Here is a 144,179-nt window from a genome sequence, read left to right as displayed (position 1 = left end):
CTAAATTAGCTCTTAAATGATCCATTTCACCTAAGTTAGCTCAAAAAGATCCATTTCAACTAAATTAGCTCATAAATGATCCATTTCACCTAAGTTAGCTCAAAAACGATCCATTTCAACTAAGTTAGCTCATAAATGATCCATTTCACCTAAGTTAGCTAAAAACCGATCCATTTCACCTTAGTTACCTCAAAAACGATCCATTTGACCTTAGTTAGCTCATAAACGACCCATTTCAACTAAGTTAGCTCATAAATGATCCATTTCACCTTAGCTAGCTCATAAAAGACCCATTTCAACTTAGTTAGCTCATATATGATCCATTTCATGTAAGTTAGCTCATAAATGACATACTCTTCTTGTTCTAGTCTTCTTCTTGTTCTACTCTTCTTGTTCTAGTCTTCTTCTTGTTCTACTCTTCTTCTTGTTCTACTCTTCTTGTTCTAACTTTCTTATTTTTCATTTTGCAGATTTCATTCACTTGACGAAAGCTTGCATAGATGGAGTGCTCCTTATCCCTTTCTCTGTTTCTTTTGTATCGTTGAACTATGCATGTAGCGTTGGATGAAACTATTGTAATATATATGGTTGGATGCCTCTATGTTGAACTTGTTATGTATGATGGAACTATGCATGTAATATATATGGTTGGATGATGAAGTTATGTGTTGGATATCTTATATGTTTGCTCTGTAATGGCCTTTTGAAATATATCTATATATGTCATATATATTTGTGATGAAAATTGTTGGATTTAATAAAAAACAGATAAAAGAGCCAATATGCAGGCTCTTTGCCGTATGCCACCGACGGCAACGGGCTCTTTGCCGTCCGCCGCGGACAGCAAAGAAGACATGTGGCATCCAGCTATGCTTCCTGGGAGCTGACCCATTTGGTCAGTTTGCCTACAGTGGCAGACGGCAAAGAACCTGCACTTTGCCATCAGTGGCAGACGGCAAAGAACCTGCCATGTAGTGACGTGTAGATGACATCATATGGCGGACGGCAAAGACACTAGAAATTTTGCCGTCAGCGGCGGACGGCAAAGGCCTGCCGTTAGCCACTTAACGAACTGACAGCGCAATTATTGCCGTCCGCTCTCTTTGCCGTCCGCCGCAGACGGCAAAGGGCCTTTGCCGTCAGCCGCCAGGAAGCAGACGATAAAGTAGCTGTTTACCGTAGCCTACTTTGCCGGAGCCTTTTGCCGTCCGCAGCTGACGGCAAAGGCCTTTGCCGTCCGCCGTTCATGCCTTTGCCATCCGCCGTGGCAGACGGCAAAATAGCTGATTCCTGCAGTGAGGCCTTCAGAGCAGATAGTGCTACATGTCGAAGCAGATCTCTTGTTGGGTCCCGATAGCTCCTCGGAGATGGATTCAGAGACATATGACCAGTCCTATTCCCCCACCAAGGTGTATGCTCTAACTTGGCACGGTTATATTGCTGATATCATGCATATGGTGTGTTGCATTGCATAGTTTAGACATCATATACACAATATTCAACACCATGTTCTTAGTTCAGACATCATATTGAATGCCCTCTGTTTAGCTTATAAATCACATATGTGACTTAAATCATGCGATCTTGATTACTTAGATAACATGTATGTGAATTATCTCATGCGATCCTGTTTAGTTATTCATCATATCTTTGAATTATGTTATGCTATGTTATCCAGTTTAGATAGACATCATATATGTGAAATTATGTCATGCTATCCATTTTAGTTAAACAATATACATGTCAACTATTTCATGCCCTCTTTTTTCCACACTATCTATTGCATCTGTCTCTCATACAATGTCTGTACATTCAACTATGTTTCCTATTTATCAGCCATTTAAATTGGAGCGGGTGATGCCAGTATCTAGCAGAGTAAAGACACGGTCTTCAAATAAAATAGTGCTACCTCTTGGTGGAGATAGTACCCCGGTTGTACATGCATGAGAACTAGCCCTACCACACATAACCAAGACTCTCGCAGATTGTACCCCTACTGCGATGGTCAGAGAACCAGCTTCACCCAATCTAACCCCAACCCCAGCAGATAGTAACCCAGTTCCTGTTGACACAACACCATATCCACCACAGAGCTCCCAAACAAGAGCAGTTAGTAAGGCAGCTCCAGTGCCCAAAGGGCCAGTACTACCACGGCAAACCCCAACTCCACCAGTTAGTATGCCTATTCCTGTGAAGGAAGCACAACCAGCCAATCGTAGTTTAGCATCTATCACATTTGATGTATCTTCCCATCTTGTTAATTTTATACTGAAGATGAAGGAAAATTCCAGTTGCAGGTGTTTGTCCAGGAGTTATGTGTAAGTAATTTTATTCATGGAAATTACTTTGCTTTGTCCCATACATTCTACCTCCATGATGGTTATAATACATGAAATTTTCCCATTTTTCTCTATAGAGAAGGACCGATTCGGAAACTCGGGATGAGGTAACCTGTGCTAATACCTTTGCTATCTTCAAGAATGCTTGGTGGCAGTATCAGAATTACCTGAAGAAAACGTACTTCACTGGCAAAGAAACTCATCAAATTCCCTTATGTTCTCCGGAGACACATTTACTGGACGATGACTGGGAATGCCTTGTTCTGTACTAGTCCCGAACCAAGAATGTGGTAAGGTCTATGAGCTCATTTTTGAAGTACTATATTCTTGTGTCTTACTATACTCTGTTCAGGTAGAACAAGTGCTTAACCCTGAAGAACAAATGTTCTAATTTAAGATTCCATTGCTATCGTGCATACTGCTTTGCTCTTGTATCACTGTATTTACTCATGCAAACTTATTTTTAAATTGAAGGATCCAATCGAAACTCCAATGGCACAACAAGTATGTTCAAGCATGTTTCTTTAACAGGTTTGCTCTTATCAATAGCTCTGCTGATTTCAATTTCAATTATGTATACAGTTGAATTCTCATATCACACACGTTACTAGCATCACAACAGAGCCAATAGTGTTGATGTACATGTAGACTCGTCGTACCCATCTGAAATCTTGTTGTGCCATGTAGTTTCCCACGCTTTGTATTCTTTCACTACTGATTTGTCTTGAACTGATATGATTTGAACCGTGTCTCCATTTTGATTTGGCAATACAATGCAGTGACCATATCCCATAGATATATGTTTGTTTGATGCTTTTATTATGTACTAGTACTTCACAATAGAAGACTTGTAGTTTAATCCTCTCCACCTTACTAATGAACTGGTTCACCGAAATGAGTTTCATATACAAGTACATGCTAAACATGTTATGTGTCTGCTTGTTTCTTCTTTTAGAATGCTGACAGAATATTGGGGAAGAGTGCCTTATTAAGCAATGGTAAAGGAAGTAATGCAGATAAGGTTTAGGATAGTGAGATATCCTTGTTGGTCTCCAATAAAGCTGATAAAACAGCTAAGGAAGACTATATTGAAGACAGTGAGACAGCCCCACAGTCATGTCTTGGTTTAGTGTTCGAGTTAATGGCCACTACCGCTTGCACAAGCTATTCAAACTCACTGTCTGAATCAATTCAGTTTCTTTATTCTCAACTACAAGCTGAAAGACATCGATCAGCCGTGCTACAAAAAGAAGCAGAAGGACTGCGGAAGTCCCTGGAGCATTCAGACGCACACTTTTTGGTGCAACAGCAAGCGTTGCAGGATTTTAGCGCCAAACAGGACAAAGCTAATAAGCTTGCTAAACTTATTGCCAGCATGGTGGATACCCAGAATAACGTTTCTTGAGCTCTTCTGAAGTTGTTTTAGCTATGCTCTTGTTTTGCTGGCACGTTTATTTGCACTGATGGCCAATTTTGACGGCTAGTGTATGTTATATGCTGCTTTGTTCCCTATATTTGCACTGGTGGCGAACTTTGATGCCCAGTGGATGTAATATGTGTAATAGCTGTAATAGGCTAGCGTTAGTTGCTTGCTTATTTATTTCTTTATTGTATTGTTTAGTTGTTTGCTTGTAGTCACTTCAGTTCTTTTTCCGCGTTTTTCTAGTGACCACAATAACCTATTTTTGGTAACTAGGCCACATAATCATGGCAACACATGGACTGTTGTAACCATGGGCCTCCTGCGGGCCGTAGGATCCATGGGCCTTTTACGGGCCGTAGGATCCATGGACTTTCTACGGGCCTTATGATCCATGGGCCTACTACGGGCCGTAGGGTGCACTGGTCTTCTACGGGCCGTAGGATCCATGGGCCTTCTACTAGGCGTATAATCGTTTCGCCAAACATGGGTCGTACTATTCATGGACCATAATGGCCGTTTAAAGGCTGTATTAGATAACGCTATGAAAACAACCCAACGGGTTAATGGGCCAAATGTAACCACATGCTGAATTTGGCCTACAAACGGAACAGGCCAGTAACGGACCGTGACTAACCGAATTCTAGGAATGAGCCCAAGAATAAATGGGCCCTTAGAACGCTGAAAGTTAACATTGGCTGTAGACGGCCGACGGAATAATGGGCCGTTAATGGGTATAAAGTGATACACTGTTCATTATTGGCCAGTTTCATCTTGGGCCTTTATTGGGCCTAGAGTTACGAAGGGCTTCATATGGGCCGAAAGACATCATGGACCATACATGGGCTAGAAGTAACAACGGGCCGGAATCATGTTGGACGGCCCAGATGAAGCTATTGGGCTTAATTCCGACAGGCCGTAATGGGCTGGGAGTTAGCGGGTCGTAAATGGGCGATATACGAATAGGCCGTTAACAGGCTTTCCCTGGGACGACCCATTACCTTTTGACCAAGTCAAACGGGCCGGCCTTTTCACCTGAATGGGACTCTGTTGGGCCGTGCCATGTGTCGATGTATCATAGGCGCCTCTTGTCCAATGTGTGGATGACATCTGTCGCAACGGTGAGCCAACACGTGTTTCCTCTGGCCAATGAGAATTTTACATGTGGAAAATCCCCATTGGTCCGGGCTGATAACGGGTTATCGGATCCAAAACTGGACCCGATAGCTTAATGGTGACCTGTTACGGTGGATGCCACGTGTCGGTCACCCTTGACGAAAAACACTCCTATGATGCGCGATTTATCATCATGGAAGTGGACACTTCCATGATGATAATTTTGGTAATGTCATGGAACACTTCTATGATAGCACAGGTATGACTATCTCGATTCTGTCATAAAATTGTCATGGATGTACATGCATGACAGAAAACGTGACCTACTGTGACAAACATGTATCATCACAGAATTGTCTTTTTTTGTAGTGTCAATTCCAAGTATATGCTATATGTATGGTGTTCCGATGATATGTTCCAAGATGATTGAGTATGATGCTTTGGTTCTTGCTTAAAAGTTCTTTGCTTTTCTTTACCTTTTGCTTAAAAGCTTGTTTGGCTCTTTCTCTTTTGAGCTCTTTCTCATGCAAAATTTCACGAACCAAGATAGCAATTGTGCATATGCGATGACTACCTTGTGACACAAGAGAGGATACCAAGATATGTACCAAGATGATATGGCATGTATGCTATGTGAAGTATGATCACTAATGTGCACGAGTTATATTGCCGGTAATACTCAAAGGCTAGTCCCTATAGGAAAGTAACGCAAAATGAGTTATGGTGGCTATCAATGCAATGGCAAGAATGAATAAAGTATACCACGATACCGAGATGTTATAGAAGTTACCGCTTCTTGCTTACGGTGGTGTCAAAATTGGTGAAGTTGTCTGATACGTCCATTTTGCATCATGTTTTATTACTGTTATTACAATGTTTTTCCATGATAATGCTTTTTGCAGTAATTATAATGCCTTGTTCTCATAATTTGCAAGGTACACACCACGGGGGAGAATTCTGGCAGCTGGAAATCTGGACCTGGAAAAGCTACATCAGGCCACCTATTGTACACAACTCCAAACAAGCTGAAACTTCATGGACATTTTTTAGATTATTTAAGAATTATTGGAGAAAATAACTACCAAAGGGGGCCCACTAGGTGGGCACAACCCACCTGGGCGCGCCAGGGAGGCCAGGCGCACCCTGGTTTGTTGTGCCCTCCTCGGCCGACCTCCGGTGCCCATCTTTTGGTATATATTTCATTTTGACCTGGAAAAAAAAATAAGGAGAGGACTTTCGGGACGAAGCGCCGCCACCTCGAGGCGGAACTTGGGAAGGAGCACTTTTGCCCTCCGGTGGAGCGATTCCGCCAGCGAACTCCCCCCCCCCCCCGAAGGGGGAAATCATCGTCATCATCATCACCCACAACTCTCCCGTCTTGGGGAGGGAAATCTCCATCAACATCTTCAGTAGCACCATCTCCTCTCAAACCTAGTTCGTCACTTGGTTTCAGTCTTGTTACCAGAACTATAGATTGGTACTTGTGGGTGACTAGTAGTGTTGATTACATCTTGTAGTTGATTACTATATGGTTTATTTGGTAGAAGATTATATGTTTAGATCCAATATGCTATTTAATACCCCACTAATAATGAGCATGCTTATGATTTGTGAGTAGTTACCTTTGTTCTTCAAGTCACGGGAGAAATCATATTGCAAGTAATAATATGAATTTGATATGTGTTCAATATTTGATAGTATGTATGTTGTGATTCCCTTAGTGGTGTCATGTGAACGTCGACTACATGACACTTCACCATATTTGGGCCTAAGGGAATGCTTTGTGGAGTAGCAATTAGATGATGGGTTGCGAGAGTGACAGAAGCTTAAACCCTAGTTTACACGCTATTCCATAAGGGATAGATTGGATCCAAAAGTTTAATGCTCTGGTTAGAATTTATTCTTAATACTTTTCAGCTAGTTGCGGATGCTGGCGGAAGGGTTAATCATAAGTAGGAGGTTTGTTCAAGTAAGAACAACACCTAAGCACCGGTCCACCAACATATCAAATTATCAAAGTAGCGAACACAAATTAAACCAACATGATGAAAGTGACTAGATGAAATTCCCGTGTACCCTCAAGAACACTTTGCTTATCATAAGAGACCGCTTTGGCATGTACTTTGCCTCAAAAGGATTGGGCTATCTTACTGCACTTTTGTTACTGCTGTCGTTACTTTCTTGTTACAAATTATTGTGCTACCAAACTACTCTGCTACTTACAATTTCAGCACTTGCAGATATTACCTTATTGAAAACTACTTGTCATTTCCTTCTGCTCTTCATTGGGTTCGACACTCTTACTTATCGAAAAGAGATAAAATTGATCCCCTATACTTGTGGGTCATCAAGGCTATTTTTTGGCGCCGTTTCCAGGGAGTAAAGCACCTTTGGTAAGTGGAATTTGGTAAGCAAACATTTATATAGTGTGCTGAAACTTATTGTCACTTTTTACTATGGAAAAAAAAATCCTTTGAGGAGTTTGTTCGGGGTATCTTCACCTCGTCCAGAACCACAATTAGTTACCCCTCAACCTACTTCACCTACTGAAAATATTGAATATGAAATTCCTTCGGGTATGATAGAACAACTGCTAGCTAATCCTTATGCAGGAGATGGAACAAAACATCCTGGAGATAAAGTTATGAAGAAGGATTTCCTTTATCTTTGAAGGAAAAATCATTGGCAGGGTTTAGGCTATGCGATGATATTGGATCATGGAATTGGAATCGTTTGAAATTGGAGTTCCACCAAAAATGTTATCATATGCATCTAGTTCATCGTGATCGGAATTATATATATAATTTTTGGCCACGTGAAGGAGAAACTATCACTCTAGCTTGGGGGAGGCTTAAGTCATATTATATTCATGCCCCAATCATGAGCTCTCAAGATAAATTATTATTCAAAAAAATTATGCTCGACTTTCTCATAATGATCAAACCATGCTTGATACTTCTTGTGCTGCTTCCTTTATGAAGAAGACTATTGGTTTCCAGTGGGATCTTTTGGAAAGAATTAAACACAACTCTGAAGATTGGGAACTCGACAAAGGTAAAGAGTCAAGTATTAAACTTGAGTATGATTGTGTTAAATCTTTTATGGATACCAATGTTTTTGAAAAGTTTAGCACTAAATATGGACTTGACTCTGAGATAGTAGCCTCCTTTTGTGAATCATTTGCTACTCATGTTGAAGTCCCTAAAGAGAAGTGTTTTAAATATCACCCACCAATTAAAGAAGAAATTAAAGAACCGGTACCAGTTGAAGAAGAAACTACAATTTATAATGTTGATCCAGTTGTTCCTTCTGCGTATATTGAGAAACCACCTTTCCCTGCTAGGATAAAGGAACATGCTAAAGTTCCAACTGTGGTTACCAAAAGCTACATTAGAACACCTAAACCTGATGAACAAATTAAAGTAGAACCTAGTGTTGCTATGGTTAAAGATCTCTTGGAAGAAGATATGAATGGGCATGTTATTTACTTCTAGGAAGAAGCTGCTAGAATTGCCAAACCTGATAAGAAAGATAAACATAGACCTGTTGTTGGCATGCCTGTCATCTCTGTTAAAATAGGATATCACTGTTATCATGGTTTATGTGACATAGGTGCTAGTGTGAGTGCTATTCCTTACACCTTATATTAATAAATAATGAATGACATAGCACCCATAGAGATAGAAGAAATACATGTTACTATTAAACTTGCTAATAGAGACACTATATCACCAATTGGGATTGTTAGAGATGTTGAAGTCTTGTGTGGGAAAATAAAATACCTTACTGATTTTCTTGTTCTTGGTTCCCCACAAGATGACTTTTGTCCCATTATTTTTGGTAGACCTTTCTTGAACACCATTAATGCTAAGATAGATTGTGAGAAACTAACTGTCGGTGTTAGTTTTGGTAATGAGTCTCATGAGTTTAATTTTTCCAAGTTTAGTAGAAATCTTCATGAAAAAGAATTTCCTAGTCAATATGAATTAATTTGTCTTGCTTCTATTGCTGTACCACCTACTGATCCTTTAGACCAATATTTGCTAGACCATGGAAATGATTTTCATATGCATGAAAGAAATTAAATAGATAAAATTTTCTCTGAACAACGCCCTCTGCTTAAACACAATTTTCCTATTGAAACTCTTGGAGGTCCTTCTCCACCTAAAGGTGATCCTGTGTTTGATTTAAAACAATTGCCAGACACTTTGAAATATGCTTATCTTGATGAAAGACGATATATCCTATTATTATTAGTGCTAACCTTTTAGAACATGAAGAAGAAAGATTATTGAAAGTTCTGAGGAAGAACCAAGCTGGTATTGGATATACTCTTGATGATTTAAAGGGCATTAGTCCAACTCTATGTCAGCACAAAATTAATATATAACCTGATGCTAAACCCGTTGTTGATCACCAACATCGGTTAAATCCGAAGATGAAAGAAGTGGTAAGAACAGAAATATTAAAACTTCTGGAAGGAGGTATAATCTATCCCATAGTTGATAGTAGATGGGTAAGTCATGTTCATTGTGTTCCTAAGAAAGGAGGTATTACTGTTGTTCCTATTGATAAGAATGATCTTATTCCACAGAGAATTGTTACAGGCTATAGAATGGTAATTGATTTTAGAAAATAAAACAAAGCAACTAGAAAAGATCATTACCCTTTGCCTTTTATTGATCAAATGCTTGAAAGATTATCTAAGCACACACACTTTTGCTTCCTTGATGGATATTCTGGCTTTTCACAAATACCTGTTTCTCACCCTGATCAAGAAATGACCACTTTTACTTGTCCCTTTGGAACATATGCTTATAGACGTATGCCTTTTGGTTTAGTAATGCACCTGCTACCTTCCAAAGATGTATGACTGCTATATTCTCTGAATTTTGTGAAAAGATTGTTTAGGTTTTCATGGATGACTTTTCTGTTTATGGGAAGTCTTTTGATGATTTTTTAAGCAATCTTGATCGAGTTTTGCAGATATGTGAACAAACAAATCTTGTCTTGAATTGGGAGAAGTGCCACTTTATGGTTAATGAAGGCATTGTCTTGGGTCATAAAATTTCTGAAAGAGATATTTAAGTGGACCAAGCTAAGGTTGATGCAATTGAGAAAATGCTATGTCCTAAAGATATAAAAGGTATTCGTAGTTTCTTAGGCCATGCTCGTTTTTCTAGGATATTTATCAAAGAATTTTCAAAAATTTCTAGGCCTCTTACTAGTCTCTTGCAAAAGGATATTCCTTTTGTTTTTGATGATGATTGTTTAGAAGCCTTTGAAACACTTAGGAAAGCTTTAATTTCTACACCTATTATTCAACCACCTGATTGGCACTTGCCTTTTGAAATTATGTGTGATGCTAGTGATTATGTTGTTGGTGCTGTTCTAGGACAAAGAGTTGATAAGAAACTTAATGTTATTCATTATGCTAGTAAAACCCTAGACGGTGCTCAAAGAAATTATGCTACTACTGAAAAAGAGTTCTTAGCAGTGGTGTTTGCTTGTGATAAATTTAGACCTTATATTGTTGATTCCAGAGTAACTGTTCACATAGACCATGCTGTTATTAAATATCTTATGGAAAAGAAAGATGCTAAACCCAGACTTATTCGATGGGTTCTCTTGTTACAAGAATTTGATTTACATATCATTGATAGAAAAGGAGCTGAGAACCTAGTTGCTGATAATTTGTCTAGGCTTGAAAATGTGCTTGATGACCCATTACCTATTGATGACAGTTTTCCTGATGAGCAGTTAGCTGCGACAAATGTTTCTCATAGTACTCCTTGGTATGCTAATTACATTGTTGCTAAATATTTACCACCTAGCTTTACATAACAACAAAAGAAAAAATTCTTCTATGATTTAAGACATTACTTTTGGGATGACCCACATCTTTATAAAAGAGTAGATGGTATTATTAGATGTTGTGTACCTGAGCATTAATAGGGACAAATCCTATGGAAATGTCACTCCGAGGCTTATGGAGGGCATCATGTTGGAGATAGAACTGCTCACAAGGTATTGCAATCTGGATTTTGTTGGCCTACTCTCTTCAAGGATGCCCATAAGTTCGTCTTATCTTGTGATGAATGTCAAAGAATAGGTAATATTGGTAAGCGTCAAGAAATGCCTATGAATTATTCACCTGCTGTTGGACCATTTGATGTTTGGGGATTTGATTACATGGGACCTTTTCCTTCCTCTAATGGGTATACTCATATTTTGGTTGCTGTTGATTATGTTACTAAATGGGTAGAAGCTATTCCAACTAGTAGTGCTGATCACAACACCTCTATTAAAATGCTTAAGGAAGTTATTTTCCCAAGGTTTGGAGTCCCTAGATATTTAATGATTGATGATGGTTCACATTTTATTCATGGTGCTTTCCGTAAAATGTGTGCCAAGTATGATGTTAACCATATAATTGCATCACCTTATCATCCTCAGTCTAGTGGTCAAGTTGAACTTAGAAATAGAGAAATAAAATTAATTTTGCAAAAGACTGTCAATGGGTCCAGGAAGAATTGGTCTAAGAAATTAGATGATGCACTTTGGGCTTACAGACAACATATAAAAATCCTATGGGTATGTCTCCTTCTAAAATGGTTTATGGAAAAGCATGTCATTTGCCTCTTGAGTTAGAACATAAAGCATATTGGTCAATCAAAGAACTCAATTATGATTTCAAACTTGCTAGTGAAAAGAGGTTATTTGACATTATCTCACTAGATGAATGGAGAACCCAAGCTTATGAAAATGCAAAATTATTTAAAGAAAAAGTAAAAAAAGATGGAATGACAAAAGAATTGAAAAGTGCAAGTTTAAGCTCGGAGAATATGTTCATTTTTACAACTCTCATTTCAGATTCTTTGTAGCCAAGCTCCTCTCAAAATGGGAAGGCCCATATGTCATCGGGGAGGTTTACCGGTCTGGAGCCATCAAAATAAATAATTCCGAAGGCACTAACCCGAAGGTTGTTAATGGGCAATGAATAAAGCATTATATCTCAGGTACGCCTATTAATATTGAAAGTAATATTATCCAAACTATGAAACCAGAAGAACATATAAGAGAGTCCTTCCGGAACACTCCATAATCTTGAAAATAAGGAGGTACGTGATACGGTACGTAAATGGACTCCAAAAATTCCACAAATTTTTTTATCAGTTTTGGAATATTTTAGAATTTTAGGAATAAAGAAACTTCCAGGAAGTGTCCCCTGGTGGGCACAAGGCACCAGGGCACGCCAGGCTTGCCCACCTGGGACACCTCCCGTACTCCGTTTTTCTACCAAACACTTGTCCTCCAAGATAAAAAATCTATATATACTCCCCGAACCTGTTGATCACCGTATCGCGGAGAAATCCTTTGTTCTCTTTTCTTGCTATTTTTGCATAGGCCTGAAAATATGTCTTCCCAAGACTCTGAGGGTGAGAGCTATGTTGCTGATCTCATCACAAACCCCAAGTCCTATGGGGATGAGGGGCACTATAGCTAAACCTCCGAAGAAGAAGAAGATGAATCGATTCCTCCTCGGTTCAAAAACGAAAGCATGGAGGCATTATGCAAGAGGATAATAAAACTTGAGATAAATAATTGCGAGTTGATGATGGATAATTTTATTCTATGTCAGAAGCTAGAGGAAGCGAAGGGAAAACCTTCTACCTTCTCACCACCGCCATTACCTTCTTCTTCATTACCACCACCTTCCTCACCACCAAAGTAGAACTGAGTATCGGGTATGGGCACTCCCCTTGGCTTCCGCCAAGCTTGGGGGAGGTGCTCCGGTATCGCATCATCCCACTATGTTTTTGCTTTTACTTATTTTAGTTCAATCCTTTTGCTTTAGATGAATAAAATTTTAGTTTGATCCTTTCTTCTTTGAGAGTTTGCTTTGTGATATATCCTTGTAATCGTGTGCAAGTTATATAACAAAGTTTAGTATGAGTTTTTGCTTTCTTTACTTTCATGTTGCAAATAAAATAAAAGAAATAAATAAGGAAATAAATAAAATAAAGGAAATAAATAAAATATTATATACTAATCCTATGGTAGGTGATGGCACCACATAAGGAAAAGTATAAGTAGAAAGTTTTATTAGAGATTGACAAGCATAGTATTAGTCAATGATGCAACTCGTGAAAGAATTAATAAGGGAAGAGAAGATTCACATATAAATATACCATCCTAGAAATCTTTTGTGATTGTGAGCCCTCATCAAAATATTATATGCCAAAATTGTTGACGTTGGACAAGGAAGATAACTTAAAGATTTATGTTTGTTCATATTCACATAGAAGTCATATTGTCATAGATCCTTTAACATGTTGTGCTTCCCCCTATCTTTGCTAGCCAAAAATTCCGCACTAAGTAGAGATATTACTTGTGCATCCAAAAACCCTTAAACCCAAATCTTATTTTCAAGTGTCCACCATACCTACCTAGGGATTGAGCAAGATCCCTCAAGTATGTTGTCATCGGTGCAAAAAGGCAATAAAAATTGCTTCTAAAAGTGTGAGATCATTTAGTGTAAGATAAAATTGAGTGTTGCACAAACTTGTGATGGTGAAGAATAAAAGCGACAAACTGCATAATAAAGGTCGCTATCACAAGGGGCAATGTAACGTGACGTTCTTTTGCACTAATGGATTGAGCATACAAACAAATAAGCGCATGGCAACCTTTGCTTCCCTCTACAAAGGGCCTATCTTTTACTTTTATGTATTTACTTTTATACAAGAGTCAAAGTTTTTCTCTCTATTCCTTTTATTTTTCTCTTTTGGCAAGCATCATGTGGTGAGGAAAGATCTAGGCACATATGTCCAGTTGAATATGGGTGGCATGAGTTACTATTGTTGACATCACCCTTGAGGTGAGTATGTTGGGAGGCAAAATCATAAGCCCCTATCTTTCTATGTGTCCAGTTGAAACGTTTTGCTCATGGGTACGAGGTGAGTGTTAGCAATCATAGAAGACTATATGATGGTTGCGTATGTGGACTTGCCTACAGGCCCCAACACGTGACCATTCCTAAAAGATGATGAATTGTAGTTACAAAGTTGACTGAGAACATAGTTTTTTGGTTTCTAATAGAGTTTTTGCTTTAAAATTTGATTGTGTGATGAACTATCACTTATTCATGAGAAGTATATGATAAAAGTCCTATGTTTAATTTTGTCGCTGTTATAATAATCAACATGATGCTTCTATGTCTGTATTCTGTTTTTATCGACACCTCTCTCTCGAATCATGTGGACATGTTTTTTGATTTTGGTTTTCGCTTGAGGACAAAAGAGGTCTAAGCTTGGGGGAGTTGATACGTCCATTTTGCATCATGTTTTATTACTGTTATTTACAATCTTTTTATTCATAATAGTGCTTTTTGGAGTAATTCCAACGCCTTTTCTCTCATAATTTTGAAGGTACACACCAAGGGGGAGAATTCTGGCAGCTAGAAATCTGGACCTGGAAAAGCTACGTCAGGCCACCTATTCTGCACAACTCCAAACAAGCTAAAACTTCACGGAGATTTTTTATAGATTATTTAAGAGTTATCGGAGCAAATAACTACCAAAGGGGGCCCACCAGGCGTGCCCTAGTGGGTTGTGCCCTCCTCGGCCCACCTCCGGTGCCCATCTTTTGGTATATAAGTTATTTTGACCTAGAAAAAAAATAAGGAGATGACTTTCGGGACGATGCGCCGCCGCCTCGAGGCGGAAGTTGGGCAGGAGCACTTTTGCCCTTCGGTGGAGCGATTCCACCGGGGGAACTTCCCTCCTAGAGGGGGAAATCATCGTCATCATCATCACGGACAACTCTCCCATCTTGGGGAGGGCAATCTCCTTCAACATATTTAGTAGCACCATCTTCTCTCAAACCCTAGTTCATCTCTTGTGTTCAATCTTATAACCGGAACTATAGATTGTTACTTGTGGGTGACTAGTAGTGTTGATTACATCTTGTAGTTGATTACTATATGGTTTATTTGGTGGAGGATTATATGTTCAGATCCAATATGCTATTTAATACCCCTCTGATCATGAGCATGTTTATCATTTGGGAGTAGTTAGCTTTGTTCTTGAGGTCACGGGAAAATCATGTTGCAAGTAATCATGTGAATTTGATATGTGTTCGATATTTTGATAGTCTGTATGTCGTGATTCCCTTAGTGGTGTCATGTGAACGTCGACTACATGGCACGGAATGCATCGTGGAGTAGCAATTAGATGATGGGTTGCGAGAGTGACAGAAGCTTAAACCCCAGTTTGTGCGCTATTCCATAAGGGGCCGATTGGATCCAAAGGTTTAATGCTATGGTTAGAATTTATTCTTAATACTTTTCTCGTAGTTGCGGATGCTTGCGAGAGGGTTAATCATAAGTAGGAGGTTTGTTCAAGTAAGAACAACACCTAAGCACCTGTCCACCCACATATCAAATTATCAAAGTAGCGAACACAAATTAAACCAACATGATGAAAGTGACTAGATGAAATTCGCGTGTACTCTCAAGAGCGCTTTGCTTATCATAAGAGACCGTTTTGGTCTATCCTTTGCCTCAAAAGGATTGGGCTACCTTGATGCACTTTTGTTACTACTATCATTACTTGCTCATTACAAATTATCTTGGTATCAAACTACTCCGCTACTTACAATTTCAGCACTTGCAGACATTACCTTACTGAAAACTACTTGACATTTCCTTCTGCCCCTCGTTGTGTTCGACACTCTTACTTATCGAAAAGAGCTATAATTGATCCCCTATACTTGTGGGACATCATGATAGTTGCTCTTTCATTGATAAAAGTGGGTTTGAAGAAGTCAAAACTTTAACTAGTGATGTGCCCACTCTTTTGTATTACAAAGACTTTATTTATGATAGTTGCTCTTTGATTGATTGTATTTCTTTGTTGCAATCCATGATGAATTCACCCCATGCTTATGAACAAAATAAAGCTTTTATTAAACATATTGTTGATGCCTTGATGAAATCTTTGGAAGAAAAGGTGGAATTAGAAGTTTCTATTCCTAGAAAATTACATGATGAATGGTAACCTACTATCGAAGTCAAGATTAAAAATTATGGGTGTTTTGCTTTATGTTACTTGGGTGTTAGTGTTTCTACAATTCTGAAATCTTTATGTGATGTGCTTGGTCTTACCGATATTGCGGAGTGTTCTTTAAATTTGCACTTGGCGGATTCTACTATTAAAAGGCCTATGGGAAGAATTAATGATGTTCTTATTCTTGCAAACAGGAATTTATGTGCCCATAGATTTTATTGTTCTTGATATTGATTGCAATCTATCGCGTCCAACTATTCTCGGTAGACCATTTTTACGCACTATCGGTGCCATGATTGATATGAAAGAAGGCAATATTAAGTTCCAATTTCCACTAAGGAAGGGTATGAAACACTTCCCTAGAACAAGAATTAGGCCAGCATATGAATCAATCATGAGGGCATATTATGAATCTAGGAACAAAGATGACAAAACTTAGATCCTTGCTTTATGCCTAGCTAGGGGTGTGAAACAATAGTGCTTGTTGGGAGGCAACCCAATGAATAAAATTTATTTTTGCCTTTTGCTTCCTGTTCTTCCGTGTTAGAACAATTATGCTACTGTTATGATTGTGTTTTTTGTGTTTTAATAGGTGTTTGTGCCAAGTAAACCCTTTAGGATCTTCTTGGGTGATAGTTGATTTGATCTTGCTGAAAAACAGAAACTTTCGCGCTCACGAAAATAATTTTAGTTTCTAACCAGAGCGTGATAAAATACAAATTATTTTTGCAGAAGATTAGTATACAAATTTCCCCGATCTTCCTAAGTTTTCAGAATATTTGGAGTTACAGAAGTATTTGAAATAACCAGATTGCTACAGTCTGTTATGTTTCTGACAGATTTTGTTTTCTTTGCGTTATGTGCTTGTTTTGATGATTCTATGGTTTTCTTTGAAGAGTTTTTTCCATATAGAAGTTGGAATACAGTAGATATAATGCAATAATAAAATATGAATTGGTTTGTGACAGCACTTACAATAGTGATTTGTTTTCTTATACTAACGGATCTCACAAAGGTTTTGTTGAGTTTTGTGTGATTGAAGTTTTCAAGTTTTGGGTTATCTTACGATGGATGAAGGAATAAGGAGTAAGAAGGGCCTAAGCTTGGGGATGTCCATGGCATTCGAAGCTATTATCCAAAGATAAGCAAGCAACTAAGCTTGGGGATGCCCCGAGTGGCATCCCCTCTTTCTTCTAACCACCATCGGTATTTTACTCGAAGCTATATTTTTATTCGTCAAATACTATGAGTTTTGCTTGGAGAGTCTTGTATGATAAGAGTGTTTCCTTGTTTTGTTTTGTGTTTTAAGTTTTGAATACTTGCTGGACACACCTCTTTTAGAGAGACAAAATTAAGCCATGACTTGTTAGAATTGCTCTCTATGCTTCACTTAAATATTTATGAGCTATGGAATTTGCTCTAGTGCTTCACCTATATCTTTTTGAGCATGGTGTGCTTTAGTATTTTTGAAGAAATGCTCTCTTGCTTCACTTAGATTTATTTGAGAGTTAGTATTTTTTTAAGAAATTCTCTCTTGCTTCACTTAAATTAATTTGATAGAAAGAAATATTATGCTCATGATCTTCACTTATATTTGTTTGATCTTATCAAAAGCAACACAGAAAAATTGGTTCCAAAGTGATAGATATCCAAGAAGGATATAATAAAAACTTTCAGGAAGATCATTGGACAAAATAAACTTGATTCCTTGTAACAGTTTTGACATATGATGATGTGATATGTGAGTCATGTTCATGAGTAATTATGCTTTAGGAAGAATATTGGTGTTAAGGTTTGTGATTCCCTATGCAAGCACGAAAGTCAATAGTTGTGCAATGAAATTACGTCCTACTTGTGGTGCATTACTCGGTGTTAATTATGCTTAATGCTCGCTTGTGAGATTATTCGTTTCTTGGTTGGTCGCTTCTCAATCTTTTGCTAGCATTCATTTTGCACTAAGTATGATCACTACTTGTGCATCCAAAATCCTTTAAACCAGTTTTGCCATATGAGTCCAGTATACCTACCTATATGAGGTATTCTTTTGCCGTACTAAGCAAATTTGTATGTGCCATATCTAATTTTCAAAATAAATTTCTCTTTTGTGTGCTCGTACCGCTCGCAAGGCGTGATGTCCCACAAGTATAGGGGATCTATCATAGTCCTTTCGATAAGTAAGTTTCGAACCCAACGAGGAGCAGGAGCAAATGACAAGCAGTTTTCAGTAAGGTATTCTCTACAAGAACTGAAATTATTGGTAACAGATAGTTTTGTGATAAGGTAATTCGTAACGGGTAACAAGTAACAAAAGTAAACAATGTGCAGCAAGGTGGCCCAATACTTTTTGTAGCAAAGGACAAGCCTGGACAAACTCTTATATAAAGGAAAGCACTCCTGAGGACACATGGGAATTATCATCAAGCTAGTTTTCATCATGCTCATATGCTTCGCGTTCGTTACTTCGATAATTTGTTATGTGGGTGGATCGGTGCTTGGGTACTGCCTTCCTTGGACAAGCATCCCACTTATGATTAACCCCGCTCACAAGCATCCACAACTATGGAAGAAGAATTAAGGTAAACCTAATCATAGCATGAAACATATGGATCCAAATCAGCCCCTTACGAAGAAACGGATCAACTAGGGTTTAAGCTTCTTTCACTCTAGCAACCCATCATCTACTAATTACTTCCCAATGCCTTCCCCTAGGCCCAAACAATGGTGAAGTGTCATGTAGTCGACGTTCACATATCACCACTAGAGGAAAGACAACATACATCTCATCGAAATATCGAACAAATACCAAATTCACATGACTACTTATAACAAGACTTCTCCCATGTCCTCAGGAACAAATGTAACTACTCACAAATCATATGCTTGTTCATAATCAAAGGGGTATTAATGTACATAAAGCATCTAAACATATAATCTTCCACCAAATAAACCAACTAGCATCAACTACAAGGAGTAATCAACACTACTAGCAACCCACAGGTACCAATGTAAGGTTATGAGACAAAGATCGAATACAATATATGAACTGGGGTTTGAGAGGAGATGGTGTTGGTGAAGATGTTGATGGAGATTGACCCCTCCCAATGAGACGATCGATGGTGATGACGATGGTGGTGATTTCCCCAACCCGGAGGGATGTTTCCCCGACAGAACAACTCCGCCAGAGCCCTAGATTGGTTCCTCCAAGGTTCCGCCTCGAGACGGCGGCGCTTCATCCCGAAAGCTTCGTTCTGATTTTTTCTAGGGAAAAAGATACCTTATACCAGAAGATGGGCATCAGGGGGCTTCCAGGTGGCCCACGAGGTAGGGGGGGTGCTCCCTCCACCCTCGTGGACAGTAGGTCGCCCCCTCTGGTGCTTTCTTATCCCAATATTTTTAATATATTCCAAAACTGACTTTCGTGGAGTTTCAGGACTTTTGGAGTTGTGCAGAATAGGTCTCTAATATTTGCTCCTTTTCCAGCCCAGAATTCCAGTTGTCGGCACCCTCCCTCTTCATGTAAACCTTCTAAAATAAGAGAGAAAAGGCATAAGTATTGTTACATAATGTGTAATAACAGCCCATAATGCAATAAATATCGATATAAAAGCATGATGCAAAATGGACGTATCAACTCCCCCAAGCTTAGACCTCGCTTGTCCTCAAGCAGAAGCCGATATCAAAAAATATGTCCACATGTTTAGAAATAGAGGTGTCGATAAAATAAAATACGGAAATGAGGGCATCATGATCATTCTTAGAATAGAAACACACACACACACACACACACACACACACACACACACACATATATATATATATATATATATTCTCATACGATTTCTTATACTGAAGTAACAATCTATTCACAATGTAAAGTATAAATCAGAAACTTCATTGAAAAACTAGCAAACTATAATCTCCGTCATTGAAGCAATTGCAATTTATCTTAACATCAGAAAGAGTCAATATAAGAGCTTTTCAGCAAGTCCACATACTCAACTATCATTTAGTCTTTCACAATTGCTAACACTCATGCAATACTTATGGGTATGAAGTTTTAATCGGACACAGAGAAAGATAGGGGCTTATAGTTTTGCCTCCTAACCTTTTACCTCAAGGGTAACGTCAACAATAATGCTTTATGAAAACCCACATTGAATTGGATATATATATATATCAAGATCTTTCCAACACATAGTGCTTGCCAAAGGATAAAGTGTAAAAAGGAAAGTTGAAGATCACCATGACTCTTGTATAAGGTATAAGACACAAATAAAAGATAGGCCCTTCACAGAGGGAAGCAGAGGTTGTCATGTGCTTTTATGGTTGGATGCACAAAATCTTAATGCAAAAGAATGTCACTTTATATTTCCACTTGTCATAGGGACCTTTATTATGCAGCCCGTCGCTTTTATTTCTTCCATATCACAAGCTCGTATAAAGCTTGTTTTCTCCACACTAACAGATCATACATATTTAGAGAGCATTTTTTATTGCTTGCAACAATGACAACTTACTTGAAGGATCTTACTCAATCCATAGGTAGATATGGTGGACTCTCATGGCAAAACTGGGTTTAAGGATATTTGGAAGCACAAGTAGTATCCCTACTTGGTGCAAAGAATTTGGCTAGCATGAGGGGGAAAGGAAAGCTCAACATGTTGGGTGATCCATGACAATATAATTTATTTCGGATATAAGAAAACATAACCCATTACGTTGTCTTCCTTGTCCAACATCAAATTTTTAGCATATCATATTTGAATGAGTGCTCACACTCATAAAAGATGTCCAAGATAGTATATTTATATGTGAAAACCTCTCTTTCTTTATCACTTCCTATTAATTGCAACGATGACCAAAACTATGTTTGTCAACTCTTAACAACTTTTATTCCTCATACTCTTTATATGTGAAGTCATAACTCTCCATAAGATCAATATGATCTCTTTATTTCATTTTATTGTTTCTTTTTTCTTTTATTCCCACAAGATCATAGCAAGACAACCAAGTCCTCGACTCAAGACTAATCTTTATTATATATAGCTCATGGACACGATTACATACATAAGGATCAACACAAAAACTCAAAGCTAGATCATACTAAACTTTATTCTACTAGATCAAGATATAACCAAAAGGATTGAACTAAGAAAAAGGTAAAGATAGAAGTGTGATGGTGATACGATACTGGGGCACCTCCCCCAAGCTTGGCAGTTGCCAACGGGAGTGCACCTACCCATGTATTTATGTCTCCTTCGGAGGTGGTGATGATGGAGTTGTTGATGATGTAGGCTTGTCGTCCATCTTCCAAGGTATAGGCTCACCATCATAGAAGGATGATCGAGTCTCCTGGATCCTCAAACCTACAGCCAAACTCATCCTCTTGAATCTATATTCACACTCACAGTTTTGGTTTTGCAGGTCATAGATCTGGCTTGGAGGTGCTCGATTGTCTCGTGAAGCTTGAACATGGTCTCCCCAATGGTCTTGGCATCTAGCTTGTGGTTTTTGGTGAACTCCGCGATCATCATGTGGTTGTCGTTGAGTCCACATTCCACCATCCCCTGGCACTTGAAAACTTGTTGCTCCATTGCTTCGAGTCTTATCTCCACGCTCCCGGTCCTCCTTGGTCCCTCAACATCGTGGATGTGCATTACCCCCTCACGCATCTCAATGGTTTGAGGGTGTTGCAGCACCTCCACGAGGTAGGGTTTGATGACCTTCTTGAAAATTTTGTCCTTGGGGGCGCTTGAAGAAGTCATGGTGATCTAGATTTGTCAGAAAAACAGCTCAAAACAAAAGTAGAGGATTTTGTCATGGTACGGTGGTCACAACCTTCGGGAGATTATATAATGAATTTTTACTAACCAGGAGAAGTATCGTGCAAGAAAACAGAGTCTGGAGGGCACACGAGGTGCCCACGAGGCAGGGGCGCGCCTAGCGGGGTAGGGCGCGCCCTCCACCCTCGTGAATGCCTCATGTCCCTTCCGGACTACTTCTAATTTTCCTATTTTTTATATATTCCAAAATGGAGAAAAACTGCTCTTAGAACTATTTTGGAGTGGGTTTACTTACCGTACACATAACTATTCCTTTTCGGAGTCTAAAACGTTTTGGAAAGTGTCCCTTATGTACTTCTCCGGGGTTACGGTGTCAATAACATTGGTTTCAAAATTTATGGGATTACCTGAGATATAATGTTTCATTCTTTGACCGTTCACCACCTTCGGATTTGTGCCTTTGAAGTTGTTGATTTTTATGGCACCGGAATGATAGACCTCCTCGGTAACGTAAGGACCTTCCCATTTAGAGAGGAGTTTTCCTACAAAAATCTTAAACGAGAGTTGTATAACAAAACATAATCACCTACATTAAACTCACGCTTTTGTATCCTTTTGTCATGCCATCTTTTAACTTTTTCTTTAAACAGTTTGGCATTCTCATAGGCCTGGGTTCTCCACTCATCAAGTGAGCTAATGTCAAATAGTCTCTTCTCACCGGCAAGTTTGAAATCATAATTGAGCTCTTTAATGTCCCAATATGCCTTATGTTCTAGTTCGAGAGGTAAGTGACATGCTTTTCCATAAACCATTTTATACGGAGACATACCCATATGATTTTTATATGCAGTTCTATAGGCCCATAATGCATCATCAAGTTTCTTGGACCAATTCTTTCTAGATCTATTAACAGTCTTTTGCAAAATTAATTTAATCTCTCTATTACTCAGTTCTACTTGACCACTAGACTGTGGGTGGTTTGGAGATGCAATTCTATGATTAACATCATACTTAGCAAGTATTTTATGAAAAGCACCATGAATAAAATGTGAACCACCATCAGTCATTAAGTATCTAGGGACTCTAAACCTCAGAAAATTCTTTCTTTAAGCATCTTTATAGAGGTGTTATGATCAGCAGTACTAGTTGGAATAGCTTCTACCCACTTAGTAACGTAATCAACAACAACTATAATATGTGTATACCCATTAGAGGAAGGAAACGGTCCCATATAATCAAAGCCCCAAACATCAAATGGTTCAATAACAAGTGAATAGTTCACATGCATTTCTTGACGTCTACTAATATAACCAATTCTTTGACATTCATCACAAGACAAGACAAACTTACGGGCATCTTTGAAAAGAGTAGGCCAATAAAAACCGGATTGCAATACCTTATGTGCAGTTCTATCTCCAGTGTGGTGTCCTCCATTAGCCTCGAAGTGACACTTGCATAGGATCTGTTCCTGTTCATGCTCAGGTACACAACGTCTAATAACACCATCTACTCCTTTATAAAGGCGTGGGTCATCCCAGAAGTAATGTCTCAAATAATAGAAAACTTTTTCTTTTGCTAGTATGTGAAACTAGGTGGTATAAATATAGCAACAATGTAATTAACATAATCAGCATACCATGGAGTAGTACGAGAAGCATTTATGATAGCTAATTGTTCATCAGGAAAACTATCATCAATAGGGAGTGGGTCATCAAGAACATTTTCTAACCTAGACAAGTTGTCTGCAACGGGGTTCTCAGCTCCCATCCTATCAATAATATGCAGATAAAATTCTTGTAGCAAGAGAACCCATCTAATAAGTCTAGGTTTACAATCTTTCTTTTCCATAAGGTATTTAATAGCAGCATGATCAGTGTGAAAAGTTACTTTAATTAGAATGAACAATATAAGGTCTGAACTTATCACAAACAAATACAACTGCTAAAAATTCTTTTTCAGTAGTAGCATATTTTCTCTGGGCACTGTCTAGAATTTTTCTAGCATATTGGATAACATTTAATTTCTTATCAACTCTTTGTCCCAGAACAGCACCTACAGCATAATCACTAGCATCACACATAATTTCAAAGGGTAAATTCCAATCAGGTGGCTGAACAATAGGTGCAGAAATCAAGGCTTTCTTAAGTATTTCAAATGATTCTACACAATCATCATCAAAGACAAAATGAACATCTTTTTGTAAGAGATTAGTCAGATGCCTAGAAATTTTTGAGAAGTCTTTAATGAACCTCCTATAAAAAACTGACATGACCAAGGAAACTTCTTATACCTTTAATGTCCTTAGGACACGACATCTTTTCAATATCATCAACTTTAGCTTTATCAACTTCAATACCTCTTTCAGAAATTTTATGCCCCAAGACAATACCTTCATTAACCATAAAGTGGCACTTCTCCCAATTCAAGACAAGATTAGTTTCTTCACATCTCTGCAAAACTTGATCAAGGTTGCTTAAGCAATCATCGAAAGAAGTTCCATACACAGAGAAATCATCCATGAAAATCTCAACAATCTTTTCACAAAAGTCAGAGAATATAGCAGTCATACATCTTTGAAAGGTAGCATGTGCATTACATAAACCAAAAGGCATACGTCTATAAGCAAAGGTACCGAAAGGGCAAGTAAAAGTGATCTTTTCCTGATCCTCTTTTGACATAGGTGTTTGAGAGAAACTAGAATAACCGTCTAGAAAGAAAAAATGTGTATGTTTGGATAATCTTTCTAGCATTTGATCAATAAAAGGTAAAGGGTAATGGTCCTTTCTAGTATCTTTATTTAATCTGCGGAAATCAATTACCATTCTATAACCTGTAACAATTCTTTGTGGGATCAATTCGTCTTTATCATTCGCAACAAAAGTAATGCCTCCCTTCCTAGGGACATAATGGACAAGACTTACCAACTGACTATCAGCAACAAGATAAATTATACCTGCCTCCAGAAGCTTTAGTATTTCATTTCTTACCAATTCTTTCATCTTAGGATTTAACCGTTGTTGGTGATCAACAACTGGTTTAGCGTCTTTCTCCAATTTTATTTTGTGCTGGCATAGAGTGGGACTAATGCCCTTAAGATCATCAAGAGTATATCCAATAGCAGCACGGTGCTTCTTTAGAGTTTTCAATAATTTATCTTCTTCCTGCTTTGAAAGGTTAGCACTACACTACTAGGAAAAGGCCTACTAGTGGCGCACCAGTTTTGCCTACTAATGGCGCACTACTGGTGCGCCACTAGTACCACGCCACTAGTATTATATACTAATGGCGCACCACAGGTGCGCCATTAGTATCTGGTATACAAATGGCGCACCACGCCGTGCACCATTAGTATAGACCAACATGCGCCATTAGTATCTGGCATACTAATGGCGCACTATGGGGTGATGCGCCATTAGTATGAATATTAGGTTTTTTACTTTTCTGATTTTTGCACAGGTTACAAAATATATTATTGGACAGAATATAGACAGCACCACACAACAAGAGCAGATTCATCGAATACAATAAAAGATTAGTCTCCGAATAAAATTCATCATATTAGTCTCCGAATTCAAAAGACCGCACAAAGATAGAACATTACAAGTCTCGAGACCGCGAGTAGCGAGTTTGACGGAAGTAATACTAATCCTAACAAGTCCTACTAATCATCATCATACAACTTCTACTCGTTATTAATAACAAGTCATACAATCATCATCTTGATATTCATCCAACGAACCCTACTTAATTGTTCTCGGCACATGATCATCAGTATTAGGCAGGACCTAAATACCCTATGTAAGGTAAAATAGCATAAAACAACATAGACCCTAACTCTCCATTATGGAGAATGGAGATCATCCTGTCTCCAATTCTTGCGCTTCGCTTCCTTTTGCTTCCAAGAACCTCCTTACGACTGTCCATACATTTTTTCCATCCTTTTATTTTCATGTCTCCACTTCTTTTAGAAATCTCGTATGGACAGTTGAGATTCGTCGGATGACCTGGCTGTATGTTCAAAACATTAAGACTACCTTTCTGATACATCAAATGAGGCACACAATTCTCTGGGATTATCTGTTGAAAAACATAGTAATAACTTCATAGTTAGAAATGATGTACTAGTTTTCGAAGTATGCAAAAGATGCACGGATGTCGTAATAGCAAAAATCTTACCAGGGTATCTCCATGGTAGTTACCATAGTTGAACACATGCACTAGTGGCACGTATTGACCATAATGTTGAGGAGTTTGATTGTGGATATTGTAATTCTCAATGTCAGTACAAAATCCGACCAGATGATTTTTCTCCTTGTAAGTTGTTAATTCGGAGCCATCGGTGTAGTGGGTTTTGTCTACCATCTCCCACACATTCTTTGAACAATAAAAATAAGCTGTCAATGGAAATAAGCTGTCAATTATTTTGAAATAAACAATATAAATTAGCTAATAACTATGTTTGATAAACTCACATAGCGGTAGAACTGGAGGCGTATCAACAAGGACCCAAATGTCCATATTGTCTTGGTCGATGTCGGGATTACCAAGATACATGGTGATAAGCATACCCTCATCAAAACCATACATCTTGCAAAATGCTTCCCAATTTTTGCAACCAAAATGGGTTACGCTCTCAGAATTATACAGATTTACTTCAAAGTCCACATCGTGATGAGTCCTCAGGTGAATTTTCTTTGTTTCAGAAATTTCATGGTCTTCAAAATCCATCCTCTCCAAGACATAGCGTCTTGCATGGCATGCGATAAGCTATAATCGAATTGTAAAAGATTAAAATTACATGTTGAAATAATTGAAGTCATGCTTAATTATGAAAAAAACAATTGTCGTCGTTGTGTACCATTTCAACTTCGAAGGTCTCCTCGAGCTTAATGCTGAAGTGTCGATCATCGTCCAGGTGAGGCCTGTCGCACAGACCTCGATCGTCGTGGCACCAGCTGCACTCCCCCGGGAGACTTTCGTCGTCCGATGACGACATTTCCTACGTTCATAATTCAAAACTACATCATCTCTTGACATTAGTAATAACTATGAGTTGATATCACACTTCTATATGTATAACACAAGAGGCAGTTGATCCTCCTTAATTAAGTACTAAGACAGCCCGGCCCATGCATTAGTCGCAAGTACCCCATATGTCCTATTTTTAGCAAAGTCATGCTAAAATTCATGGAAAATTTCAGCATGACCTTTGCTGAAAATAGGACATATGGAGTACCCGAATTTTCCGGAACGGAAGTTAATCGACATTCTAGCAAACTCAAGGGCCTCTCGGGGTACCTGCAAAATCATCGCGACACGATGGTCAGAGACATGACCTTTGCTGAAAGTTGTTTTCTGTAAAAGATGATCATGGCAGCCAGCCAGGGAGGTGATTGTCACTCAAATTAAGCTGGGTTTAGACTGACTGAAGCATCTGTCTTCCTGCCTTTGTTTTTCTCTCTTCCTTTCACATTAACTTTACTTTCCAAAGGAAATAAAAATACAATGCATACATACATACTAAAGCAGGTAGATAGATAGTTAGATAGATGAGCATGTTCAGTTTACAAGAATGAATATAAACAAGCAAAGAATGCATGCATGCATATCAAGCCTGCCTTGACAAATCTACCAAGCCTGCCTAAAGCATGTCTGCATGATGGGTATCACACTATCAGTTACTACCAGTTAATTACTAGTCATGCCAAATAAGATACTCCTCCTCATCATCATATAAAAAAAATGACCAATCAGAATTAGTTAAGCTCGGTCTCAATATTCTAAAAACATAAGAGCTCATGTCATACATATGCTGGTGTGGTAAAGGAAAATATTGATAAAATAGCTCTAGCTCTCAAGAGTCTAAACGGAAGCATGTGAAAAAATGGCCAAGATTGCACCTTCTATCTACTCTGGCCCTAAGTCCCAATTTAGTTTTACAAGCGAAAGCATGAGAAAACAGCAGATAGAAGAAAAATCAAGCTTGCAAATTTAAAATATGGTTTGACACAAGGCATGTTTGCTTATTTCAAGATATCGAATAACCTTCATTTGAGCCAAGGCAGATAACTTTTAAGCTATGCCACTGAAGAATAAGGACACCAAACAGAATATAGTCAACACCATATTGTATTATGCTCCAGTGCAGCAGAAAATTTACATCAGACCAATTACGCTCATTTTTCAAACTCCTGAGCTTGCAACTTTGCACCCCCTGCCTAATAGACTAGACATACTGATTAAATCTTACACCCTATCCATCGAGTTTCACACTGACAGAAAGAACATCACATTTATCATCAAATGCTAAGCTAACATCATTCAAGCGCTTCAATTGACAAATTTGCATAGCAAAGGAGCTCACCGTCGCGTGACAAGGCAGAGGCAGGTCGGCAGCGGCCGGTGTTGAAGAGGGGGGCATCGTCGAGGAGAGCGGTGAAGAGGGGGGCGTCGGCGTCTCGCCTGGATGCTCTGCATGACGGGGGAGGGGGCGGCGTCCGGAGGCAGAGGAGATGGTGGGCACGGCCCTGAACTCGGGGTTGTTGGTGGAGGAGGAGATGGTGCGGGGAGCCGGCAGCGGGCAGAGTCGTTGGCGGCGAGGCTGGATTGGGAGTGGGGGAGGAGGAAGGCGGCGGCGGCAGGGCTGGATTGGGGGGTGGGGGAGGAGGAAGGCGGCGGCGGGGAGCGATAGAGAGATTTGGGGGAGACGGTGGTCTAGTGGGGGCGGCGGCGGGTGGGGCACGAGGTCAAAGGCGATGGACGGGTGGAGGAGGAGGGGGGCTTATGGGTGGAGGAGACCGGGCGGCGGCGCAGTGGGTGGGGTGGCAGCGAGGCCCGAGACGGCGAGGCGGGGCACGGGGGTCGTCAGAGCGGGTGTGGAGCAAGGGGGGGGGGAGTGGAGGGAGGGACGAAGGGATCGGGCGAATTAGCTAGGGGAAAGATTACTAATGGCGCACCCCCTGGCGGTGCGCCATTAGGTAGGGGGAAAAACTTAGTAATGGCGCACCTGTGGACAGTGCGCACTGTCTACATGATGCGCCATTAGTATGTTTGGAAAAATGAAAAAAATAAAATTGTTACTAGTGGCGCACCATGTATCTGGTGCGCCATTAGTGTCTTCCACACTAATGGCCCACCTGCACATGGTGCGCCACTGCTATATTGTAGTGGCGCACCACATGTCAGGTGCGCCATTAGTATCCATTTCATCTATAGCCCTTTTCCTAGTAGTGCTAATAATAACAGGATATATCTTCTTTTCATCAAGATTAGCATATTTAAGAGTATTAGGTAATGGTTTAAGCTCAAACACGGGATCACCCTTGGGTGGAGGAGGATCCCCTAGAATTTCAACAGGCAAGTTGTGTTTCAAAATAGGTCCCTATTTAAAGAATACTTCATCTATTTCCCTTCTTTCATTCATAAAGATATCATTTTCATGGTCTAGCAAATATTGTTCTAAAGGATCATTAGGAGGCATGACAATAGAAGCAAGACCAATAATTTCATCTTTACTAGGCAATTTTTTATCATGGGGTTGTCTATGAAATTTAGCAAAATTAAAATCATGAGACATATCCCCTAAACCAACAGTAACAATATCCTTTTCATGGTCTATCTTAGCATTAACAATATTCAAGAAGGGTCTACCAAATATAATTGGACAAAAGTCATCTTGTGGGGAAGCAAGAACAAGAAAATCAGTAGGATATTTAATTTTCCCACACAAGACTTCAACATCTCTAACAATCCCAACTGGTGAAATAGTAACATCAATATCTTCTATCTCAGCAGGTGCAATATCATGCATAGTTCCTTTATATAAAGTATAAGGTATTGCACTGACATTAGCACCCATATCACATAAGCCATGATAATAGTGATCTCCTATTTTAACAAAAACAACAGGCATGCCAACAACACGTCTATGTTTATTTTTAGTATCGGGTCTAGCAATTCTAGCAGCTTCATCACAGAAGTAAATAAGATGCCCATCAATATTATTGACCAAGAGATCCTTAACCATAGCAATACTAGGTTCAACTTTAATTTTCTCAAAGGGTGTAGGTGTTCTAGCATTACTCTTACGAACCACAGTTGAAACTTTAGCATGATCCTTTATTCTAACAGGGAAAGGTGGTTTCTCAATATAAGCGATAGGAACAATAGGATCAACATTATAAGTGATAGTATTTTCTTCAACTTTAATAGGTTCATCTACTTTTAGTTCAATGGGAGGATGATATTTAAACCACTTCTCCTTAGGGAGATCAACATGAGTAGCAAATGATTCACAGAAAGAAACTAATATCTCAGAGTCAAGTCCATATTTAGTGATAAATTCACGAAAAGCATCGGTATCCATAAAAGATTTAACACAATCAAACTTAGGTGTTATACCTGACACCTTACCTTCGTCGAATTCCCAATCTTCAGAGTTGCGTTTAATTCTTTCCAATAAATCCCATATGAATTCAATAGTCTTCATCACGAAAGAACCAGTACAAGAAGTATCGAGCATGGAGCGATTATTGAGAGAAAGCCGAGCATAAAAAAATTGAATAATAATTTCTCTTGATACCTCAAGATTGGGGCATGAATATAACACTGACTTAAGCCTCCCCCAAGCTTGAGCGATAATTTCTCCTTCGTGAGGCCAAAAATTATATATATAATTATGATCACGATGAACTAGATGCATATGATAAAACTTCTGATGAAATTCCAATTTCAATCGGTTGTAGTTCCACGATCCAATATCATCTCATAGCCTAAACCATGTCAATGCTTTTACCTTCAAAGATAAAGGGAAGACCTTATTCTCGATAACATCCTCGGGCATACCTGCAAGTTTAAATAATCCACAAACTTCATCCACGTAGATTAGGTGCATATCCACAAACTTCATCCACATAGCTAGCAGTTTCTCTATCATACCCAAAGGAATTTCAAAGTAAACATTTCTAGTAGGTTTAGTAGGTTGAGGAGCAACACTTTTCTCTACTGTTCGGGGTGAAGATACCCCTAACAAGCCCCTCAAAGGATTATTTTCCATAGTAACAAGTGACAGTAAATTTCACCACACTATATAAATTTTTCCTTACCAAATTCCACCTACCAAAGGCGCTTCACTCCTCGGCAACGGCGCTAGAAAAGAGTCTTGATGACCCACAAGTATAGGGGATCTATCGTAGTCCTTTTGATAAGTAAGAGTGTCGAACCCAACAAGGAGCAGAAGGAAATGACAAGCAGTTTTCAGTAAGGTATTCTCTGCAAGCACTGAAATTATCGGTAACAGATAGTTTTGTGATAAGGTAATTCATAACGGGTAACAAGTAACAAAAGTAAACAAGGTGCAGCAAGGTGGCCCAATCCTTTTTGTAGCAAAGGACAAGCCGGGACAAACTCTTATATAAAGGAAAGCGCTCCCGAGGACACATAGGAATTATCGTCAAGCTAGTTTTCATCATGCTCATATGATTCGCGTTCGTTACTTTGATAATTTGTTATGTGGGTGGACCGGTGCTTGGGTATTGCCCTTCCTTGGACAAGCATCCCACTTATAATTAACCCCCTAGCAAGCATTTGCAACTATGAAAGAAGAATTAAGGTAAACCTAACCATAGCATGAAACATATGGATCCAAATCAGCCCCTTACGAAGCAACGCATAAACTAGTGTTTAAGGTTCTATCACTCTAGCAACCCATCATCTACTTATTACTTCCCAATGCCTTCCCCTAGGCCCAAACAATGGTGAAGTGTCATGTAGTCGACATTCACATAACACCACTACAGGAAAGACAACATACATCTCATCAAAATATCAAATGAATACCAAATTCATAGAACTACTTATAAGAAGACTTCTCCCATGTCCTCAGGAATAAATGTAACTACTCACAAATCATATTCATGTTCATAATCAGAGGGGTATTAATGTGCATAAAGGATCTGAACATATAATTTTCCACGGAATAAACCAACTAGCGTCAGCTACAATGAGTAATCAACACTACTAGCAACCCACAGGTACCAATCTAAGGTTTTGAGACAAATATCGGATACGAGAGGTGAACTAGGGTTTGAGAGGATATGGTGCTGGTGAAGACGTTGATGGAGATTGACCCCCTCCTGATGAGAGGATCGATGGTGATGACGATGGTGACGATTTCCCCCTCCCGGAGGGATGTTTCCCCAGCAGAACAGCTCCGCCGGAGCCCTAGATTGGTTCTGCCTGGAGACGGCAGTGCTTCGTCCCCAAAGCTTCCTTTTGATTTTTTCCAGAGCAAAAGATACCTTATACCAGAAAATGGGCATTGGGGGGCTTCCAGGTGGCCCACGAGGCAGGGGGCGCGCCCTCCACCCAAGGACGAGCAGGAATTTAGCTAGGGGATGCTGATATGTCTCCAACATATCTATAATTTTTTATTGTTCCATGGAGTTATATTATCATTCTTGGATGTTTTATACTCATTCTATATTCATTTTATATCATTTTTTGGTACTAACCTATTGACATAGTGCCAAGTGCGAGTTGCTATTTTTTTGCATGTTTTTACATCGTAGGAAATCAATACCAGGCGGATTCCAAATGCAGAGAAACTTTTTATATCTTTTTTTGGACCAGAAGACATCCAATGGGCCAGAGAAGCGCCTGGGGCATGCTCTGAGGGGAGCACAACCCACCAGGGCATGCCTGGAGGCCCAGGCGTGCCTTGGTGGGTTGTGCCCACCTCAGGTGCCCCCATACCGGCTCTTTACTCTATAAATACGCAAATATTCCAGAAACCCTACGGAAGTCGACGAAAATAAATTCTAGCCACCGCAAGTTCCAGAAACACTAGATCCAACCTGGAAACCATCACGGATGGGTTCATCATGTCCATTGGTGCCTATTCGATGATGCGTGAGTAGATCTTTGTAGACCTTCAGGTCCGTAGTTAGTAGCTAGATGGCTTCATCTCTCTCATTTGATTCTCAATACAATGGTCTCTTGGATATCCATATGATGTAATTCTTTTGCGGTGTGTTTGTTGGGATCCGATGAACTTTGAGTTTATGATCAGATCTATCTCTTTTTATCCATGAAAGTTATTTGAGTCTTCTTTGCTCTCTTATATGCATGATTGCTTATAGCCTCGTATTTCTTCTTGGATATTTTGGTTTTGTTTGGCCAACTTGATCTATTTATCTTGCAATGGGAAGAGGTGCTTTGTGATGGGTTCGATCTTACGGTGCTTGATCCTAGTGACAGAAGGGGAACCGACATGTATGTATCATTGCCATTAAGGATAACAAGATGGGGTCTATTTCTACATAAATAGATCTTGTCTACATCATGTCATCGTTCTTATTGCATTACTCCATTTCTGCATGAACTTAATACACTAGATGCATGCTGGATAGCGGTCGATGTGTGGAGTAATAGTAGTAGATGCAGACAGGAGTCGGTCTAGTAATCTTGGATGTGATGCCTATATAATGATCATTGCATGGATATTGTCATGATTATTTGAAGTTCTATCAATTGCCCAACAGTAATTTGTTCCACCACCATTTGCTATGTTCCTCGAGAGAAGCCACTAGTGAAAACTACGGCCCCGGGTCTCTTCTTTAATATATTTCCTTTGCCATCTATTTCCCTTTGATTTTATTTTCAGATCTATTGAACTAAAAATACAAAAATACCTTGCTGCAATTTATTTTATCCGAGATCTATTTATCCCATCTATCATATTTTTATCACGTCCATTTGCCATTTTTTGGCGCTGTTACCCGAAAGGGATTGACAACCCTTTAACACGTCGGGTTGCGAGTATTTGTTATTTGTGTGTAGGTGTTGTCTATGTAGTGTTGCTTGGTTCTCCTACTAGTTCGATAACCTTGGTCTCATCACCGAGGAAATACCTACCATCACTGTGCTGCATCATCCCTTCCTCTTTGGGAAAATACCAACGTAGTCTAGCAGACATCACTCCTTGGCCTTGAGATTGATAAGTTTAAGATGTGTAGGCTCGTCTAGAGGCGCGAGGTTTTGGTTAATGCGCGGGCCGCACACGGCACCAACATGACACGGGCTTGGTCTGCCTGGTGCGCAGTCGGGTGAGTACTACTAGTGGTAGTACTAATACTACTTTGATGTGTCGTATCAACTCACAGAAGTATGCAACACTTCCTCAACAAACAAGCAAATAAGCAACTTATACTCCTTACCCAAAGGATCTTTATATCCAACAGACACAAAATATCCCTTTGACTATGGGGAATTACTTTAACTGCTGATCTGATGTCGAAGTAATAGCTGCATCGCCACCAAAATCCACCATCTCTTAAGCTAAACTAGATCGAGCTAAACCCTATATTAGCATATTACTAAGATAAATAGAAGGAACTACAGAATCATTTAGGAGGTGAGCTTGTAAATCTGAATGTGGAGCGACACCGTCCTCGACAACCCAGCCCCGACCAGTAGCTTGGGTGGCACTGTGAAGAAGGTCAGCTCCTGCACGGGGTCGGTCCTGCCTTTGGGCTCCCCGGCGGGCCGTTTGCCCACACCTTGGCCGTGTAGTGCGGCGGGGGGGGGGGACGCCTCCGCTCTGATGAAGACAACCGATATGGCAATAAGCGCGCCAATGTCGAGTATGTTGTCGACCACAAAAAACGCGTGGCCGTCCACCTCCACGAACAGCAAGCGCCCCGGCTCCGACACGGACACTTGCAGCTGGAGCACCTTGCTGTACTAGATCCTACGTATGGGCATGGGATGCTGATACGTCCATTTTGCATCATGCTTCTATATCGATATTTATTGTATTACGGGTTGTTATTACACATTATGTCACAATACTTATGCCTTTTCTCTCTTATTTTACAAGGTTTACATGAAGAGGGAGAATGCCGGTAGCTGGAATTCTGGGCTGGAAAAGGAGCATATATTAGAGACCTATTCTACACATCTCCAAATGAACTGCAACTCCACGAAAGTTAGTTTTGGAATATATAAAAAATATTGGGCGAAGGAAGTAGCAGAGGGGGCCACGCACTGTCCATGAGGGTGGAGGGCACGCCCCCTGCCTCGTGGGCCACCTTGAAGCCCCCCGATGCCCATCTTCTGGTATAAGGTGTCTTTTGCCCCGGAAAAAAAATCATAAGGAAGCTTTTGGGAAGAAGCGCCGCCATCTCGAGGCGGAACCTTGGTGGAACCAATCTAGGGCTCCAGCGGAGTTGTTCTGCTGGGGAAACATCCCTCCGGGAGGGGGAAATCGTCACCATCGTCATCACCATCGATCCTCTCATCGGGAGGGGGTCAATATCCATCAACATCTTCACCAGCACCATCTCCTCTCAAACCCTAGTTCATCTCTTGTATCTAATCTTTGTCTCAAAACCTCAGATTGGTACCTGTGGGTTTCTAGTAGTTTTGATTACTCCTTGTAGTTGATGCTAGTTGATTTATTCGGTGGAAGATTATATGTTCAGATCCTTTATGCACATTAATACCCCTCTGATTATGAACATGAATTTATTTGTGAGTAGTTATGTTTGTTCCTGAGGACATGGGAGAAGTCTTGTTATAAGTAGTCATGTGAATTTGGTATTTCTTTCGATATTTTGATGAGATGTATGTTGTCTTTCCTCTAGTGGTGTTATGTGAACGTCGACTACATGACACTTCACCATTGTTTGGGCATAGGGGAAGGCATTGGGAAGTAACAAGTAGATGACGGGTTGCTAGAGTGACAGAAGCTTAAACCCTAGTTTATGTGTTGCTTCGTAAGGGGCTGATTTGGATCCATATGTTTCATGCTATGGTTAGGTTTACCTTAATTCTTCTTTCGTAGTTTTGGATACTTGCAAGGGGGGTTAATCATAAGTGGGATGCTTGTCCAAGGAAGGGCAGAACCCAAGCACCGGGCCACCCACATATCAATTTATCAAAGTAACGAATGCGAATCATATGATCATGATGAAAACTAGCTTGACAATAATTTCCATGTGTCCTCAGGAGCACTTTCCTTAATATATAAGAGTTTGTCCAGGCTTGTCCTTTGCTACAAAAAGGATTGGGCCACCTTGCTGCACCTTGTTTACTTCTGTTACTTGTTACCCGTTACGAATTACTTATCACAAAACTATCTGTTACCAATAATTCCAGTGCTTGCAGAGAATACCTTACTGAAAACTGCTTGTCATTTCCTTCTGCTCCTTGTTGGGTTCGACACTCTTACTTATCGAAAGGACTACGATAGATCCCCTATACTTGTGGGTCATCAAGAATCTTTTCTGGTGCCATTTTTAGGGAGGAAGTACCTCTAGTAGGTGTAATTTGGTAAGGAAAAATTTATATAGTGTGCTGAAATTTACTGTCACTTGTTACTATGGAAAATAATCCTTTGAGGGGCTTGTTCGGGGTATCTTCACCTTGACAAGTAGAGAAAAGAGTTGCTCCTCAACCTACTAAACCTACTGAAAATATTTACTTTGAAATTCCTTCGGGTATGATAGAGAAACTGCTAGCTAACCCTTTTAAAGGAGATGGAACATTACATCCTGATATGCACCTAATCTATGTGGATGAAGTTTGTCAATTATTTAAGCTTGTAGGTATGCCCGAGGATGTTATCAAGAAGAAGGTCTTCCCTTTATCTTTGAATGGAAAGGAATTTACATGGTTTAGGCTATGTGATGATATTGGCTCATGGAACTACAACCGATTGAAATTGGAATTTCATCAGAAGTTTTATCCTATGCATCTGGTTCATCGTGATCGTAATTATATATATAGTTTTTGGCCTGGCAAAGGAGAAAGTATCGCTCAATCTTGAGGGAGTCTTAAGACAAAGTTATATTCATGCCCTAATCATGAGCTCTCAAGAGAAATTATTATTCAAAAAATTTATGCTCGGCTTGCTCTCAATAATCGCTGCATGCTCGATACTTCTTGTATTGGTTCTTTTATGATGTAGACTATTGAATTCAGATGGGATTTATTGGAAAGAATTAAACGCAAGTCTTAAGATTGGGAACTCGACGAAGGTAAGGAGTTAGGTATAACACCTAAGTTTGATTGTGTTAAATTTTTTATGGATACCGATGCTTTTCATGAATTTAGCACTAAATATGAACTTGACTCTCAGATAGTAGCTTATTTATGTGAATCATTTTCTACTCATGTTGATCTCCCTAAGGAGAAGTGGTTTAAATATCATCCTCCCATTGAAGTAAAAGTATTTGAACTTATTAAAGTTGAAGAAGAGACTATCACTTATAATATTGTTCCTATTGTTCCTACCGCTCATATTGAGAAACCACCCTTCCCTTTTAGAATAAACGATCATGCTAAAGCTTCAACTGTGATTCGTAAGAGTAATGCTAGAACACCTACACCCTCTGAGGAAATTAAAGTTGAACCTACTATTGTTAAGGATCTCTAGGTCGATAATATTGATGGGCATTGTAACGCCCCGAGACCATTGCGCCAGATGCCTTCCAGTTATTCGTTGTTCTTGCCTTGTCTTATTGCATTAGTGCCTGTGTCTGTTTTGCATTCTCATAATCATCATGTGCATTGTCATATTCGTGCATGTTGTATTGTTGCATGCTCCATGTGTGGTTCTTGCACCATCACTCCTCCTTCCTTCCCTTTCTTCCATTTTTGCAAGTGCCACTTTCCCTTCTCTTTTGTTGTTCATCTTTTCCCCAATTTTCTAACACCATGTACCTAGCCTCTCTGCCAAATTTCATCTCATTGGAATTGTTTTGGTTAAGGTTTAGAATGGTTCAAGTTTGAATTTATTTCAAGCTTGAATTATTTTTACTTCCTTTAAAAATCTCCAAACCAAATTTATTAAATAGGGCACATTTTCAGAATCATGGGAATATTTTTATATTTCTGTAGCTCCTCTCTTTTTTCCCCTGCTCTTTCCTTTTTGTATTTCTGTCTGAAGAAATGGAAAGGAAAGAAAGCAGCATTAGCAGTGCAACCCAACAACGCTCACCTACCTGGGCCTCGGCCTCCCAGGCTGGCCCAGCTAACCTCGCACCGCCAGGAGAGAAGCGCACCGCGCTCGATCCCATCTCTCCCTCTCGCCACCCACAGGAGCCACTGCGCCTTCCTCCGTCAGCTCCACCTTGCATGACCCTTCCCCTGCTTTCTTCCACCACCCGCCTCCGCCTTCAATCGCCAAGAGTCCGCTGCATCGCCAGGAGGCCGCCGCATCGTCGGGGACGCCAAGCGCCGCCCTCCTTCCTCTTCAGGCGGCCATGGCACCCCGCCACAGGCGCCCTGCAGCCGCCACCGTTCTGCCGCCGTGCTGCGCCCCACCTCCATGGCCGTCGCGCCCCGCCTCGCCGCCTTGGCCTCGCCAAGCTCACCGGCAGCCACGAGCTCGCTTGTCCATGCCATCCTTCTCCGTTGCGCGCCTCCGGCTGCTCGCTAGCTCCAAGGCGCTCCTCTTCCTCCGCGTCCGACCCCGCCAGCAGACCCCATGCATCCCTGCACCCCAAGTCTGTCGCCACCGCACCTTCTTGCCTCCTCCGCGCCCATCCCCTGTTGCATCTCCGTCGGCCTCATCACTATGCTATGGAGCTCCTGCCTGAGCCGTCCCCTTCGGCCAACTCTGTTGCTGCCGCCGCTCCTTCAATCTTCCTTGGTGCATCTCGTTTCCAACAAACGGCAGCCTGATGGTTACCTCCCCACCATGTACCATCGACCCTAGAACATCACAAGAACATCTACAACTACTCCGTACCCGGACCGCCAAGTCCATCTTCGAGGATTTCACCAAGTACCTGGACGCCTGATGCCTAGAACGCCTACCGTCGACCCCTTGGACGTCAAGTACCTCTACGAACCGTGTACGACTACCGTCGCTGAAGGCCGTCGAGTGAACAACAACCCTCGCCGTGGATCCGACAAGACCTCTGAGATCGACTTCATGGACCGACAAGTACTTTGACGACCATTGTTCGCCAAGTACCCCTTCGGATCGCTAAGTTCGACTACTGATGACATGTACCACTACCATCGCCGAGATTGCGAGAACCTCTACCGGCGACCTCAGAGTGTGTACGATGACCGTTGTCGAAGACCCGTACCTCTACCGCTTTCCGAACATGAACGTCTACTTCCCTCGTCGACCCGTGAACGACTACTTCTTCTATGAACCAATCCGCTTCGAAATGCACGCTTCGAAGGTATAACCCCGAGATGACCGCCCGTGAACGAATGCATGTATTGTATGAGATGCATGTTTGGATGTTGTACCCTCCTGTGAATGCTAGTTGTTTCCCTTGCTTGGCACCATCATCGACCCGTGGGAACCCGGTAACCGGGATCACCCCACCATCTTTTGCACGCTCCCACCAAACTTTCTTTTGCACCGACGCCTCAATGAGTTGTCAGAACCGGAACGTTGCTGTGGCACCATTTTCGTTATCGTTGCCATGCCACCCCTTTTGTTTCCGCCACGATGACAAATGCCTCATAACTTATCATGTCAACGTTTTCATAAATTGCATAAACTTGCGCATGTATCGGCATCATGATAAGAACAATTAAAATGTTTAAAATTGTTATTTGCATTAAATTGCTAAATGCATATGGGGTTTCACCGGATTCGTTGTTTGTTATATCTGGCCCCATTTAAATTGTTTAGATAGTATAGTTTTGTTATGCTCCACCTCTTGCCATGTTAACCAACATTTAATATTGTTGAGTACATAAACGAGAGAGAACTAAATAAGCCATGTGGTGTTCCATCAATATGCAGCTTGTTGCATATTGAGCTCCATTTAACTTGTAGTATTTTTTGTGCACTTTTCCATGCCATGCCTGCATCATACTTGTTTGCGCATCGTGCCATGCTTATGTGATGATTGTTTACTTCTTTCCGGTGTTGCTTCTTCGGGTTAGTTCCGATGACATCGCGTTTGTGAGGTTCCGTTCGACTACGTCCGTTTGTCTCCTTCATGGACTCGTTCTTCTTCCTTGTGGGATCTCAGGCAAGATGACCATACCCTCGAAATCACTTCTATATTTGCTTGCTAGTTGCTCGCTCTTTTGCTATGCCGCGATACCTACCACTTGCTATATCATGCCTCCCATGTTGCCATGTCCAGCCTCTAACCCACCTTGTCCTAGCAAACCGTTGTTTGGCTATGTTACCGCTTTGCTAAGCCCCTCTTATAGCGTTGCTAGTTGCATGTGAAGATGGAGTTTGTTCCTTGTTGGAACATGTTTTTGTTGGGATATCACAATATCCCTTATTTAATTAATGCATCTATATACTTGGTAAAGGGTGGAAGGCTCGGCCTTATGCCTGGTGTTTTGTTCCACTCTTGCCGCCCTAGTTTCCGTCATACCGGTGTTATGTTCCTTGATTTTGCGTTCCTTACGCGGTTGGGTTATAATGGGAACCCCTTGACAGTTCGCCTTGAATAAAACTCCTCCAGCAAGGCCCAACCTTGGTTTTACCATTTGCCACCTAGCCTTTTTCCCTTGGGTTCTGCAGACTCAAGGGTCATCCTTATTTTGACCCCCCGGGCCAGTGCTTCTCTAAGTGTTGGTCCAAAACAGAGCCACTTGCGGTGCCACCTCAGGGAAACTTGAGGGTTTGTTTTAGTTGTACGGATTGCTCATCCGGTGTTGCCCTGAGGACGAGATATGTGCAGCTCCTATCAGGATGTCGACGCATCGGGCGGCTTTGCTGGCCTTGTTTTACCATTGTCGAAATGTCTTGTAACCGGGATTCCGAGTCTGATCCGGTCTTCCTGGGAGAAGGAATATCCTTCATTGACTGTGAGAGCTTGTGATGGGTGTCGGTGTCAAAACCGGTGGATCTCGGGTAGGGGGTCCCGAACTGTGCGTCTAAGGCGGATGGTAATAGGAGGCAAGGGACACGATGTTTTACCCAGGTTCGGGCCCTCTTGATGGAGGTAAAACCCTACGTCCTGCTTGATTATTCTTAATAATATGAGTAGTACAAGAGTTGATCTACCACGAGATCGGAGAGGCTAAACCCTAAAACCTAGCCTATGGTCTGATTGTATGTTGTCCTACGGACTAAAACCCTCCGGTTTATATAGACACCAGAGGAGGCTAGGGTTATACAAGGTCGGTTACAAAGGAGGAGATATACATATCCGTATTGCCTAGCTTGCCTTCCACGCCAAGTAGAGTCCCATCCGGACACGGGACGAAGTCTTCAATCTTGTATCTTCATAGTCCAACAGTCCGGCCAAAGGATATAGTCGGCTGTCCGGAGACCCCCTAATCCAGGACTCCCTCAGTAGCCCCTGAACCAGGCTTCAATGACGATGAGTCCGGCGCGCAGTGTTGTCTTCGGCATTGCAAGGCGGGTTCCTCCTCCGAATACACCACAGAAGAGTTTGAATACAAGGATAGTGTCCGACCCTGCAAAATAAGTTCCACATACCACCGTAGAGAGAATAATATTTCCACAAATCCAATCTGCTGACACGTTTTGGCAGCATGACATCATGCCATGGCCCGGTAATTATTCAAACCATTTTTCCTTAACCAGCCCCGCACATAACGCGAGGCGGTTTCTTGACACGTCTTGTCAAAGCAGAGATCGTGTTCCCCTTATTTACGGGATTCTCATCAATACGGACGTGGGTAACCCAACCATGCCTAGGACTCCTAGATTTTAGGCAAGTCCCAAACGGTCACAAGGAGGACGCTTGATATTCACCCTCTTTATAAAGGGACAAGGCTTTTACTTCTTCCCTCCCATGCTCAATCGAATCCTTCCCCCGCCTCGAGTTCTAACACCCAAAGCCCAGGTCAGGTGCTTCGGACCTTCAATCATGTCCGGATCCAGCCTTCAAGGCCGGTGGATGCCTTCCTCCGTCACGGAGGAGGATATCAAGAAGTTGAGGGAGGCCAGATACCTGACCGCCGAAATTTCGCATAGGCTGCCCGCCCGAGGGCAGGTCATCCCTACTCCCGAACCCAACGAGAGCGTTGTGTTCGTCTCCCACTTCCTCCGAGGACTAGGCCTCGCTCTGGATCCCTTTGTTAGGGGTCTTATGTTCTATTACGGGCTGGATTTTCATGACCTAGCCCCGGATTCCCTCCTTCACATCTCGTCATTTATTGTCGTTTATGAGGCCTTCCTCCGCATTACCCCTCACTTAGGCCTGTGGCTCAAGTCCTTTGACGTGAAGCCGAAGATGGTCGAGGGGCAGTACGCAGCGCGCGGAGGTGCGGAGGTGCTCTAATAAGCAAAATTGCTGGCGCTCCATGGCCGAAGGGCTCCTTTCCAGAGGTGTCCGGATTGTGGCAACGGGAGTGGTTTTACATCACAGCTCCCCGAAGTGCCATGTGGGTAGCCGCCCCCACCTTCCGCTTGGGCCCTCCACCACAACTGATGTCATGGATCAGCAGGGGCTGAGCTGGGGCCCGGCCAAGGACGTGCCCATACTGTAGAGCCGCATCCGAGATATCTTCGAGGGAGATTTTAGTCTGGTTATGGTAATGCAAGTCATGCTGGTTCGTCGAGTCCAGCCTTGCAAACACCGGCCCCTCTGCATGTGGGAATTCAACCCGGAAGGACCGTGCACTATTCAGAATTTCCTCGGCCTGACGCACGAGGAGATGTACAAATCGTTCTTCGGACCCCAAACAGAGTGTCCGGACACTACCAAGGATGTGGGCCTGAGTAGCAACCGCACCGCAGCCCAAGTAAGTAACCCCATGGCCGAACACACTGTTTTTTTATCATGACATCATTCTGAAGAATCGCTCTTTGACCAGGACTAGATAACAAAGGCGAAGATGATCCGGTGTTCGGCCCCCCTTCCTGAAGGCTTGGACAATCCGGTGCTGGAAAAGATGCTTGAGCCAGCACCTTGCCTGGTGCCCTCAAAGGAAGATGAAGGGGGGAATAAAGAGGGCGAAAGTGGGCCTCCACCGCTACCTATTCCAACCGAGGGAATGAGCATCTCCGTGAGGGAGGACAACCCAAGGGAAGAATCTGACATTATCTCCCCCCGGGGAAGGAAGAGGACTACCTCTGAAGATCCGGAAACCAAGGTTTCCAAACAGGAGAAGAAATCTCCAACGGAGGGTCCTGCCTCGGAGGGTGCTCTTGCCGCTCAATGTCCACGCGGGGATTGGCCCTCTAAAGAGATGGAAGTAATCAAAAAGTACTTAATAGTAAAGGTATCCTACCTTACTTCTGAGGAAAAAAAACTGAAGCATTTATCTTGCAGTTCAGATCTTAGCCCTTCCCAGCAGAGCTCGTCTTGGGGGGATCTTCTTCTGGAGATGATGGAGAGCGAAACGCCTCCCCCAGACTCCCCAGCTCAAGAAGCGGGCGACCTTGAAGTGTCGTCGCGGAGGGTCTCTCCGGATCCGGCGAGGCCAGAATACAATCCTATGGCCACCCGAAGTCCCCAGTATCCGGCTGTTGAAGAGAGCCACTGAAAGAGTCCGGCACCGTCTGGTATGCGGTCGGACGTACTGAGGGATCTGCTAGAGCGAGCGACTATCTTAGAAGAGCACCATAAGTTGATGGGTACGGTGATTGAAAGGATTTTGTCCGTCGAAAGCGGGTTGCATGAAGCCTTTAAGAGTCTACTGATGGGTTTTGAGGTACGTGAAATGATGTACATTTTTGACAGTACCGCGCATTTTAAGGTGTGCCCTGTGTAGATAGTAGCCCCTGAGACTCTGGTTGTCCTCGAGAACGGCGGCGAACAGAGGATCGTAGTCCCAGGTAATGACCAGACCGCCTTTATGTGTAGGTGGTTGACGCTCCGGTGGCTAGCCGGACTGATGGGTTCGCCGGACTAAAGCGACAACTGGATGCGGCAGATGCCGACATTGTGCTTGTCAATAAGCGGCTTGATGAGGCACAGGGTAAGTGATTTTTCTGGTGAACGTAACATAATAAGAGCAGCATGATGCCAGTATCTTTAATATGTTGTGACTGCAGATGGAGCTGCCACCGTGGAGGCCCTTCAGGCGGAGCTTGCCCGAGCCAAGGAGCAAGCAAGGAGTAATAATGGGGCCTCTTTAAAGGCGGCCGAATAGTTAAGAGCCGAAAAGGCCGCGCATTGCGAGAGCAAAGAGAAAATGGCCAAGATAGCTGTAAAGTTAAAAGACACTGCCGACTATTGCCAGCTTCTTGAAGAAGAAAACCAGGCGAAGGCGACGAACCTGGAAAAGGCCACTATGGCGACCAAAGACACCCACTTTCCAATGAGAGCAAAGAAGGAGGAGTTGCGTCAAGCCGGGGATATCGCGGCTGGGAAACCCTTCATGCTGTGGAGGAAGTTTGGAGATCCTCAGTATGCCCCTCTGGACCGGCTGTGGAGTTCGGCGGACGCATATCTGGACTTGGCGGCGAGTGCTGTCGATGCGGCCGAATACTTCCGAGATCAAACAGATCATGAAGTGGACAAGCTATTCTGGTCACACTTTAATGTTCCAGAGCATCCGCTTCCATTAACTGATCGTCTTGCCGAATGGGCCAAGCTGAATAGATTGTCTGGACTCGCCATGAGGTCTGTTGTGGATCATCTGTGGCCGGAAAGGCCAAAGCCGAACAGCTATTTTAGTTTGGTGCAGCAGTTCCTTGGTGCGGTGCCGCGCATTAATGCGATGAAGAGGTCGGCGTGCATAGAAGGCTCGCGGATGGCCCTTGCCCGTGTCAAAACATACTGGGCGGAGATGGATGCCACCACTGTCGCGGCGCAGGGTTCGGCCATAGGCCGAGTGGCTGCCGAGCACTATTTTGAAGAAGTTCTTGAAGGCGCTCGTTCGATAGAGGCCCAGTGCTCGAAGAATATTATGTTTGAATGACATGTATTCCCATTGTAAAAACAATGTTTTATTAAGTTTATGAAGGCTGTATTTATACTTTTGCCCGAAAGTATTATGATGCCTCTTGTGCGGCCGTTTATGTATATATGTATATAACCTGAAATATTGCAGTCGTCGGCTTCAGCCCCCACGCATATAATGCGGGGGTGTTCGCAGAAGACGCATGTTCACACTTGATCCAACGTCTTGGTCCATTAAGGAGGTGATAGCGCAGCGAACTAGGCAACCGGACTATAATGCTTTAACACTTTCACTTAGCGAGAGGAGTTTGACAGTGGGGCTACTATATAGCCCCTGGTGGCTCCGCACTCATCCGAATTCGGGGTGCGTACATGCCTGGCCGGGAAACGGCCCTTCGTTAAGGCGGAGGAATCCCGAAGATTCTGGTAGGTCATCGAGTGGTTGACCAGTCTCACGCTATATCATGACAGTCAGTTTTCGGCTTTCTCTACTGAGGTGCTCGTCCGGATGAACCAGGGCACAATCCCAGTAGTTCTCCTGGTGCCGCCTTAGCCGATAGAGCGGAATGTAAGGCAGCAAAACACAGGAGCCGGGCAAACCCAACATTTGATCAAAGACATGATTCGGAGCTGATGCATATAAGGCCAAACTCGCGACGCCGAACACTCCCTAAGGTATTTGGTCTTTATGGTGTAAACCGGGCCTAAACAGCGCCCTTTGTAATAAGCCCCTGGTGTCCAGGTACGTGCAATTTTGTGACGTGGCCACATGCCAATACGTCAGCATCCTCCATTGTAATGAGAATCCGGGGGATGTGTATCAACAAGAGACAGTAAAAAAGGTTTACGCAGGGTCTTAATCTAAAAAGAATCCTTGGAACGGGTCCCTGCTGCACGTCTGCGCCTGTGTCTCCGTTGTGCCGTATTCTGGACGGGTGTAGCACGATGGTCATCTGAAAAAGAGAGGAACTTAATTGAAAAGTTGCCGTGCAAAAGCTAAGTTATACTGAATAAACAATATATAGTTCAAAATGAGTGAAGTTGAGCCTGATTGTCACTTGTGCATGTGCGTTGAGCCCCTTGTATTGTAATAGGGGTATAGCCATCAAACCTGTACCAATTGCATATAGCTGTACTGGACTCATCCAACCATGTCCGTGGTCTTAACGACCTGTCAGATACTTTAGTTGGTGAGGCCATTTAGTGTGCGGCTGCTAAGGCAGCCGCATGGTCTTCCACGCGCAAGGAGCACTCAATATTTCCATTTACTGTAATGATGCCGCGTGGACTGGGCATCTTAAGCATGAGGGAAGCGTAATGCGGTATTGCGTTAAAGCAAGCGAAAGCTTCGCGTCCGAGTAGTGCTTGATGGCCTCTTTGGAATGGAGCGATGTGGAAGGTTAAATTTTCGCTGCGGAAGTTATCGGGGAAGCTGAATATAACCTCTAGTAGTAGGGAGCCCATGCAATGGGCTTCTTGGCCAGGCGTTACTCCTTTAAAGGTAGTGTTGCTATGGCTAATTTTTGATGGGCCTATCCCCATGTTGCGTACTGTGTCCTGATATATCAGGTTTAAACTGCTGCCGCCGTCCATCAGAACTCGTGTGAAGTGATATCCGTCAATTATCGGGTCTAATACCATGGCAGCCCATCCTGCACGCCGGACACTTGCTGAGTAATCCCGATGGTCAAAAGTGATCGGTTGGGACGACCAGTGGCAGAATTCCGCGGTGATAGGCCCTGGGGCATGTGTCTTTGGGAGTGCCGCTTTGTTTCTCCCCTTTATTACGTGTAACACGTTGACTGTTTTGACTTCTGGTGGGAATTGCTTCTGTTACCTAGTGCTTTGCTTGCGAGGCTCATCCTTGTCTTCGCTTGGTGTATCCTGCCCCTTATGTTCGGCGTTGAGCTTGCTGGACTGCTTGAAGACCCAACATTCTCTATGGGTATGATTTGCAGGTTTGTCGGGGGTACTATGGATCTTGCCGGACTGCTTAAACAGAGATGACATATTTGGTCCAGAATCTTATTTAGGTTGGACATTTCATCTCTGTTTCCTTTGGAGGGCGGCTTTCGCTGACTTGACCAAGAGCTTCTGAATTCGGCGTTTACCGCCGTGCTCTTCGGGCTATCTTCTTTATTCCGGCGCTTGTTTTTGCTGTGTCGTGATTTCCCGTTTCCGTCCCTCACTTCGGATGTACTTGGGTCGCTGGTGCTGCATCGGGCTAACCAACTGTCCTCGCCCGCGCAAAAGCGGGTCATGAGGCTTGTTAATGCTGCCATTGTTGTCGGCTTTTCTTGGCCGAGGTGTGTGGCGAGCCATTCGTCTCGAACGCTGTGCTTGAAAGCTGCTAGGGCTTCAGCGTCCAGACAGTCGACTATTTGGTTCTTCTTAGTGAGGAACCTGTTCCAAAGCTTTCGGGCTGACTCTCCGGGCTATTGAGTTATGTGACTTAAATCGTCTGCATCTGGTGGTCGGACATAGGTCCCTTGAAATTTTTTCCCGAAAGGCGTCTTCGAGCTCTTCCCAGCTTCCAATGGAGTTTTCGGGGAGGCTTTTAAGCCAGTGCCGAGCTGGCCCTTTGAGCTTGAGGGGTAAGTACTTGATGGCGTGGAGATCGTCTCCTCGAGCATGTGTATATGGAGGATATAGTCCTCAATCCAGACCCCAGGGTCTATTGTTCCGTCGTATGCCTCTATATTCACGGGTTTGAATCCCTTTGGAAATTCATGGTCCAGCACCTCATCGGTGAAACATAGGGGGTGTGCGGCACCCCTGTATTTGGGTGTACCGTGGTGTTAGGAAGTTTGTTGTGTTGTATTGCATACTGGAGCACGCTTGTGTGGCCCGTATATGGATCTGGTTGCGCCGTCCTTTTGATGTGAGCCCTCGCGTGGATCGCGTACTGGCTTATGTGCGGCGTCGTTTGCCCCTCTATATTGGCCGCGAGGTCGTCTATCCGACCGGATGGCCGTTTTGTTTTCTAATTGCGGGGGATCTAAGGCCTCCTCGTCGAATTCACGTAGCAACTTTCGCTTCGGGTAGCTCTTGGTGTGGCGATTACCGCCGTACTTTGCTGCAGTGTTGAGAACTTCACTCCATCTGATTCTGAGTGGGTCTTGCGCAGCCCTCAGCCTTTGCTTCTGCTTTTTCAGACTCCTCGCAATGGCAACAAGCCTTTGATGGGCATTCTGTTGCACCGGGCACCTGTCCGGTGTGATATCGTTCGGACTGTTATCTTCGATGGAATCGGGTTGTTCGGTTTGATTCTCCGTGTTACCCTGGTCGGGTGATGGTTCACCCTGCTCGATCGCTGGGTCTATGTGACCGTTGTTTCTGCTGAGGCGGGATTTGGAGCGGCGCTTACGCCGCCGCTTTGACTGCTTCCCGAGGGAACAACCGTTTGTTGCGTCCTTCCGTTCCTCGTCGTCGTTTTCTTTGGGTGTGTCCACCATGCATACATCATATGATGAAGTGGGCGTCCAGTGCCCTATGGGCAGTGGTTCTTGTTTGTCTCCTGCATCGTCATCCATACCGTCGATGTCTTCGGAGTCGAGGTTGAGCATGTCGGTCAAATCATCGATAGTGGCTACTACGTGGGTTGTGGGTGGGCGGCGAATTTCTTCGTCATCCGCACCCCAATCCTGCTGGACATAGTTCGGCCAGGACTCTCCTGACAAGGAGAGAGACCTTAATGAGTTCAGTACGTCACCGAAGGGCGAGTGCTGAAAGATATCTGCGGAGGTAAACTCCATGATCGGTGCCCAGTCGGATTCGATAGGCACGGGCGCGGGCGGTTCGGAGTCCGTGGACAGGGAAGGATCCGGTAGTGTGGCGTCACGACTCTCGTGAAGGGTAAGGTCGATATTCGTCTCGATCGCCGCTAAGGATAAGGCCTTCGTGGCGGAGTCTATCCACCCGTCCATGGATGGTGCAATTGGTTCCGAATTGAGGGTCGGAGCGGTTGCCGGCGCGATCTCATGGACACTGTCTGATGGCAGAGCTAAATCATGCTCATCGTGACCGTGTGGCGCACTAAGCAGGGGCTCGAATCCGTTGAAGAGCAAGTCTCCGCGGACATCGGCCGTGTAGTTTAAGCTTCCAAACCTGACCTGATGGCCAGGGGCGTAACTCTCGATCTGCTCCAGATGGCCAAGCGAGTTGGCCCGCAGTGCGAAGCCGCCGAATACAAAGATCTGTCCGGGGAGAAAAGTCTCACCCTGGACTGCATCGCTATCGATGATCGAAGGAGCCATCAAGCCTAATGGCGACTACACAAAGGAACTGCCAATGAAATCACAAACGTCGGTGTCAAAACCAGCGGATCTCGGGTAGGGGGTCCCGAACTATGCGTCTAACCCAGGTTCGGGCTCTCTTACCCGAGATCCGCCGGTTTTGACACTGACAATGGGCTAAGTTGGGACACCCCTGCAGGGTCTTGAACTTTCGAAAGCCGTGCCCGCGGTTATGGGAAGATGGGAATTTGTTAATATCCGGTTGTAGAGAACTTGACACTTAACTTAATTAAAATGCATCAACCGCGTGTGTAGCCGTGATGGTCTCTTTCCGGCGGAGTCCGCGAAGTGAACACGGTTCTTATGTTATTCTTGAACGTAAGTAGTTTCAGGATCACTTCTTGATCACTTCTAGTTCACGACCATACCTTGCCTTTCTCTTCTCGCTCTCTTTTGCGTAAGTTAGCCACCATATATGCTAGTGCTTGCTGCAGCTCCACCTCACTACCTTTTCCTACCCATAAGCTTAAATAGTCTTGATCGCGAGGGTGTGAGATTGCTGAGTCCTCGTGACTCATAGATTACTTCCAAAACCAGTTTGCAGGTGCCGATGATACCGTGCAGGTGACGCAACCGAGCTCAAGGAGGAGCTCGATGAAGATCGTGTTCTTTGTGTTGTTTCATTTCCAGTAGATCAGTAGTGGAGCCCTGTCGGGGCAATCGGGGATCTAGCATTAGGGGTGGGCTTCTTTTCTTTTGGTTCCGTAGTCGGACCGTGATTGTATTCTGGATGTTGTAATGCTATTTACGTATTGTGTGAAGTGGCGATTGTAAGCCAACTCTTTATCCCTTTCTTATTCAATACATGGGATGTGTAAAGATTACCCCTCTTGCGACAGGCCTACAATGCGGTTATGCGTCTAAGTCGTGCTCCGACACGTGGGAGATATAGCCGCATCGTGGGTGTTATAGGCATGTTATTTACTTCTGTGATGAAGCTACTAGAATTGCTAGACCCAATACTAAAAATAAACATAGACCTGTTGTTGGCATGCCTGTTGTTTCTGTTAAAATAGGAGATCACTATTATCATGGCTTATGTGATATGGGTGCTAGTGTCAACGCAATACCTTATACTTTATATAAGGAAATTATGCAAGATATTGCACCTGCTGAGATAGAAGATATTGATGTTACTATTAAGCTTGCCAGTGGAGATACTATTTCACTAGTTGGGATTGTTAGAGATGTTGAAGTATTGTGTGGGAAATTAAATATCCTACTGATTTTCTTGTTCTTGCTTCCCCACAAGATGACTTTTGTCCCATTATATTTGGTACACCCTTCTTGAATACTGTTAATGCTAAGATAGAATGTGAAAAGGATATTGTTACTATTGGTTTAGGGGATATGCCTCATGATTTTAATTTTGCAAAATTTCGTAGACAACCCCATGATAAAGAATTGCCTAGTAAAGATGAGATTATTGATCTTGCTTCTATTGCCGTACCTCCTAATGGTCCTTCAGAACAATATTTGCTAGACCATGAAAATGATATGTTCATGAATGAAAGAAGGGAAATTGATGAAGTATTCTTTAAATAGGGACCTATTTTGAAACACAACTTGCCTGTTGAAATTCTAGGGGATCCTCCTCCACCCTAGGGTGATCCCATGTTTGAGCTTAAACCTTTACCTGATACTCTTAAATATGTTTATCTTGATGAAAAGAAGATATATCCTATTATTATTAGTGCTAACCTTTCAGAGCAGGAAGAAGAGAAATTATTGAAAACTCTGAAGAAGCACCGTGCTGCTATTGGATATACTCTTGATGATCTTAAGGGCATTAGTCCCACTCTATGCCAGCACAAAATAAAATTCGAGAAAGCGCTAAACCGGTTGTTGATCACCAATGACGGTTAAATCCTAAGATGAAAGAAGTGGTAAGAAATGAAATACTAAAGCTTCTAGAGGCATGTATAATTTATCATGTTGCAGATAGTCAGTGGATAAGTCATGTTCATTGTGTCCCTAAGACGGGAGGTGTTACTGTTGTTCCTAATGATAATGATGAATTGATCCCACAAAGAGTTGTTACAAGTTATAGAATGGTAATTGACTTCCGCAAATTAAATAAAGCTACTAGAAAGGATCATTACCCTTTACCTTTTATTGATCAAATGCTAGAAAGATTATCCAAACATACACATTTTTGCTTTCAAGACGGTTATTCTCGTTTCTCTCAAATACCTGTGTCAAAAGAGGATCAGGAAAAGACCACTTTTACTTGCCCTCTCGGTACCTTTGCTTATAGACGTATGCCTTTTGGTTTATGTAATTCACCTGCTACCTTTCAAAGATGTATGACTGACATATTCTCTGAATTTTGTGAAAATAGTGTAGAGGTTTTCATGGATGATTTCTACGTGTATGGAACTTCTTTTCATGCTTGCTTAAGCAACCTTAAACGAGTTTTGCAGAGATTTAAAGAAACTAATCTTGTCTTGAATTTGGAGAAGTGCGACTTTATGGTTAATGAAGGTATTGTCTTGGGCATAAGATTTCTGAAAGAGGTATTGAAGTTGATAAAGCTAAATTGATGCTATTGAAAAGATGTCGTGTCCTAAGGACATTAAAGGTATAAGAAGTTTCCTTGGTCATGCCGGTTTTTATAGGAGGTTCATTGAAGTCTTCTAAAAAATTTCTAGACCTCTGACTAATCTCTTACAAAAATATGTTGCTTTTGTCTTTGATGATGATTGTGTAGAAGCATTTCAAATACTTAAGAAAGCCTTGATTTGTGCACCTATTGTTCAGCCATCTGATTAGAATTTACCCTTTGAAATTATGTGTGATGCTAGTGATTATGCTGTAGGTGCTGTTCTAGGATAAAGAGTTGATAAGAAATGAAATGTTATCCAATATGCTAGTAAAACTCTAGACAATGCCTAGAGAAATTATGCTACTACGGAAAAAGAACTTTTAGCAGTTGTATTTGCTTGTGATAAGTTCAAACCTTATATTGTTGATTCTAAAGTAACTATTCACACTGATCATGCTGCTATTAAATATCTTATGGAAAAGAAAGATGCTAAACCCAGGCTTATTAGATGGGTTCTCTTGCTACAAGAATTTGATTTGCATATTATTGATAGAAAGGGAGCTGAGAACCCCGTTGCAGACAACTTATCTAGGTTAGAGAATGTTCTTGTTGACCCACTACCTATTGATGATAGGCTTTCCTTATGAACAATTAGCTGTCATAAATGCTTCTCGTACTGCTCCATGTTATGGTGATTATGCTAATTACATTGTCGCTAAATTAATACCACCTAGTTTCACATACCAGCAAAAGAAAAAGTTTTTGTATGATTTAAGACATTACTTCTGGGATGACCCGCACCTTTATAAAGAAGGAGTAGATGGTGTTATTACATGTTGTGTAGCTGAGCATGAACAGGAACTGATCCTACGCAAGTGTTATGGAGGACACCATGGTGGAGATAGAACTGCACATAAGGTATTGCAATCCGATTTTTATTGGCCTACTCTTTTAAAAGATGCTAGTAAGTTTGGCTTGTCTTGTGATGAATGTCAAAGAATTGGTAATATTAGTAGACGTCAAGAAATGCCAATGAACTATTCACTTGTTATTGAACCATTTGTTGTTTGGGGATTTGATTATATGGGACCGTTTCCTACCTCTAATGGGTATATACATATTTTAGTTGTTGTTGATTACGTTACTAAGTGGGTAGAAGCTATTCCAACTAGTAGTGCTAATCATAACACCTCTATTAAGATGCTTAAATAAGTTATTTTTCCAAGGTTTGGAGTCCCTAGATACTTAATGACTAATGGTGGTTCACATTTTATTCATGGTGCTTTTCTTAAAATGCTTGTTAAGTATGATGTTAATCATAGAATTGCATCTCCATACCACCCACATTCTAGTGGGCAAGTAGACACTACTAGGGAAAACCTTATACATAGAATCATAGCAGCAGCGTGACATAAAAAGAAGCGCTACTTCTAATTAGCAGTAGCACGCTTAAGGAAAACTTGCTACTGATGCAAATTTAGCAGTAGCGCATGAGGGCTAAACCGCGCTGGTACAAAAATCGACCGACAGTAACCAACAACCTAAGTTTAGCAGCAACGCGGTGTCACGATGCACACTACTGCTAATGCAATAGTAGTAGCGCGCTTTTTACTCACGTCACTGCTGCTAATTTTGAAATTGTCCACACAGTTGGCCCCGTTTAGCAGTAGCGCGTGTGAGAAAAACACGCTGCTGCTACGCTCTTATTAGTAGCGCGTTTTTCCTCCCGCGCTACTGCTAAGACGCAGCACCCAGCCCCACCACCTTTTTCCATGTTCTCCCCTCCCCCATCTCCTCTCCTCCCTTTCCCCTACCTCCCACATCCTCCCTCTCTCATTCTTCTTCTTCCTCAATACTTCTCCCCCCGTTACTCTCCCTCTTCTACCTACCTTTCTCTCTCTTCATTACTCCTAGCTAACTACACCACCTCCATTAATGTATCTCCTTTGTCTTTTTCATTCCCCATCCACTAGTTCAAGTTGTCTCCTCCCAAATTAGCTAGCTAGGTAGATGTAGCATTTAGTTAAGTGACCTATTTTCCCCCTAACTAGATCTATCTTTGTCCATAATAGCTTTGTGCACTTTTGATCTCCCTACATCATCATCTCCACCGTGTGCTCGATCTTGAGATAGAGGGGATTAAAATTTCATGCTTTTGCAAAATGGAAATATGTGTATGTGTGTGTCATATGATAATTGGGCAATATGATGGAAATTGTGTGTGTGTGTCATGAGTTGACGCCAAATTGTGCTTTTGAGTTGCCTATGTTTTGCCGAAATGTCGATTTATTTCCATTTCAGCGAATTTCGAGAAAACTCTAGATCTATATGTCCTATTTTTAGGGAAGGTCATGGCGAATTTTTGTATGACTTTGATGCATGCACACATTTTTATAATCAATTTGTTTATTATTACCGTGCAGACGTTCATGATGGTCAGTGGAACGATGGTGGACAGGTGGTTGCGGTCGGCAGTGCAGGACATGAAAGAAAATAACTGGACGGAGGTTTTATGTCTGTGTCGAAAATGAAAATGCAAAGGAATAATTTGGCTCGACCCCTATGACGATGGTCGTGTTGAAGCGCACCTGATCATGACTGGTTTCATGGATGGCTATAATCGATGGATAATTGAAGATGAGGATGATGATGTTGAGGACGCCGACGGGGCAGGCAATGACAACACTGGGCAAGATGAAGAGATGGTCGATAATGGCGTCGAGGAAGAGGCCGGACATGGCTGCGTAGAACGGGCTGGACATGGCGGAGGAGAAGGGGCCGGACATAGCGGCGGAGAGAAGGTGGACTCCACGCAGCAGAGTTCATCGGTACTAAGTTCAATCATGCGGGACCCTCATGTTCAAGCACTGCTTCGCAAGGAGACGAGTACTGAGAGAGCTGCTTCTAGAGAGGAGGTTAACCTGGTGCAACTGGTGGTAGACTCGAACACTCCATTGTAGGATGGTTGCAATCTTGAGGTGACCCGCTTGAGTTTCACGCTCCAACCCCTGAAGACGAAGGCTAAAAACAGACTGACCGACACTAGCCTCGATGAGCATCTCAAGTACCAAAAGGATGCTCTTCCCACGGGGAATCTATGTCCTACTAGTGTTGATGAGGCCAAGATGATCATGTGCCCTCTTGATCTGCCGCATGTTAGATACCATGCATGCATCAATGATTGCATAATTTATCGGAAGGAGCATGTGGAAAAAAACAAGCTGTCTGGTGTGCAATGCTTCTTGATACAAGAAGGTCGGGAAGAAATGTCCCCAGAAAGTTGTATGGTACTTACCGATCACTCTCCGTCTCCAGCGGTATTTCATAGATCCCAAGGAAGCAAAGCTAATGCACTGGCACATGGAGAGGAAGAAGCCCGACGATGAAGATGATCCGAAGCTGAGACATGTCAAGGATGGAAGCCAGTGGAGCGTGTTGAATAGCTTCTATTGGTATTTCGAATGTGATGTAAGGAACATCGTGCTCGGCGCATGTACCGATGGCATGAATCCGTTTGGCAACAAGAACACCAACCATAGCACATGGCCTGTGTTTGTATGGATGTACAACCTCCCCCTGGTTGTGCATGAAGTCGAAGTACATACACATGAGCATGCTTATTCAAGGACCAAAACAACCAGGAAATGTCGGGGGAAACTGATCCACGAACACCTATGGGGCCGGCGGACCGGGCCCCTTTCGGTTCGGCGGGGGGCGGAGATCGCACGAAGAGCAGATCGAGGCGAAGCACACGAGCAGTTTACCCAGCTTCGGAGCTCTCCAGAGAGCATAGTGTTTTCTGGGTTACGAATGAGTCGAACCGAACCCCCTCTACATTGCGCATGGGCCTCCTTTTATATGCTCAAGGGGTCACCGACAGGTGGCAATGCAGAGAAGGGCACGAATGTAAAAAGTGAGGTGGTTGGTACAGTTACTTGTACAGTGCACCCTACCTAACCCTGACGGCAGGGGACAAGGGTATTAAATGCCCATCTGAGTCGCCCAAACAATGCAGAAAAGGACCGTTAGGGACGCCACCGTTCGCCACGATGGCGATCTTGTCAGCTTCGCATGTCACTGCGCACCGCTGGCTGCACAGCCTCCCGCCACGCGCGCCTGGAGAGGCCCCCAGAGTGACACGTTGGTGGATGCGCTGGAGCGAGGGCACAGAGTGGCCGCCTGCCGCGGAAAGCGCCTTGCCGCTGCTGTTATCTTGTCGGGTCCGGAAGCTTGTCGCTCACCGGGCCTCGAGGTACCTTGGTTGGTCTTCCCGGCAAGCTCCTCTTGACGGGGCCTTGTTGCCTTGCCGGAGCGCGTGGCGCGTCGCGGCAAGTTCCTTGGAGTGCCTTGGTTGGCCTTCCCGGCAAGCTCCTCTTGCCGGGGCCTTGTCTCCTGAGCTTAAATACTTTGTTCTTGAATGGCTCCAAGGGAACCACGGAGGATCTTGGCATTCCCCCGGCAAGCCTTGCCGCGGGGTGCTGCAACTTCCCGTGCACAAGTTCGGGGCACTAGGGTACCCCTATTCTAGTACACCGACAGGAAATAATATTAATTTGTATCTGGGGCTACTTCAATAGGAGTTAGACACGTTATGGAAAACACCGGCCAAGACATGGGATGCGAGCAAAGGTGAGTATTTCTACATGAGAGCCGCACTGATCACGACGGTGCACGACTATCTCGGTTATGGATATGTCGCAGGCCAGGTGTGCCATGGATATTGCGGATACATGTGGTGCATGGATGATACGACGTCTCGGCAGCTAACGTTAAGGAAAGATGGCGGGTCTGAGAAAATCTTGTACATGGGGCATCGAAGATGGCTCGAACATGACAACCCGTGGAGAAACCATGGAGATCTATTCAATGGTCACGCTGAGCATCGAGGACCTCTACATAAGCGGAGTGGCGCCGAAATCGATGAGCTGTTGAAAACTGGAAGGAGTGCCCCACGCCGGGAAAGACAATGAAAAAGGCGCCGGAGCCGTTGCTGAAGGTATGGAAGACGAGGTCTCTGTTCTGGGACTTGGAGTACTGGCACAAACTCGATACACCTCATTTCCTTGATCAAATGCATATTTGTAAGAATGTGCTTGAGAGCTTGCTGACGACACATATGAACATGTCGGATAAGACCAAGGATGGGCCGAAGGCAAGAACAGACTTGCAAGATTTGAATATCAGGGAATATCTGCACATGCCCCCCCCCCCCCGGTAAAAAGTTAGACAAGACAGAGACGGAGACAGAGGCACAGGAGAAGAAGGGAAAGAAAATAAAGAAAGAGGATTATTGCCCCCCTTCTTGCTTCACCTTAAGTCAGGCTGAGATCGATCAATTCTTTAATTGCCTTACCGGAGTCAAAGTTAGTTCCAGTTACTGTGGCAAGATAAGTAGATATCTAGACACGGACAATAAAAGGTTCAGCGAGATGAAGTCCCATGACTGTCATGTGATGATGACACAGGTACTACCTATTGCCCTTAGAGGGATAATGGACAAGCACGTCCGTGACACGCTTATTGGTCTCTGCAACTTTTTTGACGTCAGCTCTCAAAAGTCGATCAGTGTGAAGCAGCTCTGAAGGCTACAGGAAGAGATCGTTGTGATACTGAATGAGCTTGAGATGTACTTCCCGCCCGTGTTCTTTGACGTGATGGTGCATCTGTGTCCATATTGTGGATGACATAATAGACCTAGGGCTATCTAACACAACATGATGTTGTTTGAGAGGATGAATGGGATCATCAAAGGATTCGTTCGTAACATGTCCCGTCCGGATGGAAGCATCATTCAGGGCTATCTGACACAAAAGTGCATCTCTTTCTGCGAGAATTTTCTATATGGCGCAGACCAGCCGCCTAGTGTTAGTGCTGGTTTGCCCGTTAACAAGCACGATGGGAGGCTCGAAGGAGAAGGTCACTCCAACGGTCACAGGGAACTACATGTGGCATACTTAGATCGATGCAGTGACTTTGACAGAGCTAACTTGGTAGTGCTACAACACCTAGATGAGGTAGATCCTTTCATGGCACTGCACAACGAAATTAACGCAAAGAAGTATCGTGACCGGGGGGTATGCAGGACGGACACCGAAGTTACTAGAGAGCACTACTCCACTTTCCTACATTGGTTCCAAGAGCATATTATTGCTAATCCCCCGGAGGAGGGCTCTAAGGACGGATTGCTCATATACGCCTTAGCACATGGCCCCTCGCCCAACCTCGTAACCTATTAGGCATACGATATCAAACGATGCATGTTCTACACGGAGGCAAAAGATATGGATAGTGATGATCAGAACTCTGGGGTGACGATGGAATGCATGACCGGCAGTGACAACGGTGCAACTAAAAGATTTTGCGGAAGGGTCGAGGAGATCTGGGAGCTTGACTACTCTGGACTGCACAACACGACAATGTTCCGTGTCAGATGGGCTAAGAATGTCGAAAGAGAAAACCGGAATTTCACTACCATGACTATACCTAACGCCAAGAGCGCTACCATGAACACTATCGCAAAAAATGAGCCATGGGTAAACGCTAAGCACGTGACACAATGCTTCTTCATAACCCAGTCGTGTTATCGTGAGGAGAGGCAAAAGGAACATCATTGGAATGGATGGAGTCGCCAACGAGGAAGTCTACGATCAGTACGGCGACCCAATGAGGGAAGATGACGATGATGATGAAGTATACGTCAAAAGAAGAATCAATATTACATTACGTAAGAAAAATCATACTCCATGGAAAAGGCAAAGTCACAGTGAGGGGCTCAATTATTCTTCAAAGAACAAGAAGGGAAGGAAGCTGACTCAAAAATGAAAATTTCAACGCTGAGGAACCATATGTTATCGGTCAAATGATGTAATATATATGTTCCTATTTTGTATACACACTTAGCCATTATTATGCATGGGTCCAATGATGTAATATATATGTTCCTATTTTGTATACATATTTAACCGTCAAATGATGCAATATATATCGCCTTCCCTTCGTTCACTGCTCTTAGAAAAAGAGAAAAGAAAAGTGAGAGAAAAAAAGGAAAAGAAAATAGAAGGAAACAAACAGGAATACTGTTATATAGGTACTGGTTATAGCAGCAATGGTTTTGTGAGAAAAGAGCTACAACTAGTCAAGATAGTAGTAGTGGTTTCTACACGAACGCGCTATAGCTACCTGGAGTAGCTATAGCGTGTTTCGCCTAAATGCGCTACTACTATGCCCACTTAACCCCCAAAATCCCCACTCGTCCCTACATCCCCCCTCTTTTCCCCCAAATCCCCACACTCTCTCTTCCCTCGTCGCGCCGCTCGAGCCCTGCCCCTTGCCGCACCTCTCCGCTCGCCCCCGACCCTGACCCCGGCGCCGGCTCTGGCCCCAGCCCCCGACCCCGACCCGACCGACCCCGACCCTGGCTCCGGACCCGGCGCTCGAGCCCGACCCCGACCCCTCCCAACCTCGGTCGTCGTCGGGCCTGCACCCTCTGTAAGCCCCCCACCGCTCCTCCTCTCTCTGGTAGCTACGTTTTTTGGTTAATTTACTTAGGTTTTAGTTAGGGCAGATGGTTAATTAGGTTATATATTTAGTTATGTATTTAGCTTGGTTTTTTCTTCAAGTTCCATATTTTTCTTCCTTTATATGCAATTTTGAAGTGGACATGTGATGTTTTGGACATGTCATATTTGGAATTTGGACATGTCATTTGGACATGATGATTATGTGCGGGGTAAATGATCCGAGTGGCCTATGTTACGATGGAATGTTGATTCATTTTCGTTTCGGTGAATTTCAGGCGCTCGATATGTCCATTTTTTTAGCAAAGGTCATGCCGAAATTTTCCGTGAATTTTGGCATGACTTGTGCTAGATAGTAGGCATATCGAGTGCCGGGAGTTGCTGGGAAATGACATTCCGTCAAACATAGATCTTTTTTATGTCATTTCCCATTTTCTCATAGTTTTAGAATTAAACGAGGAGACTTAATCATAGGAGACAATGTCGAACAACGAAGAAACCGGGCCTTCTGAACAAGATGTAGACAAGATGGATTATGAGGGTGAACAGGAGTACCTCGACTTTTTGACTGCTAAGTAACGTCAAGGTTTGCAGGTTGGCCTCGATGATGGTACTGACGCTGACATCGACACCGATGGCGCCGGCATCGATGGCGGCGCCGAGACTGGCGGGGAAGGTACCGGCGGGGAAGATACCGGCGGGGAAGGTACCGGTGCCGATGCCGCTACGGAAAAGAAGAAGTAGAAGAAGCATAGGATACAAAAACCTAACAAACTAGGGATTGGACGACTGGTGATCACAAAGATGGCACCCGGCTCTAATGGTTCCCATAGCAGTTGAGGACGTGAAAAAAACAGTCGAGGAGAAAAATGAGTTGCTACAACAGGCAATCAATGCAGCTGTAACTGCCTGCAGAAATGATTTTGCTACTAACTTGGTTCCAGCTATCATCAACTGGACGAAGGAAAATCTAGACAAGACGGTACATGATCTCTCGTTCCCTAGTTTCGTCGGGAGCAACTCCGTGAACAACAACACCACCGCACCGTCACTTGCTCACGCAACTGGGCCTCCTCTCGCAGTCGCTCCCGCTCATAGCAGCCCGTCCTCAGTCTCTGGCGCGCTAGGTGGGCCTTCATGTTTGGCTGAGCTCGACGCTCTCACGGTAATTACATGTCGCACCAACATACATATATATATATATATATATATATAGAATATTCCATTTTCGTTGTCGTTCGGATGTTTTAGGCCATAGACATGTGTTTGCAGGCCGAAGAAACCCCGTGCACCATACTCTACTTGATCAAAGGCCAGAAGGTGGATGTGGGAAAGGGGATGATAATGAACCCCTTGCAACCCATGTTCCACAACCAGCCGATCCCCGCTGGACACTTCAGGGTTAACTTGTCCAGTGTGAAATCGGGGGACGAGGATTTGCCTCCTCCAGTACAACATTTGGGAGAGGACGACGAGACCCCACCGTGGATTGGAAGCTGCAAGGGTTGGGTGCTACTATGGCCAAAGAATCTTATTTGTTTGGAGCCGGCTAAGAGCACACCAATAACCACACATCAACAAGCATGTGCGGAGACCACCACCACGCCTACGCAATTACCAGTTCATGTAGTGCCGGGTGAGAGCAGCGAACGACGTCATGAAGGGGGTGCAATAGTACTGGCTGATGTAACCGGTCCGGTAGAGCAGAGAATGGATGATGAGACGGAGGTCGACCCAATGGCTTTCCTAAATACAAACGCATATGAGTGTGACTTAGATATGACGAGTCAACCATATGACGAATCGGGCTATCAGCATGCTAATGAGGATATGGATGATCTGCCCAGGCAGGAACGTCGTACAGGGATTGCAAAAAGTCTCTCTTCATGGAATCCTCACAGGACACGCCTGAAGATGCCGCCTCAACACAGGCTCAACTAGCCGGGGGTCGTATAGTGCTTAGCCCAGGAACACTGGGGTAGGGGTTAAGGAAGGGTCTGGAAGGTGTGCCCAAGAAAAAGGAGAGGAAGAGATCGGTGAAGATAGCTGCCTCCAAACAAGCAAGAGCACACAACAGCCAACCGATGGATTCTGAAGAGCGTGTACCCGTGAAAGGTACGGCCATGTTCCATCTCACAGGCGAGCCGATGCTACACCGAAACCGCTAGAGGCACTATGAGGGGATCTCAGGAGACTGCACGACCATGTTCTTTCGACTGAGAAAGCCTACTAGCCTCGAAGGATCCAGGATATCCGACATACGCAGCTCGTGTGCCCGAGGGGAAGTGCTACGTCGACACACAGCCCGCGGAGGATTTCTTCCTGCGGTTTGACCATATCTTTGAGATGTTTATGACAAGGCGGCTCGATTTTACAATCGTCCGCCTTTTGTGCTACATATGAGCTCCATCATGAAGAGAGAAGAAGTCTCGCAAATCTGTGTGGCGGATCTGTACTACATGCACGAGTCTTTCTTGAGCCTCGGCGACTTTGAGCGTGAAACTGCTAGGGACTACCTTCAAAACTTTATGGTACAGAATAAGGACCAGGAAATTGTCCTCCTGCCTTATCATCGAAAGTAAGTTAGTTCCGGACAACCCTTCGTACATTTCAATCATTCCTTCTTGCTCATATGGAGAATAATTTGAGGTGTCTTTTCCCTGCAGCAATGGGCGCGCCGTCCTTAACGTTCTTTACCCGCGAGTCTCCCACACCGTGTATTTCGACCCTTCCAGAGACTATGAGAAGAAGGACTACACCCACATAATGAATATTCCAGATGATGCTCTCCAAGGCTTCAACATTAGAGGTGGCCACATGCAGATCAGGAAACAAAGGAACAAGAAGATGGGTTTCGCGCATAAAGATAACTTTTGCTGCATCCATGTCACAAAACCAAGCAAGAAAGATGGATTCTACATCCTCCATCTCATGATTGAGTTCAGCACGGATCACCAAAAGCTTCGCATGACAAGCAGAAATGATGATCATATCCACAAGTGGGTAGAATCTCATGGAGAAGCGGATTATAAACTTAGAGATGACTTCTTTCGCATCCAAAGGGACATTGCGATGATCATCATGAAAGAAGTCGTCGATGAGCAGGGGATGTTCCACCACGGCCCTATATCATGAGCCGACGTCCGAACTCGCATAGGCATGCAACGTCATGACCTCACGTCGTTCAAGAAGCTAGGGTCCATCCTCGATGATATGGAAGGATGGAACTTCTAGTGATTTACGATGCCGATGATGATGATATGTGTCGGTTGAACTAGTATACTTTCTGTAGCGATGAAACTTTGTGATGTCCATGGTCCCTGTCGAACTTGTGTAACGCTACTCTGTTAGTTTGGGTATGATGACCTGCGCACCTCTGGTTAATTAATTTGTGTACTGTATGTTGCATCTACTTGCTAACCCTTTCTTTTTCGTGTTGCTCTAGTATATTTTGTTGCATATGATTGTACATCCTCTTGATGAAGATGCTACTACCTCTTGATCACTTGCGTTGGTTTATCCTTGAAGAGGAAGGGGTGATGCAGCAAAGTAGCGTAAGTATTTCCCTCAGCTTTTGAGAACCAAGGTATCAATCCAGTAGGAGGCCACGCACGAGTCCCTCGCACCTACACAAACAAATAAATCCTCGCAACCAACACGATAAGGGGTTGTCAATCCCTACACGGTCACTTACGAGAGTGAGATCTGATAGATATGATAAGATAATATTTTTGGCATTTTTATGATAAAGATGCAAAGTAAAGTAAAAGCCAATCAAAATAACTAAGTGTTGGAAGATTAATATGATGGAAGATAGACCCAGGGCCATAGGTTTCACTAGTGGCTTCTCTCAAGAGCATAAGTATTCACGGTGGGTAAACAAATTATTGTTGAGCAATTGACAGAATTGAGCATAGTTATGAGAATATATAGGTATGATCATGTATATAGGCATCACGTCCGAGACAAGTATACCGACTCCTGCCTGCATTACTACTATTACTCCACACATCGACCACTACCCAACATGCATCTAGAGTATTAAGTTCAAGAGAATAGAGTAACGCTTTAAGCAAGATGACATTATGTAGAGGGATAAACTCATGCAATATGATGAAACCCCCATATTTTTATCCTCGATGGCAACAATACAATACGTGCCTTACTGCCCCTACTATCACTGGGAAAGGACACCGCAAGATTGAACCCAAAGCTAAGCACTTCTCCCATTGCAAGAAAGATCAATCTAATAGGCCAAACCAAACTGATAATTCAAAGAGACTTGCAAAGATAACCAATCATACATAAAAGAATTGAGAGAAGATTCAAATATTGTTCATAGATAAACTTGATCATAAACCCACAATTCATCGATCTCAACAAACACACCGCAAAACAAGATTACATCGAATAGATCTCCACAAGAGAGGGGGAGAACTTTGTATTGAGATCCAAAAAGAGAGAAGAAGCCATCTAGCTAATAACTATGGACACATAGGTCTGAGGTAAACTACTCACACTTCATCGGAGGGGCTATGGTGTTGATGTAGAAGCCCTCCGTAATCGATGCTCCCTCCGGCGGAGCTCCGGAACAGACCCCAACATGGGATCTCATGGATACAGAAAGTTACGGCAGTGGAATTAGGGTTTTGGCTCCGTATCTGGTAGTTTGGGTGTACGTAGGTATATATAGGAGGAAGGAGTATGTCGGTGGAGCAACAGGGGGCCCACGAGGGTGGAGGGCGCGCCTGGGGGGGGGGGTAGGCGCACCCCCTACCTCGTGGCCTCCTGGTTGATGTCTTGACATAGGGTCCAAGTCCTTTGGATCATGTTCGTTCCGAAAATCACGTTCCCGAAGGTTTCATTCCGTTTGGACTCCGTTTGATATTCTTTTTCTGCGAAACCCTAAAATAGGCAAAAAACAACAATTCTGGGCTGAGCCTCCTGTTAGTAGGCTAGTCCCAAAAATAATATAAAAGTGTATAATAAAGCCAAATAATGTCCAAAACATAATATAATATAGCATGTAACAATCAAAAATTATATATACGTTGGAGACGTATCAAGCATCCCCAAGCTTAATTCCAGCTCGTCCTCGAGTAGGTAAATGACAAAAACAAAAATTTTGATGTGGAATGCTACTTGGCATAATTTCAATGTAATTCTCTTAATTGTGCTATGAATATTCAGATCCGAAAGATTCAAGACAAAAGTTTAATATTGACATAGAAATAATAATACTTCAAGCATACTAACTAAGCAATTATGTCTCTTCAAAATAACATGGCCAAAGAAGGTTATCCCTACAAAATCACATAGTCTGGCTATGCTCCATCTTCACCACACAAAGTATTCAAATCATGCACAACCCCGATGACAAGCCAAGCAATTGTTTCATACTTTTAATGTTCTCAAACTTTTTAAATCTTCACGCAAGACATGAGCGTGAGCCATTGACATAGCACTATAGGTGGAAGAGAATGGTGGTTGTGAAGAAGACAAAAAGGGAGAAGATAGTCTCACATCAACTAGGCGTATCAACGGGCTATGGAGATTCCCATCAATAGATATCGATGTGAGTGAGTAGGGATTGCCATGCCCACGGATGCACTAGAGCTATAAGTATATGAAAGCTCAACAAAAAGAAACTAAGTGGGTGTGCATCCAACTTGCTTGCTCATGAAGACCTAGGGAATTTTGAGGAAGCCCATCGTTGGAATATACAAGCCAAGTTCTATAATGAAAAATTCCCACTAGTATATGAAAGTGATAACATAGGAGACTCTCTATTATGAAGATCATGGTGCTACTTTGAAGCACAAGTGTGGAAAAAGGATAGTAGTATTGCCCCTTTTTTTGGGGCCTTCCTTTTTTTCGTTTGGCCTTTTTCTATTTTTTATTTGGGACAATACTCTATGAATGATGATCATCACACTTCTATTTATGTACAACTCAATGATTACAACTCGATACGAGAACAAAGTATGACTCTATATGAATGCCTTCGGCGGTGTACCGGGATAGCAATGATGCATGAGTGACTTATATGAAAGAATTATGATAGGTGGCTTTGCCACAACTAAAATGTCAACAACATGATCATGCAAAGCAATATGACAATGATGGAGCGTGTCATAGTAAACGAAATGGTGGAATTTGCATGGCAATATATCTCGGAATGGCTATGGAAAAGCCATGATAGGTAGGTATGGTGGCTGTTTTGAGGAAGGTATATGGTGGGTGTATGATACCGGCGAAAGGTGCGCGGTATTAGAGAGGCTAGCAATGGTGGAAGGGTGAGAGTGCGTATAATCTATGGACTCAACATTAGTCATAAAGAACTCACATACTTATTGCAAAAATCTATTAGTTATCGAAGAAAAGTGCTACGCACATGCTCCTAGGGGGATAGATTGGTAGGAAAAGACCATTGCTCGTCCCCGACCGTCACTCATAAGGAAGACAATCAATAAATACATCATGCTCTGACTTCTTAACATAAAGGTTCACAATACGTGCATGCTACGGGAATCACAAACTTCAACACAAGCATTTCTCAAATTCACAACTACTCAGCTAGCACGACTCTAATATCACCATCTCCATATCTCAAAACAATTATCAAGTTTCAAACTTCTCATACTATTCAACACACTCATAAGAAAATTTTATTATTAGTCTTGAATGCCTAAAATAATTAAAGCAAATTATCATGCTGTTTTGTAGGACTCTCAAAATAAACTAAGTGAAGCATGAGAGAACAATGGTTTCTAGAAAACAAATCTACCATTTTGCTCTAAAAGATATAAGTGAAGCACTATAGCAAAAAATATATAACTCAAAAAGATATAAGTGAAGCACATAGAGTATTCTAATAATTTCCGAATCATGTGTGTCTCTTTCAAAAAGGTGTGTGCAACATGGATGATTGTGGTAAACTAAAAAGCACAGACTCAAATCATACAAGACGCTCCAAGCAAAACACATATCATGTGGTAAATAAAAATATAGCTCCGAGTAAAGTTACCGACAGAAGTAGACAAAAGAGGGGATGCCTTTCGGGGCATCCCCAAGCTTTGGCTTTTAGGTGTCCTTAGATTATCTTGGGGGTGCTGTCGGTGTCAAAACTAACGGATCTCGGGTAGGGGGTCCCGAACTGTGCATCTAACAGGAGGTAGGGACACGATGTTTACCCAGGTTCGGGCCCTCTTGATGGAGGTAATACCCTACGTCCTGCTTGATTGATATTGATGATATGCGTATTACAAGAGTTGATCCACCACGAGATCGTAGAGGCTAAACCCTAGAAGCTAGCCTATGGTATGATTGCATGTTGTTCTACAGACTAAACCCTCTGGTTTATATAGTCACCGGAGGGGGCTAGGGTTACACAGAGTCATTTACAAGGGAGGAAATCTACATATCCATATTGCCAAGCTTGCTTTCCACGCCAAGGAAAGTCTCATCCGGACACGGAAAGAAGTCTACAATCTTGTATCTTCATAGTCCAACAGTCCAGCTAAAGGATATAGTCCAGCTGTCCGGAGACCCCTAATCTAGGACTCCCTCAGTAGCCCCTGAACCAGGCTTCAATGACGATGAGTCCAGCGTGCAGTTTCGTCTTCGGCATTGCAAGGCGGGTTCCTCCTTCGAATACTCGATAGAAGATTTTGAACACAAGGATAGTGTCCGGCTCTGCAAAACAAGTTCCACATACCACCGTAGTGAGAATAATATTTCCACAGATCTAATCTACTGACACATTTGACAGCATGACATCACTCCACGGCCCGGTCATTATTCGAACCGTTTTTCTCAACCATCTACTGCACACATCGTGAGGTGGTTTCCTTGGCACGTCTTGTCGAAACAGATATCGTGTCCCCTTATCATGGGATTCTCATCAATACGGATGTGGGCAACCCAACCATGCCATCAATTACGACGCTTGGGGAATAAGAGGTTTTACCAGGCAAGTGGGGAGGCGCATCGCCTCTTGCGCCCTTATAAAGGGATTAGGATTCACTCTTTTCACCCACGCCTTCTTCCCAATTCATTCCATTCTGCTCAGGCTCCAGCGCCCAAGCGTCCACCTTCTCTACAAAAGGTCTTCCAAGGATGTCCGGATCTGGAGCAGGAGACAAATGGATGGCCTCTACCGTCTAAGAGAAGGATATCAAAAAGCTTCAGGAGGCCGGGTATCTGGTCAAGAAAATCAGCCACCGTCTCCGGACGGCAGGACAGATCATCCCTACTCCGGAACCCCACGAGAGGGTTGTATTCCTCCCTCACTTTGTCCGTGGGCTAGGGTTTCCCCTCCACCCGTTCGTCCGTGGCATCATGTATACTATGGGATCGATCTTCATGATCTGTCCCCGAACTCCTTCCTCAACATATCCACATTCATTGTCGTGTGCGAGGCTTTTCTCCGTATTCCGCGGCACATCAGTTAATGGATGAAGGTTTTTAATGTGAAGCCCAAGGTGGTGGGCAGCGAGCATGCTGAGTGCGGGGGCGCTATGGTGAGCAAGATGCCGAACGTCGTATGGCCAACGGGAACATTTAATGATTCTCCCGAGTTTCGATCCGGCACCCCTCTGCGACTTACATCCTGGGTCAAGAAAGGCCTGGACTGGTCCTCATCCGACGAACTGTCGGTGCTTCAGACACGTGTTAAAGATATGGGAGATAAGAACATTGAGCTTGTCAACGTAGTCCAGGTGATGTTAGTCCGCCGGATACAGCCTTGTCAACACCGGACTTGCAATCTATGTGATTTCGATCCGGCCAGGCACCAAACTTTGCGAAGGTTCTTCGGCTCCTCGCACGAGGACATTTGGAAGGTGCTTTTCAAGTCCAGCAAATCTTGGCCGGACTACGTCAAAGACCGCGGGTACCAACTGTCCCGCTCTGCAAGTTCGGTGAGTTTATCAAACTTTTCTATCCGCATGACCCAAAGGAAGCGCTTAGCGCATGTTCATTCAACTCCCCTAGAGCTGAACGAAGAAGGCGGAGCGGATTCATTGTTCGGCCCCATTGCCCGAACACCCGGCCATCCCACTTCTGATGAAGATGCTAGTCCCGACGCCCTACAAGGTGCCAAAGAAGACGGCCGAAAAGGAGGCCAAAAAGACCCGGGGTGGCCTTCATCGTCGCGGTGCTTCGGACACCATACCCGAAGGCTCTGATGCCCATTCCGCCTCCGAAGAGGATAAAAAGGAGGAGGAAGATGAATCCCCTGCAGGGGAAAGAGGAAGAGGACGGGCTCCGCACCTTTAGAGGTCGAACTGCCCAAAAAGGGAAGGGCTTCTCTTCCGGAGGAGTCCACTGCCGCCGCTGACAGCGGCCTGGCATGGGATCCCAGGGCTCAGCCCCTGGTCAACTCATAAGTACATAAAATCCGAGTACGTACAAGCGTCCGGACTCATCGTGGCTTAGTATTTTAACCTTAAGACATATTTTTTGGTAGTCTGGTGAGGTCCCATACCAAGCAATCCTCATCAGAGGACCTGCTGAGCTCGAATGCTATGGAGAGTGGGACGCCCAAAAGGCCCCTTCCTCCAAACAGGTGCATAACACCGAGGCTTCATCCCAGAAGGACCCCGGCCAAGGAGGAAAGGAAGAAACCGTGAAGGCAGCGCCTAGAGGTCAAACCGCAGGGGCCAGACACATGGGAAGATTCCCATAGGGGCTGACGGCGGGGGCGACCCTGAGTTCGGCTCCTCACCGGATGCGATTCCAGTGGTTTATACAGCTCCAAAATCAAGAAGGCAGCCTCCTTCGGCTAGAGGGGGTGTGCCTGTTCTGCCAGCGACCTCTGTCCATCCAGAGGTGTCGGATGCTTTGTTGGTGGCGTTATGAGACGCCTACATTGTTGACGAACACTGTGCCCTTATGGGTGCGGTGATTGAGAAGATTCAGTCAACTGAGAGTGGACTGAACGAAGCCTATATCAGCCTTATAAGAGGCTCTGAGGTATGTTTTATAAGTTGCTGAAGAGTGTCATAGTATAGATAGTAGCCCCTGATACCTTGTTCGGTGAAAGAAGGAACCAGACAGGGGATCGCATTGATGATCACAGGAAGACTCATTGAGTGATATTGATTTCACTTCTGTTCCAAGCAGATACCAGTAGCGGCTGCTGCCTCTCGTACTGTGGAGATCTCCAGACTGAATCAAAGTCTGGAGCGGGCCAGAGAAGAAATTGGCCAATTAAAAATGGTATGCACAAGCATTGCGCACATTAATTGTGAAATAAATGTTCAGTATGGAATAAGCTGCATAATTTGTGCTAGGGGTTATGACTGAAGTCGAGGCCCTCAAATGGGCCGTTGCCGAGGCTGAGAAAAATGTGGCCACGAAGCAGGCTCTTCGTGAGAAACACGAAGCCAGAGTTATTAAAGCTGAGCAGGAGCTGCAAGAGGCCGTAAGTAAATGCGAGGCCTTGGAGCAGAGTTTAACGGAGAAAGAGTCCGAACTCACCAAGCCGCGTCAAGCCACGAGCGATGCCCGGGGGGAAACCCATAGCCCCCTGCAGGGGATCCAAGTGGCGAGGAAGATTGTGGCGGGTAAGGATTTTCCCATGTAAAGCAAGTATTTGAAGGGAAAACTATATTTCTGATTGTGAATCCGGACTTCTCAGGTGTATTTGTCGAGCTACTTCACAATATATCAGATGCCGCTCACTTCTACGGAGCCGAAGGAAGGAACACCGCCGATAAGCTCTTTTGGTCGCAGTATTTGGCACCGAATTATCCGGTGCCTTTTGCCGATCAACTGAAACAACTGATCAAACTACATAAGGTGGCGGAACTAGCCATGAAAGATATGGTTATCTGGCTATGGCCCGCCGAGCCAATTCCAAGCAGCTACTTAGGGCTCGTGAGGCGGCTTGTAAGCGCTTGCCCTCGACTTGACGTCATCAAGCGGTCGGTCTGTATAGAAGGAGCGCGAATGGCCTTCGCCCTCGCAAAGGTGCACTGGGGGAAGATGGATTCCGAAAAGCTAGTGACCAAGGGACCGCCAGAGGGGAAGGAGCACCGCAAGCCCGAATTGTATTATAAGAGTGTCATGAGAGGATCCTACCTTGCAGCGAAGCTATGTACCAAGGACATTATATTTCCATGAATGCCAATCATGTTGTCCATTGTAATGTTTGAACAAGGTCGTTGATATGTCGCATGTTATATAAAAGTTTACCCTCCTGTGCGGCCGTTTGTATGTTAAGGCTGAGAGTTGGCCAGTCGTCGGCTCCTGCCCCCACATAAGGAATACAGGGGTGTTCGGGATAAACCTGAGCACTCTTTATCACAGTTTTGGGTCCTCCGAAGGAGGTGCTCGGCACAACGAACCAGGCAATCGGACTATAGGGATTTATCACTCTCACTTAGCCATAGCAGCTTTAGTATGGTCAGCGCAGCCCCTTGTGTTCGGAAGACCATACTAGGGGCTCTATAAGCGCCTGATCAGAGAAAAAGCCGATCCATCGCACGCTGCATTGGTTATGGCATTATGCGGGAGAAATCCTTAAAGATTTTGTGACCGCTCGAACAGCTGACTAGCTCTCGCCGTATCATGACAGTCAGTTTTCGGCTTTCTCTACTAAGGTGCTCATCCGAAAGAACCGGGACACAATTGTAGTAGTTCTCCCAGTGCTACCTTAGCCAATATAGCGGAACGTAAGGTATCAAAACATGGGAGCCGTGCAAACCCAACTATTAACCCAAGACATGATTCGGAGCTGATGCATATAATACTATGAGTTCGGGGTCCCGAACTTCCATGAAGGTGTTCGGACTTTTATTGCCGTGTTACGGGAAAACGAAGCCCCTGGCATATTTAAGGCATATCGCTGTGCACGGATGCCATTTGACGAAATGATTTTGATAAGAAATATTCAGTGGGTAAACGTCATATAAATCTACATGTTGTATTTGAATAATACGTCTATGCATATGGGTACAAGTAATGTGATAAAAAATGGTTGTGATAGCAGAACCTACTATGACCAGGGGGAAGAGGTTGAGTGCGGACCCGTATTGTAGCCGGACGTTCGCTGCGGGGAATGTCTAAGGATCCCCTGACGCGTTCGAGCTGCCTCTGTGGAGTCCATCCTGGTTGGTGCAAAGGTGAACCTGCGAAGGAAATATAAGAAATGTTTGTGTACCTGAGGGCGATTGAACCGCTGAGTTCGGCCTGTCATGGCCTTCGCCAAAGTGTTTACTTGAGCTCTGGATGAGCCGGGGTATCCTTCTGCGAAGTAGTTCGGAGCCCCTTGACGGTGTCCGGGAGCCTGGGCGTCGACTCGAGGTTCAGCTGCAAGTTGCTGCTCGTTGTTCCTGCTGCTAAGGCAATGATGTATTTGTAGGTGCCGAAGGAAGGTTCAGCCTTGCCATGAACCGTGATGATGCCGCGTGGACTGGGCATTTCGAGCTTACGGTAGGCATAATGTGGCACCGTGTTGAATCGACCGAACGCGTTTCGCCCGAGCAGTGCTTGATAGTCACTATGGAAAGGGGTGATTTCGAAGATTAGCTCTTTGGTACAGTAATTTTCTGGTGATCCGAAGATTACCTCAAGGGCAATGGAGCCTGTACAGCTAACCTCCATGCCTGGTATGATGCCTCTAAAAGTGGCTTTAGTGGGCTTGATCGCTGAATGACCGATGCCCATCTTGCGCACTGTATCCTGGTAAAGCAGATTTAAACTGCTACCTCCGTCCATAAGGACTCGAGTGAGGTGGAACCCGTCTACTATTGGGTCGAGGATTAGTGTGGCTGGATTGCCCCGATTGGCGTTAACTAGACGATCCGTGCGGTTGAAGGTGACCGGCCCTAGCTTATATTGTGGGACGGCGAGCTCCGTTGAGCCGCCGTCCTTGAGGGTGCATATCTGGTCCAAGTGGGCAATTTGGGTGGTATTTACCACATTCACCGATTGAATATGAGGGGGGGGGGATTTCTTTTGCCCTCCTGTGTTCGATGATCCGGGCTCTTCATCGCTATCGTCGCTTTGAGACCCCTCTTCATTTTTGGCGCCTGCATTGCCGGCTTGTTTGAAGACCCAGCATTCTCTGCTGGTATGGGTGGCTGGCGTTTCTGGGGTGCCATGAATTTTGCATTGGCGAGCGAGTATGCGGTCCAGACTGGATGGACCCGGATTTGTATTTTTCGGTGGCCTTTTCCGCTGACCGGACTTTGAGACCCTGAACCCGGCATTAACTACCGTATTTTTGGCATTTTCACCGTATTTGCGGCGCTTGTGTTTGTTGTGTCGTGGTTTGCCGTTGCTATCCCTGGCTTGTGATATGCCAGGTTTGCTTGCTGTATTGGTACTACGAGCCAACCAGCTATCTTCGCCCGCACAAAAGCGGGTCATAAGTGTCGTGAGGGCTGCCATTCATCACAGATATTATGCTTAAATGCCGCTAAGGCCTCTGCATCCGGACAGTCGACAATTTGGTTCTTCTTTGTTAGGAACCGGGTCCAGAATTGCCTGGCTGATTCCCCTGGCTACTGAGTTATATGACTTAAATCGTCAGCGTCCGGCGGTCGCACGTAAGTGCCCTGGAAATTTTCCAGGAATGCCTCTGCTAGGTTCTCCCAACTTCCTATGGAGTTTGCCGGCAAGCTATTAAGCCAATGCCGAGCCGGCCCTTTGAGTTTGAGCAGGAGATACTTCATGGCATGTAGGTCATCCCCGCGGGACATATGAATGTGGAGGAAGAAGTCTTCTATCCATACCGCGGGGTCTGTAGTACCATCGTATGATTCGATGTTTACGGGTTTAAACCCTTCTGGGAATTCGTGATCCATTACTTCATCAGTGAAGCATAAGGGGTGTGCGGCGCCTCTGTGTCGGGCTATATCGCGACGTGGTTCATACGAGTCTTGTCTGCCATGTCCAACTCGGCCGGATTTGCTTTTAGTGTATCCGGCGTGACAATCCTCGTCACGTATTGGTGCGCGCCCCCGTGATCCGTAGATCGATCTTGCATGTTTTGCCTTGTTTTCCAATACGTATCGCAGGTCCTGTGTGTTGCACCGAGCCTTGGTATTTTTGTTTGAGTGGCGGCGGGGTGCAGGTTGAACTTCAGGCCGAAATGCCTCTCTGGGTTGGGCACGAGGTGGCCGGTCAGCCGCATCGTACACTGGTGATGTAGGTTTCAATGCTTCCTTCTCGAAGTGGGGTAGCAACCTGCGCTTTGGGTAATTCTTGGAGGGGCGCTAGAGTTCGTATTCCTCGGCCGCAAGGACTTCGGTCCATCTATCTGCTAGTAAGTCTTGATCAGCTTGAAGTTTTTGTTGCTTTTTCTTCAGGCTATTTGTTGTGGCCATAAGCCAGCGCTTGAAGCGCTCCTGCTCGACGGGATCCTCAGGCACGATAAATTATTCGTCGCCGAGGCTCACCTCGTCTTCGGAGAGAGGCATGTAATTGTTCTCCTTCGATTCTCCATCTGCTGCCTGCTTTGGAGGGCTAGCTTGTTCACCCTCCCGCTCTACATCGTGCTAGAGGGGATTGTGGTTGTCTTCGGCACTATCCCGAGTGTTATTGTCTCTTGTGCCGGTATCACTACTTTTGCTATGGCGGGACTTAGAGCGGCGCTGCTGACGTCGGCGCTTGGGTTGCTTCTTGGAGGGGTCATCCTCCGTTGTCTCGTCGCCATTTCCTTCTTTGGGGGTGTCCACCATGTGTATATCATATGATGAGGTGGCAGTCCAGCGCCCTGTGGGCGGTGGTTCCTGTTCGTCTCCCGCATTGTCGTCCATACCGTCGATGTCTTCGGAGTCGAAGTAGAGCATGTTGGTTAAATCGTCGACAATGGCTACTAAGTGGGTGGTGGGTGGGTAGTGAATTTCTTCGTCGTCCGCATCCCATTCTAGCCAGACATAGTTCGGCCAAGGTTCTCCTGACAAGGAGAGAGACCTTAATGAATTTAGCAAATCGCCAAAAGGCGAATGCTGAAAGATATCCGCGGAGGTGAACTCCATGATCAGCGCCTAGTCAGATTCGATAGGCACGGATGCAGGCGGCTCGGAGTCCGTGGTCGGAGACAAATCTAGTGGTTCGGCGACACGGCTCTCGTAAGGGGTGAAGTCAGTATCCGGCTCCATCGCCACTGAGAGTGCGGCCTCCGTGGCGGGGTCTATCCCCCATCCTCAGATGGCGCAGTTTGCTTCAGATTGGGGGCCGGAGTAGTTGTAGGTGTGATCTCCCGAACACTATCCGACGGCAGAGCTAAATCATGCTCGTCGTGATCGTGCGGTGCACCTGACACGGGATCGAATCCGTCGAAGATCAAGTCGCCGTGGATGTCGGCAGCATAGTTTAAGTTTCCGAACCCGACCTGTTGGCCAAGGGCGTAGCTCTCAATCTGCTCCATATGGCCAAGCGAATTGGCCCGTAGTGCGAAGCCGCCGAATACGAAGATCTGTTCAGGGAGGAAAACCTCACCCTGGACCGCATCGTTACCGATGATCGAAGGGGCCATCGAGCCTTATGGTGATGGCACAATGCAACTCTCAATGAAAGCACCAATGTCGGTGTCAAAACTGGCGGATCTTTGTTAGGGGGTCCCGAACTGTGCGTCTAAGGCAGATGGTAACAGGAGGCAGGGGACATGATGTTTACCCAGTTTCGGGTCCTCTTGATGGAGGTAATACCCTACGTCGTGCTTGATTGATATTGATGATATGAGTATTACAAGAGTTGATCTACTACGAGATCGTAGAGGCTAAACCCTAGAAGCTAGCCTATGGTATGATTGTATGTTGTTCTACGGACTAAACCCTCCGGTTTATATAGACACTGGAGGGGGCTAGGGTTACACAGAGTCGGTTACAAGGGAGGAGATCTACATATCTGTATTCCCAAGCTTGCCTTCCACGCCAAGGAAAGTCCCATCCGGACACGGGACAAAGTCTTCAACCTTGTATCTTCATAGTCCAGCAGTCCGGCTAAAGAATATAGTCCGGGTGTCTGGAGATCCTCTAATCCAGGACTCCCTCAGGTGCCATGGGCATCCCCAAGCTTAGGCTCTTGCCACTCCTTGTTCCATAATCCATCAAATCTTTACCCAAAACTTGAAAGCTTCACAACACAAAACTTAAAGTAGAAAATCTCGTGAGCCCCGTTAGCAAAAGAAAACAAAACACCACTTCAAGATACTGTAATGAACTCCTTCTTTATTTATATTGGAGTTAAACCTATTGTATTACAACTTCTCTATGGTTTATAAACTATTTTACTAGCCATAAATTCATTAAAATATGGAATCAACACACGAAAAAAAGAATCTGTCAAAAACAGAACAGTCTGTAGTAATCTGTAGCTAACGCAAGAGCCGGAACCCCAAAAATTCTAAAATAAATTGCTTGACGTGAGGAATTTATCTATTAATCATCTTCAAAAATAATTAACTAAATAGCACTTTCCAAATAAAAATGGAAGCAATTTTCGTGAGCGCTAAAGTTTCTGTTTTTTACAGCAAGATTAAAAAGACTTTCCCCAAGTCTTCCTAACGGTTCTACTTGGCACAAACACTAATTAAACACAAAAAACACAACCAAAACAGAGGCTAGATAAATTATTTATTACTAAACAGGAGCAAAAATTAAGGAATAAAAATAAAATTGGGTTGCCTCCCAACAAGCGCTATCGTTTAACGCCCCTAGCTAGGCATAAAAGCGAAGATATGTCTAGGTGTTGCCATAACAGTAAGATAGATCACTAAAACTCATTTCATATTCTCTACGTTCGGCAGCAAGTTTTCTTTGAGGCAAGCAAAAGTAATCAAAAGGGCTAAATTTAATGGGACAAAATTCCCCAAGATCAACTTTGGGAAGGTATAGGTTCCTCTCTTGGCCCTTCGTATTGCACAACAAATTCATCATTGTAAGCATTCTTTTGACAGAACTTTGTGAGCCTATACTAAAGAGAATATCCTAGTTCATTATTTCGAATAGCCAAATCATCATTAAGTTCAGAAATTCTATCAACTAGAACATTGGTAGGAAACCTTTTTCTAAGATTTTCATTGAAAGCAACATAGTCTAGAGATTGAAAACGCATTATTTCTTCTTGATCAAAAAGGATAGCCTCTATGGGAGGACGGCAAGCGTCCACCCTATAATGTGCAAAGATTTCTTTGGCCTCTTTTATTATGAATCTAAACTCATCAGCCAAAAAGAAGTAGCGGCACGCTTAACAGAAGAATGCTCAATATTAGAAAATTCTAGGAAAATCCTTTGTATGCAAGGGTGCATGTGCATAAATTGCCTTTCAAGTTCAACTACAAGCATGGCAATAGCGTTCGCAAGACTACTAGTTCTATGAAGGATAGAACTACCCATAGAAGGCAAAGCACCGGCACAAGTAAAAAAATCTTGGATGACTCCTTTTCCAATAATATTACCACTAGCAACACAGAATTTTTTTGTATGTAAGATAGGGGGTTCTTCAGCAGGAGCATCAGAATTTTTCATGATATTATTATTGTCCATATCGACAATAATTTCCCCAATTTCAGACATAACGGCAGAAAGTGCAAGGGGCAAAAAGAGGCAAACGGAGAAAGAGAGGGAGGATGGAGAGAGAGGGCGAATAAACCGGCAAGGATGAAGTGGGGGAGAGGAAAACGAGAGGCAAATGGCAAATAATGTAATGTGGGAGATAAGGGTTTGTGATGGGTACTTGGTATGTTGACTTTTGCACGAACCTCCCCGGCAATGGCGCCAGAAATCCTTCTTGCTACCTCTTGAGCACTTGCGTTGGTTTTCCCTTGAAGAGGAAAGGGTGATGCAGCAAAGTAGCGTAAGTATTTCCCTCAGTTTTTGAGAACCAAGGTATCAATCCAGTAGGAGGCCACACACGAGTCCCTCGCACCTACACAAACAAATAAATCCTCGCAACCAACGCGATAAGGGGTTGTCAATCCCTACACGGTCACTTACGAGAGTGAGATCTGATAGATATGATAAGATAATATTTTTGGTATTTTTATGATAAAGATGCAAAGTAAAATAAAAGGCAATAAAAATAACTAAGTGTTTGAAGATTAATATGATGGAAGATAGACCCGGGGGCCATAGGTTTCACTAGTGGCTTCTCTGAAGAGCATAAGTATTCATGGTGGGTTAACAAATTACTCTTGAGAAATTGACAGAATTGAGCATAGTTATGAGAATATCTAGGTATGATCATGTATATAGGCATCACGTCTGAGACAAGTACACCGACTCCTACTTGCATCTACTACTATTACTCCACACATCGACCTCTATCCAGCATGCATCTAGAGTATTAAGTTCAAGAGAACAGAGTAACACTTTAAGCAAGATGACATGATGTAGAGGGATAAACTCATGCAATATGATGAAGCCCCCATCTTTTTATCCTTGATGGCAATAATAAAATACGTGCCTTGCTGCCCCTACAGTCTCTGGGAAAGGACACCGCAATATTGAACCCAAAGCTAAGCACTTCTTCCATTGCAAGAAAGATCAATCTAGTAGGCCAAACCAAATTGATAATTTGAAGAGACTTGCAAAGATAACCAATCATACATAAAAGAATTCAGAGAAGATTCAAATATTGTTCATAGATAAACTTGACCATAAACCCACAATTCATCAATCTCAACAAACACACTGCAAAAGAAGATTACATCGAATAGATCTCCACAAGAGAGGGGGGGACTTTGTACTGAGATCCAAAAAGAGAGAAGAGGCCATCTAGCTAATAACTATGGACCCGTAGGTCTGAGGTAAACTACTCACACTTCATCGGAGGGGCTATGGTGTTGATGTAGAAGTCCTTCGTGATCGATGCCCTCTCCGGCGGAGCTCCGGAACAGGCCCCAAGATGGGATCTCGTGGATACAGAAAGTTACGACGGTGGAATTAGGGTTTTGGCTCTGTATCTGGTAGTTTGGGGGTACGTAGGTATATATAGGAGGCAGGAGTACGTCGGTGGAGAAACAGGGGCCCACGAGGGTGGAGGGCGTGCCTAGGGGGGGTAGGCGCGCCCCCTACCTCGTGGCATCCTGGTTGATGTCTTGACGTAGGGTCCAAGTCCTCTGGATCATGTTCATTCCGAAAATCATGTTCCCGAAGGTTTCATTCTGTTTGGACTCCGTTTGATATTCTTTTTCTGCAAAACCCTAAAATAGGCAAAAAACAACAATTCTGGGTTGGGCCTCCGGTTAATAGGTTAGTCCCGAAAATAATATAAAAGTGTATAGTAAAGCCCAATAATGTCCAAAACAGAATATACTATAGCATGGAACAATCAAAAATTATAGATACGTTGGAGACGTATCAGATGCATCTCTAACAGGTACCTAGTTTCTTGATGGCGAGATGGTAGTGCTATGTCGTGTACAAAGGGAAGGTTCCGGGAGTGTACAACAAGTGGCCTGAGTGTCAGGCGCAAGTGAATGGGGTCTCGGGCGCCAGCCATAAAGGCTTCAAAAGCAGACAAGAAGGAGAAGCTAGTTACTTGAGGTTCACGCTAGCGCGGGAGAGGACTCGTAACCGCCGCCTCATGTACTGCATAGTTCCGCTCTCACTCATAGTGATTGCTCTTCACGCATATACCATTATTTAGATGGATGACGTTGTAGTTGCAAGTATTCGAGACTTGCATGTATCGCTATTTTCGAGATGATGATGAGATACCACTTTGTGTTGGATGATGATTATGATGGGACTATTTGTATGTATATGCTATGATTACATTTGTGGTCTCGCAACCATTTGTATGTGTATCATGATGACATTTGTATCTGCTAAAGATTCTTGTATAAAGCGAGTATGAATACAAAACAAAAATGTAGAAAAAATCAAAAACTACTAAAATTAGAAGTAGCGAGTGGAGAAAAGTTATCAGCAGCGTGACAGTAGCAGTAGCGCATCCAGCCAAAGCACGCTAGAGCTATTAGCAGTAGCGAGCTTCCACACAGCATGCTGCTGCTACACTTGTATAGCAGTAGCACGGGCGTGCACACGCTGCTGCTACGGGATAGCTGTAGCGCCTTATTAGTAGCGCTGGTCCCCGCGCTACTGATAAACCTAGAACCCGCGCTCCTGCTAAGCTTTTCCCTAGTAGTGAGAACTAAGTAATAGAGAGATTAAATTAATTTTGCAAAATACTGTTAATAGATCTAGAAAGAATTGGTCCAAGAAACTTGATGATGCATTATGGGCCTATAGAACTGCATGTAAAAATCCTATGGGTATGTCTCCGTATAAAATGGTTTATGGAAAAGCATGTCACTTACCTCTAGAACTAGAACATAAGGCATATTGGGCCATTAAAGACCTCAATTATGATTTCAAACATGCCGGTGAGATGAGACTATTTGACATTAGCTCACTTGATGATTGGAGAACCCAGGCCCATGAGAATGCCAACCTATTTAAAGAAAATGTTAAAAGATGGCATGACAAAAGGATACAAAAGCGTGAGTTTAATGTAGGTGATTATGTTTTGTTATACACCTCTCGTTTAATATTTTTTGCAGGAAAACTCCTCTCTAAATGGGAAGGTCCTTACGTTATTGAGGAGGTCTATCGTTCTAGTGCCATAAAAATCAACAACTTCGAAGGCACAAATCCGAAGGTGGTGAACAGTCAAAGAATCAAACATTATATCTCAGGTAATCCCATAAATGTTGAAACCAATGTTATTGACACTGTAACCCCGGAGAAGTACATAAGGGACACTTTCCAGAACATTTTAGACTCCAAAAAGGAATAGGTATGTGGTACGGTAAGTAAACCGACTCCAAAACAGTTCTAATAGCAGTTTTTCTCCGTTTTGGAATATTTTAAAAAAATAGGAAAATAAGAAGTAGTCTGGAAGGGACACGAGGCATCCACGAGGGTGGAAGGCATGCCCTACCCACTGGGCACACCCGCTGCCTCGTGGGCACCTCGTGTGCCCTCCGGGCTCCGTTTTCTTGCACGATATTTCTTTTGGTCAGTAAAAATTCATTGTGTAATCTCCCGAAGATTTTGACCACTGTACCATGAAAAAATCCTCTGTTTTTGTTTTGAATTGTTTCTGCCGCAGATTAGATCAAGATGTCTTCTCAAGAGTTCGTCGAAAAGAGCCGGGTATCTCACCCGACACCGTGGCCAAAAGCAAACAGCGATGCCGATCACTTTGGGCCAACAACTAAGGAAGAGCTGGAGGCCGACTTGAAAAGGATATATGCCATGGAGGAAGATCAACAAGTTCCTCTCATCTCCAAGCCAGATTTATGATGGAGGAACTCCAGAGCTCAGCAATTCCAAATTCGGTCATCCCTCCCAACGCTAGATTTCTTTCTTATGAAAATATGAAAAAGAGTGTTACTCGTTCTCCCGCAGCTATGCAACATCCATGGGTGAAAGAAGCTTTAGCTGTCGAAGGTAAACTCTGGAAGGAAATAATGGATCTTAAGCAGCAAGTGAATAAGCTCGAAGAAGAGAACCGTATCCTAAGGGGCATCATCGCCAAAAATATCACATCACTACCTCGAAAGAAAGAGACATAAACACATGGGTATGGGCACTCCCCTTGGCAACTGCCAAGCTTGGGAGAGGTGCCCCTATATCGTATCACCATCACACTTCTATCATTACCGTTTTTATTAGTTCGATCCTTTAGGTTATATCTTGATCTAGTAGAATAAAGTTTAGTATCATCTAGCTTTAAGTTTTGTGTTGATCCTTATCTATGTAATCGAGTCCGTGAGCTATATGTAATAAAGATAAGTCTTGAGTCGAGGGCTTGGTTATCTTGCTATGATATTGAGGGAATAAAAGAAAAAAAGAAAGAATAAAAAGAAATAAAGAGATCATATTGATCTTATGAGAGTAACGACTTCACATATAAAGATTATGATGAATAAAAGTTGTTGAGAGCTGACAAACATAGGTTTGGTCATTGTTGACATTAATAGGAAGAAATAAAGAAAGAGAGGTTTTCACATATAAATATACTATCTTGGACATCTTTATGACTGTGAGCACTCATTAAAATATGACAAGCTAAAAAGTTGATGTTGGACAACGAAGACAATGTAATGGGTTATGTTTTCTTATATCCGAAACAAATTATATTGTCAGGGATCATCCAACATGTTGATCTTGCCTTTCCCCCTTATGCTAGCCAAATTCTTTGCACCAAGTAGAGATACTACTTGTGCTTCCAAATATCCTTCAACCTAGTTTTGCCATGAGAGTCCACCATATCTACCTATGGATTGAGTAAGATCCTTCGAGTAAGTTGTCACTGGTGCAAGCAATAAAAATTGATCTCTAAATATGTATGATCTATTAGTGTGTAGAAAATAAGCTTTATACGAGCTTGTGATATGGAAGAAATAAAAGAGATGGACTGCAGAATATAGGTCCCTATCAGAAGTGGCAATATAAAGTGACGTTCTTTTGCATTAAGATTTTGTGCATCCAACCATAAAAGCACATGACAACCTCTGCTTCCCTCTGCGAAGGGCCTATCTTTTATTCTTGTCTTATACCTTATACAAAAGTCATGGTGATCTTGACCTTTCCTTTTTTTTATGCTTTATCCTTTGGCAAGCACTATGTGTTGGAAAGATCCTGATACATATATCTAATTGGATGTGGGTTTTCATAAAGCATTATTGTTGACGTTACCCTTGAGGTAAATGGTTGGAAGGCAAAACTATAAGCCCCTATCTTTCTCTGTGTCTGATTAAAACTTCATACCCATAAGTATTGCATGAGCGTTAGCAATTGTGAAAGACTAAATGATAGTTGAGTATGTGGACTTGCTGAAAAGCTCTTATATTGACTCTTTCCGATGTTATGATAAATTGCAATTGCTTCAATGACTGAGATTATGGTTTGCTAGTTTTTCAATGAAGTTTCTAATTCATACTTGACATTGTGAATAGATTGTTACTTTAACATAAGAAATCATATGACAATATATATATATATATATATATATATATATTTGTTGCTATTCTAAGAATGATCATGATGCCCTCATGTACGTATTTTATTTTATCGACACCTCTATCTCTAAACATGTGGACACATTTTTCGATATCGGCTTCCGCTTGAGGACAAGCGAGGTCTAAGCTTGGGGGAGTTGATACGTCCATTTTGCATCATGTTTTATATCGATATTTATTGAATTATGGGCTGTTATTACACATTATTTCACAATACTTATGCCTTTTGTATCTTATTTTACAAGGTTTACATGAAGGGGGAGAATGTCGGCAGCTGGAATTCTGTGCCGGAAAAGGAGCAAATATTAGAGACTTATTCTGCACAACTCCAAAAGTTCTGAAGCTCCATGAAAGTCAGTTTTGGAATATAAAAAATATTGGGTGAAGGAAGTGCCAGACGGGGGCCACCGATTGTCCACGAGGGTGGAGGGCGCGCCCTACCCCCCGGGCGCGCCCCCTGCCTCGTGGGACACCTGGAAGCCCCCCGATGCCCATCTTCTGGTATAAGGTGTCTTTTACCCTATAAAAAATCAGAAGGAAGCTTTCGGGACGAAGCGCTGCCGTCTCGAGGCGGAACCTTGGTGGAACCAATCTAGGGCTCCGGCGGAGCTGTTCTGTCGGGGAAACATCCCTCCGGGAGGGGGGAATCATCACCATCGTCATCACCATCGATCCTCTCATCGGGAGGGGGTCAATCTCCATCAACATCTTCACCAGCACCATCTCCTCTCACACCCTAGTTCATCTCTTGTATCCGATCTTTGTCTCAAAACCTCAGATTGGTACTTGTGGGTTGCTAGTAGTGTTGATTACTCCTTGTAGTTGATGCTAGTTGGTTTATTCGGTGGAAGATTATATGTTCAGATCCTTTATGCACATTAATACCCCTTTGATTATGAACATGAATATGATTTGTGAGTAGTTACATTTGTTCCCGAGGACATGGGAGAGGTCTTGTTATAAGTAGTCATGTAAATTTGGTATTCGTTTGATATTTTGATGAGATGTATGTTGTCTTTCCTCTAGTGGTGTTATGTGAACGTCGACTACATGGAACTTCACCATTGTTTGGGCCCAGGGGAAGGCATTGGGAAGTAATAAGTAGATGATGGGTTGCTAGAGTGACAGAAGCTTAAACCCTAGTTTATGTGTTGCTTCGTAAGGGGCTGATTTGGATCCATGTGTTTCATGCTATGGTTAGGTTTACCTTAATTCTTATTTCTTAGTTGCGGATGCTTGCGATGGGGGTTAATCATAAGTGGGATGCTTGTACAAGGAAGGGAAGTACCCAAGCACCGGTCCACCCTCATATCAAATTATCAAATTAACAAACGCAAATCATATGTGCATGATGAAAACTAGCTTGACGATAATTTCCATGTGTCCTCGACAACGCTTTCCTTTATATAAGAGTTTGTCCAGGCTTGTCCTTTGCTACAAAATGGATTGGGCCACCTTGCTGCACCTTGTTTACTTTTGTTACTTGTTACCCGTTATGAATTACCTTATCACAAAAATATCTGTTACCAATAATTTTAGTGTTTGCAGAGAATACCTTACTAAAAACTGTTTGTCATTTCCTTATGCTCCTCGTTGGGTTCAACACTCTTACTTATCAAAAGAACTACGATAAATCCCCTATACTTGTGGGTCATTAGATGCATGGTGTTGATATGGTGGGGGAGTGTCGGCGGTCGCCCTTCGTAGCCGCAGACGGGCTCTGGGCATTTGCATTGCGTGAGCGGACACACACTCTGGTGATCGGCGAGCTTGTCGTAAGTCATGTAGAGCCCATATCTTTCGTGCGGGCTCTCCACCCTCACTGAGCAGAAGACGGCATCCATCGTTGTGTTGCACATGTAAAAGCCGCCGCCGCACTCGCACTTCTAGCTCTGCCGCTGGTTCCCGGGGCGCTCGCCGCGACAGTTCGTGCAGGCCAGGTGCCCTCCCTTGCACTTCACAAATCAATCGAACAACACATCAATCAAGAAACCTAGACCTTGATCAATCAGCCGAATGGACGAGGTGTATTCTAAACTCGTACATTGGAGGCTTCAAGGGGCAGAGGCACATGGGGCAGTGGAGCATGGTGAGGTCCATAGAGGCCTCCATCCTCGGGTCCTGTTTTGTCGGTATGATCTCGCCCTCCTCGTGCACCACCATCTCTCGCTTTAGGGTTAGGGCAATAGAAAGTTTTACCATCACATATTCATACTACTTCAAGGTGCATTAAATCAAAACATGCAAGTATCAAAAGTAAAGTCACGACATGCATGCATGCATGCATTGTAATTAATGCATCGATAAATGCAAATTATTGAAATATATAGAGTGCACTGCTTTCATGTGTCGCATCAACTCATACAACAAGGCGAAGCTTGATTACAATGCCCACTCCCTCTCCCTCGCCCATGAGCGCAGTGGCTCGCATGACTAGGAGGAGCTTTTGCTACACACTCTCCACCCCGCATGCGATGGACATGCAACAGTTCATTCTGTGTTAGATGGCCAGAAGCATACTAGTACTCCACTGTAGTAGTAACATCATTGTTCGACTTCCCGAAGAGGCGAAGATCCAAGTGCAACCTGAACGCTCGCGTGGCAGTTTCATGTGTAGGGGAGGTAGTAGTGACACAGTCTAGGATAGCGTCTACCATGCCTCTAAGCTTAAAATCGTTGGAGTCGCCTCCATGCTAAGAGGCCACCTTGAAGCATTTTTTGATTAAAATAATCTTCTGGCCCTATCTATCATCCTGGTGATTGTAGTTTGCATGCTGATCTGGTCAGGAGAGGAATATATATTTTGATTTGTGGTGGAGTAAATGTTAGAAGTTGTAGCAAATATTGTACACTACAGGTCTTTTAGCCAAGTTTAGAGGCAAGCATGTGGGGCCCGTGTTAGAGGCAGTGCTTCCTCCAATCACTCGAGGTGCTCTAGACTGTGTGCTACCTCCAAACACTCGAGGTTCTCTACACTGTGACAAGTTTACCATCACATGTTCATACTTCAAGGTGCATTAAATTAAAAGATGCAAGGATCAACATTGAACTCACGACATGCATGCATTGTAATTAATGCATAGGTAAACACATCTTTTTGAGAAAAAATCTTGCTAAGTCTCAATGGATGCTATATCCGTGAGATTTACATTGAGATTTGTGCAAAAAAAATTCTTCAGTTTTTTCTTTTTTCTATTGCATGTTATGTCAACTGACTGAGACTTGGTTAAATCTCAGTTGACTGAGACCAAGCCACACCCAGACTTTTGAGAAAATCGTGCTATGATGTGTCGCGTCAACTCGTTCAAGAAGGAGAAGCTTGATTACTAGTACGCCCTCTCCCTCGCCCATGCGCACAGTGGCTAGCAAATGAGGAGAAGCTTTTGCTTACAACAAGCTCTCCCTCCCCCACGCGGCGACATGAAGCAGTTGATTCGGTACTATAGAAGTAGTAACATCATTGTCCAACTTCTCGAAGAGGCGAAGAGCTAAGAGCAACCCGAACATGGCAGTTGCGAAAACTCAGGTGGTTGTCTTATGTGTAGGGCAGGGGTGTGGTGTTGCAGTTTTGTGGAAATTCTTTTCTATTGTTGTTTGCGTCCAGTAGGTGCCACCATCAGATGCAAATCTTACAGTTATTATGGCGATTTCTAGTTATAGTCATATTACGAAAATCAAATAATCCCAAAACAAACCCGAACACGTTTATAATTTCTAGACATGAATAGGAATCAACCAATAAGAGACGTGGGTTGTGTTTGTTTTTAATGCCTTGAGATGTACCTAGCACGGCATGCAGTAGTTAGTTCATTGCATGCAGTGGTATTAATTAGCAAAAAAATAGTAAGTTCTCTCGCTTTCCTCTCCGCCTTGGTCACGGTGCACAATGTAGTAGTACTACTACTGACTAGTCTCTTTTTGACACAGATTTACGTTCATACGTCTTGAATACCAATGAGGGAGAGGGCAGCGGTTCCCGAAATGTTGAACGGTCAATGATGCATCCTCATTCAATTAGCATGCAGAGAGAATTAATTGGAGAAGGAAAAAGGAGCTAGCACGATGTGAATGCAATGCAGTTTGGACTCTCATATAAAGGCACCCCACCACTCCAATCCATCTACTACTAGTCTCTGTGCAATACTGCTCCCTCCAATCCAAGACAAAGACCAAGTGACCAGAAGCCACAAGCACCCATGGTGTCGATGAACGTGAGCGGTAGTCGGCTGTGCCACATCATCCAAGACGGTGGGCTATGGCCCTGCACTGCGCAGTGTTTCCTGACGGTGTTGGTGACCGTCGGTGCCATAGCCCTCGTCAACGGCGGCTTCACCTCTCGCATGGATGATATGATGGTCCGCTTCATCCACAAGTTCACCACCGTCAACAAGCGCGCGGACAACCTTGTCGTACTCCTCCAGCCTACACGCCCAGGCTCCTCATTGCCTACCACCCTCATCGGCCTCGATGGTAACGAACTCTTTCAAGCACGGGTGGCCCTGCAACTGCCGGATGTCATGACAAAGAATGAGTACCTCGAGGTCGTGCTCACCGCGCAGCGCCTCTCCATGGAAGAAACTGCCGACATACACATGCACATCTACAAGGAAATCGTCTACATAGGCCACTACAATGTTAGGGAGGACAAAAAGACGTTGGCCTTCTTCGATCGACTAGAATCTTTGGACGACATTGTTGAGAAGCACATTGAACTGGCCATGAAAGCCATCGCTACTTAGCCGCCGTTCAGTGGCTGACACCTTGAGTCAAGGAGGAGGAGGTTGTTGATGGATGCATCTTTCTTCTTGCCTCCTGTAACAAGCACTGTGTCGCCTTATGGCCTTAATGTGTTAGTGTAAGACATTTTTATTATAGTCGTAAATGACATGTGTGATCCCTTGCTCTTATTTGGCGTTAATTATATGTAGTATCACTGACTTCATCCTGGTTTATTAGTCCCTTTTGTAATTTGTGCTAAATTTTGACCAAAGATTTAACTGACAAAATGTTAGTGCATGTCAAAAAAAATTATATCGTTGGATTCGTATTTGAACATAGTTTTCAATGATATAATTTTGGTGACACGCATGAACATTTTGTTAGTCAAATTTATGGTCAAAAATTGGCACAGACTATGATGGGGACCAATAAACCAGGAAAGAGGTAGACTAGTCACATTCGTGTTTTGGGCCAAAATTTGACATCAACTTGAAGTACAAGACCCAACCTATATGGAGGGAGTATATATATTGGCATGAAAACCAAACTTATATATTCAAAACTGGGCAGTACCACATGTCACAAGTTCAAAATGAGAAAGTGGAACAAGTACATCACACCTGTGTCGTTCGCGTCGCACCCCACACTGTTGTTCCAGCCCATGGCTCAGTGTGCTTTGGCTTGGCATTTTCTATCTACAAGTTAAAAGGGTAATGACTTTCGCGTTCGCATCACACCCCCACATGGTCTGTCGGGCATGCTGCTCAAGCTAGGGAACGCTTGTTGTCTTAGCATTTTCAATGCCAAGTGGGGCCGCAATTGAGAAAACTGACTATCAGCAAATCCCCACCCCGCCAACTGTGCGTCGACTCAGTTCGGATTAGAAGAGAGAAACGGGGGAGAAGAGCTAGCTGTAGCACGAACGCTGTTGTCAGATGGAACCTATGTTGATAGATTAGGAGTATTGAGTACTCATACGTCTAGTACCACTAGTTGGGTGCATGCGACCGATACCTGTCATCACTTTAAGTCTCCTATGCGAACTGCAGCTACGCTTCATAATACATAATTTTCATGCATTTTTCCTCCTATATGTACTCCTAGGCTATTTCCACCTGCTTCCTTTCGGTGACATGAGAGCATCTGGGTCATAGTGCATGCATGACTCAGAGCATATGTAACCATGCTGGCGTACATTACATTTCAGACCCGACGAATTACATGTAGACCCCCCACAGAAGAATAACTAAATTAATTAATTACTACATGCAAACCGGATTATTTTGATAGAAATTGGAGCATGTTCATTAAATTTTGGACATAACACATTGAAAAAAACGATCGGACCTAAAGTAGTGTAAGGGCTCTTTGATTCGTAGGATACTGAAAACAAAGGACTGTAGAAAGTACGATGGCGATGAACCGAGAGGAGTAGGAAGAGGAGGAGGAGTACTGTACATGCTAGAGACCGCACTGTAGTACATTGTTATTATGGCCATATCACCACATTGTTTTATATGGCCTATCGCCTGTTGGTTCACTTGGTTGTCGTGTTTCGCACTCCTCCGACGTCAGTTGTACTGTATATATACTACATGCTTCTTTGCTCCTTATTATGTCGCTGACATGTGTGAGAGCCAGGATCCGGGTCGATGTGTCATGCACCAGATTAGAGTGGGGAACATAAGGGGAGCCTCACCCGGTCATAGCGCCACAGTAATAATGACTACAATGAGCAGCCCTATCACAAGACACCATCTTTCTAGCAGTAACGAGCTATCAAATCACACAACGTTACCTTTCCAGCAGTAAGTTGAATCCCCTAGTCCCTCACCCTCTTCGCCTCACTGTCAAACCAGCTAGGCAAAACTTTCGCGCGTACTGCCCGGGAAAAGCCCTGCCCTCGACTTTTAAATACTCCTATAATCTTCTATCGTTGAATTGCGCCATGGAGCAGAAAATCAAAAGAAAAAGGTGGTACATGTAAACAAATACAGTTCAAGCTCTAGCTAGCGATTCGGAATGTGAACCGTGTTAGGGAATGCAGTATTTCAAAAAAATTCCTACGGTCACGCAAGATCTATCTCAGGATGCATAGCAATGAGAGGGGAGAGTCTGTCCACGTACGCTAGTAGACCAAAAGCGGAAGCGTTATGTAACGCGGTTGATGTAGTCGAACGTCTTCGCGATCTAACCGATCAAGTACCAAAGGCACGGCACCTCCGCGATATGCAGACGTTCAGCTCAATGACGTGTCTCGAACTCTAGATCGAGCTGAGGCCGAGGGAGAGTTTCATCAGCACGACGGCGTGTTGACGGTGATGCTGAAGTTACCGACGCAGGGCTTCGCCTAAGCACTAAGATAATATGATCAAGGTGGAAATCTGTGGAGGGGCGGACCGCACATGGATAAGATCAACTTTTGTGTCTATGGGGTGCCCCTCCCCCGTATATAAAGGAGGGGAGGAGGAGGAGGGCCGGCCACGAGGGGCGCGCCCAAGGGGGGTTTCCTACTCCTAGTAGGAGTAGGTTTCCCCCTTTCCTATTCCAAGTAGGAGAAGAAGGAACGAGAGGGAGAGGGAGAAGGAAAGAGGGGGGCACTACCCCCTCCTAGTCCAATTCGGACTAGCCCATGGGGGGCGCGCTACCTCCCCTTATGGCCCTTCTCTCCTTTCCACTAAAGCCCAATAAGGCCCAATACTTCCCCCGGTGAATTCCCATAACTCCCCGGTTCTCCGAAAAATACCTGAATCACTCGAAACCTTTCCAATGTCCGAATAAAGCCTTCCAATATGAATCTTTACCTCTCGACTATTTCGAGACTCCTTGTCATGTCCGTGATCTCATCCGGGACTCCGAACAATCTTCGGTGGTCAAATCACATAACTCATAATACAAATCGTCATCGAACATGAAGTGTGCGGACCCTATGGGTTTGAGAACTATGTAGACATGACCGAGACACATCTCCGGTCAATAACCAATAGAGGAACCTGGATGCTCATATTGGCTCCTACATATTCTACGAAGATCTTTATCGGTCAAACGGCATAGCATCATACGTTGTTCCCTTTGTCGCCGGTATGTTACTTGCCCGAGATTCCATCGTCGGTATCATCATACCTAGTTCAATCTCGTTATTGGCAAGTCTCTTTACTCGTTTTGTAATGCATCATCCCGCGACTAACTCATTAGTCACATTGCTTGCAAGGCTTATAGTGATGTGCATTACTCAGAGGGCCCAGAGATACCTCTCCGACAATCGGAGTGACAAATCCTAATCTCGATCTATGCCAACTCAACAAACACCATCAGAGACACCTGTAGAGCATCTTTATAATCACCTAGTTACATTGTGATGTTTGATAGCACACTAAGTGTTCCTTCATTATTCGGGAGTTGCATAATCTCATAGTCATAGGAACATGTACAAGTTATGAAGAAAGCAATAGCAATAAACTAAATGATCATAGTGCTAAGCTAACGGATAGGTCAAGTCAATCACATCATTCACTAATGATGTGATCCCGTTCATCAAATGACAACTTATGTCTATGGCTAGGAAACTTAACCATCTTTGATTAACGAGCTAGTCAAGTAGAGGCATACTAGTGACACTCTGTTTGTCTATGTATTCACACATGTACTAAGTTTCCGGTTAATACAATTCTACCATGAATAATAAACATTTATCATGATATAATGAAATATAAATAACAACTTTATTATTGCCTCTAGGGCATATTTCCTTCAGTCTCCCACTTGAGCTAGTGTGAATAATCTATATTACATTGTAATGATTCTAACACCCATGGAGTCTTGGTGCTGATCATGTCTTGCTCATGAGAGAGGCTTAGTCAATGGGTCTGCAACATTCAGATCCGTATGTATCTTGCAAATCTCTATGTCTCTCTCCTTGACTTGATCACGGATGGAATTGAATCGTCTCTTGATGTGCTTGGTTCTCTTGTAAAATCTGGATTCCTTTGTCAAGGCAATTGCACCAGTATTGTCACAAAAGATTTTCATTAGACCCGATGCACTAGGTATAACACCTAGATCGGATATGAACTCCTTCATCCAGACTCCTTCATGTGCTGCTTCCGAAGCAGCTATGTATTCCGCTTCGCATGTAGATCCCGCCACTACGCTTTGCTTAGAACTACACCAACTGACAGCTCCACCATTCAATAAAAATACGTATCTGGTTTGTGACTTAGAGTCATCCGGATTAGTGTCAAAGCTTACATCGACGTAACCATTTATGACGAGCTCTTTGTCACCTCCATAAACGAGAAACATATCCTTAGTCCTTTTCAGGAATTTCAGGATATTGTTGACCACTGTCCAGTGATCCACTCCTGGATTACTTTGGTACCTCCCTGCTAAACTAATAGCAAGGCACACATCAGGTCTGGTACAAAGCATTGCATACATGATAGAACCTATGGTTGAAGCTTAGGGAATGACTTTCATTTTCTCTCTATCTTCTGCAGTGGTCGGGCATTGAGTCTGACTCGACTTCACACCTTGTAACACAGGCAAGAACCCTTTCTTTTCTTTATCCAATTTGAACTTCTTCAAAACGTTATCAAGGTATGTGCTTTGTGAAAGTCCAATTAAGCGTCTTGATCTATCTCTATAGATCTTGATGCCCAATGAATAAGAAGCTTCACCGAGGTCTTTCATTGGAAAATTCTTATTCAAGTATCCTTTTATGCTATTCAGAAATTCAGTATCATTTCCAATCAACAATATGTCATTCACATATAATATTAGAAATGCTATAGAGCTCCCACTCACTTTCTTGTAAATGCAGGCTTCACTGCAAGTCTGTATAAAACTATATGCTTTGATAAACTCGTCAAGGCGTATATTCCAACTCCAAGATGCTTGCACCAGTCCATAGATGGATCGCTGGAGCTTCCACACTTTGTTAACACCTTTAGGATTGACAAAACCTTCTAGTTGCATCATATACAACTCCTTTTTTAATAAATACATTAAGGAATGTTCGTTTAATATCCATTTTCCAGATTTCATAAAATGTGGCAACTGCTAACATGATTCAGAAAGACTTTTAAGCATCGATACGAGTGAGAAAATATCATCATAGTCAACACCTTGAACTTGTCAAAAACCTTTTGCGACAATTCGAGCTTTGTAGATAGTAACACTACTATCAACGTCCGTCTTCCTCTTGAATATCCATTTATTCTGAATGGCTCACCGATCATTGGGCAAGTCAATCAAAGTCCATACTTTGTTCTCATACATGGATCCATCTCAAATTTCATGGCTTGAAGCCAGTTCGCGGAATCTGGGCTCATCATCGCTTCCTCATAGTTCGTAGGTTCGTCATGGTCTAGTAACATGACTTCTAGAACTGGATTAGCGTACCACTCTGGTGCGTAACTTACTCTGGTTGACCTACTAGGTTCGGTAGTAACTTGACCTGAAGTTTCATGATCATCATCATTAACTTCCTCACTAATTGGTGTAAGCATCACTGGAACTAATTTCTGTGATGAACTACTTGCCAATTTAGGAGAAGGTACAATTACCTCATCAAGTTCTACTTTCCTCCCACTCACTTCTTTCGAGAGAAACTCCTATAGAAAGGATCCAATCTTAGCAACAAAGATCTTGCCTTCAGATCTGTGATAGAAGGTGTACCCAATAGTTTCTTTTGGGTATCCTATGAAGACACACTTCCGCGATTTGAGTTTGAGCTTATCAGGCTGAAACTTTTTCACATAAGTATCACAACCCCAAACTTTAAGAAACAACAGGTTAGGTTTCTTGCTAAACCATAGTTCATACGGTGTCGTCTCAACAGATTTTAGACAGTGCCCTATTTAACGTGAATGCAGTTGTCTCTAATGCATAACCCCAAAATGATAGTGGTAAATCGGTAAGAGACATCATAGATCGCACCATATCTAATAAAGTACGGTTACGATGTTCGGACACACCATTACTCTGTGGTGTTCTAGGTGGCATGAGTTGTGAAACTTATTCCACATTGTTATTAAATGAAGGCCAAACTCGTAACTCAAATATTTGCCTGCGCGATCAGACTGTAGAAACATTATTTTCTTATTACGATGATCTTTAACTTCACTCTGAATTTCTTTGAGCTTTCCAAATGTTTCAGACTTGTGTTTCATTAAGTAGATGTACCCATATCTGCTTAAATCGTCTGTGAAGGTCGGAAAATAAAGATACCCACCGGGAGCCTCAACACTCATGAGACCGCATACATCAGTATGTATTATTTCCAATAAGTCAGTGGTTCACTCCATTGTTCCGGAGAACAGAGTCTTAGTCATCTTGCCGATGAGTCATGGTTCGCAAGCATCAAATGATTCATAATCAAGTGATTCCAAAAGTCCATCTACATGGAGTTTCTTCATGCGCTTTACACCAATATGACCTAAACGGCAGTGCCACTAGTATGTTGCACTATCGTTATCAGCTTTGCATATTTTGGTATCAATATTATGGATATGTGTATTACTATGATCGAGATTCAATAAACCATTCACCTTGGGTGTATGACCACAGAAGGTTTTATTCATGTAAACAGAATAACAATTATTCTTTGACTTAAATGATTAACCGTATTGCAATAAACATGATCCAATCATATTATGCTCAATGCAAACACCAAATAACATTTATTTTAGGTTCAACACTAATCCCGAAGGTAAAGGGAGTGTGCGGTGGTGATCTTATCAACCTTGGAATTACTTCCAACACACATTGTCACCTCGCCCACAACTAGTCGCTGTTCATTTTGTAACCCATGTTTCAAGTTACTAATCATAGAAACCGAACCAATATCAAATACCTAGGGGCTACTATGAACACTAGTAAAGTACACATCAATAACATGTACATCATATATACTTTTGTTCACTTTGCCATCCTTCTTATCTGCCAAGTATTTAAGGAAGTTCCGCTTCCAGTGACCATTTCCTTTGCAGTAGAAGCACTCAGTTTCAGGATTGGGTCTAGCTTTGGGCCTCTTCATGGGAGTGGAAACTTGCTTGCCATTCTTCTTGAAGTTCCCCTTCTTTCCCTTGCCCTTTTACTTGAAACTAGTGGTCTTGTCAACCATCAACACTTGATGCTTTTTCTTGATTTCTACCTTCGCCAATTTCAGCATCGCGAAGAGCTTGGGAATCATTTCCATTATCCCTTGCATATTATAATTCATCACAAAGTTCTAGTAACTTGGTGATAGTGACTAGAGAACTCTGTCAATCACTATCCTATCTATAAGATTAACTCCCACTTGATTCAAGTGATTGTACTACTCAGACATTCCGAGCACATGCTCACTAGCTAAGCTATTCTCCTCCATCTTGTAGGCAAAGTACTGGTCAGAGGTCTCATACGTCTTAACACGGGCATGAGTCTGAAATACCAATTTCAGCTCTTGAAACATCTCATATGCTCCATGACGTTCAAAACATTTTTGAAGTCACGGTTCTAAGCCGTAAAGTATGGCACACTAAACTATCAAGTAGTCATCATACCGAGCTTGTCAAACGTTCAAAATGTCTGCATCTGCTCTTGCAAAAGGTCCGTCACCTAGCGGTGCATCAAGGACATACTTCTTCTATGCAGCAATGAGGGTAATCCTCAGATCACGTAGCTAGTCCGCATCATTGCTACTAACATCTTTCAACATAGTTTTCTCTAGGAACATATCATAAATAAAACGGGGAAGCTATACGCGAGCAATTGATCTACAACATAGATATGCAAATACTATCAGGACTAAGTTCGTGATAAATTAAAGTTCAATTAATCATATTACTTAAGAACTCCCAACTTAGATAGACATCCCTCTAGTCATCTAAATGATCACATGATCCATATCAACTAAACCATGTCCGATCATCATGTGAGATGGAGAAGTTTTCAATGGTGAACATCACAATGTTGATCATATCTACTATATAATTCATGCTCGACCTTTCAGTCTCAGTGTTCCGAGGCCATATCTGCATATGCTAGGCTCGTCAAGTTTAACCTGAGTATTATGCTTGTGCAAAACTCACTTGCACCCTTTGTATGTGAACGTAGAGCTTATCACACCCGGTCATCATGTGGTGTCTCAGCACGAAGAACTGTCGCAATGTTGCATACTCAGGGAGAACACTTATACCTTGAAATTTAGTGAGAGCTCATCTTATAATGCTACCGCCGTACTAAGCAAAATAAGATGCATAAAAGATAAACATCACATGCAATAAATATAAGTGATATGATATGGCCATCATCATCTTGTGCCTTTGATCTACATCTCCAAAGCACCATCATGATCACCATCATCACCGGCCTGACACCTTGATCTCCACCGTAGCATCGTTGTCGTCTCGCCAACTATTGCTTCCACGACTATCACTACCGCATACTGATAAAGTAAAGCAATTACATGGCGATTGCATTTCATACAATAAAGCGACGACCATATGTCTCCTGCCAGTTGCCGATAACTTTGTTACAAAACATGATCATATCATACAACAATTTATATAATCACGTCTTGACCATATCACATCACAACATGCCCTACAAAAACAAGTTAGACATCCTCTACTTCGTTGTTGCAAGTTTTACGTGGCTGCTACGGGCTTAGCAAGAACCGTTCTTATCTGCACATCAAAACCACAACGATTTTTCGTCAAGTGTGATGTTTTAACCTTCATCATCAAGGACCGGGCGTAGTCACACTCGATTCAACTAAAGGTGGAGAAACAGACACCCACTAGCCACCTGTGTGCGAGGCACGTGGGTAGAACCCGTCTCATGAACGCGGTCATGTAATGTCGGTCTGGGCTACTTCATCCAACAATACCGCCGAATCAAAGTATGACATGCTAGTAAGCAGTATGACTATTATCGCCCACAACTCTTTGTGTTCTACTCGTGCATATAACATCTACACAAAGACCTGGCTCTAATACCACTGTTGGCGAACGCAGTATTTCAAAAAAATTCCTACGATCACACAAGATCTATCTCGGGATGCATAGCAATGAGAGGGGAGAGTGTGTCCACGTACCCTCGTAGATCGAAAGCAGAAGTGTTAAGTAACGCGGTTCATGTAGTCAAACGTCTTCGCGATCTAACCGATCAAGTACCGAACACACGTGACCTCCGCGATCTGCACATGTTCAGCTCGATGACGTCCCTCGAACTCTAGATTGAGCTGAGGCCGAGGGAGAGTTTCGTCAGCACGACGGCGTGTTGACGGTGATGATGAAGTTACCGACGCAGGGCTTCACCTAAGCACTATGACAATATGATCGAGGTGGAAATCTATGGACGGGGGCACCACACACGGATAAGATCAACTTATGTGTCTATGGGGTGCCCCATCCCCCGTATATAAAGGAGGGGAGGAGGAGGAGGGCCGGCCGCAAGGGGCGCGCCCAAGGGGGGGATTACTACTCCTAGTAGGAGTAGGTTTCCCCCTTTCCTATTCCAAGTAGGAGAAGAAGGAATGAGAGGGAGAGGGGGAAGGATAGAGGGGGGCGCAGCCCCCTCCTAGTCCAATTCGGACCAGCCCATCGGGGGCGCACTGCCTCCCCTTGTGGCGGTTCTCCCCTTTCCACTAAAGCCCAATAAGGCCCAATACTTCCCCCGGTGAATTCCCGTAACTCCCCGGTTCTCCAAAAAATACCCGAATCACTCGGAACCTTTCCAATGTCTGAATATAGCCTTCCAATATATGAATCTTTACCTCTCGACCATTTCGAGACTCCTCGTCATTTCTGTGATCTCATCCGGGATTCCGAACAAACTTCGGTGATCAAATCACATAACCCTTAATACAAATTGTAATGGAGCGTTAAGCGTGCGGACCCTGTGGGTTCGAGAACTATGTAGACATGACCGAGACACATCTCTGGTCAATAACCAATAGCGGAACCCGGATGCTCATATTGGCCCCTACATATTCTATGAAGATCTTTAGCGGCGCATAGCATCATACGTTGTTCCCTTTGTCGTCGGTATGTTACTTGCCCGAGATTCCATCGTCGCTATCATCATACCTAGTTCAATCTCGTTATCGGCAAGTCTCTTTACTCGTTTCGTAATGCATCATCCCGCGACTAACTCATTAGTCACATTGCTTGCAAGGCTTATAGTGATGTGCATTATCGAGGGGGCCCAGAGATACCTCTCCGACAATCGGAGTGACAAATCCTAATCTCAATCTATGCCAACTCAACAAACACCATCGAAGACACCTATAGAGCATCTTTATAATCACCCAGTTATGTTGTGACGTTTGATAGCACACTAAGTGTTCCTCTGGTATTTGGGAGTTGCATAATTTCATAGTCATAGGAACGTGTATAAGTTATGAAGAAAGCAATAGCAATGAACTAAACGATCATAGTGCTAAGCTAATGGATGGGTCAAGTCAATCACATCATTCTCTAATGATGTGATCCAGTTCATCAAATGACAACTCATGTTTATGGCTAGGAAACTTAACCATCTTTAATTAACGAGTTAGTCAAGTAGAGGCATACTAGTGACACTCTATCTGTCTATGTATTCACACATGTACTAAGTTTCCACTTAATACAATTCTAGCATGAATAATAAACATTTATCATTATATAAGGAAATATAAATAACAACTTTATTATTGCCTTTAGGGCATATTTCCTTCAAAGCTTGCATGTGTTTCTTTACTACCTCCATCTGGGTTTATTGGTTCCCTTAGTATTTTGTGTCAAACTTTGACCATAGATTTAGCTAATAAATAATAATGCATGTCACTAAAAATTATATCCTTGGATTCGTATTTGAACGTAGTTTCCAAGGATACTATTTTTTGGTTACATGCATTAACATTTTGTTTGTTAAATCTAAGGTCAAAATTTAGCACAAAATGTGAAGGGGACCAATAAAACAGGACGGAGGTCCCCTTCGCATTTTGTGCAAAGTGTGATGTCCAGTTAGTCATGTTAAATAGATAGTTTCTTTTCTTTAATGACACATACACAAATTGAAATGCTTGTTGTGGAGAGAAAAATATAATCACTCCACTTTATATATAAGCAGGAGCCCGAGCGCTTGCTTTACTAGGGTTGCTCTCTTCCTTCTCTCATCCTCTCCAGATCTAAACAAGACAGCGACAATGACATTTTCTCTCTGCTCACCGGTGGTCAAAGATCTGGCTAGATCCCTTTGGCTAGGGTGTGTAGGGGACTAGGTACATTGTTCATGCGGTCATCAATGGCGAGGGAGGAAACCCACAGCTGCTGGCGGGTCCTGATCCTCTGCCCGTGCCGTTCTGTTCGACCCAACGTCAGCTCTGGAGGTCCTCGGACCCCTTCTTCCTCCCTGCATTATTGTGGGTAGACCCGACCACCCGCCAGCCTCCTAGACACATCCCGACGACCCTCGGGTATAACTTCCTTCGAAAATGGCCTTGCTCTACTGCCCCAGCTCCCCATGTGGCTGCATGTGGATCTTTTTCTACTTCCATCACCTCTTTCAAAGCCACCTAAATTTTAGTATTATTAGTGGTAAAGATACTTCATGGAGTCGAATCTAGGACTTGGTTCAAACAGGTAAGAAGGGCGGAAAGTCATAGCATGAATCTAGGACTTGATTTAAAGAGGAAATAACAAGGGGGGAGTAGTAGAGACTGGATACCCTGAAAGATCAAACGAGATAAGGAATAGATCTATTATTGGTTAAAAAAGGAAAGAAAGTGGCGCCGGGGGACAAGTCAACAGAGTATATCTATAGGGTTAGATTTGCTGCCCTCACATAGTAAAAGGTGGGTAAAGAGAAAAAAAATTGGGACCAGCCCAGATCTTGATTGGATGTTGGCATCACCACTTTATGCCCCCTTGTAGGTACATGGTGCTGATGCGTCCACTATCGCATGTCCTTATACCAGCTTTTTGTTGTTGTTAATGTAAGGGTGGTTGTAAAACGAAGCAATCCCACTGTTATAGTAAGGACATGGTTAACCAATGTTATTGTTAATCTAATGCCTCCAGTAATATGATGCAATTAAACTGTTCTACAAATGGTACTCCCCTACTACTTTTGCATTATGATAAGTTGCTTCTTTACACTGGTGAATGTCCTAGTGTCCCTAGTGTCCCATGCACCAACTCTTTAGCTGATGTTAATCTAATGTATCTAGTAAAACAAGAAATGCCACCATTAAAGTAATGCCATATTTGACTAATGTCATTGTTGATCATAATGTTTCCGGTAGTACAAAGCAATGCTGCCGTTTTAAATTTCTACTGTCCTTCTGTAATTGCCATGAAAATAATGAAGATGCTTCTTTTCATTTCATGTATGTTTCATATCTGGTTATTGACCAGTAATTGTTGTGTTTCTGTCTTTTTTGTGCATACAGAGATATCCATTTCACGTCGTTGCTATTGTGACTTTTGGTGAACTGCATAAGACACTTTTTTGAAAGAGTGTCTTGTGCAGTTCAACTAAAATCTCACATGGGCAACGTCTCTTGATTTTAGAGGAACTGCACAAGGGGTGATTGGAGTTCCTAACCTCTTGGCTAACTCTGTGGGTAATCTCGTGCAACCATTTATTTGACATTGCCAGATTAGCCGCCACCGTCACCACAATAGCCCTTGATTTTAGTGGAACTGCACAAAAGGATAAGCAAATTATAGTTGCACATTGCATGAGCATGACATCCAACCGTAATGTTGCTCAATTTTAGTGAAACTAATAGAGAAGAAGCTGCCAGTTCATGAGACCAAGTACTTCTTGCTAGCTGCATGATGCAAACATTGCTTCATTTTAGGTGAACTCCACAAACAGGTGGGATGAATAGAATCACCCGAGTGGATCAGGTTCACCACTTTCACAAGGCATATCCGGGAGAATCGAGTCCTGAACTAGCTGAGTCCATCAGGCCTACCATTGTGCCAAAGCAGGGCCCCTCTCTCAGATATGTTTCCCATGACCAGGTATGTTCCTTTTTTGTTGTTTTTGACTCTACATCCAGCTGGTGATCTTGTGCTAGTTTTTTAACACTGCCATGAGAAAGCAAGAATGATAGTGTTTTTGCATCTTCATTTAATGCCACTAATAATTTGAGGCAATGTATTGGTACCGCTATTGGCACTGATAAAATGAAGTAATAATTTATTTAAAATAGAGCTACTATCTTAGCTACCATTTCATTTCCAATGTAGATAACTTGTAGAAGGCGTATCCGGCAGAATCAAGTCTATGTGGACGACATCAATCACATAGCATGTGCACTTAACTAGTTGAGTCAATCAGGCCAACCGTCGAGGATGCACGTAGGCCCCCTCTCTCCCTTGCGGCATGGTGGACGCTATAATTTTTGTTGAACCGCACAAAAAATAGATGGAATGAGTCGACGCTCCTACTTCTACTGCCACACTGATCAATACTGTCCTTTATCCACACACTCGTGCTTTATCATACTATGCTAACGTTATACTTTTTCTAATAAAGCTATTCTATCGCTATCTTTTCTCATTTTGAAAATAAAGTTGCTTCAGCTAGTGCCACTATTATATTAATCATGCTCTTTCTTTATCTGCGCTAACAGGAATACTCAACTACAGTTGTAGGAATGGTCTCGGACTGTATGACACGGCTAGCCAACATGGAATTAAACCCGACTTTCACTTTAGCGAAAGGCACCGAGTGTCGTGTGTAGGTGCAATCTAAGCAACATCGTTAGCCTCACAAGCCTGCGAAGGAGAGACAACTAGCACCACTAGAGCTCATCAACTCATACATTCAGATTTTGCGAGACGAATGGTGCCTTGACTAAAGGTGTAAAGAAATACTAAGGATGGGGCTCGACACAACTTCATAATCTATAAAACAGAAGTTGGAAGTGGTAGTGCCACCAGTGATGCAGAACATGTTATCTGCCAATGTTTGACTTGTGTGGCTGTAAACAGGACTGGTTTTAATGTTTCAGCAAATCTTTGAATCAAATATCGTACACTAAGAATCAATTGATTTTTATTTATTTTTTCACATTCTCGCAAGGTTTCAGTTGTACAGTAACTATTGGTTGTGATCTGTGAATCATTTAGATATGTAGGCATCTTTGTTGTACTTATTATTTGAATCTTATGGGTTGGTTGTGAATCTTGAAAGCTGGAAACACGAAATGATGATGCAGAGGACAACAACCATAACAAGCTGTTCAAACTTGGTAGTATTATAATTGTGAAAGTGCGGTAAATGAGCTGATCGTGTGCATCCTGAGAATAATAATTCTATTTTTTTGCATATTGCTCCCGTTGCACTGATAGAAGGAGCCAATGCTTTGCTTGTTTTAAGAATAAAATTTAAGTAAAATGAATAAAATTTAAGTTACCCACTCATGAACGGACATGTGGCCGGAATATGTTTCTCGGCTTCCAGGCCGGTTTAATGGAGGCGTTTGAATGCATCGAGGAGGCGCCTTCTTCCGGGCGTATAGTAGGCGAGGGAGGAGGGGTAGTAGGACTATAACTGTTGTCGCCTGTACCCACTATGTTTACTTGTGATTGTAGTTCCCAAGAGTTGAAAACTAAATGCTACTGCCGCATACTCACTACATTCATTGGTGATTGCAGTTCCCCAAGATTGGCAAAAAGAACTGCTGCTGCCGCCCCAGTACCCCACGACACACCAATCCCTAGTGTAAATATGGAGCCCTCCGCTCTACATATCTCCCCATCATCTTCATCTTCCCCCTGCCCCCAATCCCCACAAAACGAGAACCGCGCATCAACTCTGCGTGTGAAGATACTCCAATGGCGATCTGAGGCGTGAGCCTGCTGGATATAGACTTCAGCAAGGAGTTCACCTTTGAATTTGCCATTCAAACCCATGGCAACACCAAGTTGAATGCGATGTACACCAACGATCTGGACTCTGTGAAGCTCTGCCTCGCCAAGCTCAAGCAGTACCTACAGAAGGAGAAGCACAAGGTCGCGGGACTAGACCTTATGCCCATCCATCCATTTCCAGGCAGGGACCAGCGGATCGCCGTCGCCCAAGTATGCGTGAGGTACGAGGTTCTCGTCTACCATTACTATAGGGCCATCAGAGGTTCTGGAGCATTTGCACCCTTCATTGGCACCACAGACTGCACCATCACTATGGTGGAGAGAAGGAAGAATGCCACTGTGCTTTATGTTTCGGCCATCTGGTGCAAAAAGCTCGTTAACATCTAGAAGCAATACAAGATCATCGGCAATGTGCAGGAGAAGGACTCCGTGGTTGACCTCGCTGCAGCAATCATCGACCCCTGTTACGCTAACATGAAAGAAGACATGGATACAACAGACCTGAACACATGGGAGGCACCTCTGAATCTAGCCTACATCACCTACGCGGCCAAGGACGCATACGTCACTACAAAAAAGACACTTCCGTGATGATACATGTTTGTCACAGTAGGTCACGTTTTCTGTCATGCATGTACATCCATGACAACTTTATGATAGAATCAAGATAGCCATACCTATGCTGTCGTAGAAGTGTTCCATGACATTACTAAAATTATCACCACAGAAGTTTCCACTTCCATGACGATAAATCGCGCGTCACAAAAGTGCTTTCATCAAGGGTGAATAATACGTGGCATCCACCGTAACGGGTCGCTGTTAAGCTATCAGGTCCGGTTTTGGATCTGATAACCCGTTAATAGCCCGGACCAATGGGAAATTTCCACATGTAAAATTCTGATTGGCCGGAGGAAACACGTGTCAGCTCATCAGTAGGTCAGATAGGCGCCTATGATATGTCGACACATGCGACGGCCCACCACTGGCCCATTTAGCTTACAAAAGCCAGCCTGTTTTACTTGGTCAAAAGATAGCGGGCTGGCCCATGAAAAGCCCGTTAACAGTCTCTTCGCAAATAGCCCATTTTACGGCCCGGTAACTCACGGCCCGTTTCCATCCCGTGTTAGCTTTCGGTCTACTCATGGCCCATACGTTCTTGGGGTCCTTTCTGGCCCTTGATTACTTCCGGCCCGTTACTGGCCTGTTCCCCTAATGGGCCAAATTCGTCCCATGGCAAGAGTCGGCCCTTTTCTGGCCTGTTAACCCATTGCACCGTTTCCAACCCATCCTATATTCTGGCCCATTAACAAACCGTTATGCCTGTGGCAGAATTAAGACTTTGTTGTCCTCTGGACTGTTAACGGCCCGTTACCATGCTGGGCTGATACCAATTACACCCGTTTACGGCCCATGTTGACCCATTTATCTGACGGCCCGAGGCCCGCCGATTCTACAGCCCTGTTGGAGACCCATTTATCGACGGCCCGTAGGAGGCCCATGGATCCTACGGCCCGTAGCTGGGTCAAGGTTACCACAATCCGTATATGGCCCATGGTTGTTGCGGCCACTAGCAAACCAGGGAAAAAGAAGACTAGGAAATAAATAAGCCCGAAACTAACACTAGGCTATTATGGTGATTGCACAGATTACATCCACTGGGCATCAAAGATCGCCACCAGTGCAAATATAAGGAACATCCTAGACTAATAAAAATGGCTTGCTATTTTCTTGAGTCGGTGGCTGCACGTTAAGAACAAATTTTGTATCGCAACAAAACAAATTATAACTATAAAACAAAAGGAAGGTTGGCATAAAAGTTAATAGTCTGGCAGATAAATGCACCACCAGAACTTCAGAAGCTCAGGACATTTGACCTGACTGTTATGTTTTCATGCTATATTGTCGGATGGAGCACCATAACCTTCGCCTTCATTTCTCCTAGGCTCCTGAACAACATAGCAAATGTCTGATAGTGTGGTTCCAAAACCATGCATATATTGACGACATCGAACAATGTTTGTCCTTGCTTCACAAAGGGTCTCTGTTAGGGAATGGACTTGTGTTTGGAGCGCAGATATAACATTGTTTTGAGCTTGCATATCTTGATCATGAGGCAGTTTGGACGAGATTGCCTTTATAACCAACACAGTATTACGCAAGAACGTGCTTTTGGCACTGTTAGTGGACAGGTACTGACCCACTGCATCAAGAGCTGATATTGCGGTTATAGTTGCCTCGCAACCTTCAGAAGGTGGCGGTTCCACCATTTTTTTCCATAGCTTGCTGAAAGTTGAGTTTTTACATTGGTGTACCAGAACAGAAGATATTAAGGAGGCAGCAAAACCAAACAAAATAGCTTTGGTCTATATACAAAACTTATTCTAGTGAACCCATGTAAAATATTAGTTGTATTTTACTGCAAAGTACATAATAAAACTAGGTTCCAAACATATGACCATGTACCAAGGCTAATGTATCGTCTATTTCTTCTCATTGTATTGATAGCTAAGGATAAAGAGACAAAGTTTATAATACGGTAAGCATAGTATGACATCATTCATATCACAAAACAACTGAGAACTGACAAACAAGCAATTGTAATGTTGTGTGGGCAAGTCCGGCACGGAACTAGATTACAGGTCAAGAGCAAAGGAACGACACTCCTCTCTTTTATACCTTGTAAGGTGCAATGATACGCTAAGACAATTGTGTATAAAATTGAAAAGAGTAATAGACATTAGCTGCAAACCATGCAGTTCAAGGCACGAGTCAAAGTAAGTAGTAGTTAAAAGGCACGAGGATTAAGGACTTACAACGGCGGCTTTGACTGGTGTAGTCATGCCCTTCGTCTTGCTGGTGTGACAGTCCTTGAAGATTTCCACAACATTTGGTTCAGGTACTTTTTGGTCCTTGCGGGCTTTCCTCTGCATTTGGAACAAGTCAATATAGATCTGATAATATGGTAGAGCCAAAAGAGTGAAACAATAGCTAATTACAAGAGCCTCGCAGTGTGCAATATAGCTACGAGATCCTGTCATCTGTTGGAATTTCACTTTCGTATAGTTGGCCTTGTTCTTTGAACAGTTCACCTACAAGAAGATAGATTTGTGTGGCACATGCGTAAATAGGACTTCAACATGTGATATGATCACATATATATAATGTACCTGATACCTTGGATCAGACCAGTGTTTAACGAGGCCTCTCCAGTCTTCATCCGATATATTTTCCACTAGAGATGTTTGGGCAAGTTCACTGTTAGCCTTGCCTTCAAAGTGAGTTTTCCTCAAGTTCTACCGATACTGTCGCAGAGCAGACTTGAAAACATGGGTGCAAGCTTGTCTGGTTGCATCATCTTGGCTATCCAACTTGAACCTCATCTGTTGAAAATTATGTGAATCTCATTATCAGCAACCTAGAAAGTATGGGATAGAGCAAGACGATATTACTAGTTTCCATAGATAACCATACTTACAGATAAATGGTCGAGGAAGATGTTGAACTGGGTTTCGTCTTTGTTATTCCTGTACTGAATCCATGTTGGGAGGATATGTACATGACACCTAACGGCAACCGCTGCCTCTGATACTAACGTGGCTGACTCTGTAGCATCATGTGGCCTTTTTAAACCTGCCTCAAAATGGATCTCCATTCTTCCTCCTCTAGATTTAGTTAACCTATCAAGCATTATTCCTGATGTTTGTTTCCTCTTGCGCCTAGGTGCTAGTCCAACAACGAACATAGGAAGTGTTAGTGTACATCAAACTGTGAGACTACATATAAAGAAGCATGCAACTGTAACTTGACTCCAGCAACTACCTTCTTCCTATTGAAGCTCACAAAGTTCATCTGATCTTGCCAACTCATCTTGTGTCAGGAGTGCTTTGGAAGTTGTGTCAGGTGGCAAGGGACCTTGGGAACATGCTGCTAGCTGAGTTGACCAACGAGTAAATTGTGCAGCTGGTGGTACGGTGGAAGGTGTTGCAACAACTAGGCCTGTCTCTGCTTGTTTGGTGGCAGCTATTTGTTTCTGTTTGGCTTCTTCTGTAGCTCGTGTAGCACGAGATACCCTGTTTGTACAATTTTCCGCTATACTTTGACCTTCTATTGCACCATCAGTACTAGCAGAATCTGCAGGATTCTTCCGCTTCTCGTTCCCTGTCAATCTGTGTTGCTTCCTCTTTCTCTATGCCATGTTAAGTCAAGCCGACAAGAAAAATGAATAAGAATTTAGTTCTTGAGAACAAATTTATGCGTGATACAGATGAACTAAACTTTGATGTTAGACAACCACATGATAGGAGGATGTAATATGTAGGAAAAATAGGATGGCATGAGATAACTAGAACTATGATGTGTAAACTACTAAACTAAGTAGAACACATTTCACATAATTAGAAGAAATGCAATGGAAGGTAGACACCATATGAAAGATGCTACAAATATCGCTTTGCCAAGTTAACAGTGTCTCATCATAAATGGCGTTTAAACAAATATGAAGCAGTACAAGAAATAAATCATATGCAAGATGCAAACAACATCACACTACCAAGTTAAAGGTCTCTCGTCATTAGTGCCATTGCATATTCACAGCATTGCATATTCATAGCTTATTATGTGTAAACTAAGGAGAAGGCATTTCAATAAATTAGAAGCAATGAAAGCTAGACACCATATGAAATATGCAACGAATATCACTGTACCAAGTTAAAATTGTCTCGTCATAAGGGCCATTTCAACAAATTAGAAGTAGTACAAGCTAGAAAAGAATGCGAGATGTAACCTATATCACACTCCCAAGTCAAATGTGTCTTATGATAAGTGATTGTTGCAGGTTACACAACAGTAGTACTTTGATGTAAGAACATGGTGTGATAGACAGATATTGTATGTTCTAGAAACAGGAACACGTGTCTTATTCACAAGTATAATGTGTAAAGTAAGCAGATGGAATTCAACAAAATTAGAAGCAATACAAGCTAGACATCATACATAACATGCAAGCACATATAAAAGTGCCAAGTTAGAGGGAGCACCAGTGATGGTGCCCTAGGGAAGACGTGCTCATCATCAACTCAACTACGTTGAGTTTCTATGCATGTGTTGTCTTGGAAATCATCGTGGGGGTGGAGGAGTAGAATCTGTAGAGGCCCTCAGTTTTGAAGGAGCACCTTTATCTGCTGCCTTGGTAACTTCCTTCTGCTTTATTGATTTTGAATTCTCAAGTAAAACTAACAAGAAAAAGCAATAAAATTCACTCTTCAAAACTCATTTGTGCATGATGCTGACAATCACTACTTTGATGTAAGGCAAACACATGATACCAGGATGGAATAATACGAAAAATAGGACGGCATGGCATATTCACAACTGTTTGTGTAAACTAAGCAGAAACCATTTCAACAAATAAGAAGCAATGCAGGCTAGACACCACATGAAAGATGCTACCAATATGACTCTGCCAAGTTAAAAATGTCCCATCATAAATGGCATTTCAACAAATTAGAAGCAGTGCATGCTATAAATCATATGAAAGATGCAACTAATATCACACTGCATATACTAAAGGTGTCTCGTCATATTGATTGATGCGGGATGCAAAAAAACAATAGTTTTATGTAAGGACATGCTTAATAGACAGATGTACTATGTACTAAAAACAGGAAGGCATGTCACATTAACAGGTATAATGTATAAACTAAGCAGAATAGCACATGCAATTTAACCAAATTGGAAGAATTACAATCTAGACACCATATGCAACATGCAACCACATATCACGCTTCCAAGTTAGAGCAAGCACCTGTGATGCTAGTGTACGGGAAATGCAGTAATCAACTACGGAGCTACGTTCACTATCTTCATCTAGCCTTGTTGTTTCTTGAGAATCATGTCGGGAGGCTGACGCTGCATTCTTTAATTGAGGATCTTTACTCACAGTAGTCCACTGGCCTGACTGCCTCATCATAAGTGATTGATGAGGGATACACAAGAACATTAGTTTTATGTAAGAACATGGTCAATAGACAGATGTACTAGTATGTACCAAAAACATGAAGGCATGTCATATTCAAACGTATAATGTGTAAGCTAAGAAGATGCAATTTAACCAAATTGGAAGCAATACGGGCTAGACATCCGGCTGGAGTGGTGAGCGTGATCATCTAGGACTAAGAGCCTGGTGGGAGGCTGGCTGCTTCGACACCATCGTGGCTTTTTAGTTGGCTTCCAGGTGATGCCTGTCTGTGCTGGGCTTGTCACTGGCTCGGCCAGTGCCCTAACTAGTTGTTTGTCTTCCGCTGCTCATGGGATGGTGGTTCATGTAAAAAATATCTTTCCTTATCTTAATAAAGACCGACTTTGGCCTTTCGAACACAAGCTAGACACCACATGCAACATGCAACCACATATGGCACCGTGCAGTTAAAGCAAGCACCTGGGATGGTGGTTCATTGCGAGCGAGGTCATCAACTCCAGAGCTATGTTTACCGTCTCCATCTGCTGACACTACACCTATTATATGGTTGAAACGTGTCTGGCCTGTCCGCATAGGACGTTGGAGGGACTTCTCTCTTCTCTTTTTTGCTTCTCTCATAGGAGCAGAGTTTGAAATACCTTGCATAAAAACACAATAGTGAGAGTATGGGTGAAGTGTGTGCAGAACTAGTGCACTGTAAAAGTAGCAGATAGCAGGTGGCTGAAAAATAAATTGCAGCAGACATATGATAGCTCTACAACATTGCATGGCAAACATAATTAGATTCTACTCTGTATGATTTTGTAATATATGAGCATAGGAAATGCAGGTACTCCTCTAGCACACCACCACATGTGGTCCTATCAAGATAACAGTCGACTGAAAATAAATAGGTCAGTCAATTTTTTTATGAACCATCTGATCTATAAGGAACGGGCTGATGGCCTTCGTCTACCTCCCGCCAGTCACTGTTGAAGATCTTTCTCCAACTCCAGCGACCACCGGCCCAGACCCCTGCCTCCGCCGCCCCACCCTCCCCTCGACCTCACACCACCGCCATGCTTGGCAGCGCCCCCAGGCCATCCATTTAATCCTGACCGACCTTAGATCGGGCACCAACAGCTCTAGGACCCACACGCCCCTAATATAAACACCTTGGCGCTGCTTCCTCGGTGTAATAGGTGGACTAGCGCCTGTTACACCGGGGAATGCTTCCGTTAACTGGGAATCAACTGACCAGGAATTGAAATCTAGGGGGCGACGGACCTCTAGCGAAGGTCAAATAGTATATGAGGAGAAACCTTGTGCATCGCGACTTACTAGGAACATCTAGTATCAAGAAGAAGCAGTCAACTAGTGTCTTCTGCGGGATGCATACCGTGCAAGAAGACACGTAAGATTTGCATGAATAAGGGAAGAGGAGTACCATTTCCGGTTGCCAGTGTGGTCGCCTCCATATGTCGCGCCAATCTTCTTCTTTTTGCCGGGGAAACCGATGTTTTAGAGGAGGGTGCAAGCTTGGGCGAACCCATGACCACATTGTTGACTATGTTGCCGTGGCCGTATGTTGGCGGAGGGGAAGCAGATCCGAGGCGATGAAGGACGGCATAGCAGGAACAGCTCCGGTGTGGTGGACGGTGGCGAAGTTGGAGCGGTAGCGGTGAGGCGTAGGACGACGTGGTTGAACTGGCTTGGGTACCGATGGCTTGGCCTCGGCTTCAACTACTAGCCTTGGAGGGCGTTGCGGTTGACGTTGTGGTGGATGACGATGTCGGGGTATCGGCTCCAGCGTGATGGAGGAGGGCGGCGGTTGATGGGTGGGATGGGGTGGCGGACGGAGGACGCCAAGGTTTCGCAGCTGGTGGAGAGGTAGTTTTGGCACCCACAGAGTACGAATGGGGAATCGGACAGGGGGGCGGGGGGCGGGGGGAGCTAAGGGAGAACCATGTTTCAGTCTAGGGTGTGCTTGTTCTTGGCTTTTTTGAACAGATGGGACATGCTTGTTTGAAATTTGGGGAAAGTACAAACTTTGCCCCCTCCTTAAATTTCGGACCTACTGCGGGTCGGGGTTAGGATGCTAATCCCAGGTATCACAAATAGTGGGTGTCGGCGTTCTGGGAACGGGGGTCCCCAGACATGCCTTCCTGTGGCCCACAACATGGCTCCTCCAGCGGCCTGGTACGGCTCATCTACACCAACAAACACTCAAGACCCTCGCGAGGGGCCAAACCTCGTGAGGGAGACGACGCAAAACCTCCTCGCGAGGGGGGGAGAGATCAAGGCAAGGGGCACCTCGCGAGGTTCCTGTGATGCAAGCCATGACGACCAGGTCCAGGCGGGCACAAGGCGGGCGCCCGCGCGCGTAGTGTACTCATTTCCTCTTTGGTGCTAAAGGGGCAGGCGCAGGCGAGGAGTCCCGAGGCATCAGGAAAAGGTTTCCATATCGGTGCAACAAGACCAATACCAACAGGACGGCAGGATGGAGGTCACCGTGGAGCCCAGGACGGCGTCACCACCACGTTGGCAGGCGAAGACCACCTTTTGTCAGGATAACTTGTACTAGTTGTCTCCCTTCAAATTTGGCCGTTGTTGGATCCCTTCCCACCTACATTTGGGAAGAGGACCAGGGCCTTTATAAATTGGACTAGCCACCACAGTAGTAGGAAACTCATCTTGGAACTCATCTTGGATCGGATCCATTCCATCCTCACACACACAAGCTCATCAAGCCCAAGAACACCTCTCCTCAGGAGGTTGTTCTTCCCTTGTACGTGTTCATCCTAAGCCCAAGAGGCAATCCACAACACCACACCGGAGTAGGGTATTACACCATATCGGTTGTCCGAACGATTATAAACCTGTGTCCTTTGTTCTTCGGGTTCGGTGAGTTAGGTTCTGAGATTGTTGCGACATCGTGAGCTGGGGGGGAGATCTTCATGCACACCCCAGTGTTCGAACCTCAAGGGTTTTGCCGGAACCCGAAATCCGACATTTGGCACGCCAGGTAGGGGTGTGTTGAAGCTTTCCTTCCGTCGATCCACGTTCCGTGACTCCACCACGTCCATGCCAGACGCTCGCCGAGCTCGCGCCCAGCGCCGAGCCGCCATGGCCGCTCGCGTCGCCCAGACGTCGTCCGTTGGCGGACCTCCCCGCCGTTCTCCATCACCTGTTGCCAACGCTGCTACCGGCACGGCAGCAAACAAGCAGCAAGCATCATCACTGCACCCCTCCGTGCGGCGGGACGGCCGCACCGCCACCCCGTAACTCACTCCGACCGGATCATCGTCCCATTCTTGCTGCGCGCCCACAGACGCGCAGGCCATGCTGCTCATGGCACATGAGCTCCCGCGCTACCGCCCAGTTGACGACCTCTACGAGGACTGGCTGGACCGCATCGCCGAGCTCGTCAGCACCGCTGGGGGCTCTCCTGCACCATCCCTCTCGCTACCTCGCCCGCCTTCGGCCGCTGGAGACGTAGGTCACGGGGCGCCTCCACCGCCCCTACATCAAGACAGAGCCCTCGCACCGAGTCGTGCGGCACATGGAGCATCCCCGCCTCCTCTGCACCAAAAAGGCATCCTCGCCCCGAGAAGCGCGGTCCCGTGGCGTGATCCGCCACGCTGCGTGCCTGCGCACGAAGAAAGAAGCTGCCAAGAAGTTTCCCGACCACAAGAAAACGTCCCTGCACTCCCCGCACCACCACGTCAAGACCGCGCGCCGCCTGTAGTGGCGGTGCGTGGATACCAAGACCAGGCTCCTCCACCACGACGGGCTCCGGTGACCACAGTAGGCTGCCCAGCCTTCACTCCCGAGCTGCGCATCATCGTTTGCCAAGGCAAGTTCAAGCCGGATCTGCCTCCACGCTACGACGGCACCCCCGACCCCGCGGAGTTCCTGCAGCTCTATGAGCTGAGCATCAAGGTGGCCAACGGCGACGAAGAAGTCATGGCGAACTGGTTTCTCATGGCTCTCAAGGATGGCGCTCGCTCGTGGCTCCTGAACCTGCCTGCGGGATCAATCTCCTCCTGGGGTGAGATGTGCGACCGCTTCATCGCCAACTTCCAGGGCACTCGCGACCGCCCTCCGGCCGTGGGTGACCTGCGCCGGATCAAGCATGAGCTGGGAGAGACCCTGCAAAAGTACATCCAGTCCTTCAATAGCATTCGCCTCAAGATCCCCAAGGTGACGGACGACACCATCATCTCAGCGTTTTCCGATGGCGTCCGCAATGTCAAGATGAAGTAGGAGCTCGCCATCCATGAGGAGCTGTGCACGGCTTTGGAGATGTTCAACATGGCGACCAAGTGCGCAAGAGCTGAGGAAGGGCGTCTCTCCCTCCTCGAGCTCCCTGCTGCCAACCCAGAAGAGAATAAATCCAAGGCCAAGGATGTGAAGCGCAAGGGAGTAGCCGTGCTCGCGGTGGAGCCGGGCACGAAGCGCGGCTAGGACCACCCCGAGTAGTCCAAAAGCAGCCATCCATTCCGCGCCTTCCACAACGTACACAACCACAGCACCAATGATTGTCAAGGGCTCAGGGCCATCCGAGATGGACGCTTCGGTCGACGCCCCAAGCGCAACGACCGGGGATACGACAAAGGAGGAGGAGGAAGTGGAGGATGCTGGGACGACCGCGGCCCCCACCAGGAGTGGTGCGACCGGCCTCGTGAGGACCACTGGTAGGAGCAGTCTCGTGAGGGCACCTGGCATGACCAGCCTCGCGAGGACCATCCTTAGGGAAATCCCGGCCTCCCTCCGCTGCCGTCACCACCAAGAAGGAACGACGACCATCATCACGACGAGGGGATTGGGGGCTTCCAGGAGTCGCGCGCTATCGCCTGCATCTTGGGAGGTGATCAGGCCCCGGCGTCCAAGTGCATCTTCAATTAGTTTGCTCGTGAGGTGAACATGGCCCTTCCCAGGCTCGAGGCCACGTGCCCGCTCAGGTGGTCCAAGTACGCCATCACCTTCAGCTCAGCGGACCAGCTCAAATGCGCAGCAACCTCCAGCGTCCTTCCGATGCTATGTCACCCGTCATCAGCAATATCCAAGTCACCAAGACCCTCATCGACGGCGGCGCGGGGCTCAGTGTCATGTCCGCCAAGACGTTCGATAGCCTTCAAGTGCCCTACAATGAGCTACAGCCTACCAAGCCTTTCTCAGCAGTGACCGACGGCTCCACCACCCCGATAGGGCAGGTCCGCCTCCCTGTAACATTCGGCCAGCGCAACAATCACCGCATTGAGCTCATCGACATCGACATTGCCCATATCCATCTGCCATAGAATGCCATCCTTGGGTATCCAGCATTGGCCAAGTTCATGGCAGTCACCCACCATGGCTGCAACGTCCTCAAGATGCAGCGAAGCAGCTGAATCATCACGGTCCCCTGTGAAGAAAGAGATGTGGTATGCACCCTCGAGTGTGCCTTCCAAGCCGCATCAATCAAATACCCCGACAGTGAGGACGTCCAGTACCCTCCCGAGGCCATCCCCATGAAGAAGAAGCAACTACTCCGCACAGGGCCTCAGGAGAGCGGTGTCTCCAGCGGCACCGCCTCAGGATCGGCGCCCACAACTAGGGCGCCTCCCTCCCTCACATAGGAAGGCATGCCCGCACCCTCCTCAGGCGAGGCTCAGTGGATCTCTTCTGGAAGGCCTCAGACCTAGCCAACATCACGCGGGAGGCGCTCGGGCACCATGTGGAGGCGTGCTTCGTTGCACGCTTCCCTCAAGAGAGCACTGGGTGCAAAGCGCCCGGTGCTCGGGAGTTCGTCATCAAGGCTACCTAGGAGCTTCAAGAAGCAAGGACCATGTGCGGCGACCATCGCCCACCACCCAGCGCAGCTCCCCATCCTAGCGAGGACGGCGGGCTGCGTGTCTGCATCGACATTCCAGCGCTCAACAGGATCGCATCTCAGGAGTGCTTCTGGCCTTCGCGCGCTGGCCGGTGCAAGGGTCCACCTCACAGCTATGTTCGCATGTCGTTTGGCTTGCCGAACGCAACTGTCGCCTACCAGCATCATCTCCGCAACATCCTGGTGGATCACGAGGCCAGGCATCACGCAGTCCGGGTGAAGTTGGCGATCGTCCTCAAGGAACCACCCGAGCCCCCAGAGCCTCCTGAGGCTCAGGGTTCTGGCGGCTTGTGAGGAGCGACCCTCCAGTGCGCATCATTAGCTACTCCAACACTCCTTCGACAACGGAACCAGGTGACATTTTCAGGTTTACTCAGCTAGGAGCGCCCCTCGGGCTGCATCATTCCCAGGTTGCATGGGCTTGCCCCTGCGGCATGTATCTTTCAGCATCTTTAGCTTACTATACTAGGGGCGCCCCTCGGGTCTGTCCCAGTGGCATGTGTTGTTCTCGCATCTATCTAAGCTAACTTGTTACATTGCACGAGTTATTTATAGTCATCACTTTCTTGATTGTCACTCACCATGGCCGCCGGCGTCGTCGATCGGCCCCTTGCTCATCCCGCAATGGGGGCTACTCATGCTGGCATGGCGCTTGTTCTCGGGCCCGTCCCTGTAACGCTGACAAATCTGAGTGGTCGAGATCTGGCTCGCGGCATGCCCGCGCACGTCACCTCACCAGGCCCTCAGTGCCTTCATCATCTTGCGGAACGACCAGTGGCAGGCCGGCAAGCGTGGTTGCAATTTGTACCTCTCTTCGTGCTAACCTGCAGGAACCTCCCGAGGGGGACAACAGGCGGTACCACGGGCTCCCTATTTTCCCATGAATTTTTCTTGTGCGTTAAAGGGGGGGTTCCTGAGCAGCGCGACTCAGGAGCTCTTACTAGCTCTCCAGCCCTCACCCCTGTCCTTGACCACAACATCGCAACCTGGCATACCAGCGACGGCTGAGCTCGCTCGAGAGCTGGGACCCGAGGACGTAGAGCACAAAGAAGAGCATGGGAAAGAGGGTAGGATCGCACGGGCCTAACCTGGCTACATTATGGCCGTCGACACACGAGTCTGGCACTACATAAGGAATCAACTCTGGACTGCCAAGATAAGTTTCGCACCCGGGTCGGCCAAGCGCTACGGCATAAGATTTCCACCTGTTGCAGCCTTGTTACGGAGATGCTGCCTCTCTTTCGTACCTTTAGGTAGCTGCTTGCACGCTAAAGGGGACCTCTTGAGCATCGCGCCTTAGGAGCTCTTACTGGACCTCGGGCCGCTCACCTCCTGGCCTTGACCACGTCATCGCGACCTGGCATACCAGCAACGGCTGCAACCTGCCTAGGGATCGGGACCTGTCCGCGTAGAGCACCAAGCTACCGCGAAGTTGCAAAGGGGAGACCGAGCCGAAGCAGGACATGCATTCGTAAATCTTCATAATAAGGATGATATCAACAAAAGGCATTATAGACCCTTTACACACCCCACATGGCGTTCGTCTCGATTCCTCACAGGGAACAAAAGAAGAAGGTTTCTAGGAGCCCTATCTACACGTGCCAAGCCACCAATGCCACCTCTGCCTCCAGAGCCCTCGGCCTGGGCATACAAGGGCAGCGGATACCCGGGGGGAGGCCTCTCACACCAAGGCCTCGACACCTCCGGCCTCACGACTACGTCGCGTTGGTGGGCCAGCCTCTTCTTTGGCGGAAGCGGCCCCGGCTCGTGGTGGGGGGCTTTTCCCTTCTCTGTGGCTGAGAACCTCCGAATCAGCGTCATGGGTGTCGCTGCGAGCAATGAAGCGAGGGAGAAGAAGTGAGCGGAGCAGGAAGAGATGGGCGACGGGGGCTCCGCCCCCTCCTCATTTATAGTAGGAGAAGGCCAATTGGCGACCCCCATGATCATAGGTGATGATGGTTTTCTCTGCATGCATCAGGGACCCGTCAAGACGGGCAGTTGCCGAGGCAACATGGGGAAGCAGAGACGCCCACGTCCCATCAGTCGTCACACATCAACCGAGGCTGCACGCTGTTGGGGCTTGCGGTGCTCCGCACTTGCCCCTTGGCTTCGCCTCAAAGCAAGTCCGAGCGTGCCTTGGGCCCGGGGGCTACTGTCGGTATCCTGGGAATGGTGGTCCCAGACTTGCCTGCAGCCCACGACGTGGCTCCTCCGGCGGCCTGGTACGACCCATCTTCACCAGCAAACACTCAAGACCCTCGCGAGGGGCCAAGCCTCGCGAGGCGGACGATGCAAGACCTCCTCGGGGATGGCCTCACTAAGATGGCTCGTGAGGGGCAGAGAGATCAAGGTGAGGGGCACCTCGTGAGGTTCCTGTGTCGCAAGCCATGACGACCAAGGCCAGGCGGGCGCCAGCGTGCGCAGTGTACTCGTTTCCTCTTTGGTGCTAAAGGGGCAGGCGCAGACGAGGAGTCCCGAGGCATCAGGCAAAGATTTCCATATCAGTGCAACAAGACCAAGACCAGCAGGACGGTAGGACGGAGGTCACCATGGAGCCCAGGACGGCGTCACCACCATTTGTCAGGATAAATTGTACTAGTCATCTCCCTTCAAATTTGGCCGTTGTTGGATCCTTTCCCCCCTACATTTCGTAAGTGTACTAGGACCTCTATAAATAGGAATAGCCACCACAGTAGGAGGCAACTCATCTTGGAACTGATCTTGGATCGGATCCATTCCATCCTCACACACAAAAGCTCAACGAGCCCAAGAACAACTCTCCACAGGAGGCTACTCTTCCCATGTACTTCTTCATCCTCAGCCCAAGAGGCAATCCACCACACCACACTAGAGTAGGGTATTACACCACATCTGCGGCCCGAACCAGTATAAACCCCGTGTCCTTTGGTCTTCGAGTTCAGCGAGTTAGGTTCTGAGATCGTTGCGAGAGCGGGAGCTGGGGGGGGAGATCTTCGTGCGCACCCCAGTGTTTGAACTTCAAGGGTTTTGCTGGAATTCGAAACCCGACATCGGGCGTGAGCGATTTCGGCCGCGTGCATGTGTGCTTAGGTGGCCATTGTGTATGAATGTTTTTCGGAGGCGGTTGTGTGACGTCAAGATGAAGCTACAAACCTACCCCAGTTTAGACCTTTGGACGTTGGGCCTATAGGTTTCATGGGTCGGAGTTAGAAAAGTAATTTCCTTCTACTACCAAACATTTGTCTCACGTGGTATTGGGCGAGTAGAGGCTCTTTTGGCTCTTCGTTTGAAATTTTGAAATAGAAGCATTCACGTTTAGAGTACTCTTGAACTTTGAGGATTGACCTAAATAGACAACGTTAAATTTGACCTTGTATGTTTGAAAACCTCATTAAATTATCCGCTTCTTTTTGAAAGTTTGACGCTTGAAAATCCTATAACTACGATTATTTTGGAATGGAGGAGCTAAATTTGAATCTATTTTGTACACGACTATATATGCCTTTATGTACAAAATCAGAGCAAAGATTGGTGCCCCCATAATTTAGGCATGATTTACAAATGCCATGATATCTAATTCAAATAATGGAATGGACTTCATGTTGAATTTGATTTTTTGAAACCACCTTAAGTTGAATTCAAATGTATGCTAGTTAATAGCTAGCTATTTATAATGTTCATTGTGTAACTTTCGTATGTATAATGTGCTTTACACACACAACACTCTCGCAGACATGCTCTCGATATAACCCTCCCTCCCTCTCGTAACCATTTACGACTGTTTTCACTAACCTTTATCATAAGCACTCTTCCTCTTACAAGCATGCACATGAACAATCCCCATCGACCCTTTCTTTATACATAGACCAGCCTACATGTCTCCTGCATGCACAATATCTTTAGGCATGTCTCCACGCATTGTCTCACACCCTTCTTCCTAATGGACGAGTATGATTCTAGTAGAGCATTCTATAGGATGCCCCTTAAAGTTAGGTTGGATGAATAGTAATATCAGATATAAGGGCTTACCTTAGTCCGAGAACCTAGGGTTACAAATCCTAGCCAGCTTTGTCAGTGGACACGCAGAGTCCTTCACAATTCTGCAATGTTTGTCTCGTACGACTAGTCATCCATGGGTCTCCCTAAATGCGTCACGGGCCGACCAATGTGGCGCAGGACGAAACCGAACCAAGGGCCTCACCTTGATCCACTGGACCTCACACGGAGACACACCCTTTGCCCCCAGGTCTCGTTATCTTCTCACACCCACACATACCAACACACACACCACACAAAAAAAATTCTCCGCGTGCCTCTATCCCCTCCAACCATGCATATACACACTCAAGGGAATCTCTCGCCGTGACATCATATTCGTCTCTCTCTCTAGACCTCTCTAATTTCTCGTGCTATCTCTCCCATGCCCCCTCCCCTCGCCGGCCCCTCTATCCATGCCTCTCTCGAATATTTAATACACACACACATACCTCTCTAGGCCCTGCCAAATACATCAACTACACATTCACACATGTTACATCATGTACCCCACTGATCTAAAAAGCCCTCTCTTCACATTTATTTCACATACAACATTCCTTTTGAATAAAGTGGGGCCAATTTTTTTAGAATTTCTAAATATATACAACATTACAAAGTTATATGGAGGAGTATGAACGTTAATTTGCATTGCATGGTGCCCACAATGATATTTATTCCTCATTGTGAATTTTTATATTTTTATACTATATATAAAGTTAGTCATAATAAAGACAAACGAAGAGCATCTCTCTCTCCATCGCATACAACCCCTCTACGCCCCTTTCACGTACTCACACAAACTACCTCCATGTCCTCTAAAAGTAAGCCCCTAGCACATTCACGCATGTTTCATCTTTCTCTCGCGATATATACAGTGACGATCATTGTATTTGAAGCAAAAGCACGATATGTACATTGGACTTCAGAATCCACTCATTACGGTCACCATTTATGTTTTGTGGTTATTATACAGTCACGGGCTCACCGTACATCTCTGTATTTGCTCAAGACACGACTAGTTGACCAGTTAAACGCTCCATGTGGCACCTCTAGTGTTGCATCACATTATCTCACTACCATTGGGCCCACATGTCAGCTTGTATCTACTCTATATCTACACTCTTATAACTATACTATACTCTTATAAAAACAAAGTTGGTGGTGATGATGTGCCTGCCATCCTGCAATATAGGTCATCCGATTTATATCTGACGGATAGGAAGGAAACTATGGCAATTTTGCAAAAAGGTACCCACACACCTCTCCACATTTGCAAATAAGGCCTTCCCTTGTTCATCCTCTTCTCTCACAAGATAAACTAGTCATACAAATGCATCTTGATGTTATGTAGCGACCCGACCCGAATGGATCAAGTCTCTGTGCTTAGGTGTCATCCCTGGATCAGTATGCTGACACACACGGTACTCGAAGGATTTATAACAGAGGTAAATCACATGTATAAAGTAACATAAATACTATTACCTCAATCCAAAAATAGCGGAAGCAACAAGGTTGTGGATTCCCATCAACACCAACGGCAACGTTGAGTGTGGAAATCGTAACCCTAACGTATCACTTACTCGTCGTAAGAAACCTGCAACATAAGACGTTGCAGCCCGAAACGGGTCAATACATTGAATGTACTGGCAAATTCACATCATAGAGAAAATGATGAACAATGGCTATCACTATATGCATATATGGCTGGTGGAAAAGCTCTATGGTTATAAGGTTTTTGCGTAAAGCCAATTTTTCCCTACTGCAAAGGAATAAATTTATTTAACTATCATGGTGGTTGTGAAACATTGAGAATGGTTGACAGCATTCTCAATCCCAATTAAAAATAATTAAAACCCAACAACATTAATTAGAAGTAACATGTTGAGATTCACAATGATATTCAAGTACTAGATACTCAAGTTGTCCATAACCGGGGACACGGCTAATCATGATTAGTTTGTACACTCTGCAGAGGTTTGTGCACTTTTCCCACATGACTCCATCGCCTCCGTTTGTTTTCTCGCACTACATGGTGTTTGAGAAATGGATGACCGAGACATAGTCTTTCAGAAGCGCTAGCACCTTACATGTGGGGTAGACCGTACCACCTATATCCCCTACATCTGCTAGTCCACCCCGTAAGAGTTCGCACAACTTAGTCAACTATGCCAGAGCCCATAGTAGCATGTGGCTGCACACGGAAGTTTCTAGCATGAATTATCTTATGATCCCTTTGAGCCTGGGTGGCGGTCCGAAAAAAACAGGCAAGTCCTGATAGACATCAGGTGCCTCAATCCACCCAGATGTGTGTTTAAGTTGCCACCTTAGATAAACCATTAAAATTGTCAACTCACATCTGTCATGGATATCACTCACCCAATCCACGTCCACTAGCATAGCATGGCATAATAAGCAAACGTAGAAGTAACTCCCAAAGGTTTCATAATAATACAGGTAATAGGTACTACCTCATCTACTTCCCATCCCACAATTTAATTAGATCCTAATCATGCAATGTGAGAGGATTGATCTAATGCAATAAAACTGGGTTGTAGAAAAGGTATGATCAAAGTGTGAACTTGCCTGCAATGTAGATGAAGATGATTCGCACTTAAAACTCTTGATAGATCTACTCGTCACACTCCGGTCAATCTATCGCAAGCAAACAATAGTAACCACACAATAAGTACTAATCTAATGCACAAGTAAAACTCGAACAAGAGAACGAACCAGATAGTTCAACTTAAGAACTCCGGTTGCAAAGAAAGAACGAACCGAACAAACGACGGAAAACAAACGGCGGAAGAAAACAACTCGGTTCTAGCAAGTTGAAACTAGGTCAAATTTTACCATAGCAAAAGTTTGTTCAAGTTAATTAGACGGAACGGCGGTTTCGAGACGAAACTCCAGGCGCTTGAATCACCTGATTCCGATAAACGGGCGAGAAGATAAACTAGAACGAAGATCGGATCTGAGATCGCGATCGCGGAATAAATCCGACGAAAAGAAAGAGACAAACGGTTAAACAAACGGGCGTCGTTAACCGGGAATAATCGGTGATCACGTTCATTGAGATGAACGGTCCGAAAGAAGAACAAAAACCGATCTAGGGTTTTCGGAAAAGAAACCAAAAAAGAAAACAGAAAACCGATCTAGGGTTCGGAAAAGAAACCGAAACGAAGAATCAGAGAGAAAAACCGGAAAAGAAAACCAGAACAGTTTCTTTTAAAAGAACCGAACTGCGGGGAAGAAAAAGAGAGGCGCGGGGCTACCTCCGACGAGGCGGGGCGAACGGTGGCGACGGCGGCGTGCTAGGGCGGCGGCGGCGCTATAGGGGCGGCGGCGGAGGGTGAGGGGCGCGAGGCACAAGGCGGCACCGTGGGTGAGGGGCGGCGCGGCTAAGGCGGCGGCGTGGGTGAGGGGCGGCGCGGTTATGGCGGCGGCGGCGGTGCACAAGGCGGCGGCGTGGGTGAGGGGCGGCGCGGTTATGGCGGCGGCAGCGGTGGTGAGGGGCGCGGGGTGGGGCGCGGCTTGGGAGGCGCGGGGTGGTGTGGGGCTTGGGGTTTGATGTGAGGAGATGGTTTGATTTGATGTTTTGGAGGGGGGGTGTGTGTGGGTATTTAGATAGGTGAGGTGGGGGATTTACTTGGGGTAGGGGACAAGAAAAAGATAGGAAAAAGGAAAACGAAACAAAGGAAAGGGGAGGGGCTAACCCTACTAGGACTCGGCCTAGAGAGGCGGCGGCTGGCGCCTGGCGCACGAGGCGCGCAGCGCTGCTGGGGGCGGCTGCAGCGGCCCGCTGGCTGGGCCTTTGGCCCGGCTGGCCTGCTCTTTTTTTTAAACGGTTTCGCGCGCAGAAAAACACCGAAAAGAAAATCTAAACGAGCTCCAAAATTTTAAAGTAAAATTTTCTCCGACTCCTAAAAATGAGCCGAACAAAATGAACTTTTCTCCGGGCCTAAAATGCAATTTTCGAAAATGCGCATTTTTCCCTATCCAAATAAAAACAAACAAACACCGGAAAACGAAATTTGATCTATTTATTAAATCTTCATTTTTCCTATATTTTGGGAAAGTCATATTATTCCCTCTCTCATATTTTGATATCGGAAAAACAATTGAAGATGAAATAAATAAATCAAATGATCCTCTTTTCAAATTCGAGAAAACTCTCAAATATGAAAATAACGAAATCTCCAACTCTCTCCGAGGGTCCTTGAGTTGCGTGAAATTTCTAGGATCGACCAAAATGCAAGAAAATAAGATATGCATGATGATCTAATGTATAACATTCCAAATTGAAAATTTGGGATGTTACAAACCTACCACCCTTAAAAGGAATCTCGTCCTCGAGATTCGGAGAGGCTAGCAAGAAAAGGTTAGGGTTTGGGGTCTTCTCAAAATCCATCGATCATCACCCGGTGTCTGGGGTGCTACCACTCTTAGAATCATTGTTACTGTTCCATCAAAACTCATATACTCCATCCTTATTTTTGACAGTGTCGGTCTTCTCGGATCCTCGATAAAATTCCTTCTCTGAACTCTTCTGGTAGTGGCATAACCTTTACCACAATTCTTCTATCCTTTTATTTTGGTAAGGTTATTCCGTGACTGGGTCTTTGTAGCTGACGGGTCTAGCGCCAAAACTAAACAACTATCGATATCTCATGGTGGTCAACCATTTATGGTTTCTCCTGCAGGAAATGGGTCTTGGTTGATCCTCACCGTATAACCTACGGTTGGCAACAACTGCCGTGTATAAGGGAAAAATACTTATACCATTCTAAGTTTAAACAAGGTTTAATATCGCCGTCTCTCTACTATAGGCAAGTCACTCAGATTTACCATCCCATATAGCAAGGCGAATAATAAGAGTAAGTCGGTATGGTGATCAATCCATCCCGCACCCAAATCATTACCATGTACACAGTTTAGTGAATCTCGCATACTAACACTTGGTCATTCCTCACAAGCATTGCAGAATTTCTCTTGTCGACGAACTAAGTTTGGATAATTCCATGGATTCTGCAAGCCAAACAAACATCTATCGTTCCTTCCCAACCCTCAGGTTTTGCGTAACTCCTATAAGATCGTCTGTCGACAAAGGTATATCCACTTCCAGGGTCCTTCCTTCAGCAAGAATGTGCTTGCTTCCTGGCAGGTACTGGGGCCTGTGGGTTATGGCACATCTCATCACTTGTAGTCCTTGAACGTATCATCGGGCAACAAATCATTATTCCAACTTCCAACTTCCTAGTATTCTTTAGATCCATCCAATTTTACTGTCTTTCTTCCTTCTATTTGCTCCAAACTAAAACGTGATTACTCAAACTCATCATGGTATTTCCATTTGATCCATATTTCCAACATCATACCTCCTTCATATCCAATAGTAATTCATCTCTTCATCCTCGTGGGATTTCCCACATACCGAGGTAAAAACTTATACTTATGAAGTCCATATTCCAATTCGTGGAACGTCATTATCCTTTTCGCGGTCAAGCGTCCTTACAGGGGAATATTGGCCATCTCTGCATGGCACTTCTTCAACTGGGAAATGTGAAACACATCATGAACTCCTGACAGTCCTTCGGGTGACTCCAACTTGTTGGCCACTTCTCTCATACGCTCCAAAACTCGGTATGGTCCTACAAATCGTGGCGCTAACTTCCCCTTAACTCCAATCCATTTAACTCCTCGCACAGGGGACTCGCAAAGACATGCTCTGTCTCCAATTTCATAAACTACCTCCTTGAGTTTTGAGTCTGCACAACTCTTCTGCCTGGACTGAGCTACCTTCAGTCTATTTTGAACATTCTCTTCTGACTCCTTGATCACATTTGATCCAAACAACTGACGGTCTCCAACATCATCCCACATACTCTTGGGGCATCACACATATCGAGACAAAATTCGTATTCATTTTGTCCGAAATCCACTCAGTGGAGTATCCTTATCTTTTCCATGGGTCAACGGTTCTTACAAGGTACTACCACCCTTAAAATGCACAAATCTTCCATAGACCATATTTCTCATATCCTCGAAAACGGTCAACATCTTCTTCATAGAGTAACAACTCATAAAATCTATATCAGTACCAACGATGCTAACTTTATTCATTCTCAAATTATTACAATCTCCTGTTTTTCCATTACATGCCTCAACTCATCACCTCAATATAAAGGAAAAAATTGTTCTCACTACTACGACTATATTTCTTCTGTTACAAACTCAACTACTTATCACAAGTCTCCTTCTCCTTCGGACAATCTCTGGCAAAGTGCCCTGCTTTATTACAACTAAAACATATTACTTTTGACAAGTATCGAGGTTTCCTTTTTGGGCATTTGTTGAGGTAGTGCCCTGACTCCTTGCACCTATAACAGGTGATATGACTTAGGTCCTTCCTGGAATCCAATCGGTTTCTCTTTCTGGACCTTTCCATACCAATCAGAGCTTCTATTTCCTGTGGGTCATACGCTACTTCCTCCGTTGGGAATTCTACTAGATCACCATTCATACAATTCTGGGAGAGGTGTCCTTCTTCTCCACATGAATAGCAAGACTTGGTGTAGGGTTTAATTGGTTCCTCTTTGGGTGTGTCCTCCACCTCTTTCTTCATCGCAGGTTCTTTTAAAATTCCCATTAGGGCTCCTTTCATTGCTTCTTTTTTCTGCTGGATGGTTCTTTGTACCATGGGGTAAATGTGACACTGAGCAGGATAGTGGGTAGTCCCTTCACACAAGAAACAAGTGATCCGCCTGGTTGGGCATTCTACAACTGGGTGACTTCCTTCACAATTAGGGCATTCATCCTTGTGTTCTTTATGGGTGTGTCCGATTTCTCCACAAATCTTGCATGCACAAGGTTTCCTTATATCCTTTCCATAAGACTTCAACTGCTGGGACACCAGGTGAGATCTTTGCAGAGTCAACTTTAATTCTCTCCAAGTGGTTACTCCTTGCCATCCATTCATGGTTTGGTATATCCTCCACCAAGTAGCAGCACCTCTTTCAAAGCACTGAAGAGCATGCTGGGTCATATCATGTCCAACTATAGGGTTATTCTTCATGTGATCCTCCATGTTCTGAATCCATTGGTCCGTCTCCAATTGACTCATCGGTCCAGAAAATATAAGCTCATCTTCATTCATCCTCTATTGGGTCCATGGGTTTGGGGTGAGATAAGAGAAATAGAGAGGGATGCACACAATGCAAACAACAGTTTTGAAAAGACAGATTTTTGTTGTGGCTGTCGAAAAAAACATCAAACAAATGACAGCTCACAATCGTCGCATCTAACGTAGGTATATAATAGGGGTTTGGTCTTCTAAAGGTCAATAAATCTTCAACGTCTCCAAACTCTTCAAGCCTTGTTCATGCCTCCAATGGCTTCTTCCGATCATGCTTGTCTTCTCAAGTTCTTTTGCCAGATCAACTCTGTTGACGCGAAGTCTCTTGTGACATCTTTGAATATTCTGGAATTGCATTCCAAACTTCTAGGTTTCAACATCCTTGGCATGAGCCATGGTCATACTGTCCTTCAGTTCCTGACAAATCTCCGATATCTCGAGGTTGTAGCTCCTCCAGCTTGTCTACTTTCATCTTCAGGATCCTGAGTTCCTCATGAAATACTTCCTTGTCTAATATGACTCCCTGGAGCTCCATTTTAACTTCTTGATGTATTACTCCAGATCCTGGTGATACTCTGGCTAAGGTTAAAACTTCATCTTACTAATAGGTGATCCATCAGCCTTCTACCATCCAATCCTTCCATGCATAGGCATGCTTAACTCAGCACGGTGACAATAGCATAAGCGGGCGATGACATCACGGATAACCGTGTTTTTTTTGCTCTTGTCATTTCCATGAGCTATCTCTCCACAGTTGATATCTCCTGCCTTAGGGTTTCTTTGACAAAACTTCGAGTTCTCATACTCCTTGTTTCAGTCTTTTTCCGATACACCTTGATCTCGGGTATTGACAGCTTCCATAATCCGCCAAGTTCCATAAGGGTAGCATTCCTAGGTCATACAAATCTGGGGATTCTTCAGAGCCTCCAATTCTCCTAATCTTTAGAGTCTTCACAGTTGTAGTTTCCATTATCATAATGTATGGTAAAATCCTCTTCATTCTGAATGGTCTTACTTGTCTGATATCCTGTACTTCTTGGAGTGGTCTCATCAGTGGAATCTTCGAGTGGTCAAAAAGGGAAAAGGGGTATGGTCTCACTAAAAGGAATTTTTAAATAAGCTCAGAAGAGAAGAGAGGTAAAAGATCTTTTTGAAAGGGAAAGTTGTAGAGAAAAATCTTTGCTATGGGCTTGCCAGTTTCTAGGGTCACATCCTACAGTCAACATGTGCTCTGATACCATCTTGTAGCGACCCGACCCGAATGGATCAAGTCTCTGTGCTTAGGTGTCATCCCTGGATCAGTATGCTGACACACACAGTACTCGAAGGATTTATAACAGAGGTAAATCACATGTATAAAGTAACGTAAATACTATTACCTCAATCCAAAAATAGCGGAAGCAACAAGGTTGTGGATTCCCATCAACACCAACGACAAAGTTGAGTGTAGAAATCGTAACCCTAACGTATCACTTACTCGTCGTAAGAAACCTACAACATAAGACGTTGCAGCCCGAAACGGGTCAGTACATTGAATGTACTGGCAAATTCACACCATAGAGAAAATGATGAACAATGGCTATCACTATATGCATATATGGCTGGTGGAAAAGCTCTATGGTTATAAGGTTTTTGCGTAAAGCCAATTTTTCCCTACTGCAAAGGAATAAATTTATTTAACTATCATGGTGGTTGTGAAACATTGAGAATGGTTGACAGCATTCTCAATCCCAAATAAAAATAATTAAAACCCAACAACATTAATTAGAAGTAACATGTTGAGATTCACAATGATATTCAAGTACTAGATACTCAAGTTGTCCATAACCGGGGACACGGCTAATCATGATTAGTTTGTACACTCTGCAGAGGTTTGTGCACTTTTCCCAAATGACTCGATCGCCTCCGTTTGTTTTCTCGCACTACATGGTGTTTGAGAAACGGATGACCGAGACATAGTCTTTCAGAAGCGCTAGCACCTTACATGTGGGGTAGACCATACCACCTATAACCCCTACATCTGCTAGTCCACCCCATAAGAGTTCGCACAACTTAGTCAACTATGCCAGAGCCCATAGTAGCATGTGGCTGCACACAGAAGTTTCTAGCATGAATTATCTTATGATCCCTTTGAGCCTGGGTGGCGGTCCAAAAAAACAGGCAAGTCCTGATAGACATCAGGTGCCTCAATCCACCCAGATGTGTGTTTAAGTTGCCACCTTAGATAAACCATTAAAATTGTCAACTCACATCTGTCATGGATATCACTTACTCAATCCACGTCTACTAGCATAGCATGACATAATAAGCAAACGTAGAAGTAACTCCCAAAGGTTTCATAATAATACATGTAATAGGTACTACCTCATCTACTTCCCATCCCACAATTTAATTAGATCCTAATCATGCAATGTGAGAGGATTGATCTAATGCAATAAAACTGGGTTGTAGAAAAGGTATGATCAAAGTGTGAACTTGCTTGCAATGTAGATGAAGATGATTCACACTTAAAACTCTTGATAGATCTACTCGTCACACTCCGGTCAATCTATCGCAAGCAAACAATAGTAACCACACAATAAGTACTCATCTAATGCACAAGTAAAACTCGAACAAGAGAACGAACCAGATAGTTCAACTTAAGAACTCTGGTTGCAAAGAAAGAACGAACCGAACAAACGACGGAAAACAAACCGCGGAAGAAAACAACTCGGTTCTAGCAAGTTGAAACCAGGTCAAATTTTACCGTAGCAAAAGCTTGTTCAAGTTGATTAGACGGAACGGCGGTTTCGAGACGAAACTCCAGGCACTTGAATCACCTGATTCTGATAAACGGGCGAGAAGATAAACTAGAACGAAGATCGGATCTGAGATCGCGATCGCGGAATAAATCCGACGAAAAGAAAGAGACGAACAGTTAAACGAACGGGCGTCGTTAACCAGGAATAATCGGTGATCACGTTCGTTGAGACGAACGGTCTGAAAGAAGAACGAAAACCGGTCTAGGGTTTTCAGAAAAGAAACCGAAAAAGAAAACGGAAAACCGATCTAGGGTTTCGGAAAAGAAACCGAAACGAAGAATCGGAGAGAAAAACCGGAAAAGAAAACCGGAACGGTTTCTTTTAAAAGAACCGAACCGCGGGGAAGAAAAAGAGAGGCACGGGGCTACCTCCGGCGAGGCGGGGCGAACGGTGGCGACGACGGCGTGCTAGGGCGGCGGCGGCGCTATAGGGGCGGCGGCGGCGGGTGAGGGGCGCGATGCACAAGGCGGCGCCGTGGGTGAGGGGCGGCGCGGCTATGGCGGCGGCGGCGCGGCTAAGGCGGCGGCGTGGGTGAGGTGCGGCGCGGTTATGGCGGCGGCAGCGGTGCACAAGGCGGCGGCGTGGGTGAGGGGCGGCGCGGTTATGGCGGCGGCGGCGGTGGTGAGGGGCGCGGGGTGGGGCGCGGCTTGGGAGGCGCGGGGTGGTGTGGGGCTTGGGGTTTGATGTGAGGAGAGGGTTTGATTTGATGTTTTGGAGGGGGGGTGTGTGGGTATTTATATAGGTGAGGTGGGGGATTTACTTGGGGTAGGGGACAAGAAAAAGAGAGGAAAAAGGAAAACGAAACAAAGGAAAGGGGAGGGGCTAACCCTACTAGGACTCGGCCTAGAGAGGCAGCGGCTGGCGCCTGGCGCACGAGGCGCGCAGCGCTGCTGGGGGCAGCTGCAGCGGCCCGCTGGCTGGGCCTTTGGCCCGGCTGGCCTGCATTTTTTTAAACGGTTTCACGCGCAAAAAAACACCAAAAAGAAAATCTAAACGAGCTCCAAAATTCTAAAGTAAATTTTCTCCGACTCCTAAAAATGAGCCGAACAAAATGAACTTTTCTCCGGGCCTAAAATGCAATTTTCGAAAATGCGCATTTTTCCCTATCCAAATAAAAACAAACAAACACCGGAAAACGAAATTTGATCTATTTATTAAATCTTCATTTTTCTATATTTTGGGAAAGTCATATTATTCCCTCTCTCATATTTTGATATCGGAAAAACAATTGAAGATGAAATAAATAAATCAAATGATCCTCTTTTCAAAATTTGAGAGAACTCAAATATGAAAATAAGAAATCTCCAACTCTCTCCGTGGGTCCTTGAGTTGCGTGAAATTTCTAGGATCGACCAAAATGCAAGAAAATAAGATATGCATGATGATCTAATGTATAACATTCCAAATTGAAAATTTGGGATGTTACATGTTACGTGCAACGCACAGGCATCTTGCTAGCAAGAATGAAAACAAACGACAAAAAAATATTGGACGGTGGATTGAAGTCATGACCGCGGGCACAACGGACAAGGTGGCATTATATTGGTATGTTGAGCCGTCTGTTTTAACACACAGGAGCTGGTGTGGTGATTACACACACATACGCATGCATGCACACAAACTGCATGCATGCAACACTCACACGAACACATGCAGCCACGCACGCACGCAACACTCACACGTAGCCACATAGCCACGCACGCACACATCACTCACATGCACACACGCACTGAAAGTGCGTTAAGTCGACTAGAGGGGGGTGAATAGTTGATTTTTATAAATTCTTCACTGAGGTATTTCAGGGTGAGGAATTTCAGGGTGAGGAAATTCCTGAGCGAAGAACTACTTGCAGTGGAATAAATACTCAGATGCATAGATGACATAACATAAACATGGATATCATGATGAAATGAGAACAGACATAGAGTACAGAAAGCGTAAGCACATGATAAAACAGGATGAAGAAAAACAGACTGAAGAAATTGAACTAAGGAAATTGAGAAAGTCTTCAGTCAAAGTCTTCGAACAGATATGAACAAGCACACAACACAGTAATGAGGAAATGGAAGAGTTGAGGAAATAGAAGCAATAGGCTTGGTGAAGACAATGATTTGGTAGACCAGTTCCAACTGTTGTGACAATTGTACATCTGGTTGGAGCGGCTAGGTATTTAAACCTGAGGACACACAGTCTCGGACACACAGTCCTCACCTTATTCTCCTGGAACTAAGGGCACATAGACCTCGTCCAATCACTTGTGGTAAGTCTTCACGTGACTTCCAAACCTTCACAAACTCGGTCACTCAGTGATCCACAATTTCCTCTTGGATGCTCTAGACCATGGCGCCTAACCATCTGGAAGATGCACAGTCTTCAAAGGTAACAAGCGTCGGATCCACGTAGGATCAATCTCTTCAGTGATGCTCAATCACTTTGGGTTTGTAGGTGTTTGGGTTTGGGTTTTCCTCACTTGATGATTTTTGCTCAAAGTCCTCGGAGGATGGGATGCTCTCAAATGACAGGTGTCAGTTTCTCTCGGAGCAGCCAACCAGCTAGTGGTTGTAGGGGGCGGCTATTTATATCCTAGGGAGCAGCCCGACATGATAAGACATAAATGCCCTTCAATGATATGACCGTTAGGTGGGAAGATATTTTGGGACAGCTGGCGCGTAGCACAACAATGGTCGAAAATTTGACTATCAAATTCCATAGGGCTATCATATTCCTCACTTGTAGGCAATCCGCACTGGCGAATTCCTAACTCCTTACTCAAAACAAATTCCTCAGAGACCTGAAGAACTTCATCTCTGTCACTGAAGAAATTGACTGAACTGCATGAGATTTCCAATGGCTTCACTCGAAGGGATTGGTAGGTGTAGGATTTTGAGTTGAGCATCACTTGGAAACTTTTCCTTAGTATTTCCTCGACCCCCTTTTACAGTACGATGTTTCCTATGACTCAAGAAAGAGAAAAAAGAAACTACGAAAACAAAAGTCTTCACGCTTCATGTTCCTCGAATGAATACCAAGTCTTCACGGTCGCACCAATTTCTTCACTTTCAAAGTCTTCAGAAAGTCTTCAAAAATCCAAAGTATTCAATCGAAGAACTTCATTTTTAGGGGTCAACTTTCTGTGTAAATATCAAACTCCTCATGGACTTATAGACCTGTGTACACTCACAAACGCATTATTCCCTTAACCTATAAGTCTTACATACACCAAAATCACTAAGGGGCACTAGATGCCCTTAGAATCTCCCCCTTTTGGTGATTGATGACAATATAGGTTAAGTTTTCAACGGGGATAAACATATGAAGTGTAAATACTGATATTGAGGAATTTGATTGCAAGATATAGAAGAACTCCCCCTAAAGATGTGCATAGTGAGGAATTTGCTTTTGAATCAATGCACACTTGAAGAGTAGAATCATGGAGATCTCCCCCTATATCTTGTAATTCATACATGCATTTAACATATAATACGAAGAATTTGAAATGCATGATGAAGTATGGTGACTGATGTAATTCCGCATGCGTGCATTAACATATATGAGAAATAAGCATGCAGAAGAACACAACAAAAGTATCAGACCACCATCGGGTTTTAAGTTTACAACACGATCCAGCAAAGTCTTCAAAAGAACGAGTTGTAACTTAGCAAAAAACGCCCATATAAGTAGACCCGCTTGAAGACTAACTCAAATTTCTCCCCCTTTGTCATCGAATGACCAAAATGGCCGAAAAATGAGGACTAACGCCCCTGAAGAATATCATCACTGAGTCGATGAAGGAGCGCTAGCATTGTTGGGGTCGGTTGTTGAGGTAGGGCCTGCCGCAGTGTCGTCCAAATCTTCATGCTTATCAGTCGCGCGTGATGAAGAATATGAGCTGGCTACCAAGGAAGGAACTTTGGTTTTCTTGAATTTCTTCGCTGGTGGCTGAGACTAGTCAAAGTCCTCCTTGAGACCCATTTGCTTCAGATCTTCTTCACCATATAGATGTGACAGAACAGCCCAGGTGCGACCGAAGACTTCATGGAGGTAGTAATGGTTTTTCTTCACTGCATTATGTGTAGCAGTCATGTTGTGAAGAATAGAACCAAACTGACGCTTAACCCATTTGTGGTTGCGATCGACCTTCTGGTGAAGACTGAGGAGAAGCTCACGATCAGTCATCACCATTGGAGCTGTGCCTTGAGGATTTTGCTTTGAAGCATTTGCGGCAGAGTCATGAGTGGCAGATTCATCATTGGTGGAGTAGGATGCAGCTTTGCAGAACTGACCATCCAATGGGCGAATGCCTTCATCAATACCGGCACTGGCCTTGACCTTTTCATCACTAAATCTTGATCACAGTGATACACATATTCATAATATTGAAACCAAAAGATGTAGAGTTAATAATGATAGTGCAACCTATTTGTGGCACTGCAATTTAGGTCATATTGTGTACAGTGCATGAAGAAACTCCATGCTGATGGGCTTTTGGAATCACTTGATGCTCGCAAACCATGCCTCATGGGCAAGATGACTAAGACTCCGTTCTCCGGAACAATGGAGCGAGCCACTGACTTATTGGAAATAATACGTACTGATGTATGCGATCCGATGAGTTTTGAGGCTCACGGCGGGTATCGTTATTTTCTGGCCTTCACAGATGATTTGAGTAGATATGAGTATAGCTACTTAATGAAACACAAGTCTAAAATGTTTGAAAACTTCAAAGAATTTCAGAGTGAAGTGGATAATCATCGTAACAAGAAAATAAAGTTTTTACGATCTGATCGTGGAGACGAAATATTTGAGTTACGAGTTTGGCCTTCAATTAAAACAATGTGGAATAGTTTTACAAACACATGCCACCTAGAACACCATAGCATAATTGGGTGTCCGAATGTCATAACCGTACTTTATTAGATATGGTGCGATCTATGATGTCTCTTGCCGATTTACCATTATCGTTTTGGGGTTATGCATTAGAGACAGTTGCATTCACATTAAATAGGGCACCGTCTAAAAATCCGTTGAGATGACACCGTATGAACTGTGGCTTAGCAAGAACCCTAAGTTGTCATTTCTTAAAGTTTGGGGCTGCAATGCTTATGTGAAAAAGTTTCGGCGTGATAAGCTCAAACCCAAATAGGAGAAGTGTGTCTTCATAGGATACCCAAAAGAAATTGTTGGGTACACCTTCTATCACACATCCGAAGGCAAGATCTTTGTTGCTAAGAGTGGATCCTTTCTAGAGAAGGAGTTTCTCTTGAAAGAAGTGAGTGGGAGGAAAGTAGAACTTGATGAGGTAATTGTACCTTCTCCTGAATTAGAAAGTAGTTCATCGCAGAAATCAGTTCCAGTGATGCCTACACAAATTAGTGAGGAAGTTAATGATGATGGTCATGAAACTTCAAATCAAGTTACTACCGAACCTCGTAGGTCAACCAGAGTACGTTCCGCACCAGAGCGGTATGGTAATACTGTTCTGGAAGTCATGTTACTAGACCATGACAAACCTACGAACTATAAGGAAGTGATGATGAGCTCAGATTCCGTGAAATGGCTTAATGCCATGAAATATGAGATGGGATCCATGTATGAGAACAAAGTATGGACTTTGATTGACTTGCCCGATGATAAGTGAGCCATTCAGAATAAATGGATCTTCAAGAGGAAGACGGACGCTAATAGTAGTGTTACTATCTACAAAGCTCAAATTGTCGGAAAAGGTTTTTGACAACTTCAAGGTGTTGACTACGATGAGATTTTCTCACTCGTGTCGATGCTTAAAAGTCTGTCGATCCATCTATGGACTGGTGCAAGCATCTCGGAGTTGGAATATACGCTTTGATGAGTCGATCAAAGCACATAGTTTTATACAGACTTGCAGTGAAGTCTGTATTTACAACAAAGTGAGTGGGAGCACTACAGCCTTTCTGATAAGTATATGTGAATGACATATTGTTGATCAGAATTATGTAGAATTTTCTAGAAAGCATAAAGGAGTGTTTGAAAGGAGTTTTTCAAGGAAAGACCTCGGTAAAGCTTCTTACGTATTGAGCATCAAGAACTATAGATATAGATCAAGACGCTTGATAAGTTTTTTTAATGAGTACATACCTTGACAAGATTTTGAAGGAGTTCAAAATGGATCAGTCAAAGAAGGAGTTATTGCCTGCATTGCAAGGTGTGAAGTTGAGTAGAGACTCAAAAACCCAACCATGGCAGAAAATAGAAAGAGAATGAAAAGTCATTCCCTATGCCTCAGTCATAGGTTCTATAAAGTATGCTATGTTGTATACCTGACCTATTGTATACCTTAGCATGATTTTGGCAAGGGAGTACAATAGTGATCTAGGAGTAGATCACTGGACAGCAGTCAAAATTATCCTTAGAGGACTAAGGAAATATTTCTTGTTTATGGAGGTGATAAAAGAGTTCGTCATAAAGAGTTACGTCGATGCAAGCTTTTGACACCGATCTAGATGACTCTAAGTCTCGATCTAGATACATATTGAAAGTGGGAGCAATTAGCTAGAGTATCTCCATGCAGAGCATTGTAGACATAGAAAATTTGCAAAATACATACGGCTCTGAATGTGACGGACCCGTTGACTAAACTTCTCTCACGAGCAAAACATGATCACACCTTAGTACTCTTTGGGTGTTAACCATAAGGCGATGTGAATTAGATTATTAACTCTAGTAAACCCTTTGGGTGTTGGTCACATGGTGATGTGAACTATTGGTGTTAAATCACAGGGAGATGTGAACTAGATTATTGACTCTAGTGCAAGTGGGAGATTGAAGGAAATATGCCCTAGAGGCAATAATAAAGTTGTTATTTATATTTCCTTATATCATGATAAATGTTTATTATTCATGCTAGTATTATATTAACCGGAAACTTAGTACATGTCTGAATACATAGACAAACAGAGTGTCCCTAGTATGCCTCTACTAGACTAGCTCCTTAATGAAAGATGGTTAAGTTTCCTAGCCATCACTACTAGGAAAAACCTTAGCAGTAGCGTTGGTTTTTGGACTACCAGTAGCGTAGGTTCCCACGGTACTGCTATGGTGCTTCAACTATTTTTTAGAAGTAGCGCGTGTTTTACCCCACGCTACTACTAAACAGACATACCAATAGCGCTGATGCACCGCGCTACTACTATTCCAAGCCTGCACTACTACTAAAGGAATAGTAGTAGCTCATCTATGATACACCCACGCTACTAGTAACTAATTAGGATTCAAAAAAAATCTACCTATTTCACTTTAGACATACGTTTCATAGTACTCACATACATGCATTTCATAATAGGTACATCTTATGCATAAAATCAATCATACATATCTGATATAGATAATTAATACATATATATACAATATACACCATGCGTATAGGTCGTCGGCGTCGGCGACTCCTCAAGCCGGCCGCGTTGATGTCATCGTCGACGCAACACCGTGACTATGTTATCGTTGTCGCCGCCGCAGCATCACCGTCATGATGTCATTGTTGTCGTCGTCGCCGCCGCAGCCCCATGTCAATATCGTCGTCGCCGCTGCAGCTTCATGTCCATGTGTTCCCTACTAGGAACTAACAAATCCTTGAATTAAACTATGAACCAAGAAAACTACTAGGAACTCACGAAGAACCTGGAGCATTAGTAAAGTATAACAATAACCTATAGAACACTAAGTAACAATAGCAGAAATAAAAGCATATAGCAGCAGCATAGTATATATGAATTATAAGCAGTACCAAACAGACCAATCCTAGAAATTGGGAAAATCCAACTTAAGAAGGATAAAGTGCTAGGCATGACCACAAGAGAAAGGAGATAAGGAATTCCAAGGCAGTACCAAGTCTTATTATAGATTCTTAATGCAAGCTTTTGAGGCAAATTGCAACAAGCAAAGGTTGTGTGCCAAGTAGAAGTAATTCTCAGGTCATTCGCAAGCAAGCAAGAAGGCATCAACAACAGTAGATGTATTACCAACATTGTACCTTTTACTGTCATGTCATTTCCATTTAACTCTTGGTTGCAGATGTATTATTGCTGTAGTACTAGCTAGTAATCATCAACAGTAACAACACTTGGTGTGTCAACTAATAGGCATCAGAACCAACAATGACCTATCTAGCTACGCAATGGTACTAGTATTACGGTCTATTTGACTAGCAGAAAAACATAGTTTGTCTAAAACAGAACAGATGGGAGTTTGTAGGTACCTGGGTTTGGTCATGGACGCCGAATTCAGGACAACTCATAAATCTATCAACTGAACATTTCTATGATGAACAATCCTTCAGACTTCTGAGACACATGGATCATTTGCAGCAATCAATGTTCATAGGATATGTCAGGACCCCGACTCAATGCCACATCGATCTAGCATGTAACACCTCATATCACTTTGCGGCCTCACGCACGGTATTCCCACGGGTGTCGCCTTACCTTTGCCCGGGACCATTTGCGCCTTTTGGCACACGTATATGATAGTGTCGCTAGCATCCATATGATAAGGAGCCCAGGCTGACATGGCTAGTCGTAAACCCAAAGTGGCACAGACTTACAGGGACAGGCATCCATGACCCAGCATCGAACGTGTCGGTCATCAGCGAGTGAATCCAGGCTGTAGCACTGGGCTAGCAGGACTCCGGTGAACCGGGCTGTAGCGGGCTAACAGGACTCCGGTATTCATCGCGTGACATTTCCCCGAAGGGACAGACACAGGAACGAAGAAGGACACATGCCGGCCAGCCTAAGTGTTCTGGAGCAGTAGCAAGCTACCATGGCTCAGTGGAAACACTAGGAGACATTTCCCGGTAAGAGAGGCTACTAAAGATAAACAACTAGATGGTCAGAACCCACACATACCAAGCATTTCAATAACATACACACAATATGCTCGATATGTGCAAATACAACATGGCATCACAACATGACTCTACGACTCAAGTAGTTTATTCAATAGGCTCCGAGGAGCGAGATATTACAAACATGGGTCTCATGACCCAACATTCAGAGCATACCCAATCAAAGCACAAGCGGAAGCTATCATGTCTGAGTACAGACATCTATAAATGAAAAAGGCTGAGAAGCCTGACTATCTACCAAATCCTGCCGAGGGCACAAGATCGTAGCTGAGGTAACAAGCTAAATGTCGAAGTCCACGTGGAACTACTAGTGAGACTGAAGTCTCTCTGCAAAAACATAAAATAGGCAAACGTGAGTACAAATGTACCCAGCAAGACTTACATCAGAACTAACTACATATGCATCATTATCAACAAGGGGATGGTGGGGTTTAACTGCAGCAAGCCAGCTTTGACTCGGTGGCTATCCTAAACTACGACTGCAAGCAACTCTTTTGAGGTGGCGCACACGAGTCCACATATTCACCATATCAATACACCACTATGGATCCACTCCCGTCTCCCTACGAGAGCGCCATCCATAGCACTCACGCTTATCTTGCGTATTTTAGAGTATCCACTTTCACTTGTCTATGAACTGATATAAGCAACCCAGAAGTCCTTTACCGCGGACACGGCTATTCGAATAGATGATGTTAACCCTGCAGGGGTGTACTTCTTCATACATGTTTCCACCACTTAGCGTCTGCACACGACATGTGCTCGGCAGACTTCAAGCGAAAGCCGACGTGGGTGTAGACCACGACCTACCTAAACACTCAAGTCTCTAGTCCAGGTTTATCGCCTATTCGGGTTCCATCCATGAGGAGATCCGGCCGGAGTTTCGCTCACAGCCCCAAACGATGTGAACAGGGTTCCGTGACACCAAAAGGGTGCCCGGTATACCCGGCCACGTGCCTACCGCATCACAGCCCACCCCTACGGTCAACACTGTCCACGGCCTCCAGCATACTACAAACACCAGAAACTACTTGCAACTCCTGGACAGAGGACAAGGGTGAATAAGAAGTCGAGCAGGGTCATATTTCAGGGCCCAATGTATGGTAGTAGCTGAATCATGGATCACAAACACAGAACTCAGTTCCTGAGGACGGCTTCAATGAGACAACCCACCATGTACTCCTACATGGCCTCTCACCGATACCTTTTACCAAATCGTGTTCACACACTTAGCTCACACATAGTAGGACATGTTCACACACCTCTGATTCATCCCCGATGAATCAGACCTGACTCAACTCTAAGCAGTAGCAGGCATGACAAACAGACATGAATGAGTAGGCACAACAGGGCTCAAACAACTCCTACTCATACTAGTGGGTTTCATCTATTTACTGTGGAATGACAGGTCATGCAAAGGATAAAGGGGTTCTGCTACCGCAGCAAGTAACAGATGAATCGTTGTTGTCCTAATGCAGTAAAAGAGAGCAGGAGCGAGAGAGTGGGATTGTATCGGAATGAACAAGGGGGTTTTGCTTGCCTGGCACTTTTGAAGATAACATTGAGTCTTCATCAGTGTCAACGATCACATCGTCGGTACAACGTCTACCGAGGGAGAACAACACCGGCAAACACAGAAGAAACACGATCAATGCAATGCACAATATGATGCATGCTTATGACATGGCAATATGAATGTGTTTTGAGCTAATGCAACTAGCAACATATTAAATGGGGTTGGTTTGAATACAAGATTCAAATTCAAACTCCATATGTGATTATTCAAATGTCATTTAATTGATTTGTGCTATACAGCAGCTATAAGTTGTTCTAACATGCATGAAAATGGTACAGATGGATTCCTTGATTTTTTCTGATAAGTTTTCATATATAAATTATTTAATTTGGGGTTACGGTTAAATTTCTATGATTTATTGAAGTTTAGGGCATTTTCTGAAATTTCCTGAAATAATAATAAATCCAGAAATGATTTATGGCGTCAGCACCACGTCACGGTGATGTCAGCAGAGTCAACTGGGCGCCCCAGGTCAAACCTGACCAGTGGGGTCCACTGGTCAGTGACTCAGGAACTAATCCCGGTCAAACCCAGTGCTGACTGGGGTTTGACCAGGGGTGGGGCCTACTGTCAGTGGCTGTAGGTGGTTTAGTTAGTTGGATTAGCTCCTAATGACGGAGCCACGTCAGCTCCCACCGGAGTTTCGCCGGCGACGACCACGGAGCACGGCGGGGGCACGCCGGACTTGCGCTAGGGCATCGGATTTGCGCGCTGAGGGCACCGGGGCGTAGCCCGGGCTCTCCCGCATCTGATGGGGTAGGTGGGAGGCTGCGGGGACGCCGGGGCTCATTGGAACGGAGCTCTCGGCGGCGCCGGAGTTCGGGTGGTAATGGGCGCGAGGCCCTGGTGGGGTTTTGGACAAGCTGAGCTGCGCATGGGCTTCCTGTGAGCCCTACGAGCTCAAAGTCGTGCTCGGACGCGACCGAAACAAGCCATGGCCGCGACGGCAACATGGCCGGCGGCAGCGAGCTCCGGTTGCGGTGAGACGGCGGGTGCAGCATAGGGGCGAGCGAATGGAGAGAGGGGAAACACGACGGGGCTCACCGCGATGACGACGGAACGCTCGGCGAGGTCGTGGAGGGTCCGGAGCCGACGAATTTGACGGTGATGGCCGGCGGGTCCGAGGTAGAAGACGAGCCCGGTGAGGTCGTTCGGGGGCTTCTGGAGGGGCGTGGCTCGGTGAGGTGGGGGACGGAGTGGCGGAGCTCCTGAGCTCAGCGGGAGGGCGAGGGGTGGCCGGTGGCTGCGGCAATCAGCGTCGGCGGCGATGGTGGCGTGTCGGTGGTGCTGCGGGAGAGAGCAGAGAAGGGGGGGAGGAGTACAGAGGGAGTGAGAAGGGCCAGGGGCTGCGTGGCGTCGCGGACGGAGTCCAGGGCGACGAGGGGAAGGCGGCAAGCAGGAGGTGGCCGGGGCATCGCCAGCGCTCGCCACCGAGTTGCTTCGGTGCGAGGGGAGGAAGACGACAGGAAAAGGGTGAGCTGGGCCGCGCTGGAGGAGCTGGGCCAGGTAAGTGGGCTGAGGTGAGCACCAGGTAGTCCTCTGCTCTTTCTATTTCTGTTTTTATTTATCTATTTTGTTCTGTGTTGTTTTAGTTTAGTAAAATACTAAACCATTTTATAAAATCCTGAAAATAGTTATGTGGCTAGAGCTAAAATATACCAAACCACATAAAAATGTTCCAGTATTATTGGACATATATTATTTATATATCAAATATATATCCAATGCAAATAGTTATTGAATTAATTCAAAGGCCCCAAAATAAATGTTTCAGTCACTCCAAAAATATTGGTTTGCATTTTATTCTTGCCAATATTTTTCAAAGCTGAAAAGGAACATTTCCTTGGAAGCATTTGAAGCAATTTTTAATGTTGATCATCATTTTTAGAAGGTTTCTGAGGCTTAGAAAATCCCTCAATTCAAATTTCATTTGAATTAAAACATGATGCTCACATGAGGTCTGGCCTAGTGCATAACAGGACCAGGGATGTGACAGGATAGTTCTAAAGTGTACCAGATAATTAGTTTTTTGTGCAAGCTAGGCAAATGAATTACAATCAAGTAGAGCTGAACACTCAACAGTCTTATAGACCTTACCACTTCCTATTTTTCCTTTTTGATTAATCGTATCTCTGATTTTTTTTCTCCCACTTTCTTTTTTGAGGTAATCTGATTGTTCTCCCACTAGTTTTCCCTAGAACCAACTCAACCGTCCCACGTCTAGCCTAAAAGATAATAATACCCCACATCTTATTAACTCATCAAATTAAAATATTATTTTGTTTCGTAAATGATAAGTTCTTACAAAATAACAATAATAATTGTTTAATAGTAACTTTGCAAGTTAATTCCTGGTGAACATAAGGTTGCTAATATTTTACCAACTAATGCAATAATAGACGTGCAACCACGTGTTTATGTTTTTTATAACATTTCTCCGTCCAGCCCAACATGATAACCCAGCCCACTAAATCCATGTATTTCGAGAAAAAATTGTAAATGGGCAGTAAATTCTAACATAACATACAAATGGGCTACATAGATGCTACATTATTGTTTTACCCAGCGCACCAAATGGACTCGCTGACATGTGGGACAATAAGTGAAAGCTTAAGCAAGGAGTTAGATTTATTTAAAATCTCATCTTCTTCCTCCAGCACTGGCGGGACCGCATGCTCCACTCTCCGGCGTCCAGCGGTGCTATTTCACGTGCCTTAGAGCGAGGCCATCCCTCCACTCCTCTGCACCTCCTGTTATTCTCCGCCGAGTGTATCCCCTGCTCACACCCGAACTAGTCAAGTCTCGCACTACTTTCTTTCTGCGACACTGCCGCGTCTTCCCCATCTCTGGGTCGTTCCTGTATAGGGCCTCACCATCGTCTTTTGCCTTAGTGCGCTTGGCACGGTGTGGTCAATGTGGTTAACAAGCGACAGTCATCAGAAGACGACTGTACATGGAGAGGCTGACAGTGGGGATGCACCACATTCATGGACACACGCATGGAACTACCTCATTTTTGTGCAAAAAATAATATTTCCTCCCCCTGACAGATGGGACCCACCAGCTACATCTTCGCGCACAAGGAAGTGCGTCCCTATTACGCACAGAATTGATTCCACCCACTAACAGGTGGGACCCACCACCTACATCTCCGCATGCAAGCAAGTGCCTCCTTATTACGCTGACAAAAAAGTTTCCTCTCCCTGACAGATGAGACCCACCAACTACATGTTCGCGCGCCAGGAAGTGCCTCCTTAATACGCGCAAGAAAAATAATTCCTCCCATTGCTAGCTGGGACCCACTCATTTCGACGCTGACTTGTGGGCCTACTAAGTTGACGCATACGCGTCGCTTTGTGAAATTAGTAAAAAAACAATACTAGTAGGAGTGACCATTAAATCTTAATCCAATTGTCGTACTACTTCTTCAACCTCTGATCTGCTTGCTCCAGGCGCCCAAACCAGCTCCGGCTGTATCGCCTGCTCGCGCCTCCCGTGGCCGGCTGTGCTGCCACGTAGGCATCACAGCCCCACACTATTCCCACCATTGGTCTGGCCTTCCCTTTACTCACACTCACCCCATGTTATTTTCTGGCGATGACAACCTCACACTGCAGCCGAACTAGTCAACCCTCGTACTCCCTTCTGCATGGGAAACCACTGCCTTGTCTTCCCCGGCTCCGGTTAGTCCCCTTCCTAGGCCTCACCGTCGTCCACCGCATTGGTGCTCTCGCCGCGGTGTTGTCAATGTGGTCCATAAAGTGGTCAGGCTGGCAGCTAGACCCACCAGCTACATCTTCGCGCGCAAGGAAGTCCCTTCTTATTACGCAAAAATAATGATTCCTCCCCCTGACAGCTGTGACCCACCAGCTTTATCTTCCCACACAAGGAAGTGTGTGCTTATCCTCCCTGATAGCTGGCGCCCACCAGGTCAAAGCGTACATATTATTGTATGTGTGGTCACGGACGTGTATATACATACCGATCGATCACTCTGTCTGCCACAATGAACCACGGACGAGTAAGGAGCGGTAGCAGTTTAGGCAGTCTCGTCTAAGTCCTGTACACATACGACAGCCGTGCTACAAAAAAGACAGCCATGTACGTACATATGGGCGTGGTCTCGAACACGTACAGCGATTGCGTCTAGCTAATCGGTAGCCAACTAGTTGGGTCGGAATGCGTCCTGTTCAATGGGAGCCAATCAGCTTGGACGGAACAGCCAAAACGGGGTCTGGCATACCGTAGTACGAAGGAAATGACCTTTTGTTTGACCACCTACGGTCGAAACACGGTCGTGTTCATTGTGAAGGGTCTGGCGTATAGCAAAACGGAGGAAACAGACTTCTGTTCGAGCTCCCACGTTCCAAACAGGGTCCTGTTAATCGGGAGGGGTCTGGCATACCACAAAACGGAGGAAATGGACTTCTCTTCGACCTCCTATGGTCGAAACGGGGTCCTATTCATTGGGAGGGTGTGGCGTACTGCAGAAAGGGACTCCACGGGCTACTTTTCATCCACTTTCGACTTCCTCCAGCCTCCACCTGCTACTGTTCATCCACCGTCTCCAGCCTCCACCAGCCACTATTCATCCATGGGCTACTATTCATCCAGGCTCCACCAGCTATAGTTCAAACGGCCTCCATGGGATCCTGTTCGTCCACCCACAACCGGTTGGGGTGTATGGCGGCCTCCTCGAGGTCCTATTCATCCAGCGACAAACATGTACTACCATGGGGTCATGTTCATCCAGCAGCAACAGCCTACACACGTCTGGGGTCCTGTTCATCCAGCAGCAACAGCCTACACACGTCTGGGGTCCTGTTCATCCAACCCCACCGGGAACCGTTCATCCATAGCCAACCCAACCGACTTGACTCACCCACGTCTCGACTCTATATACATATCGCGCATGCAACAACGTGCATTGTTAATCCAGAGGCAACCCAACCAGCTACCTAGCTACATCTCATACATGGGGGTTCAATCGGCTTCTGTATGCAGTAGCAGCGATCGATCGGGTTCAGTTAGCAGCGGAGGAGTCCGTCAGGTTCGGTTAGCAGCAAAGGGATCGATCGATCGGCTTCAGTACGTAGCAGTAGGTGATTGCTCGGGTTCAGTAAGTGAATGCCTCTCGCTCGTCTTCAGTTATTGTGACACGGCTCACGCCACTCGTGCGTACGAGAGAGAAACGTGCAAACCACAGTGCATCGCTCGGTCCCGACCACCCACCCTAACCGTGAACTTCACGAGAAATTTCCTCGACGACCCAAAGAATGTCATGCAGGTGCGTCCCCGGCCCGCATAGTATAAAAAGCCCATTTTCTGTCATGATTTTTTGTCATAGAAGTAGGAGCCCACCACATCTATGATGATACATGGTTTTGTCACAATTATCATCATAGAAGTGTCACAACCATGACATATTTTTTTGTTCGGGCCATAATGTCACAAATGTGTCTTTTTTTGTAGTGTAAGAAAGAGGACATGATGTAGACAAAGTAAACCCACACATGAATAAACCCCATCTTTTTATCCTTAATGGCAACGATACAAATATGAGTCATGTCCCTTTCTTTCACTAGGATTGAGCACTGCAAGATCGAACCAATCACAAAGCACCTCTCCCATTACAAGAAAAATTAATCTAGTTGGCCAAACCAAATCATTAGATTGGAGAGAAATACAGAGCTATAACAATCATGCATAAAAGAGTTCAGAGAAAACTCAAATAATATTCATGGATAATCTGATCATAAACTCACAATTCATCGAATACCAACAAACAACCTGCAAAAATTCATTACATCAAATAGATTTCCAAGAACATCGAGGAGAACATTGTATTAAAGATCAAAGAGAGAGAGAAGAAGACATATAGCTACTAGCTATGGACCAACAGGTCTATGGTAAACTACTCACACATCATCAGAAGGGTAGCAAGATTGTTGTAGAGCCCCTCCATGATCGATTTCCCCTTCGGCAGAGTACCGAAGAAGGCCTCCAGATGGGATCTCGTGGGACAGAAACTTGTGGTGGTGGAAAAAGTATTTCGGGTGGCTCTCTGATGTCAGGGGAATATTGGAGAATTTACAGAGGCAGAATTAGGTCAAGAGGTGCCACGAGGGACCCACAAGCCTGGCATGAGGCGAAATTATGTCCCGAGGTGCCACGGGACTCCCGAGCTTGTCGCTTCCTCGTGGCTCGTCAGGTCTTCCCCTGAACCTTCTAGGGTCCCTTCTGGTGTAGAAAAATTAATCCAAAGTTTTTTTCTCCGTTTGGACTCTGTTTGATATTGATTTCCTGAAAAGCCAAAAAGAAGCAAAAAACAGCAAGTGGCACAAGGCACTAGGTTAATAGGTTAGTCCCAAAAATGATATATAATTACATATAAAACATCCAAGATTGAGATTATAATAGTATGGAACAATAAAAGAATTATAGATATGTTGGAGACGTATCATTATTTTAGGGACGAAGTATGT

This window comes from Triticum aestivum, chromosome 4A (assembly GCF_018294505.1).
Source record: "Triticum aestivum cultivar Chinese Spring chromosome 4A, IWGSC CS RefSeq v2.1, whole genome shotgun sequence".
Classification (NCBI taxonomy): domain Eukaryota; kingdom Viridiplantae; phylum Streptophyta; class Magnoliopsida; order Poales; family Poaceae; genus Triticum; species Triticum aestivum.
Note: the sequence above shows the minus strand (reverse complement) of the source record.